General features: G+C 46.5%; 7 protein-coding genes, 2 non-coding genes and 1 pseudogene across 15 annotated transcripts; 5 read left to right on the plus strand and 5 right to left on the minus strand.

Moving 5' to 3' along the window:
* Positions 1–8,837: 8,837 nt before the first annotated feature.
* On the minus strand, positions 8,838–30,046 carry Gjc1 (gap junction protein gamma 1). Of its 2 annotated transcripts, none has more exons than XM_048366245.1 (3): positions 29,737–30,046; positions 12,572–12,638; positions 8,838–10,463 (listed from the first exon to the last, which is right to left on the minus strand). In XM_048366245.1, exon 3 carries the CDS (start codon positions 10,441–10,443, stop codon positions 9,250–9,252), a length of 1,194 nt encoding a protein of 397 aa, XP_048222202.1. In that variant the 5' UTR covers positions 10,444–10,463; positions 12,572–12,638; positions 29,737–30,046; the 3' UTR covers positions 8,838–9,249. The 2 variants fall into 2 exon arrangements, with proteins under 2 accessions (XP_048222202.1, XP_048222203.1); XM_048366246.1 differs by lacking the exon at positions 29,737–30,046 and adding an exon at positions 29,149–29,299.
* On the plus strand, positions 12,853–12,989 carry LOC125366584. The gene has a single exon (XR_007213880.1). It is a non-coding gene; the product is annotated as a small nucleolar RNA SNORA70 (small nucleolar RNA).
* On the plus strand, positions 17,144–17,250 carry LOC125366643. The gene has a single exon (XR_007213930.1). It is a non-coding gene; the product is annotated as a U6 spliceosomal RNA (small nuclear RNA).
* Positions 30,047–39,112: 9,066 nt separating the features above from the next.
* On the plus strand, positions 39,113–43,011 carry Higd1b (HIG1 hypoxia inducible domain family member 1B). Its single transcript, XM_048365449.1, has 3 exons — positions 39,113–40,705; positions 41,930–42,064; positions 42,561–43,011. Exons 1-3 carry the CDS (start codon positions 40,609–40,611, stop codon positions 42,623–42,625), a joined length of 297 nt encoding a protein of 98 aa, XP_048221406.1. The 5' UTR covers positions 39,113–40,608; the 3' UTR covers positions 42,626–43,011.
* Positions 43,012–43,133: 122 nt separating this feature from the next.
* Positions 43,134–78,730, minus strand: Eftud2 (elongation factor Tu GTP binding domain containing 2). 3 transcript variants are annotated; one of them, XM_048365443.1, is made up of 28 exons: positions 78,573–78,730; positions 76,396–76,504; positions 74,271–74,427; positions 72,599–72,677; positions 70,654–70,729; positions 70,084–70,149; positions 69,282–69,317; positions 67,086–67,176; positions 66,004–66,086; positions 63,288–63,454; positions 59,629–59,753; positions 57,763–57,826; positions 57,095–57,185; positions 54,506–54,641; positions 52,691–52,818; positions 51,783–51,976; positions 50,285–50,396; positions 49,345–49,485; positions 48,770–48,871; positions 47,874–47,956; positions 46,682–46,768; positions 46,349–46,475; positions 46,068–46,155; positions 45,380–45,498; positions 45,171–45,265; positions 44,324–44,477; positions 44,037–44,144; positions 43,134–43,579 (listed from the first exon to the last, which is right to left on the minus strand). In XM_048365443.1, exons 2-28 carry the CDS (start codon positions 76,498–76,500, stop codon positions 43,484–43,486), a joined length of 2,910 nt encoding a protein of 969 aa, XP_048221400.1. In that variant the 5' UTR covers positions 76,501–76,504; positions 78,573–78,730; the 3' UTR covers positions 43,134–43,483. The 3 variants fall into 3 exon arrangements, with proteins under 3 accessions (XP_048221400.1, XP_048221399.1, XP_048221398.1); XM_048365442.1 differs by having other exon boundaries at positions 74,271–74,433; XM_048365441.1 differs by having other exon boundaries at positions 74,271–74,436.
* LOC125365414 lies at positions 51,038–51,374 on the minus strand (annotated as a pseudogene).
* A 255-nt stretch (positions 78,731–78,985) lies between the features above and the next one.
* Positions 78,986–83,307, plus strand: Ccdc103 (coiled-coil domain containing 103). Of its 2 annotated transcripts, none has more exons than XM_048365447.1 (4): positions 78,986–79,040; positions 79,716–79,868; positions 80,194–80,326; positions 81,809–82,341. In XM_048365447.1, the coding sequence occupies exons 2-4, from the start codon at positions 79,726–79,728 to the stop codon at positions 82,259–82,261; spliced, it is 729 nt and encodes a 242-aa protein (XP_048221404.1). In that variant the 5' UTR covers positions 78,986–79,040; positions 79,716–79,725; the 3' UTR covers positions 82,262–82,341. The 2 variants fall into 2 exon arrangements, with proteins under 2 accessions (XP_048221404.1, XP_048221405.1); XM_048365448.1 differs by lacking the exon at positions 81,809–82,341 and adding an exon at positions 83,266–83,307 and having other exon boundaries at positions 79,004–79,040; positions 79,717–79,868.
* On the plus strand, positions 80,250–84,786 carry Fam187a (family with sequence similarity 187 member A). 2 transcript variants are annotated; one of them, XM_048365445.1, is made up of 2 exons: positions 80,250–80,326; positions 83,228–84,786. In XM_048365445.1, exon 2 carries the CDS (start codon positions 83,268–83,270, stop codon positions 84,504–84,506), a length of 1,239 nt encoding a protein of 412 aa, XP_048221402.1. In that variant the 5' UTR covers positions 80,250–80,326; positions 83,228–83,267; the 3' UTR covers positions 84,507–84,786. The 2 variants fall into 2 exon arrangements, with proteins under 2 accessions (XP_048221402.1, XP_048221403.1); XM_048365446.1 differs by having other exon boundaries at positions 80,265–80,326; positions 83,266–84,786.
* Positions 84,787–85,668: 882 nt separating this feature from the next.
* LOC125365966 (glial fibrillary acidic protein) lies at positions 85,669–93,310 on the minus strand. 2 transcript variants are annotated; one of them, XM_048366303.1, is made up of 10 exons: positions 92,838–93,310; positions 92,087–92,147; positions 91,800–91,895; positions 90,759–90,920; positions 90,055–90,180; positions 89,646–89,866; positions 89,138–89,181; positions 88,641–88,757; positions 87,316–87,401; positions 85,669–86,742 (listed from the first exon to the last, which is right to left on the minus strand). In XM_048366303.1, exons 1-10 carry the CDS (start codon positions 93,308–93,310, stop codon positions 86,701–86,703), a joined length of 1,428 nt encoding a protein of 475 aa, XP_048222260.1. In that variant the 3' UTR covers positions 85,669–86,700. The 2 variants fall into 2 exon arrangements, with proteins under 2 accessions (XP_048222260.1, XP_048222261.1); XM_048366304.1 differs by lacking the exon at positions 88,641–88,757.
* Positions 93,311–99,679: 6,369 nt separating this feature from the next.
* On the minus strand, positions 99,680–121,680 carry Kif18b (kinesin family member 18B). The gene is made up of 16 exons (XM_048366302.1): positions 121,583–121,680; positions 112,168–112,500; positions 111,159–111,316; positions 110,736–110,840; positions 110,416–110,526; positions 110,138–110,335; positions 109,795–109,971; positions 109,128–109,202; positions 108,890–108,987; positions 107,658–107,832; positions 107,289–107,416; positions 103,097–103,302; positions 102,363–102,864; positions 101,319–101,405; positions 100,654–100,739; positions 99,680–100,438 (listed from the first exon to the last, which is right to left on the minus strand). Exons 2-16 carry the CDS (start codon positions 112,490–112,492, stop codon positions 100,332–100,334), a joined length of 2,538 nt encoding a protein of 845 aa, XP_048222259.1. The 5' UTR covers positions 112,493–112,500; positions 121,583–121,680; the 3' UTR covers positions 99,680–100,331.
* Between the last annotated feature and the right edge of the window lie 216 nt (positions 121,681–121,896).

Below are 121,896 nucleotides of genomic sequence, written 5' to 3' on the forward strand. Positions count from 1 at the left end.
AGGCCAGCTATCTCAAGCAAACAACACTTTCTGCCCTCCCCCCAAAATATCATACCACTAGAACCAATGGCATCCATATGAAATGGTCTATAATCTAGTTGGCCAGACCCTTAAGATTTTTGTCTGTGTGTTCAAAGTCCTCATACTTCCCAGTCCGGATGTGAAGTAATCTTGACAGCTATTTCCAGGGCTCTTGTAGTCAAGTGTCAAGGCACAAGGCCCTCCTGCAGACCCCTCTGCAGACTGAGGCTGAGATGTCACTGCTCTGCACAGCACCTGAGTATCGGATATAAGGCAGCCACTGCCTGCTGGGCAGAGGCCACAGCTGTAACACGCCTTCAGAAAAATGGGCCAGGCCAAAACAACTCGCTGTCAGTGCTTTTCAATGTTTCTGGCACAAAGATAGCATTTCAGTTTCACAGGACTACACATACTAAAAATAAAACAAAACGAAAAAAGCGATCTAGTTCTGTATCATTTCCCCCATGGAAAGGTCCCATTCAGGTCACTGATCATGGGCTGAGTCAGTTATGAACAGTTGTTTGGTTCTGCCTTGCCTGGAGTTTAAGGGCCAGCCTCCCGGGCCCCCTGGGAAGGCTCCAGGAGAGCAGAGCAGATAAGGATACTGGTTTGTGGGAGGCTCAAAGAGGCAGTCAGTTTTTCCTCCAGACACTAGCAATGGGCTGGCTTCCTGGGGTTTTCTTTCAGGACTCCCTAATCTGGTTTAAAGCAGGCATGGCCCTGTAAAGGACAGAGCGAGGAGGGTGCTGTGCCATTTCCTCAGGACTGAGAGGCATTAGAGCAGAGAAAATCAACCCATGAGGATGGCTTGTCACTATCTTTTTCCATTTACTAACCCAAGTCCCTTCCTATCTCTTAAGATGCCATGTAATGCAGAGTGGACACTGCCTCTTATCTACATACAGGGTGCCTCCGTTCTTATCTTGTGAGTTCTAATCATGGTGATAAGCCAGGAAGTCCTCAATCCACATTTCATGTTTTGAAATCTTATACTTAAAGCATCAGTTAGCATGGTATTCTCTTCCCAGTACCCCGACTTAGCACCCACCAATCACTGTGAGCTAGCAGGTGAGATGGGGGTAAAACAATCCCTCTTCCCTGTTATTCTGGCCCCCATTTCAAAAATGTTTTTCTTCTTTTTATTTTCTTTCCTACTACCCCTTGCTTTCCAAACCTTAATGTAAACAATAATCACTAAATTTTTGGGTTATGCTACTACTCTGCACTTCCAGTTTAAGTATACATTTGAAACGACATTTAAGAATGGCTGAATGTTGAAAGAGGTGACATTGATCAAGATGCATTGTTATTCATAAACTTTTTTGTTAAATGGCAACTGTTTTGTAAAACTGCTTACATCGTTTCCTTAAGAATGAAAGCTGGGGGCTGGGAATATGGCCTAGTGGCAAGAGTGCTTGCCTCCTATACATGAAGCCCTGGGTTCGATTCCCAAGCACCACATATATAGAAAACAGCCAGAAGTGGCGCTGTGGCTCAAGTGGCAGAGTGCTAGCCTTGAGCAAAAAGAAGCCAGGGACAGTGCTCAGGCCCTGAGTCCAAGGCTCAGGACTGGCAAAAAAAAAAAAAAGAAAAAAAAGAATGAAAGCTGGGCACCAGTGACTCATGCCTGTAATCCTAGCTACTCAGGAAGCTGATCCTCGGTTTACAGTTTGAAGCCAGCTGGGCAAGAAATTCCTTGAGATTCTTATTTTCAATAAACTACTCAGAAAAAGCCAGAAGTGGCACTGTGGCTCAAGTGGTAGAGTGCAAGTCTTAAGCACAAAGAAGCTCAGGGACAGTGCCCAGGCCCAGAGTTCAAGCCCCCAGACTGGCAAGGAAAAAAAAAAAAAAAAGAATGGCTGTGTGGTGGTTCACACCAGTAATCCTAGCTACTTCAGAGACTGAGATCTATACTGCAGAAAATGGAGTCCAGGTTCAACCTGGACCCAGCTAAGTAAGTGCCTGTGGCTCTGGCCTGTTTTGTGTCCATACTAAGTTCAAGTCCTGAGTTCAAACCCTAGTATCAGCACAAACCAAAATAATAATAAAGAAAAGGAAAGAAGGGTAGCGGTAGAATGCTTGCCTAGTAAGCATGAAGCCCTGGGTTCAAGTATTCAGCATTACATACACAGAAAAAGCCAGAAGTGGCATTGTGGCTGAAGTGGCAGAGTGCTAGCCTTGAGCAAAAAGAAGTCAGCGACAGTGCTCAGGTCCTGAGTCCAAGCCCAATGACTGGCAAAAAAACAAAACAAAATTGGCTAGCAGCAGAGTACCTGTCTAGCAAGTGCAAGGCCCAGAGTTCAAACTCCAGTATTTTTTTCTTCTCATGGGGCTTGAACTCTGGGCCTGGGGACTGTCCCTGAGCTCTTCGGCTCAAGGCTAGCACTCTACATGAGCTACAGTGCCACTTCCGGCCTTTTCTGTTTATGTGGTACTGAGGACTCCAACCCAGGGCTTCATGCATGCTAGGCAAGCACTCTACCACTAAGCCATAGTCCCAGCCCTATTTGAAAGCTTTGAACCAGTGATGCTGGCACATGCTAAGGCAGGAAGAAACAAGTTCAACACCAAGATGAACTGGAATACATGTCTAGTATGTGGCAAGGTCCTGGGTTATATCCCTAGTGCTGCACTCAAAGAAAAAAACCCCTTTCCAGTCCTGAGACTTGAACTCAGGGCCTGGATGCTGTCCCTAAGCTTGTTTGCTCAAGGCTGACACTCTGCCTCTTGAGCCCAGCTCTACTTCTTCTTAGTGTGTAATTGGAGATAAGTCTTTGGGACTTTCCTGCCTTGGCTGGCTTGGAACTGTGATCCTCAGATCTCAGCCTCTTAAGTAGCTAGGATTATAGGCATAAGCCAACATTAGGCTTCCCCCCCTAAACAAAATGAATCACTCAGAGAAGTTATAAGTTCTGATTGTTCTTATCACACAGGGCAGAGACAGACTCGGGGTGGGTCTAACAGTGACATTTGTGAAACAAAACCCACTGGCCACATATGGTCCATCCGCCTGCCCACCTGCACTCTACCCTTATGAGTGCTCATTGCCAGCTTCTCTGGTCTCTCCTCTTGGAATACAGCACAGGATACTGATGGAGCCTTTCAGGAATCAACTTTGCTCCACCTCCACTCTTCATGTTCCTCTACTGCCTTTAAGTGACAGCCAGAGATGAGCTTTACAAGTACTGTGTATATGTCCTTAAAATCAAAAGGCTTTTAAAGCTCTCTATAACATAAAATGAATTTTGATACTAGTACATTCTCCAGATATTATCTACCAAATGATCCACCTGGCAAATCTACCAAATGATCCACTTTCAAACCAGACTCAGAGTGATTTAAACACTCCAACAGCTTTTGAATGGCTCACAAGTTTATTACCAAATATGGTTGGCTGACCAGTTTACAATCTGAGCTGCTGCGTGAGCCTTGTGCTGACCTACCAGCCAGCTATTCTGTATCTGTGGGGAACAGAGGGCACTGTTGGGGATAAATGCTGCCCTCTCCCACACCCTGCCCTCAGTAGTAGGCCCACAACAATGCTCTACTGCTCAGGGAAAACAGCCCTACTCTTCCTCTGGAAAGGCTTCTGAATCAAAGGAAGAATCAAAGGAAGGCACAGACAAGGGTGTGGTGTGTTCCCAGCAACTAGGCTTGGACCCCAGCTTCCCACCCCCAAGGCCTCTTACATGTACTTCCCAGTTTTGACACCACAAACCTGCCAATCACATAATCAAGAGTGGCCCAGAGGTGCCTCCAACGCAGCCATGAAAAAGGGCCTCTCTTGGGTCAAAACCTCTAGTAGGAAATTTTTCTGCCCATGTATTTCCACTAAGCTCAGCTTACAAGAAAATTTTTCTTGTCAAGTTTTCTGTGTAAACCTTTAAGCTCTTTGGGTACAATTTCATAAAAAGAATGGGATAAAATGTGCAATGTGCTATTTCCTGATAGCCTAGTTTTCAAAGGGGTTTTGAGTTTTGAGAAAGGATGCACAGACCACAGGTGAATCTTCTAAACTGTATTTGAAACTGACAAAACATTTGGAAACTAACATAATCTTCCCAGAGACCAGACCCTAGGCACAGAGCTTGTCTCCACCATGAAAGTTTTACATAAACTGTACAGAACAAAATCAGCAACCAATGATCTTTGGGACTAAAACAAGTTAATTCCTTAGTAGTTCATGCAACATCCAAACTGCATACCACATGACATCAGACTGCTGGTTATCAGTTGAATTTTACATTTAAGTTATTTTAAAAGGTGAAAGTCCTGTTTTTCCAGCATCAATACGCTAATCATAACAGTGCCTGAGGTAGACTTAAGAGATTTAAGCAAAACATAATTGGGAGAACAATTCCATTTTTTCCTCAATCTCCGAAGCATATAACCAGTTTTTGAAACCTGATTCAACAAGCCAACCTGGAAGGAAGCACTCCGCTTTTTATTCCTGTAGGGATTTCACACTGGAGCGGAACGTGCTCTTCTTTGGACTCCTGGATTTTAGAATATTGTGGATTGTTTCATTGTGGAATGTGCATGAACTAACCCCACTTAGTATTGTTATTATAAGCAATATTAACAAAGCAATGGACCTACATTAAGACAAGAGTAAATAAAAATCTCACAATTCTCCATGATGTGTGGCTAGAATGAGTGACAAATATATAATTCAATTTATTGATTCTAACATTTGATGGCATTTGAACTATTACAATGACTTATGATACTGAGTTGAAGTTTTATTTCCGAACTTCCCTGTAGAGGTGCAAGCGTTATCATTTAGAAGTGGTTAGGATTTTAATAAATTACATGATTTTATAAAGATAAAATCCAGTACTACCTAGAATCTTCTGATCAAAATGATAATCAGCTTTTTCTTTTTAATAGATGAGAAAAGTTATTTTTTTGTACTGGTTCTGGGGCTTGAGCTCAGTACCTAGGTATTGTCCTTGAGTTTTGTTTTGTTTTTCCTCCAGGCTAGCATTGCTCTACCACCTAAGCTACAGCTTCACTTCTGGCTTTTTTTGGTAGTTAATTGGAGATTCATTAAGGTAGGCTCAAGTATGATATACTTGCCTTTTACCAAACACTGGCTGGCCCAAAATTTATCATTATCCACAAATGTTATTTTTAGAAGTGGACTGCTTCTTAAAGGAGACAAACATAAAGCATGGACATCTAGATACTACATAGGTAAATCACAGGTATAAACAGGAATGATATTTTAAGTCCATTCTTGGTATAAATTGCTAGAACGAGTATTTCAAACCATCACTAAGGCCAATGATGAAAAGAAAACCAAAGCACATCTTCCTATTAAAGCACGGTTCAATAATTTTTTCTTCTAGGCTTGGAGATTGAACTCTGGGCCTACGTGCTGTCTTTTTGTGCTCAAGGCTAGCACTCTACCACTTGAGCCACAGCACCACTTCCAGCTTTTTCTGAGTGGATAATTGGAGATAAAGAGTCTCATGGACTTTCCTGCTCAGGCCGGCTTTGAACCGTGATCCTCAGATCTCAGCCTCCTGAGTAGCTAGGATTACAGGTGGGACTCACTGGTGCCAGCTTCAGTAATTATTTTGAAGCTCCAATAATAATTGTTATGTTGTGTCTGTGGTGTTAGAGATTGAACCAAAGATTCTCCTGTGTGCTAGTTAGTTCTCTAGCACCGAGCCATACCCTCATTCCCAGTAACATTACCAGAGACTCTAGCTATTAGTTAATACTTTGAAAGGAAAATGGCTTTTAAAACTTTGTTATCTGTATCTGCAGACCTCAACCACACCATCCTGAATGTGCCAGCGAGATTTTGTCTGATGCCAGAAGATAAGCAAGATCAGGACTGGTAAGTACTTGGACAGAAGAAAAGTAATCTGCTCAGTTTCATATCATAAAGTAATGACAGCGTATTTAATACTTAATAACTTAATTTTTTTCCTTTGTGGATACAGGTGATCCCCTAAAAGACACAGAACCTGACAAAGTCATGTGAGAATCATTTTAGAAGGCAATGTTCAAGTAAGTAATTCTATAGGGTATCAGTGGATGAAAAAAATCACCAGAAAAAATGATTTCAACTGAATGACCATGCTTGCCTTTTGTTTTTCTCTTGGTGGTATTGGGGTCTGACATCAGGGCCTCATGCTTGCTAGACAGGTTCTATACCATTAGAGCCATGCTTCCAGATCACACTTGGGGCTTTAAATGAGCAAATACAGAAATAGGCAAAACTAAGCCAAACAAAGACTAAATGGATATTAACATTTCTTTAGGGGAAAATATTACCTAATTCTCCCCTCACATCTGAACTAAGAACTGCTCCTTTCATAAATATCTTCTGAATAAAAGGGTTGTTTTAAAACAAAACACAAGTGTTAGGTGTGGACACAGCCCATGTTAAGGAACATAATCATGTCACTGCTCCTATTCTGATTCTAGTACAGGAAGGACGGAGCACTCAACCTCCACTTAGGGCAGAACCAAATGTCACAACAGAGCGTGTTGTACATGGCAATCTAAAACAGACTGTGACAGGAAAAACAAACTTGACAGGCCTTTGAGACAAATACCTGCATGGACCAGAATAGATTTATAGATTCATTGTGGAACCAATCAATAATAACCAATGGGTTATACTAGGCACTGATAGGGTCGTTTTCTTAATGGAGGTCCATAGCAAATCATGAGAAAAAAATGGCTTTGCAAACAAATAACTATGTCCAAAGGCTGAAAAAAATATGCAATAAAGGCAGTTGAGTGTGGAAATTCTTGCCATAATTAAAACTTTAACAGGAGAATGAAAAATTTAAAGAGTGTGCATATGAGGAGGTGACTTAACATGTCTTTTTGCATACTTTAAGAAGCTGAAGGGTACCAGGCACCACTGTCTCATGTCTACAATCCTAGTTACTCAAGAGGTTGAGATCTGAGGACTGTGGTTCAAAGCTAGCCTGGGGAAGAAAAGTCTATGAGGCTCTTATCTCCAATTAACCACCAAAAAAGCCAGAAATGGAGTGGCAGTTTAAGCGGTATAGCACTAGCCTTGAACAAAAGAGTTCAGGGACAGCACCCAAGCCCTGCATCACTCCTACCCTTAGTCCCACCCCCACCCCCCCCCAAAAAAAAGCTGCCAAGAGTTAGGCTGACATAAAAGATAACATTCTGACCAAGATAGAACAAGATGAACCACCAGGGGCACTGTAAACTAAGTGGATGCTTCTGGCACTGAATGCCTTTGCCTGGATCTTCCTGGCCTTTCTGCTTGACTCCTCTCTCCATCACTCAAATTCCCAACCTTTCTGCTGGCAAAGCTACTCTGTTCTCCTTCAGGCACTGAGAGACGCCAGCAGTGTACAGTATATAAATATTTTGTGTCCTTCAATTAAGAAATCTGCTGAAAGCTCTAGCAATTTAAGAATTGGGAGTTCTTTTTCCGAGTTAGGGTGAGGTGGTTAAAAATTTGCCTATGTTCTTAGAATTATATGACTTTCCTTATTAACCAACCACTTGAGAGAAACTTCACATGTCTATTAATTCTCCATGATACATACAAGTATACCATTTTCTGAAATTGTCCCTTCAAATAGGCTAAAATTTAAACATAAAAATGGGATGAGATATCAGTAAGTGAATGGCTAGAAGGCTACATTTTCTATTTTTTTTGTGTTGGGGAAGGTAAAAGGAAGGAAGGAGAAACAATAAAGGAAAACAACTAGTATCCTCCTAAATAGTAGAGAACTGGCATCTCAAAATTAAGACATAAAATGTGGTATTTTCAGAATTTCAAACTCAGAGGTGGCTTGCAGCAGCTTTCTGTCAGAAAAGAGCAAGACGCAAATGAAAAAGCTTCATGGTGGGGCAAAGCCTCTCTACTCCACCTTACACGCTTATGCTCTAGGCTTAGCACTCTCAGACATGCCACGAGGCTGTATAGCAGCAGAACAATGCCCTCCAACATACTGAAAACACTGCAAATTACTAGTTTTGTGAACATTAGAACTAATTGCTGACAAATACATATGCCAACAGAGAATAAATACCAAATTCCTCTATGTCTATTTACAGACAGAAACCTAAGTCAGAATGGCCATTCAGACAGGAATTTACATTGGCAGAAGTAAGTAAACTGTAAAGTTCCATGGCAAATTATAAAAATAAACAATCTGAACTGCCATTCGAAGTACAAGTACCTCTGAATATTCTTAAAAGAGTGGTTTTGTACTTCTAATATTAACAAATATAGAAAATATCCATTACTGGCTTCTTCAGAAACCAGAAAGAGGCAGTTTTCTGGATAGAGGTTTAAGGCAAATCAAACAGGTTCACAACTAAACATCCTATTTAGGGATCATTTTCCAGGTGTGGCTTTGCTTTCTGAGAAGCAGCTTAGTTACCATCAACTCTAGCCAGGGACTCCACACTGCTATCAGATTAGGGACACCTTCTCCTATCAGTCTTTGCAAACTTAAATTACACACACTCTAAGTACACACTGGCCATATTGGCAATGCTTGGTATTTAAAGGAATCCTCAGCAAGTCCTTTACCTCCTTTAGAAACATGTTGTCAAAGAATGGCTACAACTCTAGTCACAGGATGAGACTCCAAGATTTCTCAGGTAAAAGAGGGAACACCCCGACCTCTTTATAAAGTGGACTGAAAACTGCTATCTCTTCTTTGCGTATTCTTACATGCTTGAAATCTTTCCTGCAATACGAGAGGCACTTTTTATTCAGTGTAGCATCTATTAAAACTCTAAACCCAGGGTAGAATTTGCTAAACAAAGTAATTAAACACTAGCCTAACAGGCATTACTTATAAGGAGTTTTTTTTCCTTTAATATAAAAAAGTATTAACTACAGCAGTCCAATATACAGATACAAAAAAAGAAGTTCTCATACTAAAAAAAAAAAGTACCATAATACTGTACATACAAAAACTGTTCAACAAGAATGATTTAAATATATCTGTTCTTCACTGGATCTGGAAGACATGAATGTAAAGTTCTGCAACTGTATTATTGCTGAGAACATGTGCCTGGGAACACTGTGTTTCCCTCTCCCCATTCATCCCAGCCCCACCTTCAGAGTCCCCTGAGTTTGGATCATGAGCCAACAGCATCCCTGAAGATAACCAGAGCCAAATGTTTACTCAATGGAAGTCATTATTCAGTGAGCCGTTGCTTACCATAAACTATGAAAAGCCCAAGTTTTAAGCCCAGCCAAGATTAAATCCAGACGGAGGTCTTCCCATCCCCCGATTTGCTACTACCACTGCTTTTGTTAGACCCAGCTTTGGACCCCACTTTGGCCTTTTTTTCCCGAGGACCATGGTGGGGGTTGTTTTGGTGATGATAGGCCTGAATTGCTAGATCCAGGCGTTCCTGAGCCATTCTGATCTCCCGTTGCAGGGTCTCCAGATCAGCTGGGAGGTGCTCCTCAGGGCTACCGTACTGCTGTTCCTGGGCAATGTTGGCTTTGTTTTGCTTGTAGGCAATCTTAGCATTGGACAATTCAGTGTACTGGATTTGATCTGGTTTGACAGCAATGTTATAGCCAGGAGGAGCAGATGGGGTATTCCATGTGAAAGGATAATTATAAGCACCCGGATCTTCAAGTTCCCTCCTCTTACTGTTTAGTGAGTCTCGAATGGTCCCAAATCCTAAATGAAGCATCTCCCAAATGTTAAGCAAGAGGCAGAGGCCTGTAACACCATACATTATCAAAAGGAAGATGGTCTTTTCAGTGGGTCTAGAAATAAAACAGTCTATCTTGTGAGGGCAAGGAAATCTGCTGCACACATAAAACGGGTGGACTTGGAAGCCATACAGGAAATATTGTCCTATTAGGAAACCCACCTCAAAGACAGTCCTCGCCAGCAATTGCAACACATAGATTTTCATGAGCCCATCCTCCCGAATCCGTCGTCGACCATCATGCTTGGGCTTTGGCTGGCTCTGCTCTTTATTTTCCTTTTCACTTTCTAATTCCATTTCTGGATACATCATGGGATCCTCTTCATGGTCCTCTTCCGTTTCTTCCAGAGCCCGATGTTGTTTCCAACGCATTGCATAGGGTTTGCTCCGAGCTGCCTTCTTGTCTGCCTCCCCATGCTCCATTTTGGCAATTTTATGAATAGCATAGCCCAGGTACATCACAGAGGGAGTTGCCACCAGGATGATCTGGAACACCCAGAAGCGCACATGAGAAAGAGGTGCAAAGGCATCATAGCAGACATTCTCACAGCCTGGTTGTTCTGTATTACACACAAATTTGCTTTGCTCATCATAGTAGATGGATTCTCCTCCTACAGCTGTTAGGACAATCCGGAAGACAATCAACACAGTGAGCCAGATCTTCCCTACAAATGTAGAATGGTTGTGGATCTCCTCTAGCAGGCGAGTCAGGAAGCTCCAACTCATGGTGCTCCAGTTGAGTTGCCCTGATAAAAGTGGGAAAGTACAAAGGGAAAAGTCAACAAATATTAAAATCTTATTTTCAGAGAGGGTGGAATGTGTGTGTGTGCGCGTGCGCACACGTGCGTGCTGGGAATTGGGCACAGGGCTTTGCACATGCTAAGCTTGTGTACCAGAACTGAGTTAGCCCCAACAAATACTAAAACCTCAACAGTATACCTTTTAATTCACGAGATTTCTAGGAATTACTTCTTTGTATACTTGAAATTTAAATTCAAGAGCAAAGTAAAACCATTTATTTAGAGAGCAGAGCAGTACTGGGTCTTAAGCTTGGGACCTTGTGTGTTCATTTGGCTTTTTCCCTCAAGGGTAGTACTCTACCACTTGGGCCACAGTTCTACTTCTAGCTTAACTGGAGATAAAAGTCTCAATGACTTTTCTACCTGGGCTGGCTTTGAGCCTTATTTCTCAAATCTCAGCCTTCTGACTAGCTAGGGTTACAGTTGTGAGCCACCAGAGTCTGGCTAAACACATGATCAGTACCCTGTCTTAACACCCTTAGGTAGGACAACTCATCTTAATCCACAAATACTTGTTTGGACTTAGAGAATCCTATAAAAGTCTGGTTGAAAAATAAATTGTGGGTGGGGGTATGGCTCACATGATAGAGTACTTGTCCAGCAAGCTTGAGGCCCTGAGTTCAAGTACAATTTAAAAAAAAGCCAGAAGTGGAAGTATGGCTCAAGTGTTAGAATGTTAGCTTTAAGCAAAAAAACTAAGTAAAAGCATAAAAACATACATGTAAATTACAGGTATCATAGAGATGTACTTCTCAGATATAGTAAACTGGGCTTTTTACATATATTAGTATTTCATAAAACCTTCAAAACTTTGTGAGATATAGATAATAACAGACAAGTATAGCCATATGTAGACCATCATTAGAATCATAACAAGGGGCTGGGAATATGGCCTAGTGGCAAGGGTGCTTGCCTTGCATACATGAAGCCCTGAGTTCGATTCCCCAGCACCACATATATAGAAAACGGCCAGAAGTGGCGCTGTGGCTCAAGTGGCAGAGTGCTAGCCTTGAGCAAAAAGAAGCCAGGGACAGTGCTCAGGCCCTGAGTCCAAGCCCAGGACTGGAAAAAAACAAAACAAAAAACAAATAGAATCATAACAAGGACTCTTGGGCTAGACTTCACTGTGAAATAGCTTATTAGGAAGCTTATATTTTGGAACAGCTGACAATGTGTTAAAAGGAATTAAGGAGATGGCACAGTATGGCACAGAAACAACTAGCAACGATCAAGACTAAAACAAAAGACAGAAAGAAGCCAGGAAGAGACCCCCAAGTTAGGCTGCATAGCAACAGGTTCTAGTGAATGTTCTTATAGAAAACACTATAATCCCATCTGTATTTTGCTTGTTGTAGATATCAAAAAATGTTTACAAAGCTCAACTGTGAAGACATTAAGTCTAATCAAGAGACAAATCTATTTTAAAGCAGAATTTTGTTTTATTCATTTTTTATGGTATTGGGTTTGAACTCAGTCATGCCCTTAAGCCTATTTTATTTTATATTAGATATGATCCTTCTGTGTCAGATTTCCAAGTACTAGGATTAAAGGCTTGCACCATCCTTCCCCCGCCACCAGTGCCTGGTTCTAAAAGCACCATTTTAAAAGACAGTTTAATTCTAAGATTCCTAGAACTAATCCAGAATCAAAGTTAAAAACCACCTAAGTCAAATATGTATAAAATGTGAATATAAGGGCTCGAAATGTGGCTTAGTGGTAGAGTGCTTGCCTAACATGCATGAAGCCCTGGGTTCAATTCCTCAGTTCCACATAAACAGAAAATGCCAGAAGTGGCACTGTGGTTCAAGTGGTAGAGTGCTAGCCTTGAGCAAAAAGAAGCCAGGGACAGTGCTCAGGCCCTGAGTCCAAGCCCCAGGACTGGCCAAAAAAAAAAAAAAAAAAAAAAAGAGAGAGAGAGAGAGAGAGAGAGAGAGAATACAACCACTGAGGCAAGTACAATTAGCCTTCTAACTTTTTTTCCCTTCCCTCTCCCAGTTCATGTGGACAGATTGTAAATATCTTGTCACCACCAAAGAAATTTAAATTCACTTTACCTGTTATCCAGAACTTCTGTTACCCAAATTTTCTTAGAAAAATGATGTTTTGCTTGCAACTTTTCCTCTGGAAAGGAAAAAGAAAAGAATAGGTCATAAACTTCTTCCCACAGAAAACAATGAATCACTAAAATGCCACTCAGGAAGAAAAAAGATTTTTATGAATCACAGCAACCATGCAAGAATGAGATGGAGATAGGCATGACTTTGAAACTGTTTTCTCCTCCCAATATAAACAGTAGGAAAAAACAGTGTAACAGTCCAAAAGAATCTGGTAGGATCTGCAGCCAAATAAGCTCACCAGGCTCCTTTGCACATGAGAAGCTGGTGTGCAGTGGCTGCAAAAAGCAAATAGCCTCCTTGGTAGTGTACATGGCTGTTGTTTATATAATTGACCTAAAGGATCTTGAAGACAGAGCTTTCCAGTGAATATTTGCACCTCTAATGTTAGGCAATTTAGTCACTAGAAAAGTCTGCCGGGTGTCTCTGTGAAGCCCAGATACAGCGGCCAGGTCACCATGTCCAGATGCACCAAGCTGCAGAATAAGAGTATGTGATTAAGTTCAACACACATCCAACTTCAAGTTTCCTGACTGCAAGAAGATCCATATCTCGAAGAAGTGGGGCTTTATCAAGTATATGTAGATGAATTTATAGACAAGGTAGCTCAGAAGTGAGTGGCCCATCCTAGATGGCCATAGGATCAAATACATTCCTAATCATGGTATCCTGGGAACAAGTATTAAATCCTGCAGTCATGGAGGGCTTCAACTATGCTGTCCCACCCCTTAATCTCACTAATAAAACCTACATCCTGTCCAAAAGAAAAGAAAATTTAACAGGAAATGAATAATTTATGAAAACTCAAAGTTGATTAATTCTGCCCACCTATAGCAAGAAGCTAAAGCAGATGGAAGTGGTGGTTCATGCCTGGTAAACCCACCTCCCTCAGAAGACAGAGGATCCTGATTGAGCCAGCCCAGGCAAAAAAGTTAGTAAGACCCCATCTCAACATAGCTAAATGACAGTGTGCACCTATTAACATAGCTACAATGAAAATAGGAGGATTGCAGTTCAGTACAGTCCTGTGCAGAAACATACAGAAGCTCAAAGTGCTATGTAGGGGCATGGCTCAAGTGCCTCTAGCAAATGTAAGTCCCTGAATTCAAACCCTAAGATTATCAAAAAGAAAAGCCAAACACAGTACTGATAGCTCACACCTGTAATTCGAGCTACTCAGGAGGCTGAGATCTGAGGATCATAGTTCAAAGCCAGCCCAGGCAGGAAAGTCTGTGAGACTCTCCAATTAACTACCAGAAAACTGGAAGTGGAGCTGTGACTCTAAGTGGTACTGCTAGCCTTCAGCAAAAAAAGAAGCCAGAGACAGTGCTCTGGCCCTGATTTCAAGCCCTAGTCTGGGGAAAAAAAAACAAAACACAGCTCAGGGGCAGCATCCAGAGAGAGAGAGAGAGAGACAGAGACAGAAAGAGAGACAGAGAGAGAGACAGAGACAGAGACAGAGAGAGACAGACAGAGAGAGACAGAGACAGAGAAAGAAAGAAAGAACAGGGAAATTCCAGTAAATTTAAACCAGGTCACAACAAAGCCTTGCAAACTCTTCACCCTGTGTGCCCGATTCCCTGGAGCAGCCAGTACCTTTCACTAGGATCTGAGCAGTCAAGTAAGAGCAAGCTGTTTAGGAGCAAGCTGTTTAGCTAAACACTCAACAGCTGGCTTAGTCACTGAGACACCCTTCCCAGGAGGTGGCTTACAGATTCAACTGCTCAAAAAGTCAGAGAAAAAAACCACCTGCATCTCTACTGTGATTAAAAACAAAGCAAACTCCAGTATAATTTATTTCATTATCAAGTTCTGCCAACTTTAAAAAGCTATAGCTAAGTCATCCATAAGATGCCAAGCTGGTTTGTTTTGATTATGAAAGTAATCCATGAGGACTGGGAATGTGGCTTAGTGGTAGAGTGCTTGCCTTGCATACACGAAGCCCTGGGTTCCATTCCTCAGTACCATATAAACAGAAAAGGCCAGAAAGGGTGCTGTGGCTCAAGTGGTAGAGTGCTAGCCTTGAGCAAAAGAAGCTCAGGGTCAGTGCCTAGGCCCTGAGTCTAACCCCCACGACTGGCAAAAACAACAACAACAAAAAACCAACACAAAAAGCTGGAAGTGGAGCTGTGGCTCAAAGTGGTAGAACATTAACCTTAAGGAAAGAAAAAAAAAAAGCTCAGGGACAGTGCCCAAGCCCGGAGTACAAGCCCCAAGACCAACCAAAAAAAAAATTTTTTTTTTTGGCCAGTCCTGGGCCTTGGACTCAGGGCCTGAGCACTGTCCCTGGCTTCTTCCCGCTCAAGGCTAGCACTCCGCCACTTGAGCCACAGCGCCGCTTCTGGCCGTTTTTCTGTATATGTGGTGCTGGGGAATCGAACCTAGGGCCTCGTGTATCCGAGGCAGGCACTCGTGCCACTAGGCTATATCCCCAGCCCCAAAATTTTTTTTTTAATATACTGCGGCTGTTCTAAAGATTTTTCTTGTTTTTGCTGTTTTGTGTGTGTGCATTAACTCAAGGCCTAGGTGCTTTCCCTATGATTTTTGCTCAAGGCTATATTGCTCTACCATTTGAACCACAGCTCCACTTCCAGCTTTCTGGTGGTTAAATGGAGTTAAGAGTCTCATAGACTTTCCCATCCCAGCTGGCTTTGAACCGCAATCCTCAGATCTCAGCCTCTGAATAGTTAGGGATTACAGGTGTGAGCCACCAGTGCTCAGCTCTATAAAGGCTTTTGTTGTTGTTGTTGTTGTCTTGCCAGTCCTGGGGCTTGAACTCAGAGCCTGGGCACTGTCCTTGAGCTTCCTTTGCTCAAAGCTAGCACTCTATCACTTGGAGCCACGGTGCCATTTCTTGCTTTTTTGTTTATGTGGTGCTGAGGAATTGAATCCAGGGCTTCATGCATGCTAGGCAAGCACTCTACCACTCATCCACATTCCCAGCCTCTATAAAGGTTTAATAAAAGCAAAAACAAATAAACCAGAATAAGTTTTAACTTCCTAATTAAAAACAAAACCCATATAAAAGATAGTCCACATTTTAAAATACTAATTTTTTTCTATAAAAGCAAAATCCAATATGAACTAAAATTATCTAAAAAGAGCTATTCTTAACCGTAAATTTCATGAAACTGAGCCATAACAAGTACTAGACTAGGAGCCAAGAGATTTTTGGAATGTGATTCCGGCACCTCAGGAATAAGTGTCTTTCCATATTTTCATTTGTGAAGTAAGTGGGGAATATTACATTAGAAGATTTCTAAGGTAGCTCATGTTAACATTTGGTGAAAATTATATCCAGCACAGTAAAGTTCATAAAACAACTGAAAAATTATGTGGAATTCAGTACACTAGGGATAGGCAGGAAGCAAAGTAACAGAAGTAAAATTAAGCAATAAGACATTAATTTTTCAAAAAGACACTTCCCAAACAGTCATCCCAGAAAATTTATACTAGGATTGCGCTAAGAACATTTCAATACTGACTCACCATGAGTCCAAGTATGCATTAACTCTCTGTGTGCCTCAGAGTATAAGTTTAGCAATTCACTAAACTCATGCTAGTGACTCACAGCCCTGAATGAATCTACTTTATGTGTAGAGACAGGGAATCAATTAAAGGGCTTATAATGAAGTTTTGTTTAACTGAAACATTTTTTTAAGTGGAAGTTAATTCCACATGAGTAAGAATAGATGCTTAATAACTAGCTGGTGACAATTTCTAAGTCAAAGTATTATGGCAGCTAACTTGCAAACAGTAATCTACATATCACAAACATATAAACAACTTGTTTTCAAAAGAACTCCTGGCTATGGACAATGTTTGAAAAACACAAAATATAATTTATCACAAATTAAAATTTACAACCATCTCAAAAGAGAAGATTTTGAAATCTTGGCTGTATCAACCAACAAGGAAATAAAATGAACCATTGTGGGTTGAAGTGCCAATTTGCACTGGCAAAGAGCCATTGTACTTGAATACATGAACGCTCAGGAACCAGCTGAAAAAGTATGGGAAACCTGGGATAATGCATCCATTCACAATGCCTCCCAAGTCTGAATGTCTTCATTCGAGGACAGCATTGGTATACACATCCAAGACAGCCTAAGCTTACATCAAACCAAATGTTTGAAGTGTTCAGTCTAGAAAAATGAACATCTAAGACAAAAAAGTGCAGGCCAGGCGCCAGTGGCTCATGCTTATAATCCTAGCGACTCAGGAGGCTGAGATCTGAGGATAATAGTTCCAAGCCAGCCCAGGCAAGAAAGTCCACGAGACTCTTATCTCCAACTAGCCACAAGAAAACTAGAAGTGGTGCTGTGGCTCAAAGTAGTAGAGTGCTAGCCTTGAGTGAGAAAGCTCAGGGACAGCACACAGGCTCTGAGTTCAAGCCCCAGGACTGGAAAATAAATAAAAATTAAAAACAAGATATATATGTATGCATTCAATTTTCACAAATTGAACATACCCATGTAAACATGGAGATAAATAATAAAAATGAAGCCAGGAGTGCTCGCTTCAGCAGCACATATACTAAAATTGGAACTATACAGAGAAGATTAGCATGGCCCCTGCGCAAGGATGACACGCAAATTCGTGAAGCGTTCCATATTTTTGGTTGTACCTACACTATCTCTGTAATCTTATCTGAGTATATTGGAAACTGTGTATACTGGTATTGGAACTAGGAAATTGAAAGGTAATACCAAAATTGAGAGACACAGGGTAAAAAAAGACAACTACAAAAGCAATACTTGCAAAACTGTTTGGTGTAAGTGAACTGAACACCTCAGGGGGGGAAAGGGAAAGGGGGAGGAGGGAGGGGGGGTATGAGGGACAAGGTAACAAACAATATAAGAAATGTATCCAATGCCTAACGTATGAAACTGTAACCTCTCTGTACATCAGTTTGATAATAAAAATTTAAAAAAAAAATGAAGCCAGGAAAGTGGTGCTGTGGCTCAAAGTGGTAGAGCACTAGCCTTGACCTGAACCGCTCAGGGATAGCACCCAGGCTCAGAGTCCAAGCCCCACAACCACCACCACCACCACCACCACCACCAACAACAACAGAGAGAGAGCGAGAGAGAGCGAGAGAGCGAGAGAGAGAGAGAGAGAGAGAGAGAGAGAGAGAGAGAGAGAGAGAGCGTACCAGGTGCTAGTGGCTCAAGCTACTCAGAAGGCTGAGATCTGAGGATCAAGGTTCAAAGCCAGTCCTGGCAGAAAAGTCCCTGGGACTCTTATCTCCAATTAATACACACACACACACACACACACACACACACACACACACACACACACACACAAACATATACAGGGAGGTGAGGCTCAAGGAATACGGTACAAGTTTTGAGCAGAAAAAGCCAAGTGAGAGTAAGAGGCCCTGAATTAAGTCCTAGTACCAGCATCATAAAACAGTCTGAGGTCATAGGATTGAAGTTCAAAGGCAGAAAAAGGGCAGAAGATTCAGAGACTTCATTTCCAATGAATATATAGAATTAGAACTTAAGTTATGGAATCATGTTTAGATCAGTATGTTTCTGTATGGGCTTTATCAGCTTACACTTATCTGTGTTTCTCACTCTTCATTTTGGAAACACATCCACATTAAAAGCACCTAATGTATCTCTCTTCTATAGGCTTTTCAATATTTTCTACAATAAGCATACAATAGTTTGCAAAGCTTTTACTATGCAATGAAAGCTCTCAGGAATTTTTCAGAGTAGATTAGGGTACAAATTTCATAATATTTGCGTATTTCATAAAGACCTAATTAAGCAACAAATCAGAAAACAGCATAACTATAATACCCAAGAGTTGCTAGAGACCAGATCTTGCTATTTATACTAGAAATCTCATAGAATCTTTTACAGTTATTACACATCCCCTTGGATATAGAAGGCAGAACTTAATATATAAGAAACTCTATTCCAGAGTAAAATACAAGATAATGAGTCCAAAGAGTAATTTTCTTTTTATATTAATTGTACAAAGTTTTCCTTGTGAGATTTCCATAATGTGAATATATGAAGATGAGGTACTCTGATCAATTTCCCCTCATCTATTACTCTTTCTTACCCAGAGTGTAATCCTTTTTTTTCTTTTTTTGTACCAGTCCTGGGGCTTGAACTCAGAGCCTGAGTGCTGTTCCTGAGCTTTTTATTTGTTTGCTCAAGGGAAGTGCCCTACTACTTGAGTCACAGCTCCACTTCTGGCTTTTTTAGTGGCCTTTCCTGACCAGGCTAACTTTGAACTCTGACCCTCAGATCTTAGCCTCCTGTGTAGCTAGGATTACAGTGGTGAGCACCAGTGCAAAGCCAGAGAGTAATTCTCAGCCCACAGTTATGGGAGGAAGGGGAGAAGGTTAAAAAAAAAAAAAAAAAGAGGAACACAGTGGTTGCCATTATTCCCTGTTCTTTATCCCTGGTATTGAGTATTAGGAATTACCTTTACTTGAGAATCTAATTCTATTAAAACAGTCACCTTGGGTTGGGGATTTTGCTCAGTGACAGAGCACTAGCCTGTGTGTGAGTCTCTGAGTTCAATTCCCAGCACAAAAGAAAGAAGGAAAGAAACACTCATTAAAACTGTAACCAGTTTTTATTACAAATTCTTTAGGTGTTTACTTGACATATGAAAACGTTATAGTCATTCTGATTCTAATAGTTGTTTTATAAAATACAACATGGGACTGGGAAGGTGGCTTAGTAGTAGAGTGCATGCATGAAGCCCTGGGTTCAATTCCCCAGCACCACATATACAGAAAACGGCCAGAAGTGGCGCTGTGGCTCAAGTGGCAGAGTGCTAGCTAGCCTTGAGCAAAAAGAAGTCAGGGACAGTGCTCAGGCCCTGAGGCCAAGGCCCAGGACTGGCAAAAAAGAAGAAAGAAAGAAAGAAAGAAAGAAGGAAGGAAGGAAGAAAGGAAGGAAGGAAGGAAGGAAGGAAGGAAGGAAGGAAGGAAGGAAGGAATGAATAAATTAAGAAAAAGCTGGAAGTGGCGCTGTGGCTCAAGTGGTAGAGGGCTAATCTTGAGCAAAAGAAGCTCACGGACAGTGCCCAAGCCCTGAGTTGAAGTCCCAGGACTAGAATAACAAAACACACACACACACACACACACACACACACACACACACACACACAAAGATAAACAAGGAAGGAGATTAGGAACATGACTTAAATTGTACAGCAACTGCCTACTGAGAATAAGAGACAATGAGTTCAAACCCCAGTACCAACAAAACAAAAAAGAATTTATTTTGGCTCAGTTTCAGAGGTTTCAGTCCAAGGTTGCTTGGCCCTATTGCCTTATCATCATGACAAGTATGTGAAGAAACAAGAGTGCCAAGGAGGAGAGAGAAGAAAGGGAGTAAGGGTCCTGAAATATCCTTCAAGGGCACCCCCCCCCCCCATTAGGCTCCATCTCCTTAAGGTTCTATTACCTTCTAATAGGGCCATCAGTCAGGACCAAGCCTTCAACAATACATGAGCATTATGATCCAAACCATAAATCAGGTTCAGTGGTTCATCAGGAAGATTAAGGCAAAATGTTCAGAAAGACTACACCTCAACCAATAAAAAAAGCTGGGTATAGAGCAAGTGCCAATGGCTCACACCTGTAATCCTAGCTACTCAGAAGGCTGAGATCTGAGGGTCAGGTTCGGATCTCCAATTAACCACCAAAAACCAGAGTGGCTCAAGTGACAAGTGCTAATCTTGAGCAAATAAAACTCAGGAGCAGCACCTAGATCCTGAATACAGGCCCTAGGACAAGAAAGGAAGGGGGGGGGGGAGACAGAGAGACAGAGGAGAGACAAGAGACAGAGACAGACAGACAGAGAGACAGGTACAGTGGTGCATATGTCTTCCCAGCTATGCATAAATAGGAGGGTTGTGGTCTAGGCTGGCTGGGGCCAAAAAGAGAGACCATATTAAAAAAAAAACAAAAAACAGGAAAGCAGCCAGGAGCTGGTGGCTCACGCCTCTAATTCTAGCCACTAAGGAGAGGCTGAGATCTGAACCACAGGTTCAAAGCTAACCCAGGCAAAAAGGTTTGTGAGAAAACCAAAAGTGGAGCTGTGGTTCAAAGTGGTAGAGCATTAACCCTGAGCAAAAGAGCTCAAGACAGTGCCCTGAATTCAAGCCCAAGATCGGCAAAAAATAAAATAAAATAAATCCAACCAGGAAAACAAAAAGGCCAGAGGCATGGGTCAAATAGTAGAGCATCTGCCCAGAAAGTGCAGGGCTCTGAGTTCAAGCCTCAGTTCTACCCAGGGCAGGAGAATACAACCACGGCATTATGCATATATAATTTTCCTCCCACAAGATATCTGTACTCAGGATGGAAATATGGCTTAGTGGTAGAGTGCTTGCCTCGTATACATGAAGCCCTGGGTTCAATTCCTCAGCACCACATACATAGGAAAAGCAAGGAGTGCTGTGGCTCAAGTGGTAGAGAGTGCTAACCTTGAGCAAAAAGAAGCCAGGGACAGTGCTCAGCCCCTGGACTGGCAAAAAAAAAAGGAAAGGAAAGGAAAAGAAAAGAAAAAAAGAAACACAGTTGGTGGCTTATGTTTATACTCCTAGCTATTCAGGAGGCTGTGATCTGAGAATCTTGGTTCAAAGCCGCTCAGGCAGAAGTCTGTAAGACTCTTAACTCCAATTAAATAGCAAAAAGCCATAAGTGGAGTTGTGGCTCAAGAGGTAGAGTGCCAGCCTTAAGCAAAAAAGTCAAGTTTGAGAGCACGGTCCTAAATTCAAGCCCCAATACCAGCCCCTCTCCCCCGCAAAAACATTTTTGAGATACCTTTCTCATTCCTAAAAAATTTCACAAACTTAAAAGAGAGCTTTCCTTTCCAAGTAAACCTGAACACTGCATATCTGCTTGAAGTATTCTGCCTACAATAAATACTAAGTTTTCACTCTGAATAACATGAACATATTGGAACGTGAGGTCAAGGGAAGCTATTTGAGTTAGAAACACAAATAACAATTTTCTTTTCAGAAAGTACTACATAGCCTCTTTTTTTTTTTTGGCTAGTCCTGGGGCTTGAACTCAAGGCCTGGGCACTACCCTGAGCTTCCTTTGCTCTACTACTTAAGTGACAGTGCCATTTGTTTTTTCTTTTCTTTTCTTTTTTTTTGGCCAGTCCTGGGGCTTGGACTCAGGGCCTGAATACTGTCCCTGGCTTCTTTTTGCTCAAGGCTAGCACTCTGCCACTTGAGCCGCAGCGCCACTTCTGGCCATTTTCTGTGTATGTGGTGCTGGGGAATCGAACCCAGGGCCTTATGTATACGAGGCAGGCACTCTTGCCACTAGGCCATATCCCCAGCCCCTTAAATTATTTTTTAAATTTGTTTTTGTTTTTGTTGCCAGTCCTGGGGCATGGACTCAGGGCCTGAGCACTGTTCCTGGCTTCTTTTTGCTCAAGGCTAGCACTCTAGGACTATGAGCCACAGCACCACTTCTGGCCATTTTCTATATATGTGGTGCTGGGGAATCGAACCCAGGGCTTCATGTATTCGAGACAAGCACTCTTGCCACTAGGCCATATTCCCAGCCTGTTTTTTTCTGTTTATGTGATACTGAGGAATTGAATACAGGACTTCATGCATGCTAGGCAAAGCACTAGCCACTAAGCCACATTCCCAGCCCTCACTAAAGCATTTTTAAAGAAACCTAGATAGGTTAATCAGGTCTTGGTTTTTTTTGTTTTTTGGTCAGTCATGGGACTTGAACGCTGGGCCTGGGTGCTATCCCTGGGCTCCTTTTACTCAAGACTAACACTCTACCACTTCAGCCACAGAGCCACTTCCAGATTTCTGTGATTAATTGGAGATAAGAATCTCAGACTTTCCTGCCTGGGCTGGCTTTGAATGGCAATCCTCAGATCTCGGCCTCCTAAGTAGCTAGGATCATAGGCATAAGCCACTGGCACAACTGGGTCTTTAAAAAGAGCTCAACAAGTTAAACAGAAAAATAAGTAGCCAAGTGCCTCATAAGGATTCATCTGCTCTGGCTGGCTTTGAGCTACGATCCTCAGAACTCACAGTAACTGGGATTACAGGCATAAGCTACTAAGGAGACTGAGATCTGAGGATCACAGTTTAAAGCCAGCCCAGGCAGTAAAATCTGTGAGACTCTCATCTCCAATTAACCACCAGAAAAGCAGAAGTAGTGCTGTGGTTTAAAGTGGTAGTAGCACATTAGCCTTGAGCAAAATAGCTCAGGGACAATGCCCAGGCCCTGAGTTCAAGCACCATGCCTCCCCTCCCCCCCAAAAAGAGTTCTGTTCTGACTGTATTAAATTGTTAATAAAGTCACTTAGTGAATCAGAATCCAGTGAAAAAAGTCTAGTGTTTGCTTGGGAGGCACATATACATACAAACAAGTAAGTCTAGGCTTGAAGCCAAGATGGTTTTACTCTGGAAAACTCTTTAAATTACCTGAGTGGTCTAAGAGTACAGCTCAAGTGGTAGATACCTGCCTAGCAAGCTCACTGCCTTGAGTTCAAATCTCAATATACCAAAGACAAAAGAGGGGTTAGGGCTGGGGATATAGCCTAGTGGCAAGAGTGCCTGCCTCGGATACACGAGGCCCTAGGTTCGATTCCCCAGCACCACATATACAGAAAACGGCCAGAAGGGGCGCTGTGGCTCAAGTGGCAGAGTGCTAGCCTTGAACGGGAAGAAGCCAGGGACAGTGCTCAGGCCCTGAGTCCAAGGCCCAGGACTGGCCAAAAAAAACAAACAAACAGACAAAAGAGGGGTTAGAGATAAAGATTTAGCAATAGTCAAAATACATATGGTAGGCTGGGAATGTAGCTTAACAGTAAAGTCCTTGCCTAGCATGCATGAAGCCCTGGATTTGATTCCTCAGTACCATATAAATAGAAAAGGCCAGGCCAGAAGTGTCACTGTGGTTCAAGTTGTAGAGTGCTGGTCTTGAGCAAAAGCTCAGGGACAGTGCTCAGGCCCTGAGTTCAAGCCCCAGGACTGGCAGGAAGAAAAAAAAAATATATATATATATGGTAACTGAAAGCATAGAATTGGTTAAATTTAGAGAAGAAAGCAAGACCAAGGGTAGACTTAAAACCATTAATTAAAGCTCTGGCTGATAGGACAGTTGGCAAGGACCTGAGGAATAGCCCAAGCCAGGAGATGGAAAATTTGACTCCAAATAAACATCTACTCTAGATGGGCAATAGGAATCCCAGGTCCAGGAATGAGTCAAAGGAATTCCCTAAAAATAGAGTCCCACTTTACCCTGAACATTTTCAAAAGGTATGTTATAACTCATCCATCAAGTAACGATTTGGTTTAAATTAATAAGTCCTATAAAGACATGGATGGAAATAATCTGTGCAACTATGTGAGAGTTTGAAAAGTTTATACATTAGAGAATAAGAATGGAATATGTGGAACTAGGCACCAGTGGCTACACCTATAAACCTCATGAAGTTTGCGAGACTCTTACCTCCAAGTAACAACAAAAACCCAGACCGAAGTGACTAAAGTGGTAGAGCACTAGCCTTGAGCACAAAAGCTCAGAGACAGCACCCAAGTCCAGAGTTCAAGTTCCAGGACCGGCAAAAAAAGGGAGGGGGGTACATAAAATGTATTCTTTTTCTATATAGGAAAAGCATCAAATTTATTCTGAAACCTGTAAGTTTAATTTTCCAAAGATTTCAGATAACTTCCAAATTGCTAAGAAGTACTTTGAAGGAAAAACACACAGTACTCACCTTTATATCTTTACCTAGCTCAGTGTCAGACACTTAAGTACCTGATTTGGGGGCGGGGGAGGAAGGGGGATACTGGGGCTAAGGAGATAATTCAGTGATATCATAGTTCCATGAAGTCTAGGTGTCTTACATCTAGAATCCCAGCACTTGGAAGTGTAAGCAGGAAGACCTAGAATTAGAGGCCAGCCTTAGATACATAGAGATTGTCTCCAAACACAAAATAAAATTAGGGGCTGGGAATATGGCCTAGTGGCAAAAGAGCTTGCCTCAAATACATGAAAGCCCTGGGTTCGATTCCCCAGCACCATGTATATAGAAAAAAGCCGGAAGTGGCGCTGTGGCTCAAGTGGCAGAGTGCTAGCCTTGAGCAAAAAGAAGCCAGGGACAGTGCTCAGACCCTGAGTCCAAGCCCCAGGACTGGCCAAAAAAAACCCAACAAAATAAAATTAAATAAAATTGGAGCTGGGAATACGGCCTAGTGGTAAAGTGCTCATCTGGTATACATGAAGCCCTGGGTTCGATTCCTCAGCACCATGTATATAGAAAAAAGCCAGAAGTGGCGCTGTGGCTCAAGTGGCAGAGTGCTAGCCTTGAGCAAAAAGAAGCCAGGGACAGTGCTCAGGCCGAGTCCAAGGCCCAGGACTGGCAAAAATAAAAATAATAATAATAAAATTAAAATGCTATCTGTAATAAGATACCTTATTTCAGGAAGACCTTTTGGGTAACAGTTCTACAGGTTTGAAAAATAGCCTTTGTGTTGGCAGCCATATTCAGTTTTTGTAAAACACAAGGATCCACTATTGCATATAAATCAAAAGTGACTATCTTTGTCATTCGCTTTTTAGAACTGAAGAAAATTGCAAATAGCAATGCTACCAGGCATGGTAGTACACACCTGTAATCCCAGCACTTGGGAAGCTAGGAGAGAAGGAAAATGAGCTGGAAGCTAACCTAGGCTAGATGGAGAGACCCTGTCAGAAGGGAAGCCAGGTGCTAGTGGCTCATACTTATAATCCTAACAACTCAGGAGGCTGGGTTCAAAGCCAGCCCAGGCAGACAAATCTTATCTCCAATTAACTGGAGGGGTAGGGGGAAAGAGTTAGAACTGGGGGTATGGTAAGTGGTAGGGCTCTATCCCTGAGTGGAAAGGCTTGAGGTGTGAAATTTTAAGTCCCAGAATCAAGAGGGGGTGAGAGAGAAGGGGAGGAGGGAGAGACAGGAGAGAGAGATAGAAAGAGACAGACCTTGAGCTTTTGTTCTCAAGACTAGCAACTCTACCACTTGAACCACAGCTCTACTTCTGGCTTTTTTGGTGATTAGAGGTAAGAGTCTCATGGGGCTTTCTTGCCCAGGCTGGCTTCGAACTATGACCCTCAGATCTCAGCCCCTCCGAGTATCTAGGATTACAGGCACCAGAGCACAGCAAAGTATGATTTTGTTGTTGGTGGTGGTGCTGGTTATAAGGCTTTAATTCAGGGCCTGGGCAATATCCCTGAGCTTTTGCACTCAAGGCAAGCACTCTACCACTTTAAGCCACAGAGCCATTGTCTAGTTTTCTGGTGGTTACATGGGAGCTAAGATTCTCACATACTTTCCTGACTGGGCTAGCTTCGAGGCACAATTCTCATATCTCAGACTCCTGAGAAGCAAGGATTACAGGTGTGAGTCACCAGTGCCCAGCTTAGGGTATGGTTTTATAAAATTAATGATCCTACTTGTTTCTTGGCTCAATTTTGTTTTCAATCAGTATGATTCTTAATAGCAGCCACAAGTACACACACACACACACACACACACACACACACACACACACACACACAAAGAGTATCATTACTTTTGGAATGAGCCAAATAAAAATTGTTTTTCTGTAACATCACTTTCCATTGAGAGTTAGGTATGGAATAACATTACGTATTTATTTAAAGAATGGTGCTCTGGATTTTAATTATGTACCTTGTATTTTAAGATCCATATTATTGAGTTCATAGGTGAACCCAGAACTGGGAGGTAAGGGCCAATAATCAGAGACAGAATCCTGAATTCCTTCTCTCTAGCTGATGTACACAGTTATAAAACTAACAGAAAGGGCTGGGAATGTAGCTTAGTGGTAGAGTGCTTGCCTAGCACTCATGAAGCCCTGGCTTTGAGTACCACATAAACAGAAAAAGCTGGAAGTGGCACTGTTGCAAGTGGTAGAGTGCTAGCCTTGAACAAAAGAAGCTCAGGAACAGTGCCCAGGCACTGAGTTGAAGCTCCAGGACCGGCAAAAACAAACAAAAGGGACTGGGGATATAGCCTAGTGGCAAGAGTGCCTGCCTTGGATACACGAGGCCCTAGGTTCGATTCCCCAACACCACATATACAGAAAATGGCCAGAAGCGGCGCTGTGGCTCAAGGGGCAGAGTGCTAGCCTTGAGCGGGAAGAAGCCAGGGACAGTGCTCAGGCCCTGAGTCCAAGGCCCAGGACTGGCCAAAAAAAAAAACAAAAACAAACAAAAAATTAAGGGCTGGGTGCCAGGGGCTCATGGGGAATCCTGGCTACTCAGGAGGCTGAGACCTGAGGATCAAGGTTTGAAACCAGCCAGGGCAGAAAAGTCCATAAGACTCTTATCTCCAATTAACCACCCAAAAGCAGAAAGCACAGCTGTGACTCAAGTGGCAGAGGACTATCCTTGAGCAACAAAAGCTCAGGGACAGCACCCAGGCTCTGAGTTGAAGCCTAAAGACCAGCACAATAAAAAACAACAACTAGGAGCACCAGGTGCCTGTGGCTCATACCTGTAATCCTAGCTACTCAAGGAGGCTGAGATCTGAGGATCTCAGGCAAAGCCAGGCCAGACAGCAAAGTCCACTGAGACTTTTGCCCCCATTTAACAACCACCAAGAAGAAATGGAGCTGTGGCTCAAGTGATAGAGATATGTTAACTTCTTAACTCCTCTGCATCAAAGGCTAAAACTAAACTCTAGCTCCATGAACTGAATAAAGGAGACAGGATCTTGCTATGTATCCCAAACTGGGCTCACACTTAATATCCTCCTGTAATCCAAGAGACTATAATCTCAGCCTTCCAAGTACTAGTGAGTTCCTTCTTTTGAACAGAAGTGTGGGGGATATACAGTAAGAGCAAGTAGACACCAATTCTATACAAACTAAAAAAAAGGTGTTTGAAACGTGTTGGGAAAATGCACAATGGTTTAAAACAAGCAGAAAGTATTATCAAGCCATTACAAATCAGGACACATATTTACAAAATTTCCACATAACTTCTATGTAGTATCTTCAAAGTGCCCTTTGCCTACAGCCTGAACACAAAGAACTAGTGAATGCTTCTCCCAAGCTATGCTTTGGAAAACATCACCTCTCAAACAAAACAAAACAAAAACCTAGCAAAAACAAGGATTTGTTTACCAAAGCTTTTTGACTTTTACCCAGAAGTCAGCATATATTTATTTCATTCTAAATAAAAAATAAAAAAAAATCCAAAGCAACTACAATATAAATTCCTGTCCTATTCCCGAAATGGGCAAATGTAACCATAATTCATGTTTTTAAATCAGGAATTCTACAATTCAGTTTGTAGGGTTTTTTTTTTCCTTTGTGCACTATTGTTTGGGGGAGGGAAGGGAGGACTTGATTCAGAAATTGTATTATTAATCCTTTTTCCTGGAGATGTGAAGTTACTATAGCTGTGCTGTTATCTGCTTATCATTAGAGCATTAAAGTGTTTCATCCACAGGGCTTGGTAGGATAACGTTTTCACAAATATTCACGTTCGGGGGTACACAAACACCGTCACTTCAGGCTTATCGGACGAGAGAAGAGTTTACTGTAACTTGATTAACTCGATTTCACCTAGTCCACGTGCGACCAAAGTAAAGCGTGAGCAGAATGAAATCCACCCCAGATCATGAAAATTCCCCCCAAATGAATAAAGCCAAATTCACCCACTTCGCAAAGAAAACGCAATCCAAATCAAACACTCGGAAAGAAAAGGGGGGGAAAAAAACAACAACAATTAAAAGGGAGGGGTGGGGAGGGACTCAAAAATCTCAACAAATAGCGCAGCCGCCAGCCCTCCTCCGTCCAAGCGTTAGCGCCTTCTCTCAGTTTTGAATCCCGAGGCCGGAGGGAGATCAATGAGGAGCCCGCGCGCACACGAACTGTGCCCCAAAGTTTCCCCAAGTGAGGGAAAAGTCCTCCCGAGCGGCGAGGACGCCACCCACCCGAGGGCACGGAGCCCCGTCTTCCCGCTCCCAGCCTTCGAACCTCGTCCGCGACCTCGGCGGGAGGCGGGAATCGGGACGCGGCTGGTGGCGCCGGAGCCCAACGAAGCCGCCCGCCGCGAAGGCAGGGGCCGCGGTCCGCAGACAAAGACCCGGCGCCCAGCGCCCCGCCGCCCGCCCGCCCGGCCCTCCGCCCCTAACCGCCCCGGGGACCTGCCCGGGGAGCGCCCCCGCCGTCCCGGTCCCCTGGCCGGGCCCCCCCCCACCCCCGCCCCCGAGCCGTTTCCCTCCCAATTTGAGAGCCGCGCGCCCGGGGACAAAGCGAGGGCCGGCGGGAGGCGCGCCGGCGGGACACGGGAGGGCGACGGAGCTCGGCGGGAACCCCAAGGCAGCGCCCCTCTCCGGTCCCCGGTCTCGTTCCTCCCCGGACACCGCCTCCCGCGGTCCCCGGCCCCTTTCCGGGGCTCCCTTCGAGGGCGCCCAGCCGGCCCCGGCCCCGCCCCAGCCCGCTCTCCCTCAGCCGGCGCTGCGGCGGCGGCCGCTCCTCACCGGGCGGCGGGGGTCCCCGGAGCCGCCTCCTCCGCCGGGCCTCGGCCCGTCCCGCCGGCCGCCGCCTCATGGGCCCCGCGTGGCCATCGCCTTCGTCGCCGCCCTCGTCTCTCCTCCGCCACCACCACCTCGGTCTCCAACCCAGGCTGGGGCCGCTCCCGCCGCAGCCGCCGTCGCCGTCACCCCCCACTCCCGCTCCCGCTCCCGCCGCCGGGACCCGCGGGGAGGCGCCTGCGCACTACGCGCCGCGGTGGGGGCGGGGGCGTCCCGCCGCGGCCTGGGAGTGGGGGGCGCGCGGGCACGTGGCGCTCGCGCGCGAGGGAGGGGGGCGCCCCAGAGCGCGCGGCCGCCAACTTTCCGGGGTCGGGGCCGCGCGCGTTCCCGGGAGGTCCTGGACGCGGGGCTGGGGCGTGGGGGGGGGGGGCGGAGAGTGGGGCGGCGTGGCGGGGAGCGGCCGCACGTGTAGCGGACCCCACCCGCGTCGGGGCTGGAGCCGGGGTGGCGGCGGGCTCGGAGCCTCTCCCCAGCCCCTCCGGCCGAGCCTCGGAGCCCGCGGCCGGCTAACGGCGCGGAGAGGACCCGCCTTACCTGCGCGCCCCGGCTGGGCTCGACGCCCCCGGGGCTGGGGCGGGGGGTGCGCTCCCCGCCAAGCGTGCGTCCCCCCCGGACGCCGCGGGCTGCGCTGACTCCCTCGGCGATCGGCCACCCCGGCTCCCTCCGGTCCAAGCCGTCCCTGGCTCCCCAGTTACTTTTGAGGTCCTGGACTTCTCGGATTAGCGAGACCCTAATAGGCCATTTCCTCTTAACTCCTTGCGTCCCAGCCGGAGCCCAGAGCACTTTTTTTTTTTTTTTCCCGGTTTTGCACGCACGGGCATCCTCCTAGTTTTACACGGCGAGCTAAGGATCGGGAACTCCCCGCATGCCTAAAGTGTAAGGGTGCGGCTGCGTGACGGAAGGAAGCTCCCCGAAGGGATGCGAGAAGACTTGCCCCGGGAGGGAGGATGCTGACCGAGGCCTTTGTTCCTGCACGACCTCAATTGCCCTTTGCAAGAGGGCAGAAGTTAAGCACCCCCCACCCCCCTCCCAGGGTGACATAGGACTTTGGTGCAGGTCAGACGTCTCCACCCGAAGCCAAGCCAAGGCTCATTCTCAAGTTGAGGATCTGGGGAGGATCTGGAGGTATCTGGCTCACGGACAATTTTTTTTAGGGGGGGGGGGGCGGATGGGGTGGGGTGAGTATAGTGTTTTCCAAAATTACGAATCGCCAAAATATTTTAAATCCCGATTTCTGGCTTCTCAGAAAAGTCTGGTAATGTGCTCGCTTTGAGTCGCTGTTTTGTTTTGGTTTTTCCGTGGCAGCTACTTCTGGATCACGTCTGGTTTATCCTGGGCAAGCACTGCCGCCCCTGTGTGCTTGACTCCTTCGCTGCTGAGCATCTGAACATTAACCTTCTCCTGGTAGTCACCATTCTCTGGTCTGCCTGTCCCATCCCCTTACTTCTCTAGAGGATTAAGATGACAAGTGGAAAGACCCAGGGAAATATATGCTCGCTGGACGTGTGCAAGACCTTGGGTTCGCACCAAAAAAATGAATACACATATATGTAGCAGAAGAGGCATCATTGTCAACCTATTATCACAGTTTTAATTGTAATATGGACATTGGTACAAACTCAATATCTACTACAGCCAAACCTGTGAATATACTACAAAAATCCCATAGAACGCCCAAAGAAATATGTTCAGATATTCACCAAAATATGTATTTTCTGTGTGTGTGTGCCTGTCCTGGGGCTTGAACTCAGGCCTGGGCATGGTCTGTGAGTTTCTTTTGCTCAGGGCTAACACTACCACTTGAGCCACCGCTCTACTTCTGCCTCTTTGGTAGTTAATTGGAGATAAGTGTCTCACAGACTTTTCTGCCCAGGCTGGCTTTGAACCATGAACAACAAATCTCAGCCTTCTGAGTAGCTAGGATGAGCCATCAGCACCCAGCTCATCGAAATATTTTTGGGTTTTTTATTGTTGTTTTTGCCAGTACTGGGGCTTGAACTGAGTCTGGGCAATGTCCCTGAGCTTCTTCTGCTCAAGGCTAGCACCCTATCACTTGAGCCACAGTGTCACTTCCGGCTTTCTCTCTTTATGTGATGCTGAGGAATCAAACCCAGAGCATCAAGCATGCTAGGCAAGCACTCTACCACTAGGCCACCTCCCCAGCCCACCAAAATACTTTTACTGGAGAATTCATAGCAGCATTATGCACTATGCAACCAAACAAACAAAAGTAGTACTCAATACTCATCAACCATTGAATAGATAAATTATGTTATAATCACATAATGGTACATTGTACAGCAATGAGAAAGAACAGGCTATAATTACACACTAGAGAGATGAATCTCTCACAAGAGTTTGTATTTATATGCAGTTTGAAACAGGCTAAATGAATCTGTACTGCTAAGAAATAGGATAGTAGTTACTTGGTGGGCAGTTGATTATTGGAAAGGGACGTAGGGAGGTTAGTCCTTTTCTATGCTTGAGCTAGATGCTGAATATGTAGGTGTGTTCATGTGTAACCCTGCCCTGCAAACTTGTGTTTAGGCAAGAATTCTTACCAATGAGCTATACCGTTAGTCCCAAATTGTATACTTTTGAGAGTGTATTTGTTCGTGGCTTATTAAGGTGTCATTAAAAACCTTTAAGGGCTGAGGGCACAGCTTGCTCATGGTAGAGTATTTGCCTTCTATGTGCAAGACTCTGAGCTTGAGCCACAATACTGCAACACAAAATGAAACTTTCAAGTGGTGTTGACACATTTCATTATATAACATACACATTTCATATACATATACAAACAAATGTTCACTAGGATTAGCTTCATGAATGTATATTCTAGGGAATGTGTTCTGTCTTTTATCTTACCCATTCTTTATTGTTTGTTTGTTTGTTTTTTGCCAGTCCTGGGGCTTGGACTCAGGGCCTGAGTACTGTCCCTGGCTTCTTTTTGCTCAAGGCTAGCACTCTGCCACTTGAGCCACAGCGTCACTTCTGGCCTTTTCTATATATGTGGTGCTGAGGAATCGAACCCAGGGCTTCACGTATACAAGACGAGCACTTTACCACTAGGCCATATTCCCAGCCCCTTACCCATTCTTTATAAAGCTTGGGAACAATTCAGGTTGCCTTCTGACTTTTGTTACCTTACTAGCAAGCCTGGAGCATCTGTCTCCCTTCTGGTAGCACGGCCTTTTAAAAGGTGATAAAAATGAAACCCAAGCTAGTACTAATGGCTCATGCCTCTAATCCTAGCTACTCAGAAGGCTGAGATCTGAAAATCAGCTTGAAGCCAGCCCAGACAGGAAAGTCTGAGAGATGCTTATCTACAATTAACCACCAAAACAGCTGTAAGTGGGCTGTGCTCAAATGGTAGAGTGCTAGCCTTGAGCACAAAAAGCTCTGGGACAGCACCTATGCCCTGATTTCAAACCTCAGGGCTGGCACCAAAAAAAAAAAAAAAAAAAAAAAAAAGACAAAAAAAACCCAATAAAACAAAATGGACATACAACCTAAGGCTGCTCTCTCCCAATCAGGACTCATTTCCCACCCCCCCCTTTTTTTTTTGCCAGTCCTGGGCCTTGCACTCAGGGCCTGAGCACTGTCCCTGGCTTCTTTTTGCTCAAGGCTAGCACTCTACCACTTGAGCCACAGCTCTACTTCTGGCTTTTTCTACATATGTGGTGCTGAGGAATCGCACCCAGGGCTTCATGTATGCAAGGCAAGCACTCTACCACTAGGCCATATTCCCAGCCCCAAGACTCTTTCTTTCTCCATCTCTCTCTGAATTTTCCTCTCTTCCTCTCTTCCTCCCCACCCTTTTTCCTCTCTTCCTCTCTCAGTTTGTTAGCTAGTGACATGCTTTAATGCATTACAGGTGAAGAAAATGAGGTCGGAAACCTCCGTGGGACTCTCTTGTGTTCAGGCATTTTAGAGGGTCACCAGGATGTCTGCTAGAATATGAGCTTTCTAAAGACAGGGGTATTAGATCAGCTTCTAGAAGCAAGTTAGAGCATACTTAGGAAATATAGGCTGGGTAAATGAATGTATGAGTGAAAATGAATGAATTAATGAGTGACTTGCATTTTCTAGAACAAAAAAGACAGGCTCCTGGAGGGAAGGGTGAGCAGGGAGCCTCCAGTTCTAAATGAGTGAAATGAGTCTTGCTGGAGACTCTGGCAGGGAGTGGCAGAGTCTAGCACTGTGAGAACCATAGCACTTTTTATTCACATGGGACTCTGGGCAGGAAAGGCTCAAAACTCAATCTGAGAATTTGAGAGTCACCCTGGGGCTCTGTGGTTTGGGAGCAGTAGGGTCAACTTGAAGGTTACAGTGTGTCACTATTTCCATTACATATTTTCCAGGGACCCTACTTGGCTGGTAAGCAATTTCCTCCATCCTCCAGGATGGGTGCAGAGAGGTAAGACTTGTGAATGTTCTCCTGGTAGCCTTAGGGAATTCTGCCTGGCCCAGACTGGATAGGAAGAAAGAATTAAGGAATTCCTCCCACTCCCCAAGAGAGGGTATTAGTAACACAAACCTCCCTCCCTTCCCACTAATCTCCAGCAGTTTCTGTTTAGTTGTGGAACACATTATACTGTTCTTTTCTTTGCCTACGGGTATGTTGGCTGAAACAGATTTTGTTGTTGTCAAAAGTGTTTTGAATAGGTAATACAAGTCCTAGATGACCCCATCCAGGTGTCTCCTAGTACTTTGTTAGTAGGTTCTTATGTGTATTAATGCTGGATTATAATTTAAGATCAACTTCCTTGGGAAAGTGTGAGACAGGTGTAGTATATTCAAGAGTTGGAGGTGGGAGACAGTTTAGAACACCCACACCTGCTCTGAAGCAGGTGACTCACTCCTGTAACTCAAGAGGCTGAGAGCTGAGGATTCCAGTTGGAAGCCAGCTGGGGTAGATAAATTCAGGACACTTTTTTTTTTGGCCAGTCCTGGGGCTTGGACTCAGGGCCTGAGCACTGTCCTTGGCTTCTTTTTGCTCAAGGCTAGCACTCTGCCACTTGAGCCACAGTCACAGTGCCACTTCTGGCCATTTTCTGTATATGTGGTGCTGGGGAATTGAACCCAGGGCCTCATGTATACGAGGCAAGCACTCTTGCCACTAGGCCATATCCCCAGCCCTCAGGCCACTCTTATCTTCAATCAACCAGCAAAAAAGCCAGAAGTGGAGGCATGGCTCAAGTGGTAAAGCACCAGCCTTGAGTGAGAGGCCCTGAGTTCAAGGCCCAGTACATACCATATATGCATCTACACACACACACACACACACACACACACACACAGACAGAGAGAGAGAGAGAGAATATCATCTGGTCTGGTACTACCCACGAGACAAAGATCTCTGAGCAATCCCAGAGCCCAGTGTCAGACCCAGGATAGCCCCTGCCTTGGTGACAGGCATCAGGGGCATAGTCCCCAGATGTCTGGAAGCTCCAGGACAAATATAGTCATTATATTAAATGTGCATTATATGATAAGTTGAATTACATAACTTGAGGATATGGATAAGTTTGGGAAATATGGAGGAAAATGATGGAAGGGGTGACATTCATCAAGTTACCTTGTATTCATAGTCTGACTTGTTGAATTGAAATCCCATCATATAATACTTTTAAAAAAAAGTCTTCTCTGGGGCTGGCAATGTGGCTTAGTGGTAGAGTGTTTGCCTAGCATGCATGAAGCCCTGGGCTTGATTTCTCAGTACCACATAAACAGAAAAAGTTGGAGGTGGCACTATACCTCAAGTGGTAGAGTGCTAGTCTTAAGGAAAAAAAGTTCAGGGACAGTGCCGAGGCCCTGAGTTCAAGCCCCAGGACTGATGCACAAAAAGTCTACTCTGTTCAGCTCTTTACAGTCTGGTTTACTTATTTTTTTAAGTGTGTGAGAACCAGATGGTAGAATGTATTTAAATCACATAAATTTTTGTATATTAATTTTCCATTGTAAAGTGGTTGTTGGTGGTTATTATTGGTTGGCTGGCTCAGCCATTCACTTGTTGTATGATCTGGGTAAATAAGCTCCGAGTTTTAGTTTCTTCATCTGTGAAGTAGTCAGAGTAATGATATCCAGTTCATGAGTGCTCAATAAAACGTGTAAGGTGCCTAAACTTTGTAAGCTCTCAAGCTTACCAGTCTTTCCTAAAGGGTGTTTTAGAGGATTCTGGGTAATTTGAGAATTCAAAAGTATCCAACACACTAACAAAGCATTTCAATCTTTTGGAGCTCCTAGTCATCATCAGTCAGTGATCCAATCATCATTATCTATACCATCCCTCCCCCCATAAGGCCCAGGCTGGTCTTGAACTGCTCTGCTCAAATGGTCTTCCTATCTTAGTCTCCTGAGTAGCTGGGACTACATCTATAACCTGGCCCAGATCCATCCATATCCTCTTAAAAATCTAGACGACCAGGCATAATGGTACATGTTCCAAATCCAAGCTACTCAGGAGGCAGAGATAGGAGAATTGAGGTCTGTGGCCAGTCGCTTTAACACTTGAGTCATTCTTCCAGCTGGCATCTGGTTGGTTTCTTTTTTTGCCAGTCCTGGGGCTTGGACTCAGGGCCTGAGCACTGTCCCTGGCTTCTTTTTTTTGCTCAAGGCTAGCACTCTGTCACTTGAGCCACAGCGCCACTTCTGGCCGTTTTCTAGATATGTGGTGCTGGAGAATCAAACCCAGTGCTTCATGTATACGAGGTGAGCTCTCTTGCCACTAGGCCATATTCCCAGCCCTGGCATCTGTTTTTAAAAGTGAGGGACTATTATACTCTCTCCACACCAGGCACCTCCTAGGGGCTGCCTCAACTTAGTTAGCATCATCTGGAAACTTCCACTGGCTTGCCGATTCCTCAGTTTTGAGCCTCTCAAATCCCCTAGACACTACTGTGACCTCACATTTCATCTTGTGTCTTCCTCAGCCCGTCAGCTCTGCCCCTTCCTATGCCAACCCCAACTGGGAACAGAATGCGTCCTTGTCTAGTAGTTTTTCATTATCTTCTTAGCGCAAGGCAAAGCTCCCCTTTGCTGTGTGGCCATTCAGCTCCCTTGGGCTAAATATAGCACAGCCGTGCCTTGGAGTGTGTCTAGAGCTTCTAGACCTAGTCCCCTTCCCCCATCATTTTTCCTTCAACACCACAGAGAACATGCTAGAAGCTGCCACTTGGGGTGGGGTAGCCCAACAATGTAGGATAGGGCTGGCTATGAGAGGGTGCAGAGGATCACAGAGGATAGGGCAACCTTCGCATCCGTTGTCAGAGACTTTTCAGTCTATTTCTGTCACTTGTTCCTTCTGGGAAAGAGGAATAGGCAGTGTCCTGGGGAATATTCTAGCCATCTAGCCTCCATCCAGCTTTTTGGGTAGGTGTTACCTCCATTTGCAAATAAGGATGGAGAGATCATGTGACATACCAAATATTTGGAGTGCTCCATCTGTGGGCTAATTGTTCACACTAAACTGCATCATTAATTTAGTCCCCTCTAAATCAGAATTTCTATTAATATGACCAAATTTGGAAGAAAAAAGAGGTTTACCAAACAAATTACTAACATAGAAATGCTTACATGGAAACAATTATTAAAGACTTGGCATATTAACAAAAATGATGTTATCATAATTTTATCTTATCTGTTTACTGAAGCAGGACTCCACAGAAATTTGTTCCTTGAAGTCTTACTGTGTGTTCTCAAAAGCATTATTTCTGCTATTTTAAGACTTCCCTGGGGCTGGGAATATGGCCTAGTGGTAAAGAGTGCTTGCCTCCTATACATAAAGCCCTGGGTTCAATTCCCCATCACCACATATACAGAAAATGGCCAGAAGTAGCGCTGTGGCTCAAGTGGGAGCAGTAGGGTCAACTTGAGCTAGCCTTGAGCAAAAAGAAGCCAGGGACAGTGCTCAGGCCTTGAGTCCAAGGCCCAGGACTGGCAAAAAAAAGAAAAAAAAAAGACTTCCCTTCTACTTTACATATATTCACCTTAGTGAGGGTCCAGAGTAGTGAGATTTTATTTTTGGAATGGTTTAAAGGCTGGTCCTTTTTTTCTGTCATTTACTGTGATACCAGGCAAGACATTTAACTGAGCCTTCGTTCTTCATCTGTAAAGTGGGTGTAGTAGCACCAACCTCATAGTTACTTGTGATAATTAAATAATCTACAGAGGGCTGGGGATGTAGCTCAGTGGTAGAATGCTTGCATAACATGCATGAGGCCCTATGTTCGATCCCTAGCACTGCAGACAAAAACAGCTACATAAAGCAGTTGGGGGCTGGGGATATAGCCTAGTGGCAAGAGTGCCTGCCTCGGATACACGAGGCCCTAGGTTCGATTCCCCAGCACCACATATACAGAAAACGGCCAGAAGCGGCGCTGTGGCTCAAGAGGCAGAGTGCTAGCCTTGAGCGGGAAGAAGCCAGGGACAGTGCTCAGGCCCTGAGTCCAAGGCCCAGGACTGGCCAAAAAAAAAAAAAAAAAAAAAGCAGTTGGCACTCCTCCTGGTCCATGGAAGTTGCTCGGTACATCTTTATTTATTTTTGTCGGAGACTGTGACTTGAACTCAGTATCTGACACTTTCACTCACTGGCTGATGGGCTACAACCTGAGCCATGCCTCCAACCCAGTTTGTATGTCCACCTATGACATACTGAGCACCCAGCTTGCTCAGTATATCACAGTATCTCAGTATATCGTCAGTTCTGAGTTGTGACACTGAGGGTGAATCAACTTGACTTCCACAGGGTGAGTATTGAACGTGACTACCTGTGGTTTGGCCTCTGTTCTTCAAAGGCCCTGCAGTTGATCTGATTATCATCCAGACACTACCATCCCACTCTTTTGGGCTAGATGAGCAAGGCATATACCATGTGTCTCTTGAGAGTTGAGGCCACTGTGGGGACCTGGAGAGGCAACACAGGGATATGTGTGTGTGAACGGCAGAGAGGAGAGTTCCCATAGACACCAGGGAAATGTGAAGGCCCTGGGGAGCTGCTATGACCCCTGGGTCTGTTCATAGAGCAGTGAGTGTTAGTGAGGAAAAAAAGATGAACATCAGCTGCTGGACACATTTCCAGTGCTGAAAAAGCCCTTTTAGGACACACACACACTCCCTCCCTCCCTCCTATACCACATACCACCCACTTCACAAACACAATGCACACCTCACACAAACATACACAGAGTAATCTGCATTAAGAACAAGGCCTGGGATAGAGAACCCTTCATGCTGCACCCTGATCCTTCCCCATTTACTAAGGAAGAGCACTCCCAAATTTTATGACTAGAGAGGGTTCAGGTTGGCCAGCCCTCTGTAGGAGCGCAAATTTTGGAGGCAGCCAGGCCTGAGGCAGGTCATAATACTGCTTTGTACTAGGTGTATAATGTATATCTTTTTCTTTTAAATTGTTATTTTAAAGATGATGTCCAGAGTGTATCTTTAGTGTGTGCGTGTGCACATGCATACAATGCACCTGTTCTGGGGTTTGAACTCAGGACCTGAGCAGTGTTCCTGATTTTTTTTTTTTCTCAAGGCTAGTGCTTTACCACGTATGCCACAGCTTCAATTCCAGCTTTTTTTTTTTTTTTTTTTTGGCAGTCCTGGGGTTTGAACTCAGGACCTGGGTACTGTTCCTGAGCTTATTTTTGCTCAAGGCTAGCACTCTACCACTTGACCACAGCACCACTTCCAACTTTTTCTGTTTATGTGGTACTGGGGAATTGAATCTAAGGCTTCATGCATGATAGGCAAGCACTCTACCTCTAAGCCACATTTCACTTTGTGTGTGTGTGTGTGTGTGAGATTAATTTGGAGATCAGAATCTCACACGCTTTCCTGCCCAGTTTGGGTTTCAACAGCGATCCTCAGATCTTAGCCTCCCAAATAGCTAGGATTACAGATGTGAGACACTGGTATCTAGCAGTTTTATATCTTTGTGGGTCAGTTAGCCTCTCTGAAGATTTTTCCATCTGACAAATCTAAAACACTGTTATCTAGCAAAGTGCTAATGCCAGTCGTTTTAATTTTTGAAACTGGAGTGAGCCATCATGATTCATCACAAGTAGCACATAAGGACTCTAGAGACAAGAGGGAAGCCCCAGCTGTTACAAACTCTGAACAAATCTCCTTGATCTAGGAAAATATTCTCGAAGGGATGGAAACCAAGACTATAGAGCCTTTCTTCTACAACTGGGGTATTTTATTTACATTCCACATACTTCCTAAGAGTATTCTGAGGCAGTGGAGCTTGGGAAGAGAACCCAGGATTTCTTCATCTCAGTTCTTCAAGTCACAGTTGTCTCATTTCCAGTCCATGAGAATGAAATCCTACCATTGGAGGGCTCATTCCCATCTGGCCTAACAACTTTCCAGCGCCTGGAGCTCAGAAGATGGGGGATTAAGACTGATGCCCTCTTCTATCTCCTCCCCTCTTCCCTGACTTCAAAGTCCCATAAAGCTAGGCACTGCTTTCTTGACCTCATAGTAGAAGCTCTAACATCAACTTCTGGCTGATTAAAAACAGTAGATGCTGCGCCCTGGCCTGGCTGCCCAAGCTCCACTTTCTAGCCATCTCTCTACAAGGGTAAGCAATAGCATACCCAGGACTAGGCTACCAGTCCTTGTTCTACCTGGACAGGAGGGGAGATCAGCGAAGTTGACTCAAGCAGGGAATTTTTGGTTAGTGGTGGGACTGAGAATCAGGCATTCCATTGGCGGAACCCCAGCTCTTAAGACTCAAGGTTGGTTTGTGATTGGAGCAGATATTTACAAGCGATGGCAGGTAGAGCAATAGGGGTTCTCAGTCCAGGGATAAAGGGAGTGGGAACAGCTCAGAGAGCAGAATTTGTTCATTTAGTATTAATGTGCAGCGTATGCTAAATTCTATCTGAATTTAATGTCCCAACACATCATTTTGCCTCTGATGGTTTGGTATTCAGTGCTGTTAACTGGCTGGTTCTGGCTCCCCAGGGCCAGATTTTGCTTTGTAGATCCCTCAGGAGCAACTGTCACAGAACCAAGACTAGAGGGGGCCGCTAAGATTCAAGGATGGTTGCTTTCCAGTCTCTGGATTTTTCCAGCTGTTTTTCTTGGCAGAAGGATCACACCCATAGGGATGCAGATAGAGGATGGGGAAACAGAAATCAGTAAAATAAAAATGAACTGGGAAAGAGGCGGATGTTAAGAAAGACATGGAGAAAGTGGCTGCGAGTGGCCTACATCCCTGAGACAGGATACCTGAAGAAGCAACTTTGCAAGTGGAGGCTGGGCTAGGCATAGCAGGTAATACCCTCCTGTCCACTCCCGATGGAAGAGAACTGGGAATTCTTACTCTGAGCTGTCTCCTTTTAGGACTCGGCTGAAGCCTGGGAGCTCCAGGGGCTAACGTCCTGGTCTAGGATCATGTCCAACAAAAGTTGGTGGGTGCCACCTGATGGTGAGGACACGGTGTCTGAGAAGTTCCTCAGGAAGACCAGGGAGTCTCCACTGGTACCCATAGGTGAGTTGGGGAGAGAATGGAAGTAGGCCTCCTCTCAGAGGAATCATGTCTCCGGGTTCCCCCAAAGGTGAATGATACAGGGAGCACAGAGTTTATTGGTCAGCCTGCTACACAAGAAACAGTGCTACAATTAAATGAAGGACTCTAGATAGGAGATAGCCAACTGAGTATGTGGGGACACAGGCAAACGGCACCAACACTAGCTTCAGGATGGAGACTTTTTTTTCTATCTGTTGTGGGGCTTGAACTCAGGGTCTGGGCATTGTCCTGGATCTTTGTTTTTGTTTTTTTGGCCAGTCCTGGGCCTTGGACTCAGGGCCTGAGCACTGTCCCTGGCTTCTTTTTGCTCAAGGCTAGCACTCTGCCACTTGAGCCACAGCGCCACTTCTGGCCATTTTCTGTATATGTGGTGCTGGGGAATTGAACCCAGGGCCTCATGTATACAAGGCAAGCACTCTTGCCACTAGGCCATATCCCCAGCCCCTGTCCTGGATCTTTTTGCTCAAGGATAAGTGCTCTACCACTTTGAGCTCCAGCACCACTTCTGGTTTTTGATTGATTAATTGCAGACGAGTCTCTCTGGGACTTTTCTGCCCCAGCTTGGTTTGAACCTTGATCCCCAGATCTCAGCCTACTGAGTAGCTAGGATTACAGGAATGAGCCACTGGTGCCCAGCAGGATGGAGACTTTGAATTATGGACCTCTCAGGGCTTCTTTGAAGCTTTGTGAGAGCAAGAGAAATAGCTGTTCCAGGAGGTTTCAGGAATCAGCAGTGGTTGGAGGGTCCAAGAGTTGAGGTGGATGGGGTTGGAGGCAGGGCTCAGGTGGTAGAACACCAGCCAATGACAACATCAGATACCAAGTTTGAGTTCAGGTCTCAGACAAAAAAAAAAAAAAAAAAAAAGAGTTGAGGTAGAGATACAGTCTGGGGTTTGGACTCATGGTCTTGAGCTTGTCGGGCAGGTGCTCTACCATTTGAGACACACTCCCAGACCGTGATGGGCTATTTCTTTAGGAGGCAAGGGCATCATGAGGGACACAGCCAATTTGAAATGCCATTGCAGGGGTACAACTCAACATGCTAATGAGTCCTCTACCACGATTCCTACCCCCACCCCCATAAGTTAACCAAGGGTACAGCCTGCCTAGCCCAGTGAGTCTCTCTCCCCAGGAGAGCCCTGGGCTTGGAGGCCCAGGCCAAAGCATCACATTTTCTGCCCTCAGGCTTAGGAGGTTGCCTGGTGGTGGCAGCATATGGGATTTACCGGGTGAAGGCTCGAGGTTCCACCAAGATGTCCATACACCTGATTCACACCCGAGTGGCAGCACAAGCCTGTGCTGTGGGTGCAATCATGCTGGGTAAGCAACTCGGTGGGGCCACAGAAGAATCAGGGCAGAAGAATGAGGAGAGCCCGAGTTCTCCATCACAGAGCTCATGGGATCACAAGAACTCCTTAGGCTTTCTCAGGGTTCCCCTGTGGGTCACGTTTCAGACTGATGCATGGTGCAGTCTGTTTCAAGAGTTTGCCCTAGTGGTGAGAAAAATCCCAGAGCATACACTGGATTTCTCTTCCTCTCTGGGTCAGGAAGCAGACCACTTGCTAGCCTTAACACTCACTAGACATCCATATAACATGGCAGTAACTAGCCTTGGATTGGTCACTTCGAGGTTTCTGACAGAAGGTATGTCAACGTGCTTTCTAAGCTATCCGAGGGGATGTTTCCAAAGCTGTATGGTTGGTGCTCAGTGTAGCTGTTGGGACCTGGGACAGAAAGAACCCCTGGGACATCTGGGAGAGCCAGAGGACAGGTGTGGGGACTAGATGCCAACGGGTGACTCTCCTCCCTTGCACAGGTGCTGTATACACAATGTACAGAGATTACAGCAAGAGGACAACACGGGACGCTGGAGAGAAGTAGGACTCCGGAGTGGGCAGAGCAGCCACACTGTGCATCAGTCTCTGATGTGCCTAATAAAGTAGTACTGTGGAAAGCCGATTGTTTCCTTCACCTGCAGAGAGCAAAGGAAGGGGATGGTGGTGTCTGTGGGAGAACCCAGCACAAAGGCTGAAAAGCTAAGGGCTCTGACCCCAATTCGGCCAGGGAGACATACAGAGTCACCATCTCCTTGAGGAGGTGAGTAGGTCTTGGATCCCAGAATCCCAACAACCCCCATGCTACTTCAGGTCCACATATGGAAGCAGCCTGGAGTGGGTGGGGGCAGGGCCTTGAGGCTCATGGGAACACAGACCAGAGGCAGGCGGGCAGGCATTCCTTCCACCAGACTGCGTCCCTGGAGACCTAGGCAGGAAGGAGGCTACAGCTGGGAGCACAGGCGAGTGATGCCTCATGGGAAATCACATATCCAGAATGTAAGCACTAGGACTAGATGGGAAGGGCGGGTTAGATGAAAGAAGCAGGTCAAGGCAGAGGTCAGAATGCTCTGTTCACTTACCAACCATAGTTAGGTTGAACTTGTAAAAAATAAAAATTCCATGTAAATTCCAACAGTGGGGCCCCTTAGGGTTAAACATTTTTATCCCCTTCTCTTTTCCTGGGCCTAAGTTTCTCTCTGTTCTTTGGGAATGGCGCCAGGTAGAGGCTACAGAAACCAGGAGGCCAGGTCCCTTTTCTTCACTGGTACTCTGGGTGGGTGGTTTGTGGGTTGTTCCAGATGGCCATAGCAGTTTCCAGACACTCTGACATGAAGGTCAAATGGCACAGGTCTCTGCTTCAAGTCCAGGACCTGCAGCCCACCATGGGGAGCAGACGCTGCACTCACATGGGGTAATTGAGTACGACATCCTGTTTGGCAAGCTCCAGCAACATAGGATCGTCAAAGAACTTGCTGATGCTTACATCTTCACTCAGGCCCTGTAGAGAATGGGGCAAACGTAAGAGCAAGCTCCATGCAGTATCTGGCTGAGCTATGCACTGTCTAAGACTAAGTCAGGGTTTAGGCGCTGTTCAAGGCTCTACCACTTTGAGCCATAGTGCCATTTCCAGTTTTTTGGTGGTTAATTGGAAATAAGTCTCATGTACTTTCCTGGCTTTGAACCATGATCCTCAGATCTCAGCCTCCTTGCACAGTTAGGCTTATAGGCATGAGCCACCGATGCCCAGCTAGAAGCTGTCTTTAGGGTGCTGTCACAGCCCTGTTCCCTTTAGGCTCTAGTTCTGATTGCCTGAGGAATGAACAGATCACATCTTTTCTTCCTGTGCAGTGAACTCTGTTCAGTCTATAGGCCCTTAGGAAAAGAATCCAGAAGGAAGAAATGGGAAACCTGACTCATGCTGGGTGACCTGAGTTGAGGGTTTAAGGGACACATACCTTCCTCCGACGGGTTTTGATCATGAATTCGCGGGCCAGATGAGGAGCTGGCTGTGGCTCTAAGGGGCGGATGACAATGCTCTTGTCTAGAGGATCACCAGGTACAATCTGAAAGTAAGAGGGGTTTCAGATAGTCCAAGCAGACTTCTTATAATAGTCCTGACCAGAAGCAAGCCTCTTCTCCAGGAGGTCAGGTATCTCACTTGGGATTTAGAAGAAGAGCAGGCCAGAGGCTGTGTTTTGTAAAGGGGGGAGAGGAAGCTGGCCAGCCTGCCCTGTGTTCTCACCTGCCAATGATGGAAGACAGACAAGGAAAAGGCCTGTCCTTGGGTATGAGTCCGGAGATCAGTCTCAAAGCCAAAAGAGTCGATGGCTGGGATGAAAGCTTTGATAGTGTAGAGAGGGGAGCCTGGGATGGGCGCATCCTGAGTTACATGGCCCCTGGGACAGAAAGACAAAGGCTGAATCCATAGTTATACGTAAGTCAAAAGCAATCTGGTTTTTTTTTGCTGGTCCTGGGGTTTGAACTCAGGGCCCAAGTGCTGTTCCCAAGCTTCTTTTGCAAGGCTGGCACCCTACCACTTGAGCCACAGCTCCACTTCTGACTTTTAAAAAATTTTTTTTAAATTGAAGCTAAGAATCTTATAGACTTTCCAGCCCCGGCTGGCTTTGAACTGTGACCCATCCTTAGATCTCAGCTTCCTTCCTGAGTAGTTAGGATTACAAGCTTGAGCCACCGGTGCCTGAACTCAGGGTCTGGGCACTGCCCTTGAGCTTTTGGGCTCGAGGCTAGTGCTCTACCACTTGAGCCACAGCTCCACTTCTAACTCCTGGCTGAATGGAGATGAGAGTCCTACAGACTCTAATGCTTTGAACCTTGATCCTCAAATCTCAGCATCCTGAGTAGCTATGATTATAGGCGTAAAAAAGCAGCACCCAGCTAAGAAGAATCCTATGTTCTTATCTGTAGTAAGGCTGGGGATCGCCTCATTCATTTACTGCTTTGTTTGGGAAACAAGCTCACTGGGTTTCTGAGTGAGGTGAGGAGGTTCAGCTCTTCTCCTCTGCAGAGCTGAGGGGTTTGGTGTTCTGCTCTTCCTCTCGGCACTCTCTCTAACATGCTGACCTGCTTACCTGCGCCTGGCCAGGACAGTGTAAACGGCTGACACACAATCTGCAGGGGCCTGAACCTCTACAAAGTAGTAAGGCTCCATCAGACGAGGAGTGGCCTGCATAGAGCAAGAAGAAAGGGCTTAGGCTGAGGATTAAGGCTCTTCAGGCCCCCAAAGCCCACCTCTCCTCCAACCAGGGGAGGGTGGTCCCCTACGATGCTTCTCTCTTACCATGAGGAAGGCAGAGTAGACAACTCTCCTGGCCGTGGGTATGATCTGGCCCCCACCTCGGTGCAGGGGCTCTTGGGCAACCACTGCATCTAGGATCTTAAACTTGACATTCCGAATCACTGAAAAGGAGAAAGGGACACTTGCACATAGTTCTAGGGCTACTCACGGGGCCAGGGCATCTTGCCCCACCATAACCATTGTGCAGTCATGAAAGAGATGGTATAAAAATCACAACCAGCAGGGCCTATAGCAAAGAGGGCAGCAGTAAGGCACACAGTGTTTGCTTCAGGCCATGCTTGGATATACACAACTTTCCCACTTTTGATGTGGGGTCAATTAACCACTCTAATCTCATCTCCCTTCTTCCTTCCCAAAATAAAACTCAGGGCCTTGTATATAGTAGGCAAGTGCTTTATCATTTGAATCCTATTTCCAGCCTTGTATCTTTTAGACAACTTCTCTTTTAGGTAACACACCAAAAAGGAATAAGGAATAATGTCAGCGTAGAAATGAGTTCATTCCTGGGATATACCAAATGTTGGTACCAGGATGGCTCAGGATATGGGATGGTTCAATATACTTCAAATTGCTTGTGCTGCTAGGTCCCAGAGACAAAGAGCCCATCCCACGTCAGATACCCAGGTGTAAGGTCTTTGAGGGCAGAGACAGGAAGTACTTGCAGACTTACACTCATCACATAGGGGGCCCTCTCTGGTTCCCCACTGGAAACCTTGAACAATGCTGTCCTTCACCGAACCGAGAAGAGCCTTGTCCACCTGCATAGAAACGTAAAAGCTCCTTAGCAGTCCCTGGCAATAGCCAATGAATTTATAGGGAAGGAGAACAGAGGAGTAACTATGACAGCACTCTTCTTGACCAGGGGACACAAATGCCCTTTGGAAATAACACTTGGCACTTCCACTGAGAAGCTCACAGATTGTCATGCAGTTCTTTGGGGGTCTGCTGTACCTCTGAGGGCAGGGTATCATCCACCAGGATGTTGGGGCCTGTGGCATCAGGGCCAAAAGCCCAGATAGAACGGGCAGCCAGCAGATCCCAGTCATACTTGGTCTGGAAGAACTCTCCCAGCTTCTTCCTAAGGAGAGAAGGAGAATGTGGAAAGCTCTATGCTGCTGGCTCCTAAAGCAAAGGAACCTCCCTTTCCAGGGAACAGTTACCCCATCCACACTGGGTCTAGGACAACAGCAAAGGAGATACACACTTCTCCAAAGAATATGTAGTATTAAAAACCAGGCTGGTAAGCTGTGGCATCAGCTCTGGGAGGCAAAGCCACATTCCCACCTGTTCCAGGTGATCTGGACCACTTCATTTTCTATGTCCTCAGCAAGGCCCTTCTCAAGAGGCTCAGCAATCATGGTGATCTTATTCCTGGTCAGAAAGGACATGGGCAATGAGGAGGGGACAAAAAACTCATAGGGGATATACTAAGAAAATGGTAACAAAGCAGACAGCAAGCTGGGCACCAGTGGCTCACATTTTAAGCCTAGCTACTCAAGGGCTGACATATGAGAATCAAGTTTTGAAGACAGTATAAGCAGACAAATACAGAGATTATCTCCAATTAATCAGAAAAAAAGCTTAGTATGTAAGGCCTAGGGTTTTAACACTGCAAAATCAATAAAAGGACTAGGCAAAATTTTAAGATGGTGATATGACATAGAGAAGTAGAAATTATGAAACTCCTCTTAGGAGTCCCTAGTTCAGAGATTTCACAACACAGTGTCTAAAGGTGTAAGAGGCAAGGAGCTGGGGTAAATTCAAGTACTCTAAGCACCCCACTCCAATCCCAGAGTCTCTTCTTCTACACTGCTATAGTTGGGGTGGAGCGGTGTTAAATAGAGGGCAGACAACGTCCTTGAGGCGGTCAGGGCCAGGGACACTGAGTTCCCAGCTTACTTCTCACTTTTTTGCCACATGGTCTGGGGAAGTAGCCCAAGCTGTCCCAAACACACTCACTCTCTCATACATATCAGTACTAAAGCTTGAACTCAGGGCCTGGGCACTGTCTTTGAGCTTTTTCGTTCTAGGCTAGTGTTCTATCACTTGAGTTACAGCTCCATTTCTGGCTTTTTGGTGATTAATCAGAGATAAGAGTCTCATGTACTTTCCTGTCTGGGTTGGCTCTGATCCAGGATCCTCAGAGCTCAGCCTCCCGAATAGCTAGGATTACAGGCATAAGCCACCAGCACCCAGATTGTCTGCAAACTCTCAACCCTTCTGCTTCATCCTCTCCAGTGGCAGGTACCAATATGTAGTGTTTGGCTTACTTCCTCTTCTTTCTTTTTTTTGCTAGTCCTGGGGCTTGAACCAAGGGTCTGGGCTCTGTCCCTGAACCTCTGTGTTCAAGACTAGCACTCTACCACTTGAGCCACAGCATCACTTCTGGCTTTCTCAGTTTATATGGTACTGAGGAACTGAACCCCAAGCTAGGCAGGCACTCTACCACTATGCCACATTCCCAGCCCTAGCTTACTTTTTATTGGGTGTTTCAGCAAAGCATTTGAGGGAGGATGTTTCCACCACTGTTTCACAAAATGTGACAACGGGGTCGGCCACCTGGGAAATGAAATAAATTGTGGCAATGTTAATTTTGCTCTAATTTCTGCCTAAGGGAATTCTGAAGTGCTCTTGGCTCTCCTTCTCTGTGAACCCCCTCTGCTGTAACCAGTATTAAGTACTTGTAACAGGTACAAGATCAAGTTAAAAAGCTTTCCATTTACCATCACTAACTAGCCTGGGAAAACTTGGTATAGTAAGATATTCTATTCCCAAGATATGAGTTAATGGGGGTCAAAGTAGGGCTTTAATCATGGTCTTCCAAGACAGCATTATTCTAACATCTGTTTGGTTGTTCACTGCCATTTACTGACAACTCCTGGGGGTCTGAGGAAGCAGTGCTGGAGACCTACTGGTGAATGCCTGCTCCATTCCCAGTTCATGATGCTCCTGGCTGACCTGTGCACAGCCCAGGAAAGCCACTGTACCTTGGGGATACCAATAGAGGCTTCTAAGAGGGATATTGATGGCACCTGCCTTAGTGGCAGGGCCTTGGAGAAAATGTTTGTCTTGATTGAGAGTTGGAGGCCAATCTTCTGGACATAAACCCAGAAGAACCAGCTCAGGGCTGGCTCTCCTTAAAACCCCCTTGTCTTGAGAACTTTAAATATAGGACACTGAGAAAACCTCAGTTTCCTAAAATCTTCCCTGAGAAGGAGCAATAGAAAATACTTTGCATTGATAGATCTTCTGTGGACTTCTTTATATCTTTGAAGAGTCAGAGGAATCTAGGATTTGGCTCATGAAATCCTCCTAGAGATAAGAGCCAGGCTCTTGGCCAGGCAGGGGCTAGAGAAAGGGGCTTCGCTTTACCTTGATGTCTATCTCTGAATACATCTTCCGCAGGTCGTGCATCACACAGTCCAGGTAGAGCTCCCCAGTGCCCAGAATCACATGTTCACCAGACTCTTCCACCTGAAACACAATATCCCTTACAGTGACTGTTCTAGCCTCTTCAAGAAGGCTCTGTGGAGGCCGGGTACCAATCAGTCAGTCCTTAAGACATCAGGACCATGCAGCATAGTGCTCCTCGATATGGAATGATTGTCTACATTCTTAGTTTATTCTTCTAGGGAAAACCCTACCCAAGTCCATGGACAGAAGTTGACTCTTTTGCCCTGGCCGCTGCTCAGACTCAAGAGTGTACAGTAGAAGGTCAGAGTAACTCCCTTGTCTTGAAAATCAATTCAAAGGACATTCCCCAAGGAGAATAACTAATATATTTTTGAGAACCACACACATCCACACACACTCTCTCCTGCATAGTTTCTGACATAGGTTGCCAAAAGCAACAGATCAGGACCACCTGATCAATGTGATTGAGTAGAGCGGCACAAAACAGCTGGAGTTAAGTAGGGCGTGGATGTCGCTGCAGATCTCAGACATACCTTGGTGGTAAGGGATGGGTAGCTCTTGTTGACTTTGCGCAGGCCATCGAGCATCTTGGGCAGCTCTGAGGGGTTGACAGGCTCCACAGCTATCTTGATAACAGATGTGGTATTGAACTTCAAAGGCCGGAAAATCTGAGCCTGAGGTCCAAAATGTAAAGAAATGAGGGCATCTTAACAAAGCAGGCACAGAGGGTACAGGAGGTAAGAGAGGATTGAGTCTGGGCTCATGCCTGTAATCCTAGCTACTCAAGAGGCTGAGGTTGGGGGACCCAAGTCTGTGACACTCTATCACAAGTAAGAGAGTACCAGCCATGAGCATGTACGCTGGGCCAAGGCACAAGGCACTGAGTCCCAGCCATGGTACCAGAAAAAAAAGGGAGAACAGACTGAAGACTTGCTTAGGGTCAGAGGTTTCTTCGCCAAAAGCTATGGGGACAATCTGAAAGGCCACTAATTCCCAGAGGTTGTGGCAGAAAAGGAGAGGTGGAAATGGGCAGGGTGGTATATGCTCATAATCCCAGTTGCTTGGGAGGCACATACAGGGGAATTTTGAGTTTTGGCCAGACAGGCAAAGTTAGTAAGGCTGTATCTGGAAAAAATTAAAATAAAATAAAAACAAAAAGGCTAAGAGCATGGCTCAGGTGCTGGAATCCAAGGCCTTTAGTCCAATCCTCATTTCCCCCTTCCCCTCGACATGCCCCCCAAGAGAAGTAGGAAACAAAAAGGATACTTCCTAATCCCTAGCATTAGCAGTAAACCAACAGAGGGAACGAAGTAGGGTGAGAACTGGGAGGCTGAGCCCAGGCTGGAACCAGGGAGTGGCAGTGACTCTGGGTTAGAGCTCTCAAGTTCCACTGTGTTTGCTCACATGTCCTATGGTTCCTTGTGCCCCTCTAGCTTAAGCCCATCATCTAGCAGGCCTCTTTAGAAACTTTACCTCCTCATTGCCTCTAGGTTCAGTTATGGTTGCTGTCTTCACAATCGGTTGATCAACACCTTCAATCAGAACCCAGTTGCCAGCGGGAACACGGTTCACCTCAATGTGGTACCTGGGGCAACATTCAATAAGAAGCCATGGATCTTAGGCACATTTCCTAAAAATGTACAGGCTATGGGCCGGGAGCAGAGGGAAGCAAAACAGATACATGCTAGCTGGAGAAAAGTACAATACTCACATAACAAATACAAGACGAGTACAAAACATGTTTTCATACTTCAAAAATCTAATTTTGACTGGAGGCTCATGGTAAAAAAAAGCTCAAGGTATCAAATATTAAGGAAATGCAGAAGACACTTGAGTTTCCAAGCTCTTTGATTTTTCCTGTCACCACTGAGGTAAGAAGCCATATTAAGGACAGGATTGCCTTCATTCTGGCTTGTCAACTAAGATGCCAAACTCATAAACTGACAAGTAGCTCAGAGGTCCAAGCTAAATTTGATTCAGCAGAGTAAGATGCTATAAGAGATACAAAAAAAAGCCTTTGTCTTGTCAAATAATAAAAAAAGGAGGTTGGGAAACAATTCCTTTTGGGAAAAAACATGAGGATCCTAACTTAAGGAACACAGAAGTGGAAAAAGGATTAAGTAAAAGTAGAAATCATGCTACAAAATCTCATTCTAACCTTCCAAAAGGAAGGCTAGTGGCAATATCCCAACAGTAGCTGCTCTTTGGCTCAAGCAATCTTTTTTGTTGTTGTTGTTTGCTTTATTTAATGAATAATAATTATTCAGAAATTTCTTTTTTTTGTAATTATTCAGAAATTTCTTCATCTGATGTTTGATCCCTTTGCAAATTTTTTGGTTTTTGAGCTTGAACATGGAGCTTTACTCCATCAATAGTATGATTTCCCTGTTGTATTGCATTCTGAAGTTCTTCTTCTGAAGAAAAATGAATCCAACCCATACCTCTGTGAAAGCCAGTTTCTTTGTCTAGCCACTGCAGTCCAAGGAATTTTTCTGACAAAAGCAACCGGCCGACCAAGGCTGGAGCACAGCACCATGGCATCCTTCACTGCGGAGGCTGCCATCTTGAGAGCTGGCTCAAGCAATCTTTTTTTTTTTTTTGGCCAGTCCTGGGCCTTGGACTCAGGGCCTGAGCACTGTCCCTGGCTTCTTCCCGCTCAAGGCTAGCACTCTGCCACTTGAGCCACAGCGCCGCTTCTGGCCGTTTTCTGTATATGTGGTGCTGGGGAATCGAACCTAGGGCCTCGTGTATCCGAGGCAGGCACTCTTGCCACTAGGCTATATCCCCAGCCCTCAAGCAATCTTAAAAGCTGACAAAACCTGCTGTGAGGTACAACTTGCACTGGGTGGAGCCAGTCAACTGCTATGTTTCCAAGGAGGAAACACCCGTCCTCTATCCTGGAACATTTAATCCTAGCATAGTGGATAACACATGCCCCTTGCCCAAAGCCCAAAGCTCTGGTTGCTGGTACCTGGCCACAGAGATCCAAAGACGGCCCACAGTGCATATCTGGGAGTCCTCCTCATCCTCCAGTGTGTAGTTCTCCCCTAGCACCTTGACAGGTTGCCCAGCATGAATGGTACCACTCAGCACCCGTCCAAAAGCGTGAAATTGAACCCCATCATCTGTACTATACATCTTAGTAGTGTGGCACATCAGAGGACCCTGGAGGAGGGGACAGAATAAAGTTTGAACCACATGCACCCTGTGGGTAAGAACCCCCATCTCCACCTCCCTTGACAGCAATGACATGAGCTCTATAAGGAGAAACCCAACCAAAGGAGTGTGTGGTGGTTGTCTGGGAAAATTCCAAACCATGCTTTATGTTCTCCCTCTAACAAGGGGCAATAGGAGACACAGGCAAAGAAAAATTACATTTTCTTTTTCAGAGGGGGAGGGTAGCTGAGGGCCAATGGGGAAGACAAATTAGCTTAGAATGGCTGATTGGGATAAGCAAGATTATTTGGTCTGAATTTCCTCTGAGAATAGAACTCCCAATTATCTACCTGCTGTATACTTATAAACTAGATGGCCTAATTAATTGGTGGGAAAGATGTTTGTTTTTGTTTTTTGGGTGTCTGGGGATTAAACCTGGGGCCTCACCCAAACGGTAAGGCCTATATCCCTGGCTGAATCTTTACTCTCTGCCAGGCACCATGCTAAAACACCTTGTACCCCATCCTTAATCTTGTTTAATTCTTCTAACAACCACCCACACACTGTCATCATACCATATACATATATATATTTATATCTATCTATATCTATATCTATATATATCATGCATGATTTGCAAGGATGGGAAAGAAATTGAATTTCTCAAGACCAGATAGTAGAATGCCCATACAGGAGGTGGTCTGGGGAGCCACACTTCCTTACATCAGGGTCACAGTCACTCATGGCCTCGCCAAGGTCAGAGTCTACGCCGCCGGTGTAGGTGTGCTCAATCTTGGGCTTAGCGCCCACCTTTGGAGAAGGGATATGCTGCACACACATGTCCACAAAGCCTGTGAAGGGAGAAGAATAATCTATTACAACACACTCTCATAGGAGGAAGTAGGCAGCAATTCTGGACCCACTCATAATGGCCAGAAAGCTGAGAGTGCAAGATCTGATGTTTAGCTCAAAAGCTATGCAACTGTAAGTCTGAGGAAGTGATACTAGGAGGAGAATGCTAAAAGATTAGCAGTCAGGGAAGTATAAGAAGCAGGTCTTGGGTGGTATACAATTTCTTGACAGCTGAGAAACTTAAAAGGACCTCAGCCACAGAGATATATACCTTTACTGAATATAAGCATTTACTGACCACCTAAATTGAGCTAGATAAATACCCCATTTCATTTCCATATTTACATCTCAAAATTCTTCCCTTTAAGACACACTGCATGTATGTTTCCAGTCGATAAACTACTATTTTCCCAATAGACTAGTGAATCAGAAAAGAGACCACTGGGGCTGGGAATGTGGCTTAGTGGTAGAGTGCTTGCCTAGCATGCATGAAGCCCTGGGTTCAATTCTTTGTATAAACAGAAAAAGCCAGAAGTGGGGCTGTGGCTCAAGTGGTAGAGCACTATTCTTGAGCAAAAAGAAGCCAGGGACAGTGCTCAGGCCCTGAGCTCAAGCCCCAGGTTTGGCAACAAACAAACAAAAAAGAGACCACTGATTAGCACAGTATAGGTATGATGCTCTTTTCTTTTCTTTTGTGTACTGGGGATGGGGAGTCAAACCCAGGGTCTTGAGCATGCTAAGACAAGTGTTTCACAACTGAGCTACATTCTCTGCTCAAAGTGTGTTTGCTTTTAGTTGGTGTCCAGTATCTGACTGCTGGCTAGCCATAATGGACTCTTAAAATTACCTGTCTTAGGAGTCTAGACACCTAATTTCCACCAGACTTGAATCTGTACTGAGTACTGTACTGCACTGAGAAGACCCTTAGTCGGCACTTTTCCCTTATTTACAGATGAGAAGTCAGAGCCACAGGTGTTTTAAAGGAAACGGGTTGTAGTCCAAGTTTCTCAAGTCCTAGTCTATGCTTTCTCCACATTTCACATCTGTATGCATCCACTTTTCTGACTTCCCCCACAACCAATCTACTGGAACTCAGGCTGCCTTCGCCATCTCTTCCAATTCTATATACCTCCTAGTTGGAGAAATCTAATTCTTTATGCTTTCTAGAGATAGAAATATATATATATATATATATATACAGACACACACACATATAAACATATACACACAATATACACACACATATATATACATATATTTATATGTAAAGTTGTATATATATATATGAATATAATCTATAAAGTAAAGTAGCTAGTAAAAAAACACTGCAATTAAATAAAAGTCTTAGAGCTGGGCACCAGTGGCTCACATCTGTAATCCTAGCCACTTGGGAGGCTGAGATCTGAGGATTGTGGTTTGAAGCCAGCCCTGGTAAGTCCATCTTCAATTAACCAAAAAAACTTCAAAGTGGAGCCATGGCTCAAGTGGTAGAGTACTAGCCTTCAGCACACACACACACACACACAAAAAGCTTAAGGACAGTGCCTAGGACCAGAGTTCAAGCCCTAGGGCAAGGGAAAAAAAAAGCCTTAGAACTCTGGCTACCACTGCAGGTAAAGAGCGCTCTTATGCTACTTGTGGCAGGACCCAGAGGGACAATGTTAAGAGCCATGAGCTTTTTCTCACCTGTGAACTCTCCAAAGAACTTTTTGCAGACCAGCCTGAGCAAAGGGCGAATATTCAGCTTCAGTTCCTCCTTAGTGAGATGGATGCCAAGCTCATCTAGAGTCCTTGGGAGGCTGGTATCAACATCTCCCACCACCTATGAGCACATCAGACACTAGGTTAGCTGGCTCTTGCCCCAGTGTGGTGGTACAGAAGAGAATGAAAGAGCTGAAAAGGCCATCTGAAGAGCACTTTTCTACAGCGAGAACTCTTGGCAAGAACTTTTTGGTTTCAGGAAACCTATGATACCTTCCCTTCAAATCAAACTCCCATATTGGCCAATAAACCAAGCATTCAGCTTCATTACTGTGAATGCTGCCTCCTGGTGTCTGAAAAGCAGTATTGCTCTCACTCAAGAAATCCTTCAACCCTCCTACTGAGAGGACTCAAGATTTAGAGACCAGTGTAGTTGAAGAAACCAAAAAAGGCCACCTAGCAGTCCATCCTGTCAGGACAGGGCCAAGCTAAACCATTCTCAGTAGACTCAAGGTCTCTACTGAGGCAGATTCTATAAATTTATTTTATTAATCCATTTCAGTCTGACATGAGATAAAGTGTTTTTCAGCACTGATAAATTTTACTAGTTATTTTGTCTTGTTACTATGTTTTGTTCTGTTACTGACTAGAATGGCCACACACATACTGAGAATGTGTCCTCTGTGTGTGGGGGGGCTTACTAAACACCAGTGCATTTATTACTGTCCAGGGAGGGAAGCCTGTATGCAAATTCCTGTAGGATATCTTTATCTTGGTAGTCCCGCACTTGATTTTTTTACTCTTAGTGTGTCTCCCCCGCCCCCATCTCGGGGCTTGAATTCAGTCTGGGTACTGTTCCTGAGCTTCTTTTGCTCAAGCTGAGCACTTTACCACTAGAGCCACAGTGCCACTTTCTGCTTTTTCTGTTTATGTGCTACTAAGGAATCAAACTTAGGGCTTCGTGCATGCTACGCAAGCACTCTACCACTAAGGCACATTCCTAGCCCCTTAGCATGTTTTTGATGTTTTATTAGCATATATTAATTGTACAAAGGGCTTTTCCATACATGTGTTCAATACTTTGAATATATATTTCTATTTTTCACCTTAACCAATTTTAATGGATTTCATTATTCTAGTTTTCATTTATTCACACGATGTCAACCAAAATCATTCCCATTACCCTCTTCTCTGCCCACCCCTGCCACTTATTCCCTTTCTCAAACAGTCCCAGTTTTACATTCACAGTCCTGCACTTCAAGGAGTACAAATTCTTTTAATATTGGCCAGATGTGGTAGTTCAAACCTGTAACTCCAACTACCTGGGAGATGGAGAACAGAAGGACTGTGGTCTAAGGCCAGCGTGGGCAAAAAATCAGACCCATTTCAATCAACAAGCTGGGTAGCATAGTACACAGCTGTAATCTCAGCTATACAAGAGGCCACAGGTAGGTAGAAGGACCTAGGTCTAATGATGGCCCCAATGGGTAGGAGGGGACACAAAATGTAAGACCCTACCTGAAAAATAACCAAAACAAAAATGGTCTGGGGGTTGGCTCAAGTGGTAGAACAACTGCCTAGAAAACCCCAGTATTGTTAACAAAACAAAAAATAAGTTTCATTATTTTCAAAAAAATATTTTTCTTAAAGCACCTTATGAGTTTAACCTTATTTTTAATAATAACTGATGTGTCCTTTCAATCTGTCACACACCATATATAATCATGCTTACAATGGACATTTCAATTAAGTTCATAAAGCCATACTTCCTAGGTTCTTTTTTAAACTAGACAGTCTCACTATGTTGCCCAGATTGGTCAGGTGGGCTCAGTTGATCTCCCTGCCTTAGTCTCCCAAGTAGCTGAACTTACAGGCATACAGCACCACGCCCAGAACTGGAGCTTGAAACCAGAATCTTATCCTCTCACGAAGCCTTTTCTGCCTGCCTTTTTGCTAGTTAGAGACAAGAGTCTTGAGGATTTATCTGTCCACGTGGACTTCAGACTAAGATTCTCAGATCTGTTTCTTGAGCAGGCTAGATTACAAGTGTGAGTCACCAGTGCCCATCTGGAGCTGGGGATTTTTTTTTTTAAATTAAAGGTGATAGAGGGTTACAGCTACACAAGTCAGATAATGAGTACAATTCTTTTTGGACAATGTCACTACTTTGTAGCCACTGCACCAAGTATTTCATTTCATGAGATGTACCAACGTTTAATCAGATTTTTGTTGATAAACAAATTTGAGTTTTTTTTCCTTTTCATGCAGTCAGACAATGCCATAATATGGGGAAGGCTTTCACAAGTATACCTATGAGTTAATTAGTTGTTTTTCTGAATAGTGAGCATATGTCCACATACTTTCTCTAGGTTATGCCTTTTCTTTTTTTCCACTTCCTGCGTTCCTCTAACTTACAGAGAGCACAACTGGAATTAACAGTATTGTAGTCTAGATGAAAAAGATTTTTAAAAAACAACTAGTGACCACTTTCATCCCACTAAAACAAACTAAGCAGGTTTAGATCAGAGAAGAAACTGAGTTCACCACCAGCCTTTCCACTGTCATGACACTTACCTGAGCAAGGATCTTATAAAGGGGCTCCAAGATAAACTCCACGAAGCTTCTCTGGGAGCTGCTAGTTGGGGCCTTTTTTGTGAATTTTCGCCTAGAGAGAAGAGTTCTTTGAGTGACACAGGAATAGGAGGCAATGTGAATGACCACAAGGGTGCACTGCCTAAATTATGAATCCCGGCAGTAGTTGAGTAGAGGTCTATGTATGTGATCATAGTTCCAAAACAAATTTCTAAGAATCACATTATGGTCATCTTGCATGCCTCACCTGAGCTTGAATACTCAGGAAAAAGAGCTTTTCACCCAAATACAGTCCATAATGACACCCTACTCAGGACAGGATAAAGAACAATTTATGGCTATGCAAAAAGTAGTTTTTTTAATTTTAGTTTTTTCTTGCTCCTCTTAGGGTTTGAAATCTGGGCCTGCTTATGGCTAGTGCTGTAGTGCTTAAACCACCACTTCAGGCTTTTTCTGAGTAGATTATTGGAGATAAAGAATCTCATGGCCTTTCCTGCCTGAGCTGGCTTTGAACCACAATCCTCAGATCTCAGCCTCCTGAGTAGCTAAGGACTACAGGTACAAGCCATTGGCCCCCAGCAAAAAGGTCTTAATCTTAGGAACCTTTGCTCTGGCTTACTTGGATGCACTCACGCCCATATTCTACTTACGTTTTAGGGTTGAAGTAGATGTCACCCCAGAGTCTTTTAGCAAATTCCTGATAATTAATGTCACCTATAGAAGAAGCCACATGATTATAATCTACCTAGCACAGTGTTGGTTGAAATTCTGCTTCAGGTGTTGCAGGCAGGAATTCTAACAGAACCCTTTCTTTCTAGAATCCAGACACTTCCTTTTTTTTTTTTTTTTTTTGCCAGTCTTGGGGCTTGAACTCAGGTCCTGAGCACTGTCCCTGGTTTCTTTTTGCTAAAGGTTAGCATTCTACCACTTGGGCCACAGTGCCATTCTAGCCCTTTCTGTTTAAGTGGTGCTGAGGAATCGAACCCAGGGCTTCATGTATATGAGGCGAGCACTGTACTACTAAGCCACATTCCCAGCGCCCAGATCCTTCCTTCTAATAGGCAGGAAGACATGGCCACTAAGGCATAAGAACAGGGTGGGGCCAATGTTGAGAGCCAAAAGTGAGAACCCAGGTCACTTCTTTTTCAGCAAGTGCAGGACTGAGTTATGAACAAGGGCATGGTCTGTAACTTTTCTGATGGAACAGGCTCAAATGCCTCTCTGGTTGTCTCCCTTCAGTGAAACTCCCTCCACCTTCCCTGCAAGTAGAGCTTAATGGCTTACTTTTTTTTAGATACACCTTGAAGGTGTAACTCCATTGCTACTGTAGGCCATCTGCCAGCTGAAGCATGGGCATGAAGCTCTGCCAAGTCCTACAAGTCTGGCAGGCCATCACCAAGTCTCTAGAGAGAAAATACCAGAGTCTCTTTGTCTCATCTGTAATATTAGTTTGACTTCAATGCAAAACCTGAACTAATAAGCTGAACTAATAAGCAAATGTGGTATGCAAAGATATATTCATTTATCTGTAGAATGAATGAATACCAGGGGATATGAACTCAAGGTTTTATGCTGGCTAAGCAGGCACTCTACCTCTTGAGCCATGCCTCTAGCCCAACTATAGTATTTATTTATAAGTTCTAGGACTGGGGCTGGGAATGTGGCTTAGTGGTAGAGTGCTTGCCTAGTATGCATGAAGCCCTAGGTCTGATTCCTCAGCACCACATAAACAGAAAAAGCTGGAAGTGGCGCTGTGGCTCAAGTGGTAGAGTGCTAGCCTTGAGCAAAAAAGAAGCCAGGGACAGTGCTCAGGCCCTGAGTTCAAGCCCCAGGGTGGGGAGGGAAACAGTTCTAGGACTGGCACCCAAAAAAAGGGAGCAGGTCTGAAAGTGCTTTGTTGGCAAGAGTAGTTCCTATTTCACAAATCCTGTCTCACTCGGGTCCACTCTGGTCTGCTCTGCTCTGGTTCAGTCCAGTCCAGTCCAGCCCGGTCTGGCCCAGTCCCTATCTATCTATTTTTTTTTTTTTGGCGGTCCTGAGGCTTAAACTTAGGGCCTGGGCATTGTACCCTGAGCCTCATTGTGCTCAAGGCTAGCGCTCTACCACTTGTGACATTGTGCCACTTCCGGCTTTTTCTGAGTTTATTGGTTATGATAGTGTCAGACTTTCCTGCCTAGGTTGGTTTTGAACCATGATCCTCAGATCTCAGCCTCCCGAGTAGCTAGGATTACAGGTGTGAGCCACCAGTGCATGGCTCCAACTATTTTTATTCCTAAAAAAAGCTCGCTCTTCCATTTCTTCCTATAATCACTTTCATTTATTTACTTATTTTGTTTGGTTAGCCAGAGAAGGAGCTTGAAGTCCAAAAGGAAACCGAAATGTGATAGCAACAAGTGATAAAATGCTCTCCCTTCCGGAAGGTGCTGTGAAAAGAAGCCAATCTCTGAACCTTTCAGCAGGAAAGACACACAGGACTCTGGGGAAGCTGGCGAGACAGAGCGCCAGCCAGAGCTTACCAAAGGTGTCAGCGTAGATCTTGGCAAACGAGCCCAGTGTGAAGCAGATGCTGTACTGGGAGCTGGAGAAGCACACATTGCCCAGGAGCGGGGAAAGGATCAGATTCTCATCCGTGGAATACATGCTGAAACAGAGACCATGGTGAACCACTGCCAGCCTGTGCAGCAGGCTGACACACCGCCAGCGGGGAGGGGCAGGAGCTCCCCATCACAGCCACGCTCCAGCCCCAGGAGAGGCTTGCATAAGACTCTGATTTGCCAGCAGCCCGGTCCAAGAAAGTGACATGATGGCATTGTGCCCTAACTCCCAGTAACAAGCTGCTTTCCCAGAGCTTGGAACATTCTGCACTGTCTTGGAAAAGTTAACCACAAGGGACAGGCAAGGGGAAACCTGGATGACAGAGACAAAAGACTTTGAATGCCACAAGAATTAATCTAATGTGCCAGAGAGGAATAGAATTGAGAGAAACTTCAATTTCACAAATATAGACACATTAAATACCACTAAAAAAAAGAAAAAATAAAGAAAAAGAGCTTTTCTCCCTACTCTCACTGTCCCACTCTTTTTTTTTTTTTTTTTAAACAAGGTCTTGCAATATATCCCTGTCTGGTCTAGAACTTTCAGTCCTCCTGTTTCCCAGGTGCTGGGATTATAGGCATCTGCCCCCACACTCAGCTGCCATTCAGCTGCTCTACTCTCTCTCTTTTTTTTTCTTGCCAGTCCTGGGGCTTGAACTCTAGGCCTGGATGCTATCCCAAGCTTTTGTGCTCAAGGTAGTGCACTTGAGTCACAGCTCCACTTCTGGCTTTGTGTGTGTGGTTAATTGGAAATAAGGAGTCTCCTCAGGCTGCTCAGGCTGACTTCAAACTGTGGTCCTTATATCTCAGCCTCCCGAGTAGCTAGGATTACAAGCATGAGCCATTGGTGCCCAGCTTCCCTACTCCTCTTTATGTGGCTTTGTTCTAGAGTTTATATTAAAACTTTTGTTTTACTATTTATTAATTTGTTTATATTTTGGGCTGAGCATGGAACCCAGGGCTGTGCATATGCTAGGCAAGTGCTCTTGCACTAAGCTACACTTCAATCCCAGACATTTCAACTTAAAAGCCATGGAAAAGCCAAAAGCATCCCAAGTTCACTAATATTTGCATGAAAATTATTTTATACAGTGACCATATCCACAAACCTGGCCCTACTGGTACATTATCTTACAGACTTTCTTAACTTAAAAATACAAGTATTGGGGGCTGGGGATATGGCCTAGTGGCAAGAGTGCTTGTCTTGTATACATGAGGCCCTGGGTTCGATTCCCCAGCACCACATATACAGAAAACGGCCAGAAGTGGCGCTGTGGCTCAAGTGGCAGAGTGCTAGCCTTGAGCAAAAAGAAGCCAGGGACAGTGCTCAGGCCCTGAGTTCAAGGCCCAGGACTGGCAAAAAAAAAAAAAATACAAGTATTGGGGCTGGGAATATGGCCTAGTGGCAAGAGCGCTTGCCTCCTACACATGAAGCTCTTGGTTCGATTCCCCAGCACCACATATATGGAAAACGGCCAGAAGGGGCACTGTGGCTCAGGTGGCAGAGTGCTAGCCTTGAGCGGGAAGAAGCCAGGGAGGGTGCTCAGGCCCTGAGTCCAAGGCCCAGGAATGGCAATATATATATATGTATTGAGTTATAAAATTTCTCTTCCCGGTCCTTCCCCAAACCTGGAATGTATCTCAGTAGTAGCACACCTGCCCAGCTTCCAAGCCCTTTTGTGTGCACGCACACATGCTTCTAGGGTATTCACTTTAAAAGTATTTCTAAATATTATGTCTATGTTGTTGTTTTTCATTTAAATGTCTGAAATATGACTTTTTGACCTCCCACTTGGTAGGTCAGGATTTAGTCCTATATCATCTCCTATTTTTCGCCCCCTGGTCGTGGGGCTTGAACTTGGGAGCTGGGAGCTATCCCTGAGCCCTTTTGCAAAAGGCTAGTGCTCTACCACTTTGAGCCACAGTGTCACTTCCAGTTTTCTGATGGTTAACTGGAGATAAGTGTCTTAAGACTTTCTTGCCCAGCTGACTTTGAACCATGATCCTCAGATCTCAGCCTCTTGAGGAGCTAGGATTATAGGCACAAGTCACCAGCACCTGGCCTAGTTTTTTTGTTGTCCTTCTTTTGTTGTTGTTGTTGCTGTTGTCTTAAAAGAAGTTTATAGACCAGGTGTTGGTGGCTCATGCCCATAATCCTAGCTACACAGGAGGCTGAGACCTGGGGACTAGGCAGAAAACTCTGTGACTCTTCCCTCTAATTAACCACCAAGGTCAGAAGTATAGTTGTGACCGAAGTGGTAGAATGCTAGTCTTGAGCATAAAAGCTCAAGCCCAGCACCAGCACATTTTTAAAAAGGAGCCCCCCTACCCCCGTGCCAGCCTCTTCAGAGATACAAAGCGAGATTATTTCTGTTAAGAATTAGTGCTGCCAATGGGAAAGGCTCCTCATGTAATTCACTATCTGGACATGTAATAAGCACTGTGCCGGTTGACAAGTATTTAATTTCCTTTAATATCACAACAGGTAATGTCATTATTATTATTTTGGCAATAGTGGGGTTTAACTTAAGGCCTTCCACTCGCTAGACAGGCACTCTGCCACTTAAGCCACACCCTCAGCTCCTTCGCTTTAGTTTTTTTTTTTTTTTGGCCAGTCGTGGGCCTTGGACTCAGGGCCTGAGCACTGTCCCTGGCTTCTTCCCGCTCAAGGCTAGCACTCTGCCACTTGAGCCACAGCGCCGCTTCTGGCCGTTTTCTGTATATGTGGTGCTGGGGAATCGAACCTAGGGCCTTGTGTATCCGAGGCAGGCACTCTTGCCACTAGGCTATATCCCCAGCCCCCTTCGCTTTAGTTTTTATGTGCATGCATACAGTACTAGATCTTGAATTCAGGACCAGGACATTGTCTCTTAGCCTTTTGGCTCAAGGTTAGTGCTCTACCACCTGAGTTTCAAGTCCCTTTCTGGTTTTTTAATGCTTAAAGAGATTCATAGACTTTACTCCTTGGACTGGCTTTGAACATTGATCTTCATATTTTCATCTCCTGAGTAGTTAGGATTACAAGCTTAAGCCACCGGTACCCAGCTTGCTTTATTTTACAAACAGGGTCTTACTTTTATGCCTGGTCTGGTCTGTACCATAACCTTCCTATTTATACATCTGATGTATGACAGATCCTTCCCACCATGCCCAGTTTTTATTGTTGAAATTGGGGAGGTGTCTAACTTTTCACCCAGGTTGGTCTTGAATCAAGGTCTTCTTAATCTCTGCCTCCTATAAATGAGATTACAGGTATGAGTCACCATACCCTGCTATATTATCTTTTTTTTTTTAATAGAAGCAAAACCTGAGCTTGAAATAATTTGCCCAATTTCATATGGCATGTGGTGAAAACTGATTCTACAGCCCAAAGTATTGACCTGAATAGTAGAGATAGGAGTTAATGAGGCCCCACCATGGAGGCTAGAGTTCTGAAATGTGCTTTCGGAGTTGCTTGACAGTTCATCAACACATACCAAGAAATAAATCAGACTTGTTCCCTGAGGTGTTCAAGGGTAAAATTAGGCTTTATAAAAACCAGACTGTCAGAGGGTGGGAAATCCACTCCCAGGGGTTTATACCTTATTAACCCATTGACCTCATCCACAATGTGGCGCAGCTTATAATAAGCGTCAGTTGGAGGCAGCTTCAGCTCTAGGATCAGCCGGTCAATTTTGTTGATGCACACAGTGACTGCCAGCCTTTCTTGCACCGCATGCTTGATCAGCCGCTCAGTGTTCAGCATCACCTGAGAAACACAAGGTTCAGAAGGTGGTGACAAGAGCAAAGAGGACAGAAAGGCCACAGCACAGTAAAAATATACAATACAAGGGAAAAAGAGAGCCCAGGGAGACAAGAAGCAAAGTGCAGAGAGCACCTTCTCCAAGGCAGATGTAGGAAATTTAATGAGGGGTTCTACAGGACTGACAAATGATTAAACACACAGATGCTGGGAGCCAGGCTTCTCAGCCACAGAAGGAACTGGGAAAGCCAGGAATAACCCGTGGTGCTGGAACGGATTGGGGGTATCAGGATGAATGACTGATCTTCAATACGCATGTGCAGACACAGTGGTAGACACGTGTGGGTGTACATTCACTAGCTGTGTTCAGTGAATGGGCTTGGAAGTGATACATCCCTGTTGCAAGGAGCACACTGAGATCTTTGTTTCTAAACAGCAGTCCTCATTGTAAAGAAAGAGCTCATTGAAGAAGTGGCTGTTTTAAGACTGGACCAAGGAAAGTACAAGATGGGTGTAGAATATGTTTTTTTTTTTTATATTGGAAAGTTAACAAAATGCTAAAAAAAAAAAAAAAAAAAGTACAGCAGGTCAGCTGGGTGCAGCCTACAATCCTAACTTCTTGGAAGGCATAAATTGGGAGACTGGGTTCAAGGCCAGCCCAGGCATAAAAGTTCATGGAACGCCATCTCAATGAAAGGCTGGATGCAGTGGGACATGCCTGTCATCCCTAGAGACACTGGGAAGCACAGTAGGATGGAAGCAAGTGCGTAAAGCAAGAACTTACTGTAGAGTATCTACTTTTTTTTTTTTTTTTTTGGCCAGTCCTGGGCCTTGGACTCAGGGCCTGAGCACTGTCCCTGGCTTCTTCCCGCTCAAGGCTAGCACTCTGCCACCTGAGCCACAGCACCCCTTCTGGCTGTTTTCCATATATGTGGTGCTGGGGAATAGAACCGAGAACTTCATGTGTAGGAGGCAAGCACTCTTGCCACTAGGCCATATTCCCAGCCCGAGTATCTACCTTTGTCAACACAAGGCCCTAAGGTCAAACCTTAGTACCACAAAAGGAAGATGGAGCAGGTCAAAAACATTAAACAGCTAGCCTGAAGGATCTCTTGCTAGCCAAACCTGGGGTAAGTAGAACATCAAAATACGTAAGAGTAACAATGGATTATGACCACTATGTAAAATAAAACTCTATGTATCCATACTGGTAATAAATAAGCAAATGGAGGAAAAGTTCTTCTTTATAATAAAATTCTAACCGATTAATGTAGAATGAAAACAAAAAGAAAAAAAACCCCACCATTTGCATCTATCATAGACATAAAACCAAGACTCACCAATGGATGATGAAACAGGCAAAGTTTGATAAGGAACAGAATACTCAAACTATCTCCCTACAAATTATTACAAGGAGTATGTGGCAACTTGACAAAAAACTAGATGGGCACAGGTGGCTTACACCTGTAATCCTAGCTACTCAGGAGGCTGAGATCTACCAGCCCGAGCAGAAAAGTCCCTGTGAGACTCTTATCTCTAATTAATCACCCAAAAACCAGAAGTGGCTCCGTGGTTCAAGTGGTAGAGCACTAGCCTTGAGCTCAAGGAGGCTCAGGGACAGTGCCCAGGCCCTGATTTGAAGCCTACAACCAACCAAAAAAAAGAAACTGATCATAAGCAAACAAAAGGTAAACCCCAAGTGAAAGAAAGTTCTATGAAATAAATGCCCTGCACTCTTCAAAAATGCCAATATTGTAAATGACTAAGAAAGGCAAAAGAACTGTTCCAGCGAAAAGAAGCACATGGAAACCAATGCTATGTAATGCTACACTATGCTATGCATCATCCTGAAGTGGAAAAAATGATCAGTGCACAGAATATATCAACATTAACTAGTCCTAATTGTACTATGGTTACGTAAGTGAATGTTCTTGTTCTTAACACATTCTCAAATAGTTCACTTTGAAACTGTTCAACAGGAAAATGCACACATCTGTGAATATGAGCAAAGAGAAAGAGTTACAAAGTAAATAAAGGTGAGTTCTTTTTATTATCAATGTAACTTTTTGCTAAATTTGAAATTATTTCACAATGAAAAGTCAATTAAAAAAGATAACTCTGGCTCCCTCTGCTGACTATCTCACCAATGACCCATACAAATGAGATAAACCAAGTTATCCAACCTTTCAATTTAGAAATAGAAGACATCTTAGATTTTTAATGCTAATATCTTAAAATACTCATTAACATTTTAAATCCATTTATATGAATATGCTCTCTTCTTCTCTGTCCTTTTAATTTGCATTTGCCATTTTATCATTGTGTGTCTTGAATGACAATGGGGCTTATCATTTCAAGCCTCACTGGGCATGAGCAAGGAGACCCATGTTGAGAATTAATTTTGAATCTAATTTGCTTTCCTAATTTGGAGCAAATCTGAGTCATAATAGCACAGACTTTCGTGTGCTCTTGCTTCTAGCTCCCTTGGTACTGTGGGACTGTGTGTGGGAAGTATAATAGAGGGAGAGATTCTAAGGGAGTGGAGCCTGACTCACCCCCTCAGCAGCATCAATGAAAAGGACCACTCCATCTGAGATGCGCAAGCCAGCTGTGACCTCATCAGAAAAATTCACATGTCCTGAAAAATAGGTATCAAAAGTCATTACCTGGTTTAGAATAAGGCACAATTAACTTGTAACGTGACCTGAGGGTTACTGCAAAGCTGTCAAACTTCAAGTATTCCCCTTTCTTTTTCCACAGTTCCTCACATTGGGAGTCCTATCCTAGAACTGAGCTTTTATACAAGCCATCCCATACATAAAAGATGGGAAGTTTCTCCTAGGACAGTATGGTGAGTTTACCCTAAGCCACCAACTTAGTCTGATGAGAGCAGACGTCTTAGTCTAGTAAGCAGAATCTGAGAGACCTAAGACAATATGGAGGCAGAAGAAAGGGTAAAGGAAAGCCCAAAGCAGAGAGTGCTGCTCAAAGACAGTTCCCAGCAAGATGCTGCTGGGGCAGGAGTAGGATGCTACAGAGGTTTAGAGTATCTGGCATAGGGCAAATCTACCAAGCCCCAGATTTTCCAGACATTAAAAACAGTGGCTCTGGGCTAGGAATATGGCCTAGTGGCAAGAGTGCTTGCTTCGTATACATGAAGCCCTCCCTGGGTTTGATTCTTGAGCATCACATATATACAAAAAGGCCAGAAGTGGCACTGTGGCTCAATTGGTGAAGTGCTAGCTTTGAGCAAAAAAGAAGCCAGGGACAGTGCTAAGGCCAAGTCTAAGCCCCAGGACTGGCAAAAAACACCCCACAAACAAACAAACAAAAAAACAGTGGCTCACTCCTGTAATCCTAGCTATTCAGGAGGCTGAGAACTGAGGATCATGGCTAAAAGCCAGCCCAGGCAGGAAAGTTGTGAGACTCATTTCCAACTAACCACCAAAAAGGCAGAAGTTGAGCTGTGCCTCAAGTAGAAGAGCACTAACCTTGAACAAAAAAATAAGATCAGGGCCTAGCACTGGCTAATTAGTCAGGAGCAAAGACAATCCTATGTATTCCTCTGTGCCATTCTAGAAAATAGAAACAGAAAAAACAAATAGAATGAGGCTCCAACCATCAAGGAGTATCCCACCTGGAGTGTCCATGATGTTGAAGAGGTAAGATTTCCCTTTGGTATCAGGCAGGACCACCGTCACAGGAGTGCTTTTGATGCCGACACCTCTCTGAAAGTCAGAGAGAAAGTGATCAAGCCTTCTTCCTCTGCCAGAGGGGTTCGCTCTGCCAGCCATCTAAACTGATGTCTCCTTAAAGTGGGTATTACTTTTAACTAGGACTCTAACCAGCATGACCTTGAAGATTTAATCTCTTAAACAGAATATTGTTTGAGTGGGAGAATACAGGTTTAAATATAAAAACTAAAAAACAAACAAAAGAAAGCTATCATTAAACATTAACAAAGCCAGGTGCAGATGGTTCACACCTGTAATCTTAGCTACACAGGAGGCTGAGATCTGAGGATCTCAATTCAAAGCCAGCCTGAACAGGAAAGTTGATGAAACTCGTGTGTGTGTGTGTGTGTGTGTGTGTGTGTTTTCCCCTGGGGCTTGAACTCAGGGCCTGAGCTTCTTATGCTCAAGGCTAGCAATCTACCACTTGAGCCACAGTGACACTTCCAGCCTTTTCTGCTTATGTGGTACTGAGGAATTGAACCCAGGGTTTCATGCATGCTAGGCAAGCACTCTAGCACTAAGCCAGCCCGTGAGACTCTTATCTCCAATAAACCACAAACAAGCTCAAAGTGGAGCTGTGACTCAAGCAGTAGAGCACTACTAGCCTTGAGCATCCAGGCCCTAAGTTCAAGCCTCAGGACTCCCACAAAGCAAACAAAAAATATTAATAGTGAATCCAACATTGCAGAATCTTAGCTTCTTTGTTCATTGGAACCAGCTTGAGTGTCTTAAAAGTGGAAAGAAACAATCTGGATCATCTTAAACAATACTAACATTCACTGATTGCTTTGCACACATCAGCACTGTCCTAAGTTCCTTTAATCCAATTTCTGTACCTGCAATCTTCCACATGGTAACTTAGGAAAAAAGGGGCAGAAATGAAGGTAGAGCAGAGGGAGGTTCAGGTGAAGCTGGGTGTGGTTAGGTCTGTCATCCCAGCCACAATAATAAAAGGGTTGAAGGTGTGGCTCAAGTGATAGAGCTCAAAAGAAATATAAAAAAGACACACAAACTTGTTCTCAAAGCCCCCCCTCCCCCCCCCTTTTTTTTGGCCAGTCCTGGGGCTTGGACTCAGGGCCTGAGCACTGTCCCTGGCTTCTTTTTGCTCAAGGCTAGCACTCTGCCACTTGAGCCACAGCGCCACTTCTGGCCATTTTCTGTGTATGTGGTGCTGGGGAATCGAACCTAGGGCCTCATGTATACGAGGCAAGCACTCTTGCCACTAGGCCATATCCCCAGCCCCAAAGTCCCCTTTTTTTAATTGGTGCAGGTCTTGAATGCAGGGCCAGAGCTCAAGGATAGTGGTCTCCTACTTGAGCCACAGCTCCACTTCCAGCTTTTTGGGTAACTAATTGGAGATAAGAGTCTCACAAATTTTCCTGCCCAGGGATTGGCTTTGAACCATGATTCTCAGATCTCAGCCTCCTGAGTAGCTAGGATTACAAGTGTGAGCTACTGGCACCCGACCCTGCCTCCCCTCTTAAAAGAAAATCACCCTGTGGAGTCATCTATCTTATGAATTTTAAGTGATATCATGTAAAAAAAAAAAGAATAACACTGAGTTTCACAAATACAGACATCAGCTCTCAGTATATACATACATATATATGTATTTTTTGTCAGTTCTGGGGCTTGAACTCAGGGATTGAGCGCTGTCCCTGAGCTTTTTTTGCTCAAGGCTAGTGCTCTACTACTTTGAGCCACAGCTTCACTTCCAGTTTTCTGGTGGTTAATTGGAGATAAGCGTCCCATGCACTTTCCTGCTCCAACTCGTTTTGAACTGCGATCCTAAGATCTCAGCCTCCTGAGTGGCTAGGATTACAGGTGTGAGCCACGAGCACCTGGTAGTATTTGCCTTAATAGGCTAAAGTCAATGCAGTCAAGGAATGGATTCTCCTCTCCCTGCCCCCCCACTTACCTTCCCAGTTATTATCATGAGCTGACTGGGGAGAGGTAGGAGGAGAGATGGTGTGGAGTAGGGCTCTATGGAGTGGGGTATAGCCCAAAGTACTATCCTAAAGGCCTCTCCACATTCCCTAAAAAAACTATTACTGGTAGGGTTGGTATGGGAAACATCTGATTTCCCAAGGCACACTTACCTCTTGCTCTGTGAAGAGGATGTCAGTATAGCATAGCTGAAAAAAATTAAGTGCTGTTACCACCTGAATTCAGACTCCTCTCCCTCACATGAACTATCAATCACTTTCCCTTACCACCTCCCAGTTCAAGGGTTTCTGCCTCAGGAAAATAGATTGAAGATAGCAGGCTGTCTCCACAGCAATCCCAGACAATGAGATCAGTGCTCTCCCAGCTGGAAAATGGTCCTGTGTGTGTATAGGTTTTATTCTTTCTTTTCATTTTTTGGGGGCGGATTGGGGGTGTGTGGGGGGTCACAGAAGACTAGATAAGGTTGGAGAACTAAATTGTATCAGATGCACTGGATCTTAAGAGTAGTAAAGGGAGACACATGCCAGGCTTCAATGAACCCCACATGTCAAAACAGTCAATCTAGCAGAGCCTGAACATTTATTGCACTGAGACTTGCTGCCACAGTTGGCCTCATTCACAGGCATTTAAATTTACCATGAAAACAACAAGGTCCAATTGTATGATATTTATAGAATAAGCTATTAATACTATGTCAAAAAAGAACAGACCATAAAAATCTAGATATATCATAAATGAGAAGGGATCCCAAGTGCAGAACAGATCTTCTAAAAATACTGCAGGTTAATATTATCTATGCCCCTGAGAAGTTAAAATTATTTTCCACAGCCTATTAATAGACATTACAATGATAAATCAGTATTCTGTAGGTGGGAAGGATGAAGGAAGGGGAAAGAGAAACACATTCCTCTGTATCTGAATGGTTCCCAAACCCTTGACAGCAGTTCTACTTACATCCTGGTCATAGCGTTTTCTGATTTCTGGGTGTGTCTGCTCTATTAAACAATCTACAAAACATGTCTGAAAGGGAAGAGATGGTTCAGATCAGCCACCTGAAGAAGAAAATCTGCCCTACCCCTCTCCCAGCTCCCAATACCCTATGTAATTTAGGGATGAGGTGAAGAGAGAGCAAGGAGGATGATGGGACAGCAAAAGATTAACACAGAAGCCACGGGATTATTGTTAAATGAAAGATGAAATCTTTCTTGGTCAGGTATCCCCCAGGAAATAAAAACTTATAAAAACCAGAGGAAGGCTCAATTTCCCTTTTTCTGTTCAGATGTAGACACAAGGCTCAGGCATGCAAAGTGGCTTAGGTATAGGCTCCCTACCTGCTGCTCAGGCAAAGCCAAAATTTCATAGGACTTCCACAAAGCTCTTAGAGAGTCCCTACCTCCACACACCCCTCCAGTTAGGACCCTCATGCCCTCAAACCTCCACCACCTACCTCTGTGATGCTAGGAGAGCAAAGGATGAGCAAAAACAGAGAGCAATCCTGTTCCAAGAACCCGAAAGTTATCTCACCTTGCCATGGTGGAGATGGCCACAAAGAGTCACATTTCGGATGAGCTCTGAGTTATCCATCAGATCCGCCAAAAAACTGGAAGGAGGAAGAAAGAAAGAAAGAAAAGGAACTTCAGTGCAAATTCTCAAATGGAGAGTGGTACAAAGGTACTGAAGTACTTTTAGCCTGGAACAACTTTTGAACCAACTAGAGAGTGTCTACAAATGTCTATGTCCATACAGTTGTCTGCTTTGGGAACAGAACAGACTCACCCACAAGATGACACAACCCAGGAATGAAATATGGGGGGCTTAGCAGAAAATAATGACATTAAAAAGAAGAAAAAGGGGGCTGGAAATATGACCTAGTGGCAAGAGTGCTTGCCTGGGTTCAATTCCTTAGCACCACATAGCCACATACAGCGCCAGAAGTGGCGCTGTAGCTCAAGCAGTAGCAAAAAGAAGCCAAGGACAGTGCTCAGGCCCTGAGTTCAAGCCCTAGGACTGGCGGGGGGGGGGGGAGGGGGAAGCTTTGGGCTATGCTAATACTTCATTGATGCCAAAGGGGCTTAAAATAACTTCAGAGTTTCTTTTGAAATTGCTGCTGGAGCCTGTTAACAAGGCAGTCAAGAAAACTCATGTCAATACTGACATTGAGCCCAGAGGATTTCCATTCTGATCAAACCAGCACTGTCTTTCATGCTTATCATCCACATTACTTATGGCAAGTAGCCTCTTGATGATTCTGATTCTTCAAAGCATCAAGAGTACTCTCAAAAATTGGAGATTTAAGGGGAAAAAGTCACCAGGCATGAAAAAAAGAAATATTCCTGAAAGCTACTAAAATGTTTTCTATAATGTCTGAAAGAGTACCAGGCATGGGGCTGGGAATATGGCCTAGTGGTAAGAGTGCTTGCCTCGTATACATGAAGCCCTGGGTTCGATTCCCAGCACCACATATATAGAAAACGGCCAGAAGTGGCGCTGTGGCTCAAGTGGCAGAGTGCTAGCCTTGAGCAAAAGGAAGCCAGGGACAGCACTCAGGCCCTGAGTCCAAGGCCCAGGACTGGCAAAAAAAAAAAAAAAAAGAAAGAAAGAGTTCCAGGCCTGGTGGCTCATATCAGTAATCCCAGCTACTCAAGAGCCAGAGATCAGAATTGCAGCTTGAAGACCACCCTGGCAAGGGGGCTTGCAAGACTCAATAAATAAGTTGGGAGTGGTAGGCATATCTGTAATCCTAGCTATGTAGGATATGTAGGTAAGATCACCATTCAGGCCTTTGGAAGCAAAAAAATGGGAGATCCTACTTGATATATACCCCAAAGCAAAAGAGGCTTGAGGGCATGGGTAGGACGCCTGCCTTGCAAACACGAGGCCACAAAAAAAGTTTGAAAGAGACAGGTATAGTGATGCACACTTGTAGTCCAGTACTCAGAAAAAAAGAAAAGACTAAAGCTTGATTGATAACAAAGTAAACTGACCATCTCAGGAGGGTTCTTACTCTTTCGGATGTTACAGAGATTGTTAAAAATGAAAACCAAAGGGCTGGGGATATGGCCTAGTGGCAAGAGTGCTTGACTTGTATACATGAAGCCCAGGGTTCAATTCCCCAGCACCACATATATAGAAAACGACCAGAAGTGGCGCTGTGGCTCAAGTGGCAGAGTGCTAGCCTTGAGCAAAGAGAAGCCAGGGACAGTGCTCAGGCCCTGAGTCCAAGGCCCAGGACTGGCAAAAAAAAAAAAAAAAAGAAAGAAAAGAAAGAAAACCAAAAGCCAGAGGCAGGTGGCTCACATCTGTAAACCTAGCTACACAGAGAGCACTGCAGCTGAAATCCAGCCCGGCAGAAACGTCCATGAAACTCTTATCACCAATTTACCAGCAAAAAGTCAGAAGTGAACAGGGTACTGGTGGCTCATGCCTGTTCACTATTCCTGCAGAGAAGCCAAGAGACCTCATTACTTACTCCATCTCATACACGGTGATAGGTAATGTCTGCTCCATCAGAGTGAATTTCTTTGTTTTCACTGGCTTAATAATGGGTTCTAGAAAAGAAAGGAATGACATGTAGGTGGCATAAAACAAAAATGCAGAGCCTTTTTCCACTGGATTGAATTTTCAAAATCTATGGTAGATAACATCAACTTTTCCTATTCTCAAGGGTTGCTGATGTTGAAGAAGTTCGGTGAATGCTGTCTGGCATGACAAAAAGGATTTTACCACTGTGGACTGAGGTGGACTTCATCTGGTGGGAGAGTGAGAGTTAGGAGGAACAATGAGTGTCTGTTCAAAACCTCTGCTTAAAAACGGCCAGAAGCAAGCGGCGCTGTGGCTCAAGTGGCAGAGTGCTAGCCTTGAGCGGGAAGAAGCCAGGGACAGTGCTCAGGCCCTGAGTCCAAGGCCCAGGACTGGCCAAAAAAAAAACAACCTCTGCTTACATTTATAAAATGCAATTACTAGCTGAGCACCCGCAGCTCACACCTGTGATCCTAGCTACTCAGAAGGCTAAGATCTGAGGATCATGGTTCAAAGCCAGGCCGGGCAGGGAAATCTATGAGACTCTTATCTCCAATTAACCACCAGAAAACCAGAGGTGGCACTGTGGCTCAAACTAATAGAGCACTAGCCTTGAATGCAAAAGCTCAGGGACAGCACCTAGGATCTGAGTTCAAGCCCCAAGACTGACAAAGAAAAAAGAAATTACAAAAAAGAAATTACTCTCTAAGAGATCAATCAAGATTATTAAACCAGGTGCTGGTGGCTTATACATGTAAGCTACTTGGGAGGCTGAGAATGAGAGGATTGTGGTTTGAGGCTAGCTTAGGCAGAAAAGTTCGCAAACCTCAATCCATCATTGGCTCAGTGGTGCCTGTTTGTCATCTCAAGCTACATGGGAAGCTGAGACCGGAAGGATTTGGCTCCAGGTCAGCCACAATCTGTGAGACTTCAATTCCATTGAGGTCAGCTAGACACAAGAGCATGGGCCTCTGATTCCAGAAAATATAGGAAGCTTAAGTAGACCTTGTCTCAGATCTGGCCCAGGCAAGAAGCAAGACTCAATCCTAAAAGTAGTGAAACCAGGCTTGGTGGCTCTAGTCTGTAATCCTAGTTACTTGGGAAGTGGAGATGAAGACTGCAGTTTGAGACCAGTTGAGGCATCGAAGTTTGTAGGACACCATCTTAACTAATGGCTAGGCATGGAGGTCTATGACTATTATTATCCCAGCTATAGGGAAGTACAATGCTGCGTGTAGTGACACACTCCTGTCATGCTCAGTGACACAGGAAAAAGCACAAGCAAGAGGACTGGAGTCCAAGTCAGCCTAGATGGGGTGGCTCAACTGGTAGAGTGCCCGCCAAAGTGGGAGGCCTCAAGTCCAATCTCCAGTGCCACCAAAACAAAACAAAAACATAATGCACCAACAACACACACACATACAACTACTAAAAACAAAAACAAAAAAAAAAACAAGGCTGAAGGCACAGCTCAGAAATAAGAGCAATAATACGTAATTGCTTAGTAACAAGCTTAATCCAGAAAAAGTATCTGAATGTACTATGAACTGGACAGTCCATTCATTGAACTTAAGATTTGCTGAAAGCTTCATTTCCTTCTCTCCCCAGAGCCCCTGCCATACCTGTAAGAGGCTGGGTATCTTCCTCCTGAACTATGGTCTCCACTTCAGGACCATACACCTCCTCAGCTGTTGGGTAGTACTTCTTGTCTTCGTGTAGCACCACCTCCATTCCTGGGTGATCTTCATCATGCTCTCCTACGTCATCCTCATCCTCATCCTCATCCATCTGGAGGCAAGAGAGGGAAGGAGGATAGAGGAGGCGTACCTTTCTTCCGCAGGTGACACTGCCTCACCCGAGCAAAAGCTGTGGGCTCATGCTGAACAGTTTCTACTGCAAGTTCTGTGCCAGTGGGGAGGGTTTCAATCCTGTGTCCTTCTACAGAGGGGAGCCCTGGAAGCTCTCCTACTTCAAATCTGCCCCTTCCTGAACGTGGGCCAATGGCCACAGGGGCACACCCTTTCAAGGAAAAAAAAAAATCTACTTTCTCCATGGACAAAAACTAAGAGCCAGAGCTTAAAACTGAGAAAAAGCCCATAACTTGGCATTTTCATTTAGAATCACAGAAGTGGTTTCAAAAAATAACTTGGGGGCTGGGAATGTGGCTTAGTGATAAAGTGTTTGCCTAACGTGCATGAAGCCCTGGGTTCAAATTCTCAGTATCACATAAACAGAAAAGGCTGAAAGTGGTTCTGTGGCTCAAGAGGTAGAGTGCTAGCCTTGAGCAAAAAGAAACTTAAGGACCAGTGCCCAGGCTCTGAGTCCAAGCCCCAGGACTGGCAAAAAACAAAACAAACAAAAAAATAACTTGGTGCTGGGTGCAAGTGACGCATACTTAACAACCCTTACCACTCTGAAAGTTAAAATCTGAGAATCAAGGTTTGAAGCCAGCCTAGGCAGACAAATCCAAGAGACTCTTATCTCCATTTTTTTTTGGCCAGTCCCGGGGCTTGGACTCAGGGCCTGAGCACTGTCCCTGGCTTCTTTTTGCTCAAGGCTAGCACTCTACCTCTTGAGCCACAGCGCCACTTCCGGCTTTTTCTGTGCAATAAACACAAAGACACCTTTGGTGCTTTTTATAAGTCTCAGACTATCCTGGACTTACCTTCCCTCAACTCTCCTAAAAGGGAGTCACAGGAACCTGTACCTTCTCTTTCTACCATTTTCTTTCTGTATTTTTGAAAGCTTGTGCACTAGCATTTGGAAAAGTTGACTACTTTTCTAAGTTGGAGTTATTTGTTATTATCAAAAAACATAAAAAGGGGGCTGGGAATATGGCCTAGTGGCAAGAGTGCTTGACTCGTATACATGAAGCCCTGGGTCCGATTTCCCAGCACCACATATATAGAAAAAATGGCCAGAAGTGGCGCTGTGGCTCAAGTGGCAGAGTGCTAGCCTTGAGCAAAAAGAAGCCAGGGACAGTGCTCAGGCCCTGTGTCCACACCCAGGACTGGCAACAAAAAAACAAAACAAACAAAAAACACAAAAGGAGGACTGGGAAATTAGGTTAGCAGTAGAGTGCTCGTCTAGCATGCATGAAGCCCTGGGTTCAATTCCTTAGCACCATATAAAAAGAAAAAGCCAGAAGTGGCAGTGGTAGAGTGCTAGTGTTAAGCAAAAAGAAGCCAGGGACAGTGCTCAGGCCCTGAGTCCAAGCCCCAGGACTGGCAGAAAAACAAAAAACAAAAACAAAAAAACCACACACACACAAAAGGAAAAATAGAGTTACTACTAGATGAACAAATGTACAAATTACAAAGCCACTTCAAAAATGAAACTGTCTTTTTAGAGCAGTGCAAGACCTCTAATAAGTCAGGTTATAAAAAAGACAACGTTAGAGATGTAGACACAGGGATGTATGAGAATGTAGAAGACTTGGGGAAGGGAGGGAGGGAGGGAGAGAGGAGTGGGCATTAGTGGATCACTTCTGTAATCCTAGCTACTCAGAAGGCTGAGATCTGAGGATGACAGTTTAAAGCCTGCCTGAGCTGAAAAGTCCATGAGACTCTTATCTCCAATTAACCACTAAAAGCCAGAAGTGGAGCTATGGCTTAAATGATAAGAGTGCTAGCCTTGAGCAAAAAGCCTCAGACACAGCAATCTGGCCCTAAGTTCAAGCCCCAGGTCTGGCATTAAAAGAAAAAAAAAAAAGGGCAAAAATGAGAAAAACAATATATTTTGTCTTACCTCATCAAGATCTTTGGTCTCTCTTCCCAATTCATCATCATCTTCATCAGAATCAAGCTCTGGTCCAATATAATTCCCAAATTCATCATATAAGTCAGTATCCATGATGCTAAAATTCAAGGAGAAAGGAGTTAAGATTCCAGTATGATAATCAAGGTTTCCATGACATACCCTCACCTCACATACATGTTCTTTGGGCATAACTATCAACCTATTAACCAATCCCCAAAAGCCCAGTACTTCTCTACCCTTACCCTACTCATTGTCTCCATTTATACTCTTTATTTCTCTCTCTTTTGTGCCAGTACTGGGGCTTGAACTTAAGAGGTAGGGTTCTGTCCCTGAGCATTCTCATTCAAGGCTAGAAATGGGGTCCAGCTAACCTTTTGCCCAGGCTGGCCCCAAACTATTATTCTCCTAATCTATGCCTCCTGCGTAGCTAGGATTTCAACCATGTGTGGCTTTTTTTTTTTGGCGGGGGGGGGGGGGGGAAGCGGGGTCAGTACTGTTTGACTCAGGGCCTTAAGTTGTTAGACTGGCATACTACTACTTGAGACACACCTGCAGACTTTTTCCCCCTGGTTATTTCTGAGACAGTCTCATGAGCTTCTCTGCTCATTGTGGTTCAAGGCTGGCCTTGAACCCTTGAACCACAATCCTTCTACTCTCGGCCTCCTGAATAGCTAGGATTACAGGTATGAGCTACAGGCACCCAGCTCTACTTTTAATTTTTGAAACAAGGTCTGTATGGGCTAAGCTTGCCTTGTACTCATGATCCTACCTCAGCCTCCCAAGTTCCAGGATTATGAGTATGTACTACCATGCCAGGCCCTTTACCTTTTTTTTTTTGTATGCCCGTTCTGGGGCTTGAACTCAGGACCTAGGCACTGTACCTGAGCTTTTCGGCTCAAGGCAAATGTTCTACCACTTGAGCCACAGCCCACTTCTGGCTTTTGGAGTTTAACTGGAGATAAGAGTCCCACAGATTTTCCTGCCTGAGATGGCTTGAAACTGTGATCCTCAGATCTCAGCCTACTGAGTAGCTAGGATTACAGATGTAAGCCACCAACACATCCTACACAATCACATTACAACCATCAAAGTCAGAAAATTAATACCCTCACATTACTCAAGTTTTACAAACTGTACCAGTAATATCCTTTACTACTAAGGATTCAATCCAGGATATGTTTGCACTAGGCTGTATCTGCATTCTTTCTGCAATGGCTGGCTCAGAACCACAGCCCTCTAGATTTCAGCCTCCTAAGTATCAAAGATACAGGTATAAGACTGTCTTTTTTCTCACTCCATTTTTGACTACAAGAACCCTGTTTCTTTGCTGTCAGTGCTGAATACAGCACCTTGTATTTATAGAAAAACAAATAGCACTAAGTGCTCACTGCAGATGAAATAGAAAATTAATAGACTAAAAATTAAATGTACACTGTGAAAACTTTTCATATATTCTTTTCAAAATCAATCACATGTGTGTTCATTTCATTCTCCCAAGATTCTCATCAGGCAACTGCAGACACTTTCCTAGAAGCTGTTCATGTGCACATTTCAGAAGCACATATAGACTAGAAGTCTGTTCATGGGACAAGCCCCACTGCTATCTACCTCGGGACACTGCACCTACCACTCTGTTGGTTGTTTCCATACCTTGTTATTTCAGCCTGAAGTTCCTACTAAAATGTCACCCATACACACTCACCAAACCCCACTTACACTGTTTCACTGTATGTTGTTCGTGTGTGCGCGCGCGCGCGTGTGTGTGGCGGCAAGCTCTCTACCACAGTATTGTGTCCACAGCCAACACTGTTCTAGATCAACAAAGTCTTAAAGACGTGCCACCCGTTGTGCAAAACTAGTGGCTCCTGGAACCACACCTGCACCCTCCCCACTGTAAAGTAGGCTCTCGAAGGGGCACCCGAACTCTCATAGACGAGGGGTGAAGGCAGCACAGATGGGCAAGGAATCGATAGGGGACGGGAAGTTGAGCACACGGCCTCTGCCCAGACGGGATCTTACTGACGGTGGGAATCGACGTGTGGAGTGGGAGTAGAACGGGAAAGTGGGTGAGGGAGGTGCATCTTTCATTCCCTTCCCGCCCCAGGCCTCAATTTACCCATCTGTAACGCGAAAAGGGATAGACAACAAGAAACACCCGACCTGACCTTCTTTAATTTCTCTCCCCCACGCGAAGTAGTCCTGCGGCGCGGCTAACACGCGCCAACTCTCCTGGCTCCCGCTTAGCCTAGAACTCCAGTCCGCCGCCGGAGACCGCGCTTCCGCCCCACGCCGCGACAACGCCGGCGCCCGCCGCCAGGAAGGACCCCGCAGACGCCGCGGCCGCGTTTCTGCCTCTGAGGACAGCCCTCTGCCTGAATATCGATTCGGAGGAATGCCGGCCGCGAGACAGGAACCTGAGAGGGGACGTCGCGGAGCCCCAAACCGAAGTGTGGGCTGCTTCAGGGCCTAAGGACACAAGAATATGATCAGGCGCCTCGAGGCCACCCTGAAGGGGGCCTTCGGGCCGATCACGTGGCCGGCCTGTCGGCGCAGTTGCTGAGCAACCGCGGTTGATGGGCGCGGCACGTGCTGAACGCCGTCAGGGGATCCCCAAGGAAAGCCTGGGGTGTTGGGTGAGGGTCTGGGGACTGCGGAGGCGGATGGGCGGGATGGGAGAGCTGTTCTTTACAGGATGAATTTTTTTTTTTTTTGGCCCGTCCTGGGCCTTGGACTCAGGGCCTGAGCACTATCCCTGGCTTCTTCTTGCTCAAGGCTAGCACTCTGCCACTTGAGCCACAGCGCCGCTTCTGGCCGTTTTCTGTATATGTGGTGCTGGGGAATGGAACCTAGGGCCTCGTGTATCCGAGGCAGGCACTCTTGCCACTAGGCTATATCCCCAGCCCTACAGGATGAATTTTTATACCTGGGCTAAAAAGTAGCTAACAAGAGTCATACTTTTGAAGGAGGTCCTCTATGACAACGATTTGCTATAGAATGATCCTGAAATCTAAATGTCTCCTCAGCCGAAGAAGAATCTCACTTAGTGTACCACTAAGCTACACCCCGGTCCCTAAAATATGTTTAAAAGTAGAAAACAAAAGACAGGGCTCTAAAATGAGTCAGGTCTTATTTCCAGGGACAAGTTTTCTGTCATTCCTCTCCATATCTGTAATGTAGAAAACTGTTTTTTGCAACATCCTCAAGTGCAGGGATGCTTTTGTGTCATTTTATGTTCTGGCAGACAATCCAGAGGTATTCTTTTTCATTAATACTGAACCCCTTTTAAATGAATTCCCTTTGCTTTCACAGGCATGAGCCATGGAAAAGAATGACATAATTGACTTCAAGGCTTTGGAGAAAGAGCTGCAGGCTGCACTAGCTGCTGATGAGAAGTACAAACGGGAGAATGCTGCCAAGTTGCGGGCAGTAGAGCAGAGAGTGCCTTCCTATGAGGAGTTCAGGTTGGCTCAGAATGATTTTTCTTAGGTCCTTCTGTCATGGTGGGCAATAGTAGATAAAAGCAAGCACCTTAGATTCAGATCATGCTGGGCTTCTTCCCTGGTCCCACCTTTTACTATTTATATGATCATCCACAAGTTCTTCAGCCTTCCTGAGCCTCTCTCTTTTATGTACTAAAAGTAATTGTTGTTATAATGGAGTTAATACGTATAAAGCCTCTGAAAACAGCATTTGGTAATTGTCCACCTGTATCAGGAAAAGTAGATGCCTCATACCCAGCAACCCAACGTTAAGTTTATATTCCAAATCTCTGTCCATTCCTCCCAGGGGTATTGTCCTTGCATCACATCTAAAGCCACTGGAGCGAAAGGACAAGATGGGAGGAAAGAGAACTGTGCCCTGGAATTGCCATACTACTCAGGGAAGGACTTTCCAGGATATGGCCACTGAAATATCCCAGGTAGATGAGGCCCAGCCTCTTTACTTCAGTATGATTCTCTATCCTAAAACTACAACACTCTCTTCTTATGATAATATGTGCCTCTTCCTTATTTCCTTATTTCTCCTGGGAATCCAATAGACAGGATTTTGCCACCAAACCCAGAAAGACTAGCAACCAGTAGATGGTGAGGCTTACTTGAAATGGGCATGAGTGAAAAATCAGGTTCAGAAAGTCTTTTTTTTCCTGTTTTTATTTTATTGTCATGGTGATATACAGTGTGTGGAGGGGGGGTGGTTTACAGTTACATATGTAAGGTAGTAAGTACATTTCTTTGTTTTGTTTGGTTTTGTTTTTTTGCCAGTCCTGGGGCTTGGACTCAGGGCCTGAGCACTGTCCCTGGCTTCCTTTTTGCTCAAGGCTAGCACTCTGCCACTTGAGCCACAGCGCCACTTCTGGCCGTTTTCTAGATATGTGGTGCTGGAGAATCAAACCCAGGGCTTCATGTATACGAGGTGAGCTCTCTTGCCACTAGGCCATATTCCCAGCCCTCTTTGTTTTGTTTTGTTTTGTTTTGTGTTTTTTTTTTGCCAGTCCTAGGGCTTGAACTCATGGCATGAGCACTGTCCTTGTCTTCTTTTTGCTCAAGGCTAGCACTCTACCACTTGAGCCACAGCGCCACTTCTGGCTTTTTCTATATCTGTGGTGCTGAGGAATCGAACAAAGGGCTTCATGTATATGAGGCAAGCACTTTACCAGTAGGCCATATTCCCAGCCTCGGTAGTGAGTACATTTCTTATTTTTCTCCTATCTCCCCTCCCCCCATCAGTAAGTCTTTTCACTGGGTGCTGGTGGCTCACATCTATAAGCTACTCAGTAGGCTGAGATCTGAGGATAGGGTTCAAAGCCAGCCTAGACAGAAAAGTGTGTGAGATTCATACCTCCAATTAACCAGCAGAAAGCCAGAAGTGGAGCTGTGGCTCAAGTGGTAGAGTTCTAGCCTCAAACACTTGAGAAAAAACGCTAGTCCCTGAATTTAAGCCCTAGTACTGGTGGGTGCCTGTGCACGTGTGCGCGCTTGCACGCGTGCGTGTGCGCACACACACACAAGTAAGTCTCTTCCATTAGTCCTTTGACTTTTGTACTCAGATTAGATTGATAGTACTCTATGGTAGAGTTGGAAGAGAGACAGGGTCTGTCAGATCCTTGATACTTTGAGTTTCCTTTTTCTCTCCTGAGATTGTGCTCTCCTCTTCAGAGCAAACCAGCTTACTTTGGAAAGACAGCACTGTGACCTCTTCCTTAGTAGGAAAACCCCAGTCTAAAGGAGAAACTTACATGATAGCTTGGATTCTTTGGGCTCTCCTTCTCTGCCCCAGGACTCTCTGTCCCAGGCCTTGCAGTTCCAAAGCGAAAATGAAATCCTACAAGCCCCCTTCTCCCTTTCCATCACTGTGAACAGCCAGAAGAGCTCTGGACTCCTTTCCTTCCTTTGTGATCCAGGAGAAAACTCCATTCCAGCCCAAGACTTCAGCAGAGTTCTACCGCGATTGGAGGCGACACATGAGGAGCGGGCTAGAGCGCTATCAGGCCCTGCTGCAGCTCGGGGGTCCTAGGTTGGGCCACCTCTTCCAGACAGATGTGGGATTTGGACTTCTAGGGGAGCTCCTGGTAGCACTGGCTAATCATGTGAGGCCAAGTGATCGGGTTACTGTTTTGGGGATCCTGCATAGCCTGGCCAACACTGGGCGCTTCACCTTGAACATGAGCCTGCTGAGCCAGGCAGAGAAGGAGAGTTGCCAATGCCTATTTCAGAAGCTACAGGCTATGAGCACGCCCAAACTCCTGCAGGAAGGCCTCAGCCAGAAGAAGTTGGGTGCAGAGGAGCTGTCTGATGGGCTTCAGGAGGAAGAGAACCTCCTAGAAGAGCTACTCAGGCTCTACCAGGTTCGCTGAGAGGCCCGGTTGCCCTCAAAGATACCAGTGGTACCTGGGGGTATGTTGTGCTGTTTGGTGTTAGTTTTTTTGTGAGATTGCAATGAGAGACCGACGCCTACATCCTTTCTCCTGTGTTTTATTTTGTTTGCATTTAATTAAACTCGGGCCCTACATTTGCTAGGTAGGTACTTTTCCATTTGAGCCATGTTCTCGTTTGAGTCATGTTCCCGTTTCCTTCTGAACTATGACTGTTTAGTGCAAAAGCTATAGTCCTGCCTACTTCTCTAGTCCTTTATTGTCACCATGTTTTCCCTCCCACCCTTCAAGTCTGCCATGCCTTTAGCCTGCTGGCCCTGAGAGAGGGATGTGTTCCCAACCAAATGCTAGCTACAGCCTCCACTCTGAGAAAGAAAAAAAAGCAACCTCATTCATCTTCCATGGAAAATAAACACCCATCTCCATAGTGCTTACCCAGAATATTTATAACCCAGAGCCAATGAATGGACAGTTAATCCGTGGTGATCAAATGCTGCTTCATGAGGTGCAGAATTTTGCCCTAGGGACTAAGTTCTTGCAGAGATTAGGCCTGGAAAAGCCCCAAGCCATTGACTCAAGACTGGCTAGCACCCAGAACGGCCAGATGTATAGGAGAGTTTCCTTCTACTAGGCTGATAAGAATTGGATTCTGGGCAGGGATAGCAGGATCTCTCAAAGTGAGGCAAAAGGCCTATGGCTCATCCCAGTTTCCCACCCCATTCTTGGGTCAGTACCAGTGTTCTAGAAAGATGAGAGAGGGCCAGGTTCTAGAATGATTTTCCCTAGAGAACAGGTTTGGAACCTTAGAAGGGCGTCATATACCAGCTGGGAATAAATGGCATTGCGTTTGGCTGCTTTTTCTGCAGATCGGTGATTTCTTTTCCTGGCTGCTTAATTCTTTCCTCATATAAAAGCCTCCTGTCAATAGTGATTTCCAGAAACCCACAGGCCTTGAGATCCAGTGCCCTGCGCCTCTCCTCCAACAGGCATGAACCTGGCCCTTACCACCATGTTCCTATGGACCTGGAGCAGCCTCCAAGCCTTTGAAATTGTGGAGAAGGAGAACATTTTCCAGAGCACTCCTTGCCCTGCTTTTCTGATGTTCGACAATGCAGCCTACTTGGCTGACATGAGCTTCGAGCTTCCCTGCCACTGCAAACCCGAGGAGGTCTTGACTGTGGTCTGGTACTACCAAAAGCAACTGGGTAGCAGTCACACCAAAGTGCTGACAGACTTTGATGGGCGGTTGCTGACAGAGGAAACTCATGTGCGAGTGGGCAGTGACATGTTGGTCCGCTTCAGCATCCGCATGTTCAGTCTGCTGGTCTTCCGAGCCCAGCCTGAGGACTCAGGCCTGTATTTCTGTGGCACCCGCGAGGGGGATTACTTTTATGCCTACGATGTGGACATCCAGAGCAATGTTGGGATGGTGGCCACCTTTAGGGATGAAGGACAGGAGCCCTTTGCAGACAATTACTATAATAACCTCCATGTCTTCACTACCTTCTGGGAGTGGACCCCCTGTGACCGTTGCGGGGTACGTGGAGAGCAGTGGCGCACTGGCCTCTGCTACCTGAAGAGCCCTGACCTCTCCCCACGATACCAAAAGAGAGCGCCCCACGTGGTATCCTGTGGTTCACAAGCTGTGCCGAGGAAGGTATACAACTTGGCCAAGAACCGCATGCCTGAGCTGCAGGTTCAGAGCTGCCTGGTACCCTGTAAGAACCAGACCCAGCAGGGCTTGCTGGCCATCTACAACTACGTGTCGAAAGTGGGCAGCAAGTCCTGGGTCCCCCAGGTCCCCATCCAATTCCACCAGCAGAGACTAGGTCATGGGCTCATCATCTCCTGTCCTGGGGCCCGGCCAGAGCATGCGGTGGCCTGGGACAAGGACCACCAGCAACTGTACCGCACACAGTACCTGATAGGTGTCAACAGATCCATGCGGGTGTTCATTGACCATGGCAATCAACTCCACATTCGCTTCACCCGGCTAAGTGACCGCGGCATCTACTATTGCTGGCGGCAGGGGGAGCGGGTTGCTGGGTTCCGGCTGGGTGTGAAATCCCGAAAGTACCACCCAGACACAATGTCGGATCCCGAGACTCGTTCTGCCGTGATGCTCACCCTGCTTGCCTACCTGCTCATCACAGTCGTCTTTGTCATCGTTCAATTCTGTCGTTGCTGCTGTTACTGTTGTGGCTGTTGTCCCAACTTCTCCCTCTAGGTTGTCTCTTTCCCCACCTCTGAAGACCAGCTGTGCTTCGATGTATTCTGTTAAATGATTACCAGAAGTTTCTGGTTTCTTGGGCTGGGACATGTGGACAAATACCTTAGTTACGGCATGCCCCCTAGTTTCATGGCAGGCCTGCAGTTTGATCTGGGAAATGGGGAAGGCCCTGGGGTGAATGGAGGATTGGGGACTGAGGTTAGGGGGAAAAGCCAGGACAGGTGTCATCTCATGTCACACTTGGGTCAGAGAGGGAGGAAGTGACTGGAATCCCTTACCAGTGTGGTTATGGGGATAGCATCATCAGTGCTTTGTCATCTTGCTTTTGAGGACAAGGCAAGATGGCAAAGTCCTGGGACTTTGAACTGGGAGTAGCAGGGACAGGAAGGAAGAAAAGAATGGGGGGAGTGGACGTGTCTCCTCCTTGCCTTCTTCCCATCATCATTCAGGGAACCACAGGTGGAAACAGCAGGTGTAGGAATGAGGGTAAAGATGAGGATGGGAATGAGTGAAGACAGAAGATACAGAATTCAGAGCCTTTCTGAGCAGCTACACCTGGACTGGGGACTAGGGATGAGAAAGAGGGTGGGCGAAGGCTGGGACATCAGGACTCTAATGGCAAAGTGGGTCAGAGCTGGGAGCTGGCATGTGGCTGCTGTCATGAGGGCTTGGGCTCCCAGATGATGGAGGATAAGAGGCAACTTAACTTCTTATTTAAGGTCAGGTCTTGGCCCCAGCCCTGCTGTCTCAGGCACACATGACAGTCCACAATGGAGACCTCAGGTACATGACTTTATTGCTGCTCAGTGGGTGACGGCAACAGCACTGCCCTGAAGGTTAACAGTGGGGGTGGGGGTGGCAGCAAGGAGTGGCAGGGATATCAAGTCTTGAAAGAGGGAGGAACCCAACCCTCCCTTTCTTGGCTTCCTATGGTGGATCTTTTCAACCCCATTTTGGGCACAGACACCCACCTGTTCACCCACAGGGAGCAGTGCCTACTCTGGGGGGTGAAGTCAAGTGCTATGCCTTCAGGCTGCAGGAACACAAGCCAGTGTGTTCACTGAACTCATGCCACTGAGGACATTTGGAGTGCAGCTAGGAGTGGCTACAGAGGCTGCCTCTGGTGGAGAAGCTGAGATGTGGTGGTGTTTACACTAGGGTGGAGAAGCAGCAGTTGCAGATTCAGAGGCCTGGGTGGCCAGGGATTATGCAGCTAGGCAGAGGCTTGCAGAAAAGGACACAGCTGTGCTCTGTCCTCTGGACAGCAGCCCCCTCTCTTTCCTGTTTCAGTGTCTTCAAGAGAATGAGTCACTTCCTCGATTCCCACGATCCAGAGGCCGAGTGTAACCAGTCACTCACAACTGCTCTCTCTGATGTCAGGCCTTGTCCCCATGCCCGCCTCCACTACCAACACCCTTAGAGGAAGTCCCCATGGGCTTGACCTCTCTGTACCCACACCCAGAGGCCAGGTCACTCTTCCGCAACTCCTCAGCACCTAGTCCTTCTCCACTTACACTAGTCCCCAAATACCAAGACCCAAGCTCCCCTATGCCTAAGGACTGGCTCCCTGCATGGCAGCTCACTGGGGTCTGAGGTACTTGAATCGTTACCCAGGAAGCCCTCCTCCTCCCCTGTGGCATCTAGACAAGCCAGAAATTGTTATGACCACTCCAGGTGGCAAGACTTTCCCACTCAGTCCTGGTTGGTTAGGGTCATTCTTAGGAACTAGCCTCTAGCCAGGATTATCTTGCCTTGGGGACTTCAGCTTTGAATCCCAGTGAATCCCAGGTTTGTTTTTCCCCACCCTCCCAACCCCTACAACAGCCTGAGGAAACCCAAAGTTTAGTGCCCAGACACCTTCAGTTCTGGCAACAGTTGCCATAACAACAGAGAGGAAGGAGAATATGATTGGTTAGGTCCTCCTGCCCTGCCCAACTTCTCTCTTTCCTCCCTATTATAATCCAAGCTGCTGACCACCCCCTCCCTGCTCCAGACTATCCCTTGGGATACGTGCCTTGTTAGTTAGAGGTGCTGGGTGCTAGGTTGATGCCATCTGGCAGCCTAATGTTGATTGAGCAAAGGCAGCAAGCTGGTGTAGAGACATAGAAGGGAAAGCAAGGGCATGGAATCTGATCTGGGGAAATGAACTATCATCCCAGAAGGAGCAACTATCCTGCTTCTACTGCAGTCCTCACATCACGTCCTTGTGCTCCTGCTTGGACTCCTTAATGACCTGCAGGGGACAGGGAAGGGGCACAGTTCATAGGAGCTCACACCAGACCCCTGTCCCACCAGGCTAGGCTGGGCAATGCCTCAACTGTCCTGAGTCTTTGTCCTCTTGATAGTAACTATCAGAGCAGGGGGTGGGACACTGCTTGCAAAGCATTTAGCACCATGCCTGTCACATGGTAAGCTAAGGATAGAAGAAGAATAGCAACTAATTTTGTTGCTATCTCCACTGGGAATGTGAAGGGGCTGTGGAAATATGCTTTCTTCTCATTCATAAAATCTGTAAGCCCTCATCTCTGCAGCTATCGCACCTGAAGCTAATTGTGTGTGTGTGTGTGTGTGTGTGTCTGTGTGTCTGTGTGTCTGTGTCCCCTGTGTGTCTGGGCCCCTATTCAAGGAGCCTAGGATCCCCCTTAGCACCACCTATGGCATGGGGCAGAGGGAATCACATTCAGGTTCCATTTGTCTCCCAGAGTTCCTGGGATGCTCCAGAGAATCAGTGTGCCATTTATGCCCCAAGTCTCAGGCTTTCTCCATAGCCCAGCCTCAAGAACTCCTATGGTGACCCTGTCCTCACCTCTCCATCCCGCATCTCCACGGTCTTTACCACGATGTTCCTCTTAAGGTGGCCTTCTGACATTGACTTGGTGTCCAGGCTGGTTTCTGCAGGTGTGAGGAGAGGAGGCCTCTGGTGGGCTCTCAGGACATGAGACAGCCTCTCCTGAGCCCCCATTCCCTATCACACATCCACATTGTGAGCTCAAGAACCTATTCAAGCCAGGCAGAGAAAGCCTTGGCTCTTCTAAAGGAAATTAGAGACCCCCAAGTCCCTCTAGTGCGGGGTACACCCTGCTGCTGTCCAGTACTCTACTATGTCTTCTGACATGGCTTTGTTTCAGCCCTGATTTGGCACCTGGCTTCCTGACAACCCAGCAGGGCTCCAAGGATGAAGCACATGGGCTTTGAGATCTAGAGGAGTAAGTCAAGTCCCAGCTGAGCCACAATCAGCCACACTGCTATGTGCAGGCTCATTGATCTCAGGCTGAGTTTCCTCATTGGCAAAATGGAGCGGGTGGTGTCTACTTTTCTAGGTGGGAGAGAAGAGGCAATTAACTGAAATAAAGTATGTTAAATACCAGGAACATACTAGTGCTCAATACACGTGGACCTTATTCTTGTCCCCTCTCTACTTTCTCTGTCATATATTGGACCCCACTGGCCTTTGACTGTTTCCCACTTGGCAGCGTTACCTCTACCTGGTTAGCCTGGTCAACCTTCCGTTGCTCAGTTAAGTCCTGGGACATGCATGTCTAATGTTCCTACATATCCTAACCCAGAAGAGGATTTTTTGTCCTCATCTAAGACTCATTTGAGAGCCACATACCAGTAAAAAAGTAATTTAGTCTGCCCCCCTTAGAGAGAAAAAATATGACATGTCACACTCACTAATATTTAAAATTAAGAGCAGGGAACATAAAACTTTATTCACTACAAGGGCAGGAGTCTAGAGGGAATGAATCCTCTGGGCTGAATCAGCACTGAGCAGAGCAACAGAGCCTTGGGGACAGATGTATCAAGTAGTGAGCCTGCCCACCAGCCACAGCAAGACACAAGGGGACTTCCCAGTGAGCAAAGAGGTGAGGCGGAGGCTGGCGTGCACCCAGGGGCCCCAGAGCAGCTCATCTGAGCTCCCAGGGAAATGCTGCCCTGAGCAGCGACCAGTTCTGCTAGCAAAACCTAGTTATCCTAGTTATCCAGTGCCAGGGCCTGGACTAGGGCCTGAGGCTCCTGGGCAAAGGAAGCCTAGGAGGAGGGAACCCCAAAGGACTAGAAAAGTAAGTGTCATGAGATTTACTCCCTATCGAGCTGGGAAAAGCAATGGCTGAGAGGCAGACAGCTAACCGAGAGTGGGGGCTCCATTTACAATCTGGTGAGCCTGTGTGGGTATAACTTGTATTGTGAGCCTTTTGAGATGTCTTGTGACCTTGTGAACTTCCCCTTCTTGGATGCTTTTGCCCCCTGTAGTGACAAGCAGTTAAAACAAAACAAGACACAACATAAAGCACTCAGAAGAGCCGAGTTTACCCAGGGCTTACACAATGAGCACTGCTCGAGACCTCAGCCCCCCTCCCCCACCCACCGATCTACTGTGGAGAAGTGTGCAAGAAGAGAAATGCAGGATGGGACAGAGCAAGACAAGGACAGTGGCATTCCCCCCACCTACAAATCCTCTGGGAGACTGAGCTCTGGCTAGGAGCTCTGCAGTGGCTCCTGAAGGAACCTCCCCACCCCCACCCCCGCCCTGCCAAAGAGCTGACACTCCTTGGCTCTCCCAGGCCAAAGGGGGTGGGTGGGGGCGTGGGACACAGCATCTTCCCACAAGGCCCAGCTCTACTGACCTCGGATCTGCAGGTTGGAGAAGGTCTGCACTGGAATGGTGATGCTGGAAGACAGTGGGGGCACAGGGATGAGGAGTTTGCCTTAGGACATTCCCAAGCCAGGTTCCAGTCAGGGCAGCAGGCTAACCCCAAGGCTCTTTGTGCCATTCCAGTGGTTGGGTCTGACTGACTCCATCCTCTGCTTTCCCCAGCCTTAGTGGACTGAGGAGTTAACCTGCCAGCAGAGCTTGGTGGCAGAGAGCAGAGGTGTGGGAGATGCAAGGCGGGTGGGGGAAGGAAGTGGCGAAGCGCCTTCCAAAGAAGGCAGAAGATACCAACAACCAAGGTGAAGAGAAGTAGGCTAGGCGAGGACCCATGTCCACCACCCTGGAACTTCATATTGGTTGGATCTATTTATTGAATACCTACTATGTGTTAGGCAGGCACAGAGAGCAGGAGGGACTGTAGGAAGAGACAGCAGGGAGAATTCCTGGGGGTGGGGGGTGGGGGGGGTAGGGTCAGGGCTCACCGGTTCTCCTCGCCCTCCAGCAGCTTTCTGTAGGTGGCGATCTCGATGTCCAGGGCCAGCTTGACATTCAGCAGGTCCTGATACTCCTGCAGATGGCGGGCCATCTCATCCTTGAGGCTCTGTCCCTCCTCCTCCAGCCGGGCAAGGGCCTCCTGGTACCGTGTGGCCTCCCTGGCATGGCGCTCCTCCTGCTCACGCATCTGCCTTTCCAGGGACTCATTCTGCAGGGTGGTGGGCAGTGGGCAGGTCCCTCAGGGTCCCTGCACCTGGATCCCAGAGCCTGGCCCCAGCCCTACCTCCAACCCTGGTAAAGTTTTGGGGCCCTGTTTTGGGCATCTCCTACAGGGGAAGGTGCCAGCCCCAGCCCAGTGGTTCCCAGGTCATAGGGTCCAGCCCCGCCCATACTCACCACACCACGCAAGGACTCCAGGTCACAGGTTAAAGCCTGCAGCTGGCGTCTATAGTCGTTGGCCTCGTGCTTGGCTTGTCGGAGCATCTCGGCATTTCGGGCAGCAGCATCTGTGAGGTCCGCAAACTAAACAGAGGCCTTAGGCTAAGGGGAGGGCTGGGCGCTGGAAGAGCTCACATCTGATGCCGCCTGGGCCCACTGGGCAGCTTGATCTCTGGGAAATCAGGGAGATGAGCACTGCCCTAGGTCACTCCAAGAATGTTGGCTGGGATGGTTCCCAGAGATGGTGAATGGACAGAAGGCACAGTAGCCACTACTGGGCCTTGGTACCTCGCACAGCACCTGGGCACCCAACAAATGGATGAACAGCATCACAGAATCCAGAACTTCATCATGGGTAGCTCCATCCCTGGGACTGAGCCCTGTCCCCCTCCACTGTAGAAAGTGGGTCCTGGGCAGCAGAACTGGCTTCTCACAGCCATCAGCGCCCCAGCTTTGGGGGAGGCCCTCACCTGCATCAGGCAGGACCCTGCTCAGACTGGCTTCAGCTTGTGTTGCTGCTACTTGAGCTGGATCCCTGGGCTCCTTGGGATTTTTCTATCTCCCAGCTCTCCACACAGGCTTTGCTCTTCACTGGGGATGCCCTTCCCCCTTCTCTTCCTGGCCAGGGCCTATCTGTCCTGCCTAGCTCAAGGCAGGGCTACCTTGGACCGGTACCACTCCTCTGCCTCCTGCAGGTTGCTGGTCGCCACCGCCTCGTACTGTGTGCGAATCTCTCTCAGGGCTGCTGTAAGGTCAGGCTTGGCCACATCCATCTCTACGTGGACCTGCTGTCGGGCCAGCTGCTCCTGAAGTTCCTGCACCTCCTAGAAGGGAGAGGAGGGATGGCAGGGCTCAGGGCAAGGCTGAAGCTTGGGCTCTGCCAACATCTTCACATCCTCTCTCCTGCTTGCACCTCATCCAGGGATGTTGGTTTAGGAAATGGAGGCAGCCCTTGCTGGCAGAAGTGCATGCCTAGGCAAAGGGGAGCAGGGAAAGGAAATTGGGAACTTCATAGCATCCTCATCCAGAGATGGACGGGCAGGAGCTAGGTGCTTTTTGTGGGCACCCAGGTTCCTCAGGACAATAGATTGTGAAGCCAGGCCCTGGACAGATGGCAGGAGTAGAGTCAGTTACTGTGTGACCTTAAGATGCTCTGTAACCTCTCTGGGCCTCAGCATCCTCTGTGAAAGAAGGAAGTAGGAAGGGCTCTTGTCTTACAGGGCTGATGTGAAGGAATACATGAGGCCATGGGGTACATGGGGTACCAGCTGTGTGGATTTCCCCAGGGGCTGGGTGAGGATGCTCTGCTTCTCTCTCTGTGTGTCTCTCTCTGTGTGTCTCTGTCTCTCTCTCTCTCCCTCTCTCATTGTCTATGTCAGTCTCATTCTTTACTTTTGTCTTTGAGTAAGTCTGTCTCTTTTTTTTTTTTGGCCAGTCCTGGGGCTTGGACTCAGGGCCTGAGCACTGTCCCTGGCTTCTTCCCGCTCAAGGCTAGCACTCTGCCACTTGAGCCACAGCGCCGCTTCTGGCCGTTTTCTGTGTATGTGGTGCTGGGGAATCGAACCTAGGGCCTCGTGTATCCGAGGCAGGCTCTCTTGCCACTAGGCTATATCCCCAGCCTGTCTCTTTTTCTAAATGTCTGTCTGTCTGTCTCTCAGCTGTAGTCTGTGTGTTGGGGCTCCCTTCCCCTGTCCTGGCCTCACCTCCTCATGGATCTTCCTTAAGAATCGGATCTCTTCCTCCAGTGACTCAATCTTCCTCTCCAGATCCAGACGGGCCAAGGTGGCTTCATCTGCCTCCTGGAATGCAAGAGGACATTGGGCTGCTCTGACCCCAGCCACCTCTTCCCCACTCCCCAGCCTTGCCTTACTCTTCCTCCCGGGGTGGCACTGGGGAGTGGCTTTGGAGAGCTGGGTTTGGCAAGGGTGTTTGGGTAGGCTGCTGCCAGCCCTTTCTCCCCTCCCCTGCCCCTTCCCTCCCCCTCTCTGACCTGTCTATAGGCAGCCAGGTTGTTCTCAGCCTCCAGCCTCAGGTTGGTTTCGTCCTGGAGCCTGGGATGGGAGAACACATTCCAAACTTTCCTGAAGACTCCTAGATCCCCACCCCATTCCCCCTCGAATATGGCTGTCACAGAGACCCCCGGTAGCAGGTAGAGTGGCAAGAGTATTGAGGGTCAGGAGGGTCCTAGACAGGGGCTTTGTCTGGAAGGGTGAGCAGATAAGGGCTTTTGCCTTAACTCATTACTAAGGAGTCTTATCGGGGTTGGTGCACCTGTTCCTGCTTATACAGGCACATCCACCACCTTACATTTACTGCTGGATGCACACACACACATTCTCTCTCTCTCTCTCTCTCTCTCTCTCTCTCTCTCTCTCTCTCTCTCTCCTGAACCACTGAGAACATACACTTGCCTGCCACTCAGCCCTGCTCCTTTCCCTGCTTCCTTCACTTCCAAACCTCAGCCTCTTGTGCATGCTAACCTTCTCTCGCCACCTTCTTAGGTATGGATCTAGGCTCAGAATAGATAATACCCCCTTCCAAATATACAAATACACCATCAGTGAATGAAACGTAAAGCCCCTGGTCTTTCTATCATATTGGAGGGCAAGAGCAGCTCCCCACTTCCCAGAGGTGGGGAGACCCAGGCGGAGTACCAGCTCAAGGATGTAGTCCCATGCACACTCCCTCTGGGGGACTCTGGTTCTCTACTAAAAGGCCCTTTTCCCTGTCCCCCTCCTCACTTCTGTCTCAGGACGCCCAGGTCCTGGGCCAGATTGTCTCTCTCCACCTCAAGCCGAGCGCTGGTGGCAGTCAGGTGATCGAGCCGCAGCCTCAGCTCCCGAAGCTCAGCCTGGTAGACATCGGCCAGCTTGGTGGGCTCCTTGGCCCGCAGCTGGTTCAGCTCAGCAGCCAGCGCCTTATTTTGTTGTTCCAAAAACCGAACCTTCTCAATGTAGCTGGCAAAGCGATCGTTGAGCTCCATCATCTCAGCCCGCTCACTGGCCCGGGTCTCCTTGAAGCCGGCATTGAGTGCCCCGGCCAGCGAGAAGTCCACTCGAGCCGGTAGCGGAGGAGACAGGCGAGCCAGGGGGACCCTGGGGCAGGGACTCAAGCGGAGACCGGCGCTCAGGCGGTGGCTGGGCCCCAGGCCCCTGACCACCATCTCTGAGGAGGTGTAGGAGCGCCGAGCAGAGGTGACCTGTCTCCGTTCCATCCTGTCCTGTCTCTCTGCTGGCTCCTGAGATGTGCAGGCTTTATGGAGGAGTGGGCTGGACTGGTAATGCCTGGGCTGCCAGGCAACAGCTTCTGGCATAGCCTGAGGGGGTGTGGCTGAGCTGTGGCCCGACCATGGGGAGAGCTTTGCTCACCCCACTGAGGTCACTGTGCCCAGTCAGGGCTTCCTGGCATACCAGCCTGGTCAGAGGTAGGAAGTGCCTGGAGTCCTGACCCCTGAGCAAGGAGACCCTCTCCCTAGGAAGCTGGGTCAAGAAAAGGCTGGCCTGGATGAGTCACAAGCCACTGTGCACAGGCCTTCTCGATGGAAGGGATTTGGTGAAGAACTAACCTGTGCCTGGTCTCAGGAAACAATCTGCGTTCTCATTTCCTCTTCAGTCTCACTCCTTACTTTCTTTGTGCCCATACTGGGACTTGAACACAGGTCTCGCTCTTGCTTGGCCTTTTTGCTGAAGACTGGCTCTCCACCACTTGAGCCAGACATCTGGGAGTCCCAATCCTACTGAACCCAAATGGCCTGCATTGTTACCTTCTCCCCATCCCTGAAGTTCCCCATGCTGGAGGCTGGGATTGGAACCAATGCCTCTCTCCTGCAGGTCACCCAAGACCTCTGTGTGTGGAGGTGACAGAAGGAATTTGGGGCACTCCTCATTGGATAAGGGAACAGAACTTCTCCCTGGCTGCTGTTTGTTCCCTCATCCATTTTGCTGGGCTGCCTCGCCCCTGCGCCAATCCTCCCTGCTTCCCTTCCTGGAATCCTGGTTTGACAGCCCCACTGAGCAGTTATGAATGAGTTGGCTGTGCCGGCTAGAATCTTTGGTCCTGCAGCACCCTGTCTCCCTGGCCACCCCTCACTCTTCCTGGAGATTTATTTCTCTCCAGTTCCCACACACCAGGCTTTTGGGGCTGGGTAGGCCTGGGAACCTAGGAGCTGCTGGGTGCAATGCTGGGAAGGAGAGTGTCTGAGGAGTTCAGCTCCATCCATCTCCATCCATTCTGACCCCACCCAGGAGCTTCAGTCATCTGTATCCTTGGGCTGCTGGGAAGCAGATGTCCCTGCTTCCCCCTCCTCCCCCCCTCCCCCGTGCTCCCCCTGCTTCCCTCTGCCTCTCACTGCCCATACTTGGGCTCCTGATCTCTACTCCCAGGCACTTGCTGAATAGAGCCTTGTTCTCCAGCGCCAGCGAGGGCGCCATACAGCAAGGGCAGTCCCCAGGGGTCTGTTACTGCTTTTATCTGAAGATGTCAGGATGTCAGGCCAGGGTGCAGTGCAAGCCCCTTGCTCAATGGGCTTCTCAGAAAGCATCGGAGAGGGGGCTAGGGGAGCAGAGGGGAAACAGGCTGTGTGCCCACCCCTGACTATTGTGTCTGTGCCAAGGTGAGTCATTCTGTGGGCACAAGGAGGAGGCCCCCAGGGGCAGCCATCCCAGTGCCACCAAGTCTCCAGCTTTCAGACACTTACAGGCACGACCTGACTGTTCGCTGCTCCCCCCCTCCCCTCCAGCTCTCAAACCAACTAAGGCACCCTGAGCTCCTTGCATCCTTGCACCACCCCAACTCCATGCCAGGGACGTGTTCTTTATTTGGACATGCAATGGCTACCTGCTGAGGTAGCCGCCATCCCCAGCAGAGCCCACTGTAGAGAGAGAGGCAAGCAGTGAGGTAAGGAGCATCTTGGGGAGGAGCCCCCAGTGGCCTTTTTTTCCCTTCAGTGCTGGTGTTCTGTCACTTGAGCCGAGCCACAGCACTACCTCTGGCTTTTTGCTGGTTAGTTGAAGATAAAAGTCTCGCAAGCCAGGTGCTGGTGGCTCACGCCTGTAATCCTAGCTACTCAGGAGGCTGAGAGCTGAGGATCATAGTCCAAAGCCAGCCTGGGCAGGAAAGAATGTGAGACTCTTATCTCCAAGAAACTATTCAGAAGAAGCCGAAAGCGGGCTGTGGCTCAAGTGCTAGCATGCTAGCCTTGAGCAAAAGAAGCTCAGGGTCAGAGCTCAGGACCAGAGTTCAATCCCCAGGACTGGCAAAAACAAAACCACTCACAGATTTTCTTGCCTGTGGCTGGCTTTGAAACCTAATCTTTGATCTCAGCCTCCTGAGTAGCTAGGATGACAGCATGAGGAACTGGTGCCCCAGGTCCCCAGCTTCCCAGTGACTTTTGATCCTGTGGTGCTTTAGGAAGCTGGGGAGGGACTTCAAAGGACGAGAAAGGCTGGGATCAAGCCTTTGCTTCAAGCCTGTTTTCTGTGGCTCGAGTGGCTGACCCTCCCAGGTTGTCCAACAGGAAACTGTGCAATAGGCAGGTGCCATAGATGACTTCACTTACACACTTATTGTAGAAATACCAGAAATTTCAAATAAGCAACACAAATAGTTTAATTAGCCATAATTTTGCCACATGGAGATAAACATTACAGATTTTGTTTCTACATATGCAAACTCATTTTTTTCAGCATAAGCTCATGCTGTACAAATGACTTTGTAATTTGTTTTTTTTAAAACTCAACAATATGCTGTGGCCATCTTTCCATATCAATATTTATCTGTATCATCATTTTAACAGCTGCATGGTTTTCCACTGTATGCATTCATTTAACTAAGCCCTGTTGAGCAGTTTTTCCCCCTTTTTGTGTGTGTGTGTGTGCACACACGCGCGTGCATGTGTGCATGTGCATGTGTGCTCATCTCTGTTCTGTCTGTCTCCCTACTTGTCTCTCCAACTGTGTTTGTCTCTTTCTAAACCACACTTATGCGTATCTATCCCCAGCAGACAAAGCCAACAGAGCATGGCATGCCCTCAGCCCTCCCAGTCTCTATCTCAACTCCCATCTTCCTAGCCCACTTCAGGCTCCAGGGTACATCTTCCTGCTTCCCCAAGTGGAAATCCCAAAGATCCAAACTCTCCGGTCAAACTCTGGATGACTTCTAGAATCTATAGCAGGCGCCATAGACATAAAATGCCTGGAGAACATGCAGCCATGTTGTGTCCTGCTGGGACAAGATGACATCCCTGTGCTCTCTTCTATATCAAAATCTGACCAATGATCTCCTGTTTGCAGAGCAAGGCCGAAGTTCCTCCCAGGACAGATGAACCCAACCTCTGTCCTCAACGTACACAGGACATGTATGGTATTTTCTAAAGATGCCAGCCTCTAATTCAAGTAGCCACATTGCCACTTGGCTGCTTCCTTCTAGCTCTGTTGTATCACTGCTACTTATTCATGCCTAGCTTGGCCTGGTGGTAACAAGCTGGGCAAAGATGAAGAAGGCTTGAGTCTCTTGGCTGGTCCTTAGACACCACCAGCTATCCATCCATCCCTTGGAGCTTCCCTGAGCAAGGGAACTGAGCCCCAGGGCCACTAGATGGCAGTGCTGAGCTGCCCAGGTCTGGCGGCCACCACGGAAGGCTTGGAAGGAGAAAGCCAAAGCCAGGTCTCCTAGCATTTGTGGTAGGTTTTCTTAAGTTCACTTTCCCTCCCTCCCTCCCTTCCTCTTTTCTTCTACCCCACTTCCCCTCTTTTTTGATCTAGTACTGGGGCTTGAACTCAGGGCCTGGGCACTGTCCCTTAGCTTTTTAATCAAGGCTAACACTCTACCATTTGAGCCAAAGTTCCACTTCTGGCTTTTTGGTGGTTAATTGCAGTCTCATAGACTTTCCTGCCTGAACTGGCTTTGAACTATGAGCCTCAGATCTCAGGCTCCTGAGCAGCTAGAATTACAGGCATTTCTCAGCTCCTTGCCTGACTGGGTCCCAAGAGAAGAGATGAGCTGTGGCCGTGGATATGGACGGGACTCCTGGTGGGTGGTCTGCTAGTTCCAACACAGCAGCCCTCCAAATGGACAGGATGGGCCAAAGAATGGACTGTAGGGCTGCACCAAGTTGAGGGGAGCCTTTAGGTTGGGCTGGAAAACACTGCCATAGTCCCTGTGCCCCTGGGATGGCTCTGGTCCCTTTCTCACCCCACAACCTTCATCTTGGGCCATTCAGAAGAAGATAATCCTGATCTAAATTCTAGCTGGGAACCAGAATTCCCTCAACACCTCTTTCCCAAAGGAAGGATCATTGCTGGGGAACCTGTGTACAGATAAGCAAGGCTTTGGGGCAGGACTCCTGAGTTAGTAACCCTGGTGTGGTAAAATGCCCTGTGGTGGACACACAAGCCTGGGTGCAGGGAGAGCTCAGAGAGAAAGACCAATCTCTCCCCCTTGACAGGCACCAACACTGATGGACAGAAGTGGCCTATGCTCAGGGGACAGGCGCAGGTGCATCCCTACTGCCTGCGCAAAGCACCTCTGTGTTCAGCTCTTTGGCACTGAGCCTGATTTTGTATATTGACCAGAAATCGGTACCCCATGGTGGATCTCGGCATGAATTGTGAGGCCAGTAAGGAAGTGCCAGTAAAGAGCTTGTGGGGGGGGAAGGGGCAAGGGAAAGGACTTCTTATGGAAGTGGAATGAGATTAAGACCAGGCAGGGAGAGGGGGCTCAGGCCAGGATGGACCCACAGGGGATGGGGGAGGTATTGATTGCGTGTCTTGTGAATGACTGTGTAAGAATGAACCAATCATGGAGGTCAGCTGGAAGCTGGCTGTCAGCTTGCTTCTAGCCTCAGCCCCTACCAGCTCCCTGCAAAGTCGGGCCCAGCCTGGCCGCCTGACCTCCCACGCCTGGGGGGCAGAAGCCACACATGTTAACTCCATCAACACTGCCTTTGTATGTTTAATGGGTCACCAGAGAGCACCATTTTGCACCACAGAGCCACAAATGTTTGCTGAGCCAATGGCTGGCTGTGGACTATCCTTCTCAACAGCGACCTCTTCTTACACTTAGGCTGCCCTCCTCCTGGGCAAACGCTGCTTGGTGCAAGGATCCTGTTGTACTGAGGTTGCTGTCCCGGCCCTCGTAACTAGCCACCTTGCTCTGCGCCTGTGCACATATGATGGTGAGAGTCATATATATGTATATACATATACATATATATGTACACACACACACACACACACACACACACACACACAGGCAGCAGGAAGTGGGGAAAGTTATTCAATTTGAACCCAGCCAGCACTCAACAAGGCCTCTTGAGGTCAAGGCACCATGCCAGGCTGCCAGGGGCTACAGATGTGAAGCTGTGACAGCTTTGGAGGGGTACATAGAAGAACAAGCTCATTAAGACTAATTGGAGAGGCGGGAACCCTGGGCATGCAAAAAAGAAAGGGGGTGGGGAAGTGGTATCTCCTCTCTTCCAAAGGGGAAAAAGCCCTGGGTCCCAGAAAGCAGCAGACCAGGGATCAAATCCTGAATGAGTTGGGCGAAGCTTGTCTTTCATTATCTATCCTTCTCAGACACCTTGCTTTTTTTTTTTTTTCCCAAAAAGGGATGGAGACTGAGCAGGAGGGGCTACCAGGCAGAGGGGAGAGAGGACTCCTTTAACATAGCAGCACTATTTACACACTACTCACAATGTGCTAAATACCCTTAACATGTTTGTTTTCAGACTAAAGTTAAACAGACTCCTGTAATTTTGTTTACTCTATTAATTCATTCAGCCAACCATGTCTTCATGGAGAGAACAGAGATCACTGTGTTGGACTGTCATATAATCCAATGAATGGAGAAAGGCCTGGAGGAGCAGGTAGGGGGGTGGGGGCAGGAGCAGGCTGCATAACGGTTCCATCTTGTGGGGCCTTCACCTAGACTTAAGAGCATTGCCTTGGATCTAGGGACCAACCAATAAGGTTCTTCCTAAACAAGAGGTTGTTTCTTTATTAGTTTTGCTTTCTTTTCTTCTTGTCTTATTTGTTCATTTATCTGTTGTGGGGAGAGGGCCTAGAAATGGAGGACAAAGGGTGAACAAATGCAACAGTGACACTCATTAGACATTATGTTGAAAATGAACTATACAACCTGTGGGTGGGGACGGGAGGGAAAAACTGGAAGAGAGCGAAGGAAGGGTGACATTGTTCAAAAAGAAATGTACGCTTTACCTGACTTATATAATTGTAAACCCTCTGTACGTCATCTGCATAATAACAATTTTAAGAATACTTTAGGGAAAAAATGAAAACAATTTCTTTAAGTCTTATAGATATTCCTACTAGGGCTGGCTTTGAACCAAGGTCCTTGGATCCTTAACCTTCTGAGTGGTAAGAATAAAGGTATGAGCCACCAGTGCCTGGCTGCTCTCGCATTTTTTGAAGTGCTAGTGATTGAACCCAGGGCCTTGCTCGTGTTTGGCAATTACTTTACCACTGAGCGATACCCCTAACTCCAGAAATGTTTTTGAAATCTTGAAAAGTAGGAAGGTGAGAAAGGGAAATTGCTGCTCTTTTAAGTATACAGAGAAAAACACACCAAGGACACCGAAGTTTATTTTACTGATCATTACGGTTAAAAAAAAAATCTATATACATGTTTATAATACCCGTTTATTCAGAAATCAAGGATCAGAGGGATGTATAAGTCCCAGTATTTAGCATTTATACCTAGGTGGTAGCATTAAGGCTACATTCTCTTTTCTTCTTATATACTCTTATACATTGAGTGCCTTGTGTACAATGGGTCAAGATAATAATGCTGGCTTCCTTTGCAAAGCAGCTACACCATCACCAGAGCAGGGGCCAGAGAAAGGTTCCTACCTCAGGCTGGGGAGAATGGGGCTGAAGAGGCTCCTCTCAAAACCTGAAGAGCCAAGTGGGGACTCCCCAGTGAGCCCCCTTCTTGACCTCACCCCTCCTCTACTGGGCAGAGCCTAGTGTTAAGACATCAGGGGTAGAGAACAGAGCCAAGAGCTCCCTGCAGGTCCTTAGGGTGGCATCCTTGAAAATAGCTGCATGTACAGAGAAGCTGAGCCTAACAGAGGTTAATAGAGGGCAGAGAGTATGAACGGTTGGGGAGGGGTGTTAAAAACAGGAGAGGCATCTTGGCATGAATTGCTCTGGTGGTGCCAGGGACCAAGGGGAGGTGGCTAGCTTAGATGGGCTGACAGATCAGGACACCTTTGCTGGTCAGGACACCATGGTGACACAGCTCCCGGCTGACAGCACTCCCCCGACCCTGATGAGTTCCTTCTGTGCTCTCTGGTCAGCAAGGCAGTGGGGACTCACCGGCGGGTCTGCAGGCCAGTGGGTGGGGTGGGACATGGGAAGAACAAAGTGAGGATCTGTGCCACAGCTCCCATTCTCCCATCTCCTCCTCTCCCTCCCCACACAGGGTCCCTGAGACACTTGGAGGTGCTTTTCTCCTAGTGGCCGGCCCTGCTCCCTCCCTCTTACTTCCAGTTTCATCTGACATTGTGGTGTCCTCATTTCTGTCCCAAAGGCTAGTCACCTGGGATTGCAAGAGGCCCAGTTGGTCTCTTCAAGGTGCTGCTGTGGAGGCGAGCAATGCGACTTTGGCCCCGGGAGATGGAGGAACTTTAGGAAGGAGGGAAGACAGGTAGGACTGTGGGGTGTGCAAGGAGCAGGAAAGAAGCGCAAGCTGTCTTCTTCTTCTTCTTCTTCTTTTTTTTTTTTTGCAGTCCCGGGGCTTGAACTCAGGGCCTGAGCACTGTCTCTGAGCTTCTTTTGCTCAAGGCTAGCGCTCTACCACTTGAGCCTCTGCGCCACTTCCGGCTTTCTCTGTTTATGAGGTACTGAGGAATTGAACCCAGGGCTTCATGCATGCTAGGCAAGCACTCTACCACTACGTGACATTCCCAGCCCCTGCCTTCATCTTTGAAGACAGGAAAGGCTGAGCAGTAGCAGGAGTTTCCAAGGCCATATGTGAGAGTAGGAGAGGCAGTGGGAAGAGGAAAGGAAGTAGAGGTGAGTGAGGAAGGAGACTATGCCCGTCCTCCCCTCTCACTTCTAGGATGATCCTGGAATAGCAAGCAAGGGGCTTGCAAGACCTGGGCTGTGATGGGTCCAGGGACACCAGCAGGGGCCTGTGCCTGGTTAGGGCACACTATTCGGGTGGGAAATTTCCTCCCCACCCTCACATGGCCCAGACCTTACCTCATGGTGCGCTTCTTCCTGCAAGTGGTGGTCCCGGGGAAGGAAGATGGCAGCTTGGGGGCCTTGCTGGTGAATGGCACAGGTGCACTGGCCAAGCGGAAAAGACAAAGGGGAAAGGCCGATGAGGCGGGAACCAGACAGGGCACTGGCCACCCTGTCTCCTTCCAGGCCCCAGCTTGTGAGGAGGAAGGTTGGACAAAATGACCCGAGGCATCTTCCTGCTCAGAGGTGGACTCTCTCCCTGCCTCCGCTGCCTGGGCTGACAGCTGAGTGACAGCCCTGTGCTGGGAGGACATCCAGATGTCAGTTTTCTGGTGCGTCCAGGGAACCGGAGTTCAAGCAATTTCACCCTTCCACCTGCCCAGCTCTGAGCTTTACTAAGAGCTGGTTTGGGGACCATGAAAGGTGGGGGGGGGGGGGGGGGGGGCTGTAGGCGGGCAGCCTGCTGGCCTCTGCCTCACATATCCAGGTAGTCTGCCATTTGTCCTTAGCCTCTGCCACTGTCCTGAGTTGGCTGCTGTTCCCCTCGCCTGCCACGCGAGCAGAGGGCAAGCGTAAACGCTTCATCTCCTCCCTAGAAAATACCGAATCAAGTTTTCTGAGGTCCATATTCTGCATTCCAGATGCTGGACTGGAGAAATCTAAGAGACAAATGGCAACCCTAGGTATTTGCTAGTGGGACACAGAACTCACGCCAGGTCACAGGGCCTAAGCAAAGCAGAGGAATGGGCAGGGCTGGGCTCATTAATTCCAGGTTCCCCGTGACTCGTCCAAAGGTGAGGTCCCATGAGCTCTGAGGACGCCCTGAACCAGCACACAGCCAGGGAATCTGAGGTATGAACGGAAGGGGAGCATCGAGGGAAGCCATGTCTCCATAGTCACTGCGCACTCCGTTCTGGGACTGGAGAATGACCAAAGGGAAACAGATGGCCAAGGTCTCAACTCCAGAAGTCAAGTTGACTTCCTCTTCTTGGGTGCACCCTTGTCTCTTGCTGCCCTCTGACCGCCAGCTGGAAGGATGGAGAGGGAGGCGGGGCGACCTACCTGGGGATGAAGGGCTGGTTCAGCCTGTTCAACTCCTGGGGGACTTTCTCCCAGCCATCAAATCCGTGACAACTGAGTGTGGAGAGGGGCTCCTCTGAGAGATCAAAGGTGGTGTTGAGGTCACGAGCAGGGGCCAGAGGGGTGGAACAGTTCTGTATAGCCGAAGGGCCCAGGGGAACCCGGCTTTTGATGACTGTGGCTGGGCAGAAGCGAGGGGAATGGCAGGGAGAGGAGGCCCTTTTCCGTTTTGGGGTGCTGGGCTCCAGTGAAGGCTGAGCCTTAGGCAGAGACCCCCTCCTCAGACAGGGGAGAAAGGACTGGCGCTGCTTTGGGGCCAGAGGACAGTCTGGCTCGGCAGGACTCAGTCTCCTCTTCTTCTTCTTCTCCTCGGTGGGCTGCCGGGCTGCCTTGTGAGGGCTGCGGTCAGGTCCAGAGGGGATCCCCAGAGTGTGCAGTTGCTTTGCCATGGTCCGGGTCACAGGGCCACAGTACTCCAGAGACTCTAGGCAGAGAAAAGGAGAGTTCTGAGGGAGATCAGGGACTGGCCGGAAGGAAGAAGCAGGCACTAGAGATCCAGAGAGGCCCTCTTCTTCAAGTGTCTGAAGTCTCTCTTAGAAGCCGATCACTGTAAAGGTCCAGCCTCCCACTACAGCACCTCAAGCGTTTGGCAATGCCTCAGCCCCAGCTAGGCCTTGAAGGCGACACTGATAGGACAGAGTAGAGATGACACTCACTGGACTCGAAACACAGCTCCTGAGCCAGAGGGGCCTTGCTGGCCAGGCCGGGAGTGCTAGAGGTCTTGGCCCCAGGCTCAGTGTTCTCCTCTTGCACTAGCCGCTTCAGGGTCTCAAACTCTGCAATCATGTCTGGGGTCAGGAGGTTGGCTGCCTGGAGCAGAGAGTATTGCCGCTGGGCCAAGCACAGCACCTGGAAGGCCAACCTGGAACAGAGGGAACAGGATCTCTGCCCCACTTAGATCCAGCCTGACTGGGGCCCTCTAGTCTGTGCACCAACCCCATCACTGCAGGTGTGGTGGAAAGCACATCTGGCGGTCCCCCCCCCCCTCCCTTCGGCCTTGTGCCAGACTAGCTGATGCATCTCCCAGTCAAGCCCCAGCTCTGTCACACCCTTGCTGAAGGCTGACAGGTTACAGGCAAGGGTGGTAGGTAGCACCCATTATTCACACCCCAGGACAAAGTAGGGAAGTAGGGAAAGGGTTTTTTTGTTGTTGTTTTTGCCAGTCCTGGGGCTTGAACTCGGCCTGGGCACCATCCCTGAGCTTCTTTTGCTCAAGGCTAGCATTCTACCACTTGAGCCACAGGGCCACTTCTGGCTTTTTCTGTGTGTGTGGTACTGAGGAATCAAACCCAGGGCTTCATGCATGCTAGGCAAGCACTCTACCACTAAGCCACATTCCCAGCCCCAAGGGAAAGGGTTTTTAAGTGACTGTGGACTTGGGAGGTCTGAATTTCCTTGTAGCTCAGCCATTTATATGATTAGTGTTAGGATCCTAAAGTTAACTTACCCTCATGACAATGTAAGATAGTAGCTGAGGCTAAGCAATGGCTCTCTGCTATAATCCTAGCTACTCAGGAGGCTTGAGATCTGAGAACTGCAGTCCAAAGCCAGCCAAAGCAGACAAATTCAAGAGATTCTTACCGATTAACCAGTAAGGAGCCAGAACTAAAGGTGTGGCTCAAGTGACTGAGGGACAGTTGTGTGGTGGTGGTGCTGGTGGTGGGGGAATAGGGTGAGAGCTAAAAGCTGTGAGTTTAAGTCCCAGTACTGGCACACATGTACACACACACAAAACCACAGTAGTTGAGATCTCTCTCAAATCAGACTGGCAGCTCTCTGTTCAGATCCCAGCTCACAGTTTCTCAGCTAAGTGATCTTCAATAAGCCTCAGTCTCTAGAACCTTAAAATACCAAGTACAGACATGTCATAGCGCTATTGAAAAGATATTATTTGTGTGTGTGTGTGTGTGTGTGTGTGTGTGTGTGTGTGTGTGTGTGTGTTGCTATTGAAGCTTGAACTCAGAACCTAGGCACTATCCCTTAGCTTTTTCCCCTCAAGGCTAGTGCTCTAGCACTTGAGTGTCAGCTCTACTTCAGGCTCTTTTTTTTTTGTTTGTTTGTTTGTTTTGCCAGACCTGGGGCTTGAACTCAGGGCCTGAGCACTGTCCCTGGCTTCCTTTTTGCTCAAGGATAGCACTCTACCACTTGAGCCTCAGCGCCACTTCTGGCTTTTTCCATATATGTGGTGCTGAGGAATCGAACTCAGGGCTTCATGTATATGAGGCGAGCACTTTACCACTGGGCCATATTCCCAGCCCCCTACTTCAGGCTCTTTCAATGTTAAATGGAGATAAGCATCTCAAGGACTTTCTTGCCTGGGCTGGCTTCAAACGAAGATCCTCAAGTCTCAGCCTCTTGAATAGCTAGGATTACAAGTATAAGCCACTGGTGGCAGGCGAAATGAGTTATTTTTATATGCAGAATGTGGAAAGGAATATTTGGCACAGAGTAAACACTAAGAGAACAATTGTTTTCTGTAAGGTGGTGATAATACCATCTACCTCGGTAGGACAAGAGGAGGTTATATAATAAGACAGGCTCTCTTGACCTGGGCTCTGAGAAGGCCTTCCAAAATGCAGTCTGTGCTTTCTGTTTAATAGTCAGGATCCTTGGAAAAGTATGTGTGAACCAATGAGCATATCATATGCACTGGGGGACTACTTAAAGGAAATTCTAAGGGTAATGCGATTATTGATGCTGTAAATTTGGATTCTCATAAAGCCAATTTTCTTTCTATGATAAAAGAATAAACACAATTACCTCAGTGGGGATTATTTGTGGCAAATGATTTATCCTCAGGTAACTACCTGTCTGGACATCGATGAACCCTCCTCCCTGCCCTGTCAGTGTTTGCTCAGGGAACCAAGCTCATTTAGTAAAGCAGCCCTCCAGCCCTTTGTGAAAGAAGGCAGGACATAAATTAAAAAGGACACAGCAGAAACTCATTCAGTATCTTCTCAAGTCACACATTATAAGGAAGACTGGACATACTCAGCAGAGTAGGTGTTTGGGGAGGGGAAAAGGCCTGCACCCGCTATCATGTGGTTCACAAAGGCTCTGTCCTCTGTCCCTCTTGCTCTGTGACCCTGGGAAAATACCTCATCTTCTAGTTCACAAATGGGGAGTTGATCTATATCAGGGTTTTTAAATTAGTTTTCAAACACCACCAATCAGAGTAACCCTGTCTTGTCAGTCCTACGTATTAGACCTCAGCTGAGATTCCATGTAAAGAGATGACTCTGCAGCTGGGGGAATGGAAAAAAAAACACACACACTTGAAAACCTACTGAACTGGAAAATCTCAGATTTGTTCAGTGCCCTGGTGGTCCAAGATCCAAAACTCTCAAGTCAAAGAGAAATGACTTTCGATTATGCAGTTGTCAGGGGTTTTTCAGATATGGAGATGATATGTTTTATACGCCTTAATAATTGAAGTCTTCTGCTGTATATTTTTTTAGGACTTCATCACCAAGTAGTAGGGAGATCTAAGTCACAGGCAGGGGTTTTGAAGCAACTTGTTGGACCCCCCCCAAAAAAAAAAAATCCAGGTAGAAATGAGAATCATAATATATAATATCCTCTTATCCTTTCTCTTTATGGTGGGGAACACCAAACAGAGAGACCTTGAGCTCATGATTGTTCCCTGGGAGGCTAATAGGGCACCCCGCCTATGTACCCCTGTTTCTCTAGGCCTCAGGGAGTTAGCAATGAGACAGATAATGAGCCTGTGATTATTCAGGCCGCAGCATTTTTGCTGAGTCGGGAACAGACACTCCCCAACAAGAAATAAAATTAAACAGGCCCTTCTGTCCGGAAGCTTTAAATACACTGCCTGGTGTGAAGCGTGCTGGGGAGGGGAGAGCAGGACTGGCAATAACGAAGCTAAGTGGCGGGGGATTTATGTATTAGCGATCAAGGGGAAAAATAGACAGCAGCATCCTCTAGGAGACCCAAGGAATGAGTCTACATCCCTTCCTCTTTGGCTCAAGATGGAGGATTGTTTTTACTCAACTTTATTCTAGCTGGAAGGCTGAAAAGTGATGGGAGATTTGTATTTACTTCCAGGGGGTGGGGGGGGAGGGGAGGAAGAGATAAACCATAATGTGTTGGTGAGAACACTAGAGAAACACTTGCTCAGGAAGGTTGTCCTGTCCCTTCCTCTCTGACTGCTGCCCAGCCACCCCCGGCTGTGCATTATGCTCTCCCGTCATGGGAAAACCAAGGGCTAGCTAGCCCCAGTGGCCTGCCCTAACGTGGGTGTTTCTGCTGGCTGTTTGGATGGAGTTTATGTCTTGTTTCCCTTGCCTGTTGGGCTGCCAACTTTGTGGAAGGAATAAGGATGATGCTCAGGAAATAAGAGTAGGTATTAGTAGCAAGGAGTTGAAAGCAGTTATGATTATGCCTATAGTCCTGGCTTCCCAGGAGGCTGAGATCTGAGGATGGAAATTAGAACCCATCAGGGGCAAGAAAGTCTGTGAGACTCTTATCTCCAACTAGCCAGCAAAAAAAGCTAGAAGTACCTGACTTACGTAACTGTAACCCCTCTGTACATCCCTTTTTTAATAGCAATTTAAAAAATCTGTATACATATAGCTAGCAGTGGCGCTGTGGCTCAAATGATAAAGTGAGTCTTAAGCAAGAAAACTAAGAGATACTGCTCAGGCCCTGGGTTCAAGGCCCATTTCTGGCACAGACAAATAAATAAAGGAGATTGTGCTAATAAAAAAAGGACTTAACTGAGCCAAGGACCACCAATTTTGTGATGCATGGAACCCCAGTTCCTACGTCAGGAGGCTGGCCCATCACTTCCCGCCTTGGGCTCCAGAATCGAGGCAAGGAGACACCTACTGCTTAGACCGATCCACGTCCAATTTCTGTGGTGAGAGGTGGTCTGTAACTGGCTCGGGCTGCAGCATCAGGCCAGGGGATCCTGGTAGTGGGTGCTTGAGGTTTAGCTCTGGCATCTGGGTTGGAACCTAGAGAGGAAGGAGGAGGCCCAGGTAGAGGGGGCAAATAATCTCCTAAAACCCTTCCCTCCCCCAGGAATGGAGAATAACAGCCTTAGAATGGCCAGGACCTCAGGGAGGCCCGCCGAGGCCTAGGCCCTTGCAAACACACAAGGACCTGACAGATGTAAGACATCCAGATAGAGAATGAGAATAGCCAGGTCTTGTAATGTCCCACCTGGGGCCCAGGCCTCACATCCCCGAGACATACTTTCTCATCGTGGTTTTTGTCCTTGTCCTGTAGGAACTGTTGCTGGTCTGAGTTTCCTTCCATGTTCCTCTGTTCCTGGCCCTCTGTCCTAAGGCTCCCCTCTTGAAGGACTCCCGACTCCAGGTGGGGTTCTGAGGTGCAGGGCTGGCTAGGAGGCTGGGGCAGTAAGGAGGAGCTAGGAAGGCGAGGATAAAATGAGAGTTTGAGTGGCATGATGGGGGAGAAGGCTGGGAGATTAAATAACAAATAGCAGCCTATTTGGGAAGAAGGAAGTTATAAGGGACTTTCTGGTTTAAAAACAAAATTACAAAAAAGAACCCCAAAGAACTCCAGGACATGGTATATGGCTTATTCCTGTAATCTCAGCTACTCCGGAGGCAGAGACAGGAGAATCATTTCAGAAACAAGCTGGATATAGCAAGCACACCCAGAATCCCACTTACTTAGGAGGCAAAGGTAAGTGGGTCCAAGGCCAGCCCCTAGCAAAATACTGAGACCTATGAAAAAACTAAAACAAAAAGGGCTGGAGCATAGCTAAGCTCAAGACCCTGAGTTCAAACCCCAGTATGGGGAGGGAGAGAGGGTGGAGACACACACACACCAAATTCAATGACACATCCAACTTCTAAACCTTCTACTTTTTTCCTCTCTCTCCCTGAACAGGAAGATAATAGTTTATTATTGAAGTGAAAGTAAAGGCCACTCAGGAGAATGAGCAGGATCCCCAAACCAGTTGTCCCTCGTCCCTCTCTCTTTCTGCCAGTACTGGGGCTTGAACTCAGGTTCTTGTATTCTTGTTCAGCTTTGTAGCTCACAAATGATGCTCTACCATTCGAGCCCTGCCTCCAGTCTAGCTTTTTTTTTTCTTTTGCAGGTTTATTGGAGATAGACTCTCAGATTTTTCTGCCTGTGCTGGCTTTGAATTGTGATCCCCAGATCTCAGCTTTCCTGAGTAGCTAGGACGATAGACATGAGCAAGCAGTGCCTGGCTTGCCTTTTGCTTTTTTTTTTTTTTTTTTTACAGCTGAGGCGTCACTTCCCCACATGACCCAGGACATTCTAAATGGCACTTAATTAATTGCTGATCTTGGTAGGAAACCACCCCTCAGAGCCCTAGGTGTTTGGAATACACACAAGGATTCCCAGTCCTCTAGGAACTAGAGAAGGGGTATTGGGTGGTTCTCCACTGTAGCCGAGCCCAAGGGCGGGCAAGTTCAGGCAGCAGAACTCACCATTGTGGTTGGCCGGATTTGTGGGGCTGTGGGAGGTCCTGCTGTGTGGCCTGGGCGCCTGACTCATAGGCCTGGAGCTTCTTCTTCAGGGCAGCCACCTGGAACAGCAGCAGCTCAGCCCTCAAGAGCCCCAGGTGAGCACAGGAGGCCAGGGGTAGGCACAGAGTCCTGGCTGCACCCCCAAGCTCCTAGCTCTCACTCCCTACCCTGATCCAGCTCCCCTCCGTGGGCTCCTCACCTCAGCCTGGAGCTGCTGGCAGATGGTAGCATACTGGCTAATATGACAGTCCAAGCTGATCACGTTGCTCTTCAGCTGAGAAGGGACCACAGGCAAACAATTTGTTTGTTCATTCAAAGCAGTTTTTGAACCAGCCACCTCGCATGCCGGGGCATCCTGCAGGAAGCCTCGCTCACATTGCCATGATTCATTCTCACAAGTGGGGAAATGGACTAGGGCAGGGACCACAGCAAAGGGCCGAGGATTGGCTGTGGCCCCCAGTCCTGACTGACCGAGATGTGCTGACCAACAGGCCAGCCAGGGCTCCCTGAGAAACAAGGAGGCAAGACCCAGCAGATGGGGCAGAAACCAGAACACCCCTGCTTTTGGTCTGGGTTAATGTATATGGGTAATTACTTCATTTTACTGAAATATATGGTACTACTGACTAACACAGCGTGAATTCCCTGCCTTTGTCTAGCTGGATTCTTCCCAAGGATGGGGGACAAGGTTGCTCTTACTATGAAGACTCTTCCAGAAGATCAAAGCCCAGGGAACTTCCTTTTTCTGCATGGGGGTGTTGGTTGGGGAATCTGAGGAAGCAATCTGGGGCCCATCCTATCTCTTCCCAGGCTGAGGGCTCCCTCATACACACACGCATGCAAGGCCATCCATAGCTGATACACACCGAGAGTCTGATCTCCTTGGCCCGGTCAGCATATTTGAGGGTGTTGTAGGTGTCCTCATACGTCAGGCTGGAGGGGCTGATGGCGGCAATCATCACCGTGCGGCAGTTGCCCCCGATAGAGTCCTTGAGCAGGCGGGTCAGTTTGCTGTCCCGGTAGGGCACATGAGACTTTCGGCCCTGGAAATTAACAAGAGGCTGAGAGGAAAGGCAGCTGGACTAGATTGAGCTGGGAAGAGCCTGGCACAGCTTTCTGGCACAGGACTAGAGGAAGGGACCACTGGGTTCAGATACTCAGTTCCTGTCCTGGGGGGGAGGAGGTGGCACTGGGCCTGGGATGCTTCACCTTGGCATCAGCCAGAGCATTGAGGACATTGATGAGAGCCAGCAGAGAACGGTTGATGTTGGCACCCTCCCGCAGTCGCTCCCCCCTGGCATGGGTGGTGGATGCCCGCTCTGAGCCAGCCAAGTCAATCAGGCTCATCTTGGCCATCTGAAGGGCTTGAGTCAGTCCTGGGACCCGGTCCTGCTGTTTCACGAAGATCTAGGGGCAGAGGGCAGGGGTCAGGGGAGCTGGGTCTATCACGAGCCCCAGCTGCAGGCTCAGCCTAGGACTGTGCTCACCTGGAAGATGGCATGGGAGCGGGAGGATGTAGCGTTGGCATCGGTAGGGTGCTGTGTGCGGCTGCGGTTGCCTCTGGTTAGCATCTCCAGCAGCTGCTCAGCTGAGGCGGGCTACAGAGGAGACACCCAGGAAAGGGGCTGTGGTCTCTACCAGGGCTTTGTGCCCGGCAGGAAAGGCTGGTTTTCCGGACCCTCCCACCCCTCACCCCCATTAATGCCACCACAGTATCCATCCAGGGTATCCCAAATGGCCTTGTGAGAAAACCCCAGAGGACTAGCTAGGGTGGCTGGCAAGCATCTCAGCTCCACCTCGCACCAACCTGGTGGAAAGAAAGTCCTTGCACCACCACTCCTTTGTCAGGGTCCTCACGGATGGCAAGGGATCCTTTGGGCTCCAAGAGGTCACGGATCTGTTCATTGTACACCTGAGCAAAAACGGCAAGAAGTGGCCTGAGGGAGAGCATCCTTCCCTAGGGCAGCACCTGAGTGTGTAGAGGCTGGGGGAGGGAAGATGCTGGGCAGGGAAGTTGCTGATGTGTATCTGAGACAGCGGCCATGAGCGACGCACTGCAGGGCCACGCTGGATGCCAAGAGCAGGGCAGTCAGGTTTTCCTCTCATGCCGTCCCTCACTGGGCTGTATCTATGTCCCCCAGGCTCACCTGGGCCCATTAGCTACTTCCTACCACTCCATCTTCCCTTTATCTCATGGTGTAAATGAGGGTTGGAGAGAGAACAGGCTTACCTCCAGGTAGCTGATGAGCACCTCGAATCGCTTCTCTTCTTTGAGGGCCTCAAGACGCCTGTACAGTTCCATGGTGGTCAGGTACATGATGCCGGGGTCCCCCTCCTTTCCCAGCATGGTGTGTGTCTTCCCAGCCCCGGTGGCCCCGTAGGCAAACACTGCAGGGCACAGAATGGGGAGCAAGTGGCAGCAGAGCCAAATTCACCTTCCCTAGAGCTGCCCCCCAACACATTTCCACTGGGCTCAGCCCCACCCTCCCCAAGTCCCTTTCCTTTGCCATTTGCATCTGCAGTTCCCTTCACCCTCATGCTTAGCCTTTGATTCTCCAGGAGTCGGTCCTAACAACCCACAGGCCTGGAGACTCCAGGTCAGAGGGGTCTCTATTGTGGTTGGGGACCATCCCTTCCTTCTTTAGGCCCACAATGCTTTCTCTTGCACCACTCACCTGGGTTTATAAGCAGATGCTTGTGGGATGTTTTTCTGATCAATGCCTTTTCCCCTCTCTATAGACTTTAAGCATCAAGAGTTCAAGACTGTGTCTGATTGGCTCCTGTATGCTAAGGCCCAGTGAGTACCCCACATGTTAGAGTGAACAAATGGGGGGGTCCCCTAGAGTGTACCCAGCTTAGGGGGGAGAGGTCAATACATGTCAGAAGACCCATAAGCTGGGGCGTGGCTCAAGTGGTAAGAGTGCCAACTCCAGTACTGACAATAAACATAAAAAGAATTCAGGCACGAGTGGCTGAGATCAGAGAACTGTGGTTCAAAGTCAGCCCAGACAGAAAAAATCTGTGAGACTCTTATTTCCAATGAACCAGCAAAAGGCTACCAACGGAACTGTGGCTTCAGTGGTAGAGCATCAGCTCTGAGTGGAAAAAGCTAAGGAAGAGTGCCCATCCAGGCCCTGAATTCAAGCCCCAGTATAGGCACAACAAACAAACAAGGATGTGAAGTTCTTTTCCTGGGAAGTAGAGGCAAAGCTTGTGGCCAGCAGGGCTCCGGCTCTCACCTGAGCAGTTGTAGCCCTGGAGGAAGCTGTCCAGGATGCTGTGGGTGGTGTGTTGGAACACGTCCTGTTGGGTAGCCATCTCACCAAAGACTCGATCGAAGACGAATGTCAAGTCTTTGCCTTTCTTTTTAGGGGGACCACCATCATGGGAGCCACTCCATTTCAGACCAGGGAATCCCCCATCAGGCTCCTCAGGGTCAAATACCAGAACCCGTTCATCTACCACCTGAACCACAGGACGCCGTTGACTCTCCAGCTCCCGAGGGGTGGAGGGCCGCACCCGCACCACCACCTGCACCTTGCTGTCCTCCGCCACCGTCATCATGGCAACACCTGTGAGGAGATAGGACGGAGATGAGGATGAAGCCACCACAGTGTGCCCCTATCCCCTACCCATTCTCTTCCTGTTCCCCTGCTCCATATTGTTAATGTCTGGCCTCCACTCTCACTCTGATTGATTAAGAATATTTGTATCAGTATCAATTACTAGCACATATCTTGTTCTCACTTAAAACATAACTTCCTTTTTTTTTTTTTTTTTGTCAGACCTGGGGCTTTAACTCAGGGCCTGAGCACTGTCCCTGGCTTCTTTTTGCTCAAGGATAGCACTCTGCCACTTGAGCCACAGCTTCATGCATGCTAGGACTCCGTCGCTAAGCCATTCCTAGCCCCATAATTTCCTTACAGAAAAAAAACAAACAAACCAGCAGTGATACTTGAACTCAGGGCCTCCTTGGCTTTTTTGTTTAAGGCTAGAGCTCTACAGCTTGAGCCATACCTCTACTTCCAACCTTATACTGGTTAAGATAAGAAATAAGAAAAAAGAATCTCACAGATTTTTCTTCCCAGGCTAAATTTGAACACTGATCCACAGATCTCAGCCTCTTGAGTAGCTAGGATTACAGGTGTGAGCTGCTAGTGCCTGGCGAAACATCTACTTTTGTCATATCCAAATGAGTATGTTTTCAGAGGTCTATTACTGGTTCCCAAAGCTATTTTTCTACTCTTAGGCCAACACCACAGTGCCTATGTTACTTTATACCATACTTTAAATCTAGTAAGGCAAGAATCCCTCATCAGTCTTCTTCAAAACTTTCTTCACTATTCCTAAGCATTTTTGTGTTATTTGACTTATTTCTGGGGGTATATTTTAGGGTACATCAGTGTCCTGGTTTACATAAGGCCATGCATTTGTGATCCAGCAGCACCTCCCTCTTCCCCCCAAACAAGTTTTATCAGTCCTGCACCCAACCTAGAATCTCCTTCTCTTCTCAAAAAGCTCTGTTGGAATGCTGGTTGGTCATGGTGCTACCCACCTATAATCCCAGCTATTCAGGAGGTAGCAGCAGGAAGATTTCAACCTTAAGTTTGAGGTCGGCCCCAGACAAAGTGAGAATGACCCTATCACAAAAACAAAATACAGCTAGCTGCTAGTGGCTCACATCTGCAATCCTAGCTATTCAAAAGGCTGATATCTGAGGATCCTGGTTTGAAGCCAGTCTGGGTAGAAAAGTCTGTTCTCTTTTTTTTTTTTTTGGTCTTTCTCTTTTTTGGTACTGGGGATCAAACCCAGGACATTGCACTTGCTAGGCAAGCACTTTGCCACTGATCTACATCCCAGCCCAAGTCTGTTGATTCTTTTTTTTTTTTCATTTTGCATTCATATTTTATTTTTTTGTCATAAAAAAACCTTTTTTAAAAAATTTTTTATTAAGTCTGTTGATTCTTTCCTCCAATTGCCCAGCAAAAAGCTGGTGGAAGTGGTAGAGTACTAGACTTAAGTGAAAAAGTCAAGGCAGAGTATGAGACCCTGAGTTCAAATCCCCATACACGCATGCACGCACGCACGCAGGCACAAACACAACTATTGGGATATACAGCTGAAATTGCATTAAATTTACATGTTTATTTTATTATATTAAGCTTTTTAGGGAAAAATGTGGTTATTGTCTATTCAGGTATTTTTTATGCTCCCCAATAAGATTTTATAGTTTTTCTGCCTTTTCAGATAGGTTATATAATTGTCCTTTTATTATAACTCCCAAGTATTTTATAGATTTAATTGCTTTTATGAATGGAATACCTTCCTTCACTTTTATTTCCAGATGGTATGTGTTAATATGGAGAAGCACAGAAGATTTTAGCTATTTGTCTTATATTTACCACTCTCAGACATTCAGTTTATTGGTTACTTATTTGGAGACTGGGTCTCACTAGGGAATGGTTTGGCCTGAAATTCACTATGACTCAGGTAGACTCAAACCCAAGATCTTCCTGCCTGGCTTCCAAGTGCCGGGAACACAAGTATGTACCACCATATGCAGCTGGTTTAATCCCAATGTTTTACTGGTTTCTTGAATATTTTTACAGTAATTGTATAATCAGGAAAGAATTTTCTTTTACCTCCTTATTTCTTCTCCACACTTACTGGTAGCTCATGCCTGTAATCCTAGCTACTCAGGAGGTTGAAGTCTAAGGATCCTGGCTCAGAGCCAGCCTTGGTAGAAAATTCTTCAAGACTTTTTCTTTTTTGCCAGTCCTGGGGCTTGAACTCAGGACCTGGGTGCTATCTTTGAGCTGTTTTGCCCTAGGCTAGTACTCTACCACTTTGAGCCACAGCTCTCTACTTCCAGTTTTTTTTAGGGGAGTCTCACTGAAGTTCCTGCCTGGGCCAGCTTTGAACTGCAATCCTCACTCAGATCTCAGCCTCCTGAGTAGCTAGGATTACAGATGAGAGCCACCAAGTGCCAGGCTACAATTTACTTTTTGTGAATGATGTTTCCCAAATATTTTTTTTCTCAATTGGCAAGCAATTGTATCCAGACTATGTAATGAAAAGTGTCTTCTTTCTTACCAATTTGGAATGTCAAATTTTTTCTCCTTTGGGGGTACTGTGTTTGAATTCAGGGCTTCACATTCACCTGGCTTGCCTGCTCAACTTTACTAACTGAGCTATGCCCCCAGCCCTACTTTTTGCTATTTTTTGGAGGGAGGAGAGGGATGCTGGTCCTGGGGCTTGAACTCAGGGCCTGAGTGCTGTCCCTGAACTTTTTTGCTTAAGGCTAGTGTTCTACCACTTGAGCCACAGCTCGACTTCTGGCTTTTTGGTTGGTAGATAATTGGAAATAAGTCTGACTTTGCTACCTGGGTGCTTGGTGTTTTTTTTTTTTTTGTTGTTGTTGTTGTTGTTGTTGTTTTGAGACATCTCATAGGTTTTTCTGCCCAGTCTGGCTTCAAACCACAATCTTCTGGCCAGGCACTAGTGGCTCACGCCTGTAATCCTAGCTACTCTGGAGACAGAGACCAGATGTTCACGGTTCAAAGCCAGCTTGGGCAGGAAAGCCTATGAGACTTATCTCTAAGAAACTACTAAAGAAGCCAGAAGTGGAGCTGTGGTAGAGCACTAGCCTTGAGCAAAAGAAGCTCAGGGACAGTGCCCAGAACCTGAGTTCAAGCCCTTAGGACTGTCACCAAAAACAAAACAAAACAACCCACAATAATCTGGATCTTAGATTCCTAAGTTGTTAGGGTTACAGATGTAAGCCACCAGCCTGGCTGGAATGCCAAATTAAACATATCTGAATATTCATAGAAAAGTGAATTTACTTGAGGACTCTGTTTTGTTCTCATAGGTCTATTTCTTATCCATATGTTGTCATTTCTGGAGTTCTCTAATATATCACCTTTTACTTTTTTCAGGGGAGGTGAACATGGTTTTAGGATTAGCTTATGAAACTATGAAAAATCCTAAAATTTTTCATTTGGATTATTTTGAATTTATAGATTAATATGAGAAGAGCTGGCATCTTTATGATGGCAAATCTTCTCATTTAAAGCTGGATTCCCTTTCTATTTCTTCACAACTTTATAATCTTCAGCAAGATTTTATAATTTTCCTCACATGAGTATCATACATTTGATAGGTTTATTACTAGTTATTATACAGTCTTGGTTGTATTGTGAATAGGCTGCTTTTAACATTGCATTTTTCAAATTTATATTTTTCTAGGATATAGAAAAGCCTCTGTTATCTGTATGTTGATTGTGTATCTGACTGCAGTGCTAATAAGTCCCTTATTAGTTCTAATAGATTGCCCATTGATTCTGAGGCCTTTCAATTAAATGATAATATAGTTTGCAATTTATGCCCATTACTTCTATTTTTAGCTCTGTTTTATTTAGTTGTACACACTACTGCCCATTAGGGATATGAGGATGGGTGTTGGCTTCCCAGTGTTGACCTAGTAATAATTCCACATACTTAACTACCCATTTCCTCTTGTGATTCTCCCATACCCCTATATCTAGGTTTTCATTTCTCCTTTTTGCCAACTTTCCAAAGGTAGGGATACAATTTTTGGGATCTAAGAGTCACAGATACTCTGGAAAAGTTTAGCCCAACTTAGGGATTATAGTAACAGGAGCTGTTCCTGGGAGATAGGAATAGATGAATGCTTTCCCAGTAAAGGCTAAGGCCTCCTGATCGGTCATAATCACCAAGGTCATTTAGCAGAGAAAAGCAAGGTTCCAACTTAACACTCTAGCAAACAGCTCAGGTTGTCCTTGGGGAATGTGGCAGAACTGAGCTGATTTGAAACTCATGCCCCTTCACCCTTAAATTTCTTAATTTCTTCCCTACAGCAAACAAGGGAAAGATATCAAACAACAATTATCCTTTTTACATGTGTATAATTCAGGGTTCCCCCCGCCCCCGCCAAGAAATCAGGCTGTTATAGCAAATATATTAGCTAAGTGGTCACTATATCAGATTGTTCAAAGTACCTTACAGTTATCTCCTTTGATCTCTATCACAATCCCACAAGATAGATAGTATTATTAGACTCATTTTTCAGTGAGGAAATTGAGACAGAGAGGGTTAAACAACTTTGCCCAAGGTCCCAATGGTAGTGAGTGCTGGAGCCCCATTCCAACTCCAGCAGTCTGACTGCAGAGCCGGCCATCCTGTCTGATAATGATATTATATATTATGCTCGGATAATCACATGGTTCTAACAGCCCTTTATGTTTATATAATAATTATAATCCCTTATGTGGAGCTGCGTTATATACTCTGCAAACACAGGTATTTATGGATTATGCCTAATTTTCAACACTTGAGAGTTCCTATTTCTCATTCTTCCATTCTCACCCCTGGGAGCCTCACTCTTCTACCAGGGAGAGTGCCTTTCTGGCAGGCCCAGATGCCTACGGGGAGGGTTCTGGCTGAGGAGGAGCCACAGAGCAGCCTAACATTCTAAGCAGGAAATTAAAAAGGGCACTGGCAAAGGAGTGCACATAACCTTTACAGTTCCCTCCTCCCTGCCTCCTGAGGGCCAGTGAGGCCAAGACTGCCTAATGAGATGTTTTCCTTCTTCCTGAGATAGTGCTGCTGGCCCCAGGGTTGTGGGATGCAGGTGTCACTTGGCATGGGTGTCTCTAGGATGCCTGGGGTCCTGGTCTTTGTTCTGCATCTGACTTAGGGGAGGTCTTCCCATGAGCTGCAGCACATCAGTGTCACATCAACATCTCCCTTTGAGAGCCAGACAGAAGAGCTAGGGATCTGCTCCGCCCCAGGGGGATGGGGAGATTAATGAGAGACCGTTTGTCAAGTTTGCTTTGATCTTCCGTTGGAAAGAGCATTTCAGCCCCAAGTACAAGGGAGATGATTCTTTAATAAGATCTTCAGGGTTCTCAGCCAGCCACATTCACGTCCTATTTCTAACCCAAGGCAGCTCATTAAAACCCAGAGGCTAGTTGCGCTCCTGAGCTGAGGTTGGGAAGTCAAGATTTGGTTGTTTTCGGGGTGGCCTCTTCTGTCTACCCTCATAGGGATGTGCCCAATAAGCAAAAGCTCCTTAGAAGCCCCTGGAAGTCAGGCACAGATAGATGGCTCACACCTGTAATCTTAACTACTCAGAGGCTAAGATCTAAGGATCAGGATTCAAAGCCAGCCTGCGGAAGGAAAATCCATGAGATTCTTACCTTCAGTTAACCACTGCACGCATGCACCCCCCCGCCCCACCAAAGCTGCAAGTGGAGCTGTGGCTCAAGTGGGATAGAGTCCCTGAGATCAAGCCCCAGGACCAGTACAAACAAAAAAGAATTTGCAGACATGAGGTGATTCCCCCAACTCAGACAACGGGACCGGAGGAAGAGAAGGAGCTTGGCCCCAGGATACCTGGGGTATCCTGCAAGGGTACCTGAAGCCCCTTCATGGCTGCTCAGAGTCCTCATATATGTTTCTTGTTCTTGTGGCAAGGGCAGGACCCTCTTCTGACATAGTCAGTGTACAGGTGCCAGGGCATCTGGCCCAGCATTCAGCAGATGCTAAATAATATTTGTCCTATGAATGAATAAGGACCGGAGAAGAACAGGGTCTGAGTCCAAAAGTCTAAGAATAATAATCATTATAGCTGGCATTTAGTGAGTGTTTCAGTGACTATCTCAAATACTGTACTAAGTGCTTTGTGCTAAAAGCTTTACAAATGGTTTCCGTTTAAATTTCACAACAATCTCATTATGTGAGTGCTGATACAATGTTACATCTCTAGTCTACCAAGGAAACTGAAAGCACAGGAAGGTGGTAAGCAAGCAAGGCAGGCACTTGACCTCATTCTGTCAACCACAGATACTACTCCATCCTTAGGCTGCTCTGTCTGGGCTTTGGCTGCTCATACCTGCTCTCACCTTGGTACTCACAGAACAGTGCATGGTTGTATTAAGGAAGGAGCTGCCCTCTTTTATTTATTTTTTAAACAGAAACTAACAACGCTATATTTTTAATTTTCTTTTTTGCTGGTACAGGAGATTGAACTCAAAGCCTGGTATATGCTAGGCCAGTGCTCTAGTATTGAGCTACATCTACAACCCCATAGGCTGTACCTGATGATAGTTTTGTTTATTACTTTCTCACCATTGTAATCCATGTTTATTATCTTGTAGTTCTGGTTAACGACTCCAGCACAATATTGAATAGCAGATTTTTTTTTTTTTTTTTTTTTGCCAGTCCTGGAGCTTGGACTCAGGGCCTGAGCACTGTCCCTGGTTTCTTTTTGCTCAAGGCTAGCACTCTGCCACTTGAGCCATAGCGCCACTTCTAGCCGTTTTCCATATATGTGGTGCTGGGGAATCGAACCCAGGGCTTCATGTATATGAGGCAAGCACTCTTGCCACTAGACCATATCCCCAGCCCTGAATAGCAGAATTTTTGTTTCTTCATTCATTTTACATAGAGAATGTTACAATTATTTCATACTTGTTGATTTAAGGCTATTTATCTCTATTTCTAATTTCTTTTTCCTTTTTGTGTTGAGGATGAAAATCAAGGCTCTGAGTACCATGACCATACCAACACTGAACTACTAAACTACCACAATCCTACCTCCACAATCCTGTGTTAACAGTTGTTTCTAACATTAAATCACTGTTATATTCCTGGAATAAACTCAACATAATCATAGTGTTTTTTTAATGCATTGCTACTATTGCTAATAGTCTACAGAAGACTTTTTACAGCTATATCTATGTAAATTGTAATTTTCTTTGTCTCATTTCTGGAATAAAAATATAGGGAAGGAGAGTTTGTATAAGAATACTTGTTTTTCTATTGCTGGCAAATTTATGGTGTTTGGCGGGGCTTTCTAATGTGAAAGTACATTTCAAACTAATTCAATTTCATCAATGGGTCAAAGGTTTACTAGAAATTTCCATAACTTCTTGGTTCAACTTTCCTCCCTAGAAAACTGCCAAAAAGCTTTTTTTCTTTTCAGTGTCAGGGACTGAACCCAGAGCTTTTGTGCATACTAGGAAAGCACTCTACCACTGAGCCATATCCTCAGCCCCTTATTAATTATCTTTTAATTATAATTACGATGCCCTATTTGACTAAATTAAGCTTTTAAAGAATTCTCAAATGCAGATGCTTTTATTTTACTTTTCATTTGCACTTATAACTTAGGGCTGGAGATAGAGTTCTGTGCTTGCCTAGTAAGAGGCCTAGCACTGCAGAGAAAATAAGTTTCAGCCATGTATATCTATAACCTAATTTATTGTGGAAAGAGAGTTTGTACAATACTCCAGTAATTATTTATATGTGCTTGGTGACCAGATAGGGAAAAATTTGTAACTATTTCTAAAAGTAAACATTTTCTACTTGTACCTTTTATAAATGTACTGGGCCTGGAAGTATAGCTGGGTGGTAAAGCACTTGCCTAATATACTAAAGGCCCTGAGTTTGATCTCAGCACTGGGGATGGTGGTGATAGTGGTGGTGGTGGTGGTGGTGGTGGTAATAAATGGACCTAGGCTGGATAATATAAGAACTGACAAACTGAGACCGTGTGTGTGCGCACAGCGCACTCTTGCCAATCCAGGGTCTTGGCACTGTGCCTGAGCCTTTTTGCTCAAGGTTAGTTCTCTAACACTTGAGCCATAACTCCACTTGTTTTTGTTTCTCTTTAATTTTTTTTTGGTAGTTAATTGGAAATAAGAGTTTCATAGACTTTCCTGTCCAGGCAGGCTTTGAACTTCGATCCTTAGATCTCAGCCTCCTGAGCAGCTAAGATTACAGGCATGCAGGACCGGGCCAAACTGAGACAGTAAAAAAAAAAATCTACCTGGAATGGGAAAAAATCAATAATGAATTCAATCCTTCAGGACTGAATATACTGATACTCGTTGATAGGATTTGGTGGTGGGAAAAGAAATAAAATAGGGTTTGGAGGAAAAAAAAAACCTGTAGATGCTCTCTTCTAATCTAGGCTTAACTTCTTTGCACTTCAGTTTCCAAAGCTGTAAACTGCAAATAATATTGATATGTATACGGTTATTATGAAGAATAAGTTAGTTTAGTCAAACTTGATTCTGAGTTCCATTAAGGGATCAAAAAATATTCACACTGTTCCTAGAATTATATGACACGGCATTCCCCCATGTTTACAGGGTAGCAGGAATGAATGTCTTCAATAGAATCCCCTAAGTTCTGCGGTACGGAACTTCAGTGCCCTAAAGAATCATAGCTAGGAGAATCCTCCCTTCGTTCAAGCTAGCATTTCTGAGCGCCCTAGTGAGGAAGACGGAGCTGCAATCCGAAGCTGTAGAGAGATGGAAAGGAGCTTAGGTCCTCCATTCTCCCGGGCAGGGGTCCCCGGTCTCCAGTCCCAGCGCTCAGGGGGTCTCTACGTCCTCCTCACTCACGAGCCAGGCGGGGGTCCTTTCCCAAAGCCGATGTACTGAGAGCTGGATGCAGGCGTGCAGGCCCAGCCTAGGTCCAGCTCGCCCGCACACATGGTGTACGGAAGCGCCCGCCCCGAACCTGCACCACACAAAAGAGGGCTGGTTCCAGCTCCGGCCTGGGGCGGCTGGGGCTGCGTGTGCCGGCGAGTGAGGCCGAGCTCCACCAAGGGCCCAAACTTACCCTTCGTCGGTTCCCGTCGCCGGTGTCGCCGCCAGCTAGCGGGTTCCTCCACCGCCGACGCGAGAGCCCCCGGACTCCGGACAACACGCGCCCCACCCTCCTCCACCGCGCCAATCTCCTTCCGGCGCTAAGCGTTTAAATCAGCCGGGCGGCCCTTCCGCGCTTCCCATTGGTCACCGTCCAGACCGCTGATTGGTTGTTTCCTAAGTGACGAAAAAAAATAGAACGGAGGCGCGCCTGCGCACTTAGTCTTGGGCTTACTGGAGGTTGCGAGGCTGGTGTCCCAAGTTCGACCGAGCGGAGCGGGCTGCAGA

This window comes from Perognathus longimembris, chromosome 17 (genome assembly GCF_023159225.1).
Source record: "Perognathus longimembris pacificus isolate PPM17 chromosome 17, ASM2315922v1, whole genome shotgun sequence".
Lineage (NCBI taxonomy): Eukaryota > Metazoa > Chordata > Mammalia > Rodentia > Heteromyidae > Perognathus > Perognathus longimembris.

What these genes read in the sequence shown, in the direction of transcription:
- Gjc1 (XM_048366245.1), bottom strand. Translation starts at nt 10,443, where the DNA reads ATGAGTTGGAGCTTCCTGACTCGCCTGCTAGAGGAGATCCACAACCAT.
- Higd1b (XM_048365449.1), top strand. Translation starts at nt 40,609, where the DNA reads ATGTCCAACAAAAGTTGGTGGGTGCCACCTGATGGTGAGGACACGGTG. An exon ending in GTCTCCACTGGTACCCATAG is followed by an intron (nt 40,706 to 41,929) that starts GTGAGTTGGGGA and finishes TTCTGCCCTCAG; the next exon opens with GCTTAGGAGGTTGCCTGGTG. An exon ending in TGTGGGTGCAATCATGCTGG is followed by an intron (nt 42,065 to 42,560) that starts GTAAGCAACTCG and finishes TCCCTTGCACAG; the next exon opens with GTGCTGTATACACAATGTAC.
- Eftud2 (XM_048365441.1), bottom strand. Translation starts at nt 76,500, where the DNA reads ATGGATACTGACTTATATGATGAATTTGGGAATTATATTGGACCAGAG. An exon ending in AACCTAGAGGCAATGAGGAG is followed by an intron (nt 49,486 to 50,284) that starts GTAAAGTTTCTA and finishes TTTGGACCTCAG; the next exon opens with GCTCAGATTTTCCGGCCTTT. An exon ending in CTGTCTTCCATCATTGGCAG is followed by an intron (nt 44,145 to 44,323) that starts GTGAGAACACAG and finishes TCTTACTTTCAG; the next exon opens with ATTGTACCTGGTGATCCTCT.
- Ccdc103 (XM_048365447.1), top strand. Translation starts at nt 79,726, where the DNA reads ATGGAAAAGAATGACATAATTGACTTCAAGGCTTTGGAGAAAGAGCTG. An exon ending in CCTTCCTATGAGGAGTTCAG is followed by an intron (nt 79,869 to 80,193) that starts GTTGGCTCAGAA and finishes CATTCCTCCCAG; the next exon opens with GGGTATTGTCCTTGCATCAC. An exon ending in TGGCCACTGAAATATCCCAG is followed by an intron (nt 80,327 to 81,808) that starts GTAGATGAGGCC and finishes TTTGTGATCCAG; the next exon opens with GAGAAAACTCCATTCCAGCC.
- Fam187a (XM_048365445.1), top strand. Translation starts at nt 83,268, where the DNA reads ATGAACCTGGCCCTTACCACCATGTTCCTATGGACCTGGAGCAGCCTC.
- LOC125365966 (XM_048366303.1), bottom strand. Translation starts at nt 93,310, where the DNA reads ATGGAACGGAGACAGGTCACCTCTGCTCGGCGCTCCTACACCTCCTCA. An exon ending in CTGGGCGTCCTGAGACAGAA is followed by an intron (nt 92,148 to 92,837) that starts GTGAGGAGGGGG and finishes CTCCCATCCCAG; the next exon opens with GCTCCAGGACGAAACCAACC. An exon ending in AGGAGTGGTACCGGTCCAAG is followed by an intron (nt 90,181 to 90,758) that starts GTAGCCCTGCCT and finishes GCCTCTGTTTAG; the next exon opens with TTTGCGGACCTCACAGATGC.
- Kif18b (XM_048366302.1), bottom strand. Translation starts at nt 112,492, where the DNA reads ATGATGACGGTGGCGGAGGACAGCAAGGTGCAGGTGGTGGTGCGGGTG. An exon ending in GCCAGCAGCTCCAGGCTGAG is followed by an intron (nt 108,988 to 109,127) that starts GTGAGGAGCCCA and finishes CTGCTGTTCCAG; the next exon opens with GTGGCTGCCCTGAAGAAGAA. An exon ending in ACAAAAACCACGATGAGAAA is followed by an intron (nt 107,417 to 107,657) that starts GTATGTCTCGGG and finishes CTTCCTCTCTAG; the next exon opens with GTTCCAACCCAGATGCCAGA.